This window comes from Nicotiana tomentosiformis, chromosome 3, assembly GCF_000390325.3.
Source record: "Nicotiana tomentosiformis chromosome 3, ASM39032v3, whole genome shotgun sequence".
NCBI classification, from domain to species: Eukaryota; Viridiplantae; Streptophyta; class Magnoliopsida; order Solanales; family Solanaceae; genus Nicotiana; species Nicotiana tomentosiformis.
The window spans coordinates 119,048,019-119,192,197 of NC_090814.1; the positions used below are offsets into that span (position 1 = coordinate 119,048,019).

Consider the following 144,179-nt stretch of genomic DNA (forward strand, 5'->3'; position numbering starts at 1 on the left):
AGTCTGGGACATGTTACAATATTCAGAGTCCAAGAAACAACAGAAGGAACAGATCGGCACCAGTTCCCTTGTTGACAATACCAGTCAACTCCCCACAGCTGTAAAGTGACTGCAACTATTCCTCTGCATACACGCAACAGTGCAAACAGTGGAGCAGTCACTTTATGAGGAATGCCTTTGCACCAAACATGCTTGCATCATTCAAGTGATGTCACTTATGTAATATTAACATGAAGCAAAGGCATAACATCACACTTGCATACTCCAGAATTCATCAAGCTCTCTCTCAAGTGTATTGCCAATCTGCAAGTAACATTCAAGGCGTCAAGAACAAATAGCAACATAACGAAGGACCAATTTCCTGCATTGAGTCATCATAAGTCCTTAGTTGTGTAGCATCTTTGTCAAAATGATTTACTTGTAATTCCTACTTAGCTTAGTTAGAAGCATTGTGTAGGAAACCTTTGTAAAATCATAAACCATATGTTTTTGTCTTGGCTAGAGTTAGTCGAGTTGTAAGCTTTGTAATAAAGTTATTACAAAGGAGCTTGTAATAGAGTTATTACAAGTTAGTGAGAGATTAAGAGGTTAATTTCCAGGTTACAATAGATTGTAATCTGGAGTTTACTCAGTAGTGAAGTTGAAATCCTACAAAGGTAGGTCGTGATTTTTAATCTCGTGAGTTGAGAGTTTTCCACGTAAAACTCTATCGTGTTATTTACTTACAGCTGTATGAGTGAGAACTAATAGAGAACCTGGCACTCTATATAAGTTTGGTAGAACCTCAGTTTCTATGAGCAACATATTGTTTCATATCTGAAGTGGTCTTCAAAGATAGGTCTAGTGAGTAGAAGAAGTGCAGAACGTCCATGGTTGTATTTGCACAGTTTACCTAATTTTCTAAATGGAAAACCTACTCTATATCAATCTGTTAGGAACAAATGCTTCTCCCAATCCATTAAGTATATGCTTCATGTTGTTGCCAAATATCTGGCCGTAAATAATTATTTTGAGGCACACCAACTTTGAGTTCAACTTTGGTCATTTACCCTAGATTATAAGTCGATGTCAATCTTGTTGTTATCTTAAAATAATATAGGTCTGACGATATTAATTGTACTTGATTTCTTTGGTTTGAAGTTGATAAATTTTCTCTGCTGCCAAGATTGTTGGGATTAAACAAATTTTAGGCGATAAAAAATAATTTTAAGTGCATAGATAGAAAAAGTAGAGGAAATATCAGCAGTTAAAGGGAAATATTAAGTATTAACTAAGTTCTAACCATGGTTAAGATTTGGTTTTAGTTAATTAAATACATACTGTTAATATATATTAAAATGTGACATGTGTCACTCAACTAAGTAAGAACTTGAGGAAATGAAGTGGAGCCAAATACTAATGAATGGAGTATTTTTTTGGGAAGCAAAGAGAAAAAAAAAACTAAAAGCCCATAATCTGTTAATAACAAATTGTAAATGTGTTTATTTTGTGATTATGTGTGTCATTCAGGAATAATGCCATTATTGAAAACTCAAATTTTCGAATTTCCAATCAAAAATTTCGAAGAGTTGTATTTAGTAAAGTTGTCTAAAATAAACAAGTTTTGACTCATTGCGCGTTGCACAATACTACGTTATATATATCGCAAAATATTTTTATTGCAAAATGTAGGAATCTATTTTCTGATATTCTATGATCTTTTTTGAGTTATTTGTTTGTGTTTTTTTATGGAGAAGGTATGCCTAATGATTTGTTTCAAATTAATTCCAAAGAAAAGGCTGTTTCAAGAAGTGTATATATGCAATATGCTAAGTTCTGAAATTTTGAGCTAGCCCATGATCCGATTTAAGCTGAAAAAATGATACATTTTCGTCTTCTTTGATTTATAGGGTAAATTAACTATCTTTTTCATTTCTTGTGAAAAATCTGTTAATTTTTAAAATTTTTATATTTAACGTAATACATTAATTTTTTTAATTAATCCATCTACCCGGGCTTTAACCTCCAGTGGTGATGGGGTTTTTGCCCAAGACCCTTGCTTTATCATCCAATAATAATTACAACGATGGGGACATAACCAAAACCTCAATGAAAGAAATGCTTAAGGTCTCAAAAAGAGATATTTTTTATTTATTTATACAATTTATGCCATTAGAAAGCGTCGTCCTTATATTGCTACAAAAAAAGAATTACAGCATAACAAAGGAGGGCATCAACCTAGCCTATGTTCAACAAAAAACCCCTGTAATAATAACCAGGGTCGTATACAAGTATAAAGATCCATAATCTAAGTTATAAACACTCCTATAGTCCTATACAAGATTAGTACTCTTGTATATCCAATTTATCCAAGACAAACTTGTGCCAAAAATAAAAAAAACTTATGACAACATGTTCCTCCTTTGCTTATGCCTTATGGAAACCATTTGAGCTTTGTCCGTGAAATAGGGTCCAGTGGCACACCTAGGCATGCAGATCATTTTCCTCAATCCCCCATTTAGTAAGAGCATCAGCTACTTGATTAGCCTCACGAAAAAAATGTTCACTACAAAAAATATTAGATTTTACGGTGGTTTAAGTGCGGAGGTTTTACTGAACCGCCACAAAATGTAACATAATATGGCGATCTTAAAGACGCCATCTTTAGATAAAATATTTTCTTATTTAATAACATTTTTCTTTTTGAAAATTTAAGAAGAAAATGGGAAATGAAGTGTAACGACCCGACCGATCATTTGAGTATTTTAGCCTCGATCCCCTATTTATTGCCTCCTCTATGTTGTATTATGGTTATATCACTTACCGGGGTGTTTGGTTTTGGTTTCGAGTGAGTTTCTAAGTGAAATGGGACACATAGTCCCTAAGTTAGAGGCTTAAGTTGAAAGGGTTGACCGTAGTTTATATTTTGTGTAGATGACCCCCGAAATAGAGTTTTGACGGTTCCAATAGCTCCGTATGATAATTTTGGACTTAGAAGCGTGTTCGAATGTTGATTTAGAGGTCGTAGGTCGTTTCAGCTTGAATTGGCAAAAGTTAGAAAGTTGAAGGTTTGAAAGGTTGAGAAATTTGACCGGGAGTTGACTTTTTTGATATCGAGGTCGAATTCCGATTTCGCAAGTTGGAATAGGTCCGTCATGTCATTTATGACTTGTGTGCAAAATTTGAGGTCAATCGTAGTTGTTTTGATATGATTGGGCATTAGTTTTGAAAGTCGGATGTTCATAGTTTCAATAGGCTTGAATTGGGTTGCGATTAGTAGAATCGATGTTGTTTGATATGATTTTTGGCCTCGAGTAGGTCCTTTATGTGTTTTGAAATTTGTTGGTATATTCGGACGGGATCCTGGGTATAACGACCCGACCGGTCATTTTGAGCTCTAGCGCGCCGTTCGGCGGTTTGAGGCCTTGAGTAGCTTCACTTCATGCTTTATGACTTGTACGCGTGGTTGAAATTTAATTTCAGGAAGTTCGGAGTTAATTCTGAATGAAAATTCTAATTTTCGGAAGCTTTAAGTTGGGAGAATTGACTAAGGTTTGACTTTTGAGTAAACAACCTCGGAATCGGGATTTGAAGGTTCTAATAGGTTCGTATGATAATTTCGGACTTGGGTGTATGTTCGGGTTGAGTATCGGGTGATCCGGAAGCATTTTGGCGTATATTATGGAAAGTTGGCATTTTTGGAAGTTTAAAATTTCATAGGTTTGGTTTGAAGTGGAATTTTATATTATCGATGTCCGTTTGGAGTTACGAGCCTTGGAATAGGTTCATATCATGATTTGTGACTTGTGCGTAAAGTTTGGCGTCATTCCGGATTGTTTTGATAGGATTCGGACGCGTTCGTCGAAGTTTGGAAGCTTGAAAGTTGAAAGAAAGATTTTGATCGTCGATTCATGATTTTGATATTATTTGTGGCGTTTCGAGCCTTTGGGTAAGTTTATATGAGGTATTGGGACTTGTTGGTGTGATTGGACGGGATCCCGGGGAGCCTCGGGTGAGTTTTGGATTAGAATCGGATCGAAATTTGAAGTTACGAAATGCTAGTGTTGGCCAATTGCTGGTGCAATCACACCTGCAGAAAAAGGGCCGCAGATGCAACACCGCAGAAGCGGCCAAGCTAGCGCAGACGTGGATTTTGCTTGGGGAAGGATGATACCGCAGAAGCGGGACCGCACCTGCAGGTGAGGTGTCGCAGAAGCGACTGGAGGTGATCGGGACAGAGGCCGCAGGTGCGAAGCTATTCCCGTACCTGCGTGATCGCAGATGCGATGCCTGGAGCATAGAAGAGGGCAGGGGCTATTGGGCATGACTTTGCAGAAGCGTGAATTTTGCCGCAGAAGCAGCCAAGCTGATCGCAGAAGCGGAAGGTCGTCTGGGCAGAGGTGTTGTTTTAAGAACGGAATTTGGCCATTTTTCTTGCATTCTCTCTTGGTTTGGGAGATTTTTTGAGAGCTTCAAGTGGAGGTTTTCATCATCTATCGTAAGGTAAAGTATTCTCACTTATTGTAAGTTAAATACATAGATTCTATAAGGATTTAAACATAGAATTAGTAGAAATTGTGGGGGTTTTGGTAGAAAACCTAAATTTTGGTATTTTTGGAATTTGACCACGAAATTGGACATGGAATTAGAAATAAATTATATATTTGAGTTCGTGATATTATGGGTAAAGTTTATCTTTAAAAATTTTCGAAATTCGGGCGCGTGGGCCCAAGGGTTGACTTTGTTGGCTTTTGAGCGAAGCTGGAAATCATTATAAATTGTTAAATTATACGTATTGGGGTATATTTTGATTGATTTGCATGTTGTTTGACTAGTTTTGAAGAGACTGGCATCAGGTTGAGGTGTTCGAGTGACGTTGGAGCAGGCTATGGTACTTCGAAGCGAGGTAAGTCTCCTATCTAACTCTGTGAGGGGAAAACTACCCCTAGGTGATGTATTTCTTATGTGCTACCTGTTGCGGGGGCTATGTATGCACAAGGTGACGAGAGTCCGTATGTTGCTAGATTTATGTTATGTCCGGGTAGACTTAGGTTCCCGCCATGCTATAACTGTACTATTTGAGTTGTCTATTGCCTATTAAATTCCTTTATTTACATTGCGACTTGAGACCAGACTTATGTAGAGTGATAGACTTGCTATTGTAGATATTCGACGGGCTTTATGATTAGCCGCAAAATAATTGTACTCCTCTTACGAATTTCTCCAGCGTTATGCGCTCTCATCGAAAGGTTTCCCTCAAAATTTATAAATATTATCATTCACCCAGTAAATTCTATTTCATGCTATTTAATTAATGAAAATTATGATTTCAAATTTCTAAAATGAGTAAGTAAGATAATAAATCACCGTTGGCTTGCCTGACGGTGATGTTAGACACCATCACGACCTTTAGCAGATTCTGGGTCGTGACACCGGGGGCCCCGGGTGTGATTGAGATTGAATCCGGAATAATTTTGGACTTGATGAATTGCTGAACCTGCTACTGTTCTGGGGTCATCGCACCTACGGAAGGTTTGGCCGCATGTGCGGACACGGGGGTGCGTAAGGTTGATCACAGAACCGGCCTTGAGTGACCTTGGCTGGGATCGCAAGTGCAAGGTGATTTTTCGTATCTGCGAGTCCGTAGGTGCAGAGGAGCTGGCCGCAGATGCAGACTGGGCCAGCTTGATCTATTATCGCAGAAGCGGACATCGTCCGTATGAGCGCGTGCGCAAAAGTGCCCATATGTCCGAAAGAGTGGAAGCGCAGATGCGGGTTTTGTCTGTAGAAGCGGAGAGTGATGGACCTTAGTGAGGACCACACTTGCGATGAAAATTCCATAGGTACGGAGTCGCAGATATGGCTGTGGATTCGCAGATACGAAATCGCTTGGCAGAAAAGGGCTTAGGTCGGGGGTTTCATCTCATTTTCATTTTTGGACCTAAAGATCTCAGTTTGAGGCAATGTTCGAGGGATTTTCAAGAAAATCATTGGTGTAAGAGATTCTAACTCTGTTTTGGCTATATTACATGAATTCATTATTATTTTTATTATTTAATTAATGATTTGAGTTGAAAATTTGGGAGAAAATTGTGAAAACCTCTTAGACTAAATTATGGAGATTTGAAAGGCGATTTAAAGTCGGATTTCAATAATTCTTGTATAGTTGGACTCGTTATCGAATGTGTATTCGAATTTTGTAATTTTGATCAGGTTCCTAGGCGCGGGCAGTTGACTTTTTATATCTCTTGAAAGATTGTAACTTTATTATTCGGAATAGCTTCCTATAGAGTATATTTATGGTATGAAGTTATTTTGACTAGATTCGAGCCGTTCGGAGTTAGATAATCGATGAAAAGATTTACTAGTAGATTGAGTTAGCGTGTTTTGAAGTAAGTGTCTTGTCTAACATTTTGCGAGGGAATTACTCCTTAGGATTGGTGTTGTTTTGTATTAATTGTGATATGTGATAAGGTGGGATAAAATGCGGGAATCTATTTCGAGAAAAATATATTTTCAAAACTAAATGCAAGGCTCCCACGGTGATATAAGGAAAGATTGTGATTTGTTTGTGATATGAGACTACGAGGAGGTACCTCGGTAGTGATTCTTGTTGATACTTTTCTATCATATCACTTGTTTTATTGCTTGCTTTGTTTCATTGGCATAGTATTCTCTGCGTTCTTCCGTGATGCCTTATTTGCCTTAGTTCAGTGCAGCTATTCCTGGCATATTTCTCTTTGTTTCATTTCCATTGTTTATCATTATTACACTGTCATATACTTGTTTAGTTTTCTTATTTATTCCAGTAGGGCCTTAACCTGACCTCATCACTACTCTACCGAGATTAGGCTTGGCATTTACTGTGTACCTTTGTGGTGTACTCATGCTACACTTCTGCACATCTTTTTGTGCAGATCCAGGTACCTCTTTTCAGTCCAGGACCAATGAGTTGAGTTTAGATTCGCAGACTTCAAGGTATACCTACCGGTGTCCGCAGGCCTCGCAGTCACCCTCTATCTAGTCCATTTCATTTTCTTTCCCTTTTATAGACACTGTTGTACAAGGATGTTCAGTACTTTCTTGTAGAGCTTGTGACTTATATTCGCCAAATTTTGGGGGAGTTGTGTTATGTTGAGTTACGAAGTTTCTTTATATGATAGTTGTTGAGTCATTTGAAGGTTTTTATAAATTCTCAATAAAATTCTGCTAGTAGATTAGGCTTACCTAGTCTTAGAGACTAGGTGCCATTACGATATCCTAAGGAGAGAAATTGAGGTCGTGATACGAAATTGATCGAGACAAATTGTGGACTGAGACTCATAAGAGGAAAGATGTTAGTTATGTGTATTATGAGGCTAGGGAGATTCGGGTAAGTATTAGTTGACTATATTTCTTACCAAAGATTTGAATTGGTTCGGGTGTTTGCTAGTTAAAACGTTTGTTTTAAGCTCTTGAGCTTTATGTCTGTTTAGAAGTATATTTTAAAGTTAATGTTCTTTAGCAGTAGTAGAAGAAAATTTGTAGTTGTCAGGGGTCAAATATGCAGCCTTTAGTATATCGTGGTATTCTATAATTAGTGATGATCAGTATTTTAAAAGGTGTGGGCATAAGATGAGCCGTTTTACATATGCCTCAGCGAGGCATAAGCCCCATATATATTTAATTTTTAATATTTTATAAAATAATATAATTACAGTAAATATTTATAAACAGGTAAAATTGCATAAAAATTAAAGATATATATATATATATATATATACACACTCCATCCCCATAAAAAACTAATCAAAACAATCTATTATACGCTACTTACAAGAACAAGTAACTTGAGTCTAAAAGAATAAAATTTTCTACATGAAAGGATGACTAACCTATAATTTGAACTTTGAACTTTCCGCTTTGAAGGAGAATGGAGTTCTCTTTGTATTTGTAAAAGAAAATTTGAATATTTGTTGCCTATGAGAGATATTAGCAGACTAGCGGACAAGATAAAGAATTGAGAAATACCATGAATTAGGATTTCAATCAATAAAAAGGTCTTGACTTTTAAATTCAATACATTTCAGTCCCTTTTTAAAACTTTTGAGTAATTATCAATCTGACTTTTGAAAATTTAGGTATTATATGAAGCAATTATTCAACAAATTTTATTTTAATTTGAAAAAGTATCTAGGTTTACGTCTCACTAAAAATAACGCGCATCAAACGCCCAGGCGTACGCCCCGAATTGCTGGGCGTATACCTCTTGAGACTTTCGTCCCACACTATAGGCTCGGGCAGTTTTTGGTGCGCCTCGCCCCGAAAACGCCTTTTAAAACAATGGTTATGATGTACATAATATTCATTTACGCACCATAAATACAGTTGTATTGGTCTTTTTTGGGTTTTATATGCTCTGTTCTGGGGAAAAAAAGGTTAAGGAAATTTGTTTGCTAATTTTGCTTCTTCATTGTCATAAACTTTATTTTTCTTGTTCTTTATCTCTGATATGGCAAAGGAAGAGTCATTCTCTTACTCTTTTTTTATCCATAAGCAGTTCCTACTAGTAGCTCGTTTTCCTGGCTCAGAGAAAAAGAATACAATGGCAGGATAGGATTGTTCTTGCACAAAACTCTGTTTGGTTTTTATCCATTTGAGAACAAATATATCTTGGCACGAGAGATGATCATATTTTGTGTAGCTAGAGATTAATATACATTCTCCTTTTATAATTATATTTTGTCTTTCGTGTAGGAGAAAATTGAAGAAATTCAAAGTCAAAGACCAGAAACTCTTACAGAAGCTTAACCTAATGATGCGCTTGGTGTAGTCTTTGGTCCCGAACACCCTGGCCATGTTCGAGGGTTAGTATTGGGTGTAGTTCCAACTATGGCAATCAAGCAAACATCAAGGCGAGTTGGTAGTTTCTGTATGAGTTCATCTAGTGCTAGCGCTCTCCCCCCACAGTGGCAGCAAGAGATGTCGGATATGAGATCACAATTAAGTGCGCTAACAAGCTTATATCGAATGAACATCGGGAATATACCTGACGAGTTTGTTCATTTATTTCCAACTCCTCTATAGGTATAAGTACTTATATTTTCTTTATATAATAGATTTAAGTATGATGTTGCTTTGAAAATTATGACTCCCTTTCTTTCGTCGAATAGTTGAGAGATAGTATGAGACAATAGAAAACTAAGTTTGGCATTTGTTACTCTAATGGTTTGGGGTTGGTAGGATTCTGAAATCTGTAGTCCTTTCTCAAGCAGACGTACTGTTGTTTTTTGTGTGCTATTGGTTGTGCAAATTGGCAGAATACTTGTTTTGTGCATCTTTATCAATGATGATGTCTAGTTCTTATGGAAAGCTCCTGCAACTAAACCAATGGTATTAACACTATGTTTGGATCATTGTTACTCATCGTTTTATAATGTATTGTATTGTACTGTACTGTATTATATTGTATCGTTTTATGGATACAACGTTTGAATAGATTGTATCGTTTGTTGTTGTTAAATAATATTTTTGTTGTTAGTTTGAGGGTATCGTACAGTACTGTAATTGATAAGTTCACTAAAATACCCGCAATTGTTTTAAATAAAATTTATCAAGAATTACACATAAAAATAGTTTAAGAAAACCTCTTTCTACTAATTTATCATAAATTACGTAGCTTGGAAACAAGAGCAAAAACCTGAAAAAAAAAGGTTAACTAATATTAGCAACACCAAAAAAAAATTAAAATGATGAAAAGAGACAAATAATCGAACGGAGACTTGGATAATAAAAAAAACTGGGCAAACCAACTCTAGAAAAGATGGAAGAAGACAAAGCAGGTCAATATGTTGGAGATTTGGAGTTAAAATAAAATAAAAATTAAATGATAAAATAGAATTATAGAGTAATAAGTAAGGGCATAATTAGAAAAGAAAATAGGAAACGATCCCACCACACCAAATCGGTTGTTTCATAAAATGGGGCTTTTGGTTATTCCGAAACAATGGATTTAACAATACGATACAATCAATTTTAAATAAACAATCAAAACAAACATTGTTTTGGGATAACAATACAATATAATACAATAAGTAACAACCATCCAAACAAGCTGTAAATTGCAGCCGTCCTAAAATCTGGACACAAAACAATATGGTTTCCTTATGGATTTATCATGACACAGGTAGTAAGGATCATAACTATTGGAGTAGCTAATTTGATAAATATTTTGTTGCAGGCACACAATTTAGGAAGCGGTGCTCCGTCACCAATTAGGCTGAGAAGATCTTTTGATGGAAGTAACAGCGGAAATAGAGTGAATGACCATTAGTAATCATTGTTAGCATCAACTATGTTTTGTCTTAGGTACATTTGTTGAATAACTCTTTGAAACATCATGATATAATTTTGGGTACCTATATTGTCACGACCAAAAACTCAACCTGTCGTGATGACGGCTATCATAATACTAGGCAAGCCGACAACTCATACATACCAACACTTTCAATTTAAAAATATACTAAAACAAGTTTAAATAAGTGAAAATCTCATAAAACTAGATGGAAACGCCTAAACTCATACAAAAGTTTTCCCCAAAATCTGGGTGTCACTGAATACATGAGCATCTATACAGTAACACAGTCTATACACTGTCTAAGAAAATATAATAGAATAATCAAAAACTGAGATATATAGGAGGATAGTCAAGGTCTGTGGATGCCAACACAGCTACCTCGATAATCTCTGAACAGGTAAAACTCCACAATCAACAACCACCGTACCCGAAATTGCCTGGATCCGGACACAAAGTGCAGGGTATAGTGTGAGTACAACCAACTCAATAAGTATCGTTAATAAATAAGTCAAGGTAAGAGAAGCTTAAATTATTGAGGATACTAGTTATTTCAGTGTAATTATACCTTTTTAGACCAACACAACACAATATTTAAAACTAACTCATAAGGCTTCATGAGAAGAATATTCGTGTGTGCATATGCACTGTCTCTCAAATACCCTGCTCAAACAGTATTATGACATGTAGAGAAAGAAAACAAGTAAATCAAATAAATGATCAAGAAAATATAAATTCTACACACTGCACGGATAACTTACGTACTGCACGGATAACTCATGTGCTAACAATAAAACCTGTACGGACAACTCACGTGTGACACAGAAAAATCACGTGTCAATATTATTAATATATAGATCCGCACGGACAACTCACGTATCAATAATATCAATACATCGATCTGCACGAACAACTCACGTGCTAATAACATAATCTGCCCAGTATAGCTGCAGGACCCAGTCCAAACCTATCTTACAGAAGCAATAAAGCAAGTATACATGTATATGATAAATGAAATAAGATTCTCATATCCGTGGACTGGTGTAAATAACATGCTAAAGTGTAGGTATGTACAAAGTATGCTATCGTAGCTCAAACCGACAATTTCATCACTGAAAAGCATTTATTAAGTTGGTTGAGGGGTTAAACCTCTAAGTAGCCTCATCATGGCTTAGTTAGATCACATAAACTATTACAACATATGAGATATCAAAGCTTAAAGCTTAATAGTAATTTCTAGGCTTATAAGAGCCCGAGCACAATCCAAACATGAATATATTGTCCCGATGCTCGCACATGGGCTCACCCCGTGCATGTGCGCACCCAAAAACACGTGGCTATCACAACAATTCAGGCAACTGGTGCCTTAACCGAGTTTAAATACAATACTTAACTCAAGCTAATCGTATCACTCCGCTAGCAAGAACTTGCCTCGCGAAGCGGCCTCCGAACGCCTCGAATCTAACCACAAGCAATTCAATACAATTAACTCAAGCTATTGGAATCAATTCCATATGAAAAATGCTAAATTCTTAATCAAAGTCAAAATGTCAACCCCCAGGTCTACGTCTCAAAATCCAATAAAAGTAACAAAATACGAAAGCCCATTCAACCACGAGTCCAACCATACCAAATTTACCAAATTTAGATACCAAATAATCACTCAAATTCCCAAATTTAACTCTCCAATCCCTAGACTAGAACTCACAAAATTCCACCTCAAAAACACACAATCTAGGTAAAATATTCAATAGGGAAACAATATTATTGAATAAAAATGATCAAGAGAGACTTACCTCAAGAAACCCCTCGAAAGTCCTCTCGAAAATCGCCTAAGTCCGAGCTTGAAATGTCCAAAATGATTAAAATCACGAAACCCTCGAGTTTTAAACACTGCCCCGGCTCTTTTCGCTTCTGCGGATCATTTAACCGCACATGCGGTTCAGCTTTTGTGGTTAAAGCTCCGCATCTGTGGAATTACACTGGACACAGCCTTGCGCACCTACGGCCTCGCTTCTATGAGAAGACTTCTGTTCTGCGGACCTGCCTCACCAGGCCTCCTTTTGCTTCTGCGATTCTCCTTCCGCATCTGCGAACTCGTAGGCGTGGAAATTCCCTTCGCACTTGCACAATTCCCCAGTCACCCAAAATCTTTTCCTGCGATGACTCCTTCGCTTCAACAATCCTTCCATTCCAAACTTCGATCTGTCAAGCATTTGGCTAGTTTCAGATTTTTCTACACCAAATTGAGGCTTTAAAGCGAAATTATGTCTGGAAAGTGAGCTTTGAGACAAGGTAAGTCTCCTGTCTAATCTTGTAAGAGTGAATTTACCCCATAGGTGTTTTAAATGAATATTTCTTTCTAATTGTGGGGACTACGTACGTACGAGGTGACGAGAGTCTGTACGTAGCTACTAACTATGCTTGTGTCTGGGTAGTTTTAGTACCCAAATCATGAACTATTGAGATGTTTGCACCCTACTTGTCAATTAAAGTGCCAAAAATATATTAGAACTTGCTAGAGGATTTGTGAATGGTTGCTAACAAAATTTGTATTATTTTGTGTATTTGTGATGACCCAAAATGTCATCTTTAAATTTAATAAGTAATTCTGTGTTCTAAGACCTCAAAAAGTATCATTTATCATTTCTCGATTTGCGTGCGCAGTCTGTACAATATTTTGGAAAGTTTTTATGTGAAAAATGGATTAAAATATGAAATAGAGCTTTAAAACTCAACTAAGTTGACTTTAGTCAATATTTTGAGCAAACGGACCCGGATCAGTGTTTTGACAATTTCGGTAGGTCCTTATCGTGATTTGAGACTTAGGCGTATGCCCGGAATCGAATTCTGAGGTCCCTAGCTCGAGATATAAAATTTTGATGAAAAATTAAAAGCTTGAATGCTTGATGAGTTTTAAGAAATTACTGATGTTTGATTTATTGACCTCGGGTCTGTATTTTAGTTCCGGATCCCGGTATAGGTCCACTATAATATTTATTATGGGCCTGCCAAATTTGGTGAGAATCGGAGTCGATTTGACGTGATTCGGAGGTCCGGTTGTAAAAATATAAGTTTTAAAGTTTTCTTGAAAACTTACTTTGATTTGGTGTCCGATTCGTAGTTCTAGGTGTTATTTTGGCGATTTGATCGTGCGAGCAAGTTCGTATGATGTTTTAGGACTTGGGTACATGTTTGGTTTGTAGCCCCGAGGACTCGGGTTGATTTTGGGTGGCTAACGGACCATTTTTCGACTTGGGAAAAACTGCAGAAATCTGCTTCTGGTATCCTTCTTCGCGTTCGCGAGAGGTGGCTCGCATCCGCGAAGAAGAAACTGGAGGCAGGTGAAATTTACTCTTCGCGTTCGCGAAGAGGGGGACATATTCGCGAAGGGAAGAGGGCAGCATTCATCGCGAACGCGTGGAAGCGTTCGCGTAGAAGGCGAGGCCTGGCCGGGCACCAAGCGTTAAAGCTTCGCGTTCGCTTAGGGTGTATCGCGTTCGCGAAGGCTGAATTTGGCAAGGCTTCGCGTTCCCGACATTGCCTTCGCGTTCGCGAAGAGCAAGTTTTGGCAGCACAAAAATGTGCTTCGCGAACGCGAGGCACTGACCGCGTTCGCAAAGGGTAAAAATCACAGAAACAGAACTTAAGTTCTGGAAATGGGGTTTCGACCCATTTTCAATTCTTTTCCATTTTTGAGCTCGGGTAAGGCGATATTTGGGCGATTTTCACAGACAAATATTAGGGTAAGTGTTCCTTATCCTATATTTATTATATTTCATAATTTCATACTCATTTATATCATGAATCCGTGAATTTATGAAAAAAAAATCAGATTTTTATAAAATCTTCCAAAAATAAAAATTTATGATTTGAAGGTCCATTTAATATCGGAATTGGACAAATTTGGTATGGTTGAACTCGTATCAGAACGGGTGTTCGTATTTCGCGAGTTTTTTCGGGATTTGAGATGTGGATCCCACTGCTGAATATTTTAATAAATTTTGGATTTTTATCCGAAAAATTTGTAAATTCATATGGAATTAATTCCTATGATTCGTATTGAATATATCGAATTGTTTTTGAATATATTTGAAGCTTTCGAAGGCAAATTTAAAAGGAAAAGTTGTGGTTGAATAATTGATTGGAATTTACAAAGCGAGGTAAGTGTCGTGTTTAACCTTGACTTGAGGGAATAGAATTCTTAAATTATTTGTTATGTGAAATGTATGTGAATGACGTATAGGCGAGGTGACGAGTGTCTATACGTCGTCAAATTAATTATTTGCATAATTACTTGAAAAATCATAAATTATTTTAAATCATGAATTAATTATTATAATAATTATTTCTCTTCTATTCTTTGCCAAATATTAATTCTTGAATTCCTGCATTAATTGTTACATGCTACTTGAATTATGTATCTTAATTATTATTTGACATTTAGCATATTAAATATTAAACTGCCTATTTTCTCCCTGATTTCTATAATAATTTGCTATTTGACATTGTGTGTTTCATGAATAAATTATAATTATTGTATGCTTGTTGTCTTATAATTTCATATTAATTGTTGCATTTATTGGAAAAATTCCTTCTATAAGAATTGGTAAATGAATATACTGGAGGAGCGGGTTGCACGCCGCAAAAGAATTGATTATGAAGTCTATATTGGAGGATCGGGTTTGTCACGACCCAAAAATCCAACTAGTCGTGATGGCACCTAACCCAACCCGCTAGGTAAGCCAACTTTCGATAATCCAATTTCAATAACAATTATTAAAGTAATTTAAGTGAATAAACATCTTAATCTTATACATCCCCCAAGAACTGGTATTACAAATCATGAGCTTCTAAGAATAGAGTATACAAATCGGAAATGAAATAAATACATAGTCTGTTTGAATAATACATAAACAGAGCTTTTATAAATCTAAGGTTACCCTGAACAAAAGGCAGCTACAATAGGAACGCAGGTACATCTTCAAGTCCCGCAACCATCGAACACAGCAACAACAACAGCCAACATCTGCACGAAATGTGTAGAAGTATAGTATCAGTATAACCGACCCCATGTACTGAGTAAGTAACAAACCTAGCTGTAGGTTGAAAGTAATGACGAGCTTCCACCAAGTCGGGTCCAAAACCAATAATCCACAACAATCCATAAAAACATAAAGCAAATAATACCAGAAGTAACTCAGGGATAAAATACTCAGCCAAATAATGATTTCAAAAATTATAGTTCTTCCTTTCAAACACCTCAGCGAAAACCCAAATTCTTTGTTGGAGTTGCCAAAAATATGAATAGTTTGAAAACAATAAATTTCTCCCAAAATCTTGTCAATAATAAATAAGATGTTTCATTTTTTCCTTCCGGGCAACCCGTGTAAAAACAAATGCATCACTATGCCCATCTGTTAACAATGTGTGAAAAATCATGAATGATGTGATGCAGTACAACACGAGGAAATACATCTCTATGCATGTATGCCATGTGTGCATGCCAATGCAATGCAACTCATTGATAAAATCATAAACAGCCCCTCGGGCAGAACATCACTCATATACAGCCCCTCGGGCAAACCTCACAGTCACTCGTGCCACTCAGGCATACCTCACAATCACTCTTGCCACTCGAGCATACCTCACAATCACTCATGCCTCCCAGTCACTCAGCATTCGGCACTCGGCACTCACACTCAGTAGGTACCTGCGCTCACTGGGGGTGTGTACAGACTCCGGAGGGGCTCCTTCAGCCCAAGCACTATAATCTGCACGGACAACTCATGTACTATAATAATAAAGTATGTTGTAGGCGGCCAGCCCCGATCCACACTCATCCTCACAAATCAGGCCATTGGCCTTACTCAGTCATAAATATGCTGCAGGCGGGCAGCCCCGATCCACACTCATCCTCACAAATCAGGCCCTCAACTGATATCAAACATGTTGCAGCGTGCAGCCCGATCCCATAAATATGCAACATACTGCGGCGTGCATCCCGATCCCATAAATATGCTACATAAATCAGGCCCTCGGCCTCACTCAGTCATAAACATCTCAAGCCACTCGGGTATTTCAGTAAAACAGGACATTCGGCACAAAACATTTATATGCATCAAAATAGAGTCATAAAACTGAGTTATGATATGCAATGAAATGAATATGAGTGAGTATAAATTTTCAATTTAACCCAATAATTCACAGCAATATGACCTCTGTGGGTCCCAATAATACTGGCACATAGCCTCAACATAATTTTTAATATGCTTTTCAGCTCAATTTCTTTAACACATAAAACCGCATGGAAAATGCCAAGGTTATTTAACTATAAAATTCCATATAACAATTATGTCACAATTTCTATAGTGCACGCCCACACGCCCGTCACCTAGCATGTGCGTCACCTACCAACAATTCACAAAATACATATATTCAGGGTTCATACCCTCAACTCCAAGATTAGAAGAGTTACTTACCTCGAACAAGACAAATCCAATGTCGAGCAAGCTAAGAAATGCTCCAGAAATTCCATTCTGCACGTATCAACTTCCAAATGGCTCGAATCTAGTCACAATTAATTTGATTCAACTCACAAAAATTATAGGAATTAATTCAATATCAAAATACTAATATTTTCCAAATATCCGAAATTACGCCGCAAAAATCACCCGTGGGGCCCATGTCTCGGAATCCGATAAAACTCACAAAATTCGAACCCCCATTCAACCACGAGTCCAACCATACCAAAATTACACAAATACAACATCAACTCGACCCTCAAATCTCCAAATTAAATCAAGAGGGTTTTCACATTTTTCCAACTTAATTCACCAATTAAATGTTAAAAATAACAATGGATTCGGGTAATTTAACCAATATTGAGTTGAGAACACTTACCCCGTTGTTTTCTCTGAAAATCTCCCAAATATCTCCTCAATCCGAGCTCCAAATCATTAAAAATGGAAAATGGGATGAAGTTCCATTTTCTGAACTTAAACTTTCTGTCCAGACCTCTCTTCTTCGCGAACGCGACATGTCCCTCGCGTTCGCGAAGCACAAAATGTGCTTCCCAATATTTGCTCTTTGCGAACACGAGACACTTCTAGCGAACGCGATGCTTAACAGAGCCCTTCTTCGTGAACGCGAGCTCCACTTCGCGAACGCGAAGGCAAAAACCCATGCCCACTATATTTCCCTTCGCGAACGCGATAACCCATACGCGAACGCGATGCACAACCCAGCTTCTCTTCGCGAACGCGAGACCCCCTCGAGAATGCGAAGAGTAAATCCTGCCTGCCATAAATTCCTCTTCGCGAACGCGAAAGAGAAAATCCGAAAAATGCAGCAATAGATATCAACAATCTCACCAAGGCCAAAAATAATCCGTTAATCATCCAAAACTCACCCGAGCCCCTCGGGACCTCAACCAAATATACCAACAAGTCCTAAAATATCATACAAACTTAGTCGAACCCTCAAATCACCTCAAACAATACTAAAACCATGAATTACACCCCAATTCAACTCTAATAAACTTTGAAATTTCTAGTTTCTACAACTTGCGCCGAAACACATCAAATCACGTCTGATTGACCTCAAATTTTGGATACAAGTCATAAATAACATAACGGAGCTATTCCAATTTTCAGAATTGGATTCCTACCTCGATATCAAAAAGTTAACCCCCCGGTCATACTTTCCAAAAATTCAACTTTCGGCAATTCAAGCCAAATTCCACTACGGACCTCCAAATAATTTTCCGAACACGCTCCTAAGTCCAAAATCACCATACGGAGCTATTGGAATCATCAAAACTCCATTCCAGGGTCGTTTTCACATAAGTCGACATCCAGTCACTATTTTAACTTAAGTTTTAAACCTTGGAACTAAGTGTTCCAATTTATTCCAAAACCTCACCGGACCCGAACCAATTATCCCGGTAATTCACACAACAACTGTAAAGTACAATTTGAGCAGTAAAAGGGGAACCAGGGTTGTAATACTCAAAATGACTGGTTGGGTCGTTACAGGGTTGCACGCCTCAATAGACTTACTAAAAGTCTATATTGGAGGATCGGGTTGCACGCCGCAACAGACTTACTAAAAGTCTATATTTGAGGATTAGGTTGCACGCCGCAACAGACTTACTAAAAGTCTATATTGGAGGATCGGGTTGCACGCCGCAACAGCCTTATTAAAAGTCTATATTGGAGGATCGGGTTGCACGCCACAACAGACTTATTAAAAGTGTATATTGGAGGATCGGGTTGCACGCCACAACAGACTTATTAAAAGTCTATATTAGAGGATCAGGTTGCACGCCGCAATAGACTTATTAAAAGAATATATTGGAGGATCGGGTTGTACGCCGCAATAGACTTATTAAGAGTTCATATTGGAGGACCGGGTTGTATGCCGCAATAGAACCGAATGTGAATATATTGTGAGAGCGGGTTGCACGCTGCAACAGAATTGAATGTGAATATATTGTGAGAGCGGGTTGCACGCTGCAACTGAATTAATGGAAATGATAATTGGTTATGACTGCTGAGTTGGCTTCAATTATTATAAATGAGTTACTTGATTTATTTCTATTATTGTTGTTGTTTCTAATATTGCGTATAGGTAATATAAGTGACCCGCCTTAGCCTCGTCACTACTTCGTCGAGGTTAGGCTCAGCACTTACCAGTTGATGGGGTTGGTTGTATTGATACTACACTCTGCACTTCTTGTGCAGATTTTAGAGTTGGTCCAAGCGGCGTACCGTAGACTTGCTCGGATTTCAGCTATTCAGAGGAGACTTAAGGTATAACTGCACGGCGTTCGCAGTTCTGAAGTCCCCGTCTACTTTACTTTAGCTGTGTGTTTGTTTCCAGACAGCTTTATTTTATTCAGACCTTTATTTGTTTTTATTTTAGAAGCTCATGCACTTGTGACACCAATTCTAGGATGGTATTTAGTCACCGTTGTTTGATGGATTATTCCACTATATTTCAAACTTTGCTTCCGCATTTGTTTCCTTGTTATTAATAAATTTAAAATTATTTTAAAAATAATTAATATTATTCTAATGTTGGCTTGCCTAGCAAGTGAAATATTAGGCGCCATCACGGTCCGAAGGTAGGAATTTTGGGTCGTGAATAGTTGGTATCAGAGCACTAGGTTACATAGGTCTCATGAGTCACGAGCAAGCTTAGTAGAGTCTGAAGGATCGGTACAGAGACTTCTGTACTTATCTCTCAGAGGCTTTGAAGTTTAGGAACAATATCACTTCTTTCTTATTCTGTCGTGTGATTTTATTATATTATCGATGATTGAACCATTCTACTCTTATTCTCTCGCAGATGGTGAGAACACATAATAACTCTACCGATGGACAGGGACCAGAACCCCCGGTAGCAACTATGTTCAGGGGTAGAGGTCGAGGCCGAGTTCGTGCTAGAGGCCGAGGTAGAGACCGAGGTAGAGCTCAGTCTAGAGCTCGAGGAGCTGCACCTGTTGTAGAACCTCAGGTGGACGTTCAGGAGGAGGTTCCAATTTAGAATGTACCAGTTGGACACGTTCAGGTCCCGGAAGGATTCATAGCCACTCCAGTACTTCAGGATGCTCTAGTCCGTTTGGTAAGTCTTATGGAGGACGTGGCCCAGAATAGTACATTTCCAGTGGCACCAGCTGTCTCACAGGCTGGGGGAAGAACACAAACTCCCACTACTCCCGCTCCGGAGCAGATGGCTCCCCAGAATCAGGCTCCAGTAGCCCCGCTAGTTGGGATAGTTCAGCCAGTTATTGCGGCACAAATCGGTGATAGACCCACCATGTCCTTTTAGGCCTTATTGAGACTGGATAAGTTTACTAAGCTCTTTCCAGTTCACTTCAGTGGTACACCTTCTGAGGACCCACAAGATTATCTTGAACGCTGCCATGAAGTGCTACGGAACATGGGTATAGTTGAGACCAATGGAGTTGCTTTTGCTGTATTCTAGATGACGGGTTTTGCCAAGAGGTGGTGGAGAGATTATACATTGACCCGACCAGTCGGATCACCTGCACTTACCCGGGAGCAGTTCTCTCAGCTATTTTTGGAGAAGTTCCTCCCTATCACACTAAGAGAGGAATTTCACAAGCAATTTGAGCTCTACAGCATGGCAATATAACTGTTACTCAGTATGAGTCCCGTTATATATATTTGGCCCGTCATGCTCTCCTTTTATTACCTACGGAGGGAGAGAGAGAGAGGAGGTTTATTGAGGGACTCACTCATCCTATCAGACTTCAGATGGCCAAGGAAACCGAAAGTGAGATTTCTTTTCAGGTGGCTGCTAATGTCGCCAGGAGGATCGAGATGGTTCTTGCATGGGAAAGAGGGCAGAGGTCTGATAAGAGGCCTCGTCAGTTCGGTGGGTTCTACATGCATCTCCCGGTGCTTTAGGGAGTCACGGTCCTATTATGCCTTACTCTGGGCAGCTAGTATTCAGTACACATTCAGCTCCTATCAGTGCACCACCACTCCAGAGTTACTACAGTGGTTATCCGGCCCATTTAGGTCAGCTTCAGCTTCAGCAACCACGGCATTAGGATGGGTGTTATGAGTGTGGGAACATTGGTCATATCAGGAGGTATTGCCCTAGATTGGCGAGTAACAGATCTCGGTAGGATTCTCGTGCCATCATACCGGCACCGGTTGCTTCACTGCCTGCTCAACCAACTAGAGGTAGGGCTCAGACAGCTAGAGGTGGAGGTCAGGCCATTAGAGGTGGAGATCAGTCCATTAAAGGTGGAGGTTAGACCGTTAGAGGTGGAGGCCAACCAGTTAAAGGTCGTCCCAGAGATGCAGTTCAGAGTGGTGGGGCTCAGCCCCGATTTTATGCTTTTCCAGCTAGGCCTGAGGCCGAGTCATCTGATGCTGTGATCACAGGTATTATTCTAGTTTGTCATAGAGATGCTTTAGTTCTATTTGATCCAGGATCTACTTATTCCTATGTGTCCTCCTATTTTGCCTCATATTTGGTTGTGCCTTGTGATTCTCTGAGTGCTTCTGTGTGTGTATCTATACCTGTGGGAGATTTTGTTATAGTAGATCATGTCTATCGTTCGTATGTGGTTACTATTGGTAATCTTGAGACTAGTGTGGATCTTCTACTTCTTGATATGGTAGATTTTGATGTCATCTTGGGTATGGATTGACTGTCTCCTTATCATGCTATATTGGACTATCATGCCAAGACAGTGATCCTAGCTATGCCGGGGTTACCTCGGTTAGAGTGGAAAGGAACTCCTGGTCATTCTACCAGTAGGGTTATATCTTATATGAAAGCTCGGCGTATGGTATAGAAAGGGTGTCTAGCCTATTTGGCTTATATCTGTGATCCCAGTGCAGATGTCCCTTCTATGGACTCAGTACCATTTGTTCGTGAATTTCCAGAAGTATTTCCTGCAGATTTGCCGGGGATGCCACCCGACAGAGATATTGACTTCTGTATTGATTTGGTTCCGGGCACTCCGCCCATTTCTATTCTACCATACCATATGGCCCTGCCAGAGTTGAAAGAATTGAAAGAGCAGTTACAAAACTTGCTTGATCAGGGATTCATTAGACTCAGTGTCTCACCCTGGGGTGCACCAGTATTATTTGTAAAGAATAAAGATGGCTCGATGCGGATGTGTATAGACTATCGGCAGTTGAACAAGGACACTATCAAAAACAAATATCCGCTGCCAAGAATTGATGACTTATTTGATCAGCTTCAGGATGCCAAGGTATTTTCGAAGATTGATTTGAGATCTGGTTACCATCAGTTGAAGATTAGGGCATCTGATGTCCCTAAGACAGCTTTTCAGACTCGGTATGGGCATTACGAGATCCTAGTGATGTCATTTGGGTTGACAAATGCTCCAGCAGCATTTATTGATTTGATGAATCGGTTGTTCAATCCTTATTTGGATTCTTTTGTGGTTGTATTCATTGATGATATCTTGATTTACTCCATCAGTCGAGAGGAGCATGAGCAGCATCTTCGAAGTGTGCTTCACACCTTGAAGAATAATCAGTTATATGCCAAATTTTCAAAATGCGAGTTTTGGTTAGACTCAGTTGCCTTTTTGGGGCATGTGGTATCGGCAGAAGGCATATAGGTGGATCCTAAGAAGATTGAGGCTGTTCAGGATTGGCCTAGACCTACTTCAGTTATAGAGATCCAGAGTTTCCTGGGTTTAGCAGGTTATTATCGTCGGTTCGTGGGTTTTCATCTATAACAAGCACATTGTCGAGACTAACCCAGAAGGTTGTCCCATTCAGATGGTCAGACGAATGTGAGCTGAGCTTTCAGAAGCTCAAGACCACTTTGACTACAGCGCCAGTGTTAGTATTACCCATAGGTTCAGGATTGTATATGGTATATTGTGACGCATCTCACATTGGGCTTGGTGCAGTATTAATGCAAGATGGCAAGGTAATTACATATGCGTCGCGGCAATTGAAAGTTCACGAGAAGAATTATCCTGTTCATGACTTAGAATTGGCAGCCATTGTTCATGCACTGAAGATTTGGAGGAGGCATTACCTCTACGGTGTCTCGTGTGACGTATTTATAGATCATCGTAGCCTCTAGTATCTGTTCAAACAAAAGGATCTTAATTTGAGGCAGAGAAGATGGATGGAATTATTGAAAGACTATGATATCACCATTTTGTATCACCGCAGAAGGGCCAATGTGGTGGCCGATGCCTTGAGTAGAAAGGCTGTGAGTATGGGTAGTCTTGCGTATATTCAGGTTGGTGAGAGGCCATTAGCTGCAGATGTTCAGTCTTTGGCTAATCAATTTGTGAGGTTAGATGTTTCAGAACCCAGTCGGGTTCTAGCTTGCACAGTCGCTTGGTCTTCTTTATATGAGCGCATCAGAGAGAGGCAGTATGATGATCCTCACTTACTTGTCCTTAAGGACATGGTGCGGCACGGTGATGCCAAACAGGTTGTTGTGGGGGAAGATGGGGTTCTGCGAATGCAGGGTCGTATTTGTGTGCCTAATGTGGATGGTCTTCGTGAATTAATTCATGTAAAATCACATAGTTCCAAGTATTCTATTCATCCAGGCACCGCTAAAATGTATCAAGATTTGCGGCAACATTATTGGTGGAGGAGAATGAAAAAAGATATAGTTGCACATGTAGCTCGGTGTCTGAATTGTCAGCAAGTTAAGTACGAGCATCAGAGACCTGGTGGTTTGCTTCAGAAGTTAGAAATTCCTGAGTGGAAGTGTGAGCGTATCACTATGGATTTTGTTGTTGGGCTCCCACGGACTCAGAGAAAATTTGACGCAGTTTGGGTTATTGTGGACAGGTCGACCAAGTCAGCACATTTCATTCCAGTGGCAGTTACCTATTCTTCAGAAAGGTTAGCTGAAATTTATATTCCTAAGATTGTCCGCCTTCACGGTGTGCCCGTGTCTATTATTTCAGATCGAGGTACGCAGTTTACCTCACATTTCTGGAGGGCTGTACAACGTGAGTTAGACACGTGGGTAGAGTTGAGTACAGCATTTCATCCACAGACAGACGGACAGTCAGTGCGCACTATTCAGATATTGGAAGATATGCTTTGCGCTTGTGTTATAGACTTTGGAGGTTCTTGGGATCATTTCCTGTCACTTGTAGAGTTTGCTTATAATAATAACTACCAGTCGAGAATTCAGATGGCTCCATATGAGGCATTATACGGAAGGCGATGCCGATCGCTAGTTGGTTAGTTTGAACCGGGAGAGGCTCAGTTGTTGGGTACCGATTTGGTACAGGATTCCTTGGATAAGGTCAAGATTATTCAGTATCGACTTCGCATAGCTTAGTCAAGGCAAAAGAGTTATGCCGACTGTAAAGTTCGTGATATTGCATTCATGGTTGGAGAACGAATATTGCTCTGGGTTTCACCTATGAAAGGTATGATGAGGTTCGGAAAGAAGGGCAAGTTGAGCCCTAGGTATATCGGACCCTTTGAAATTCTTGTAAGGGTGGGTGAAATAGCCTACAGGCTTGCATTACCACCTAGTTTATCAGAGGTTCATCCGGTGTTCCATGTGTCTATGCTCTGAAAATATCATGGTGATCCGTCCCATGTGTTAGATTTCAGCTCAGTCCAATTGGACAAAGATTTGACTTACGAGGAAGAGTCAGTGGCTATTCTAGCCCGACAGGTCCGACAGTTGAGGTCTAAGAGTTATCCTTCAGTTCGGGTGTAATGGAGAGGTCAGCCAGTAGAAGCATCTACCTGGGAGTCCGAGTCGTACATGCGAAGTAAATATCCACACCTTTTCTCCAGCTCAGGTACTTTTTCTAACTTCGTTCGAGGACGAACATTTATTTTAGAGGTGGAGAATGTGATGACCCAAAATGTTATCTTTAAATTTAATAAGTAATTCTATTTTCAAAGACCTAGAAAAGCATCATTTATCATTCCTCGACTTGCGTGCGCAGTCCGTACAATTTTTCGGAAAGTGTTTATATGAAAAATAGATTAAAATGTGAAATAGAGCTTTAAAACTCAACTAAGTTGACTTTAGTCAACATTTTGAGCAAACGGACCCGGATCAGTGTTTTGACAATTTCGGTAGGTCCGTATCATGATTTGGGACTTTGGGCGTATGCCCAGAATCGAATTCCGAGGTCCCTAGCTCGAGATATGGAATTTTGATGAAAAATTAAAAGCTTGAAAGCTTAATGAGTTTTAAGAAATTACTGATGTTGGATTTATTGACCTCGGGTCCGTCTTTTGGCTCCAGAGCCCGGTATAGGTCCACTATAATATTTATGTCAGGTCTGCCGAATTTGGTGAGAATCAGAGTTGATTTGACGTGATGCGGACGTCCGGTTGTAAAAATATAAGTTTTAAAGTTTTCTTGAAAACTTACTTTGATTTGGTGTCCGATTCGTAGTTCTAGGTGTTATTTTGGTGATTTGATTGCGCGAGCAAGTTCGTATGATGTTTTTGGACTTGGTTGCATGTTTGGTTTGGAGCCCCAAGGGCTCGGGTTGATTTCGGGTGGTTAACGAACCATTTTTGGATTTGGGAAAAATTGCACAAATCTGCTTCTGGTATCCTTCTTCGCGTTCGCGAGAGGTGGCTCGCATTCACAAAGAAGAAACTGGAGGCAGGTGAAATTTACTCTTCGCGAAGAAGGTAGACACGTTCGCGAAGGGAAGAGGGAAGTGTTCATCGCGAACGCGTGGAAGCGTTCGCGTTCGCATAGATGGTGAGGCATGGCCGGGCACCAAGCGTTAAAGCTTCGCGTTCGTGTAGGGTGTATCGCATTCGCGAAGGCCAAATTTGGCAAGGCTTTGCGTTCACGACATTGCCTTCGTGTTCGCGAAGAGAAAGTTTTGGCAGCACAAAAATGTGCTTCGCGAATGCGAAGCACTGACCGCGTTCGCGAAAGGTAAAAATTCCAGAAACAGAACTTAAGTTCTGGAAATAGGGTTTCGACCCATTTTCAATTCTTTCCCATTTTTGATCTCGGATAAGGCGATTGTTGGGCGATTTTTACGGAAAAACATTGGGGTAAGTGTTATTTATCCTATATTGATTATATTTCATGATTTCATACTCATTTATATCATGAATCTGTGAATTTATGGAAGAAAAATCAGATTTTTATAAAATCTTCCAAAAACAAAAATTTAAGATTTGAAGGTCCATTTGACATTGGAATTGGACAAATTTGGTATGGTTGAAGTCGTATCGGAATGGGTGTTCAGATTTCGCAAATTTTTCCGGGATTTGAGACGTGGATCCAACTGCCGAATATTTTAATGAATTTCGAATTTTTATTCGGAAAATTTGTAAATTCATATGAAATTAATTCCTATGATTCGTATTGAATATATCGAATTGTTTGTGAATAGATTTGAAGCTTTCGGAGGCAAATTTAAAAGGAAAAACTGTGGTTGAATAATTGATTGGAATTTTCAAAGCGAGGTAAGTGTCGTGGTTAACCTTGACTTGAGAGAATAGAACCCTTAAATTATTTGTTATGTGTAATGCATGTGAACGACGTATAGGCGAGGTGATAAGTGTCTATATGTCGTCAAATTAATTGTTTGCATAATTACTTAAAAAATCATAAATTATTTTAAATCATGAATTAATTATTATAATAATTATTTCTCTCCTATTCTTTGCCAAATATTAATTCTTGAATTCCTGCAGTAATTGTTACATGCTACTTGAATTATGTGTCTTAATTGTTATTTGATATTTAGCATATTAAATATTAAACTGCCTATTTTCTCCCTGATTTCTATAATAATTTGCTATTTGACATTGTCTGTTTCATGAATAAATCATAATTATTGTATACTTGTTGTCTTATAATTTTATATTAATTGTTGCATTTATTGGGGAAATTCCTTCTATAAGAATTGGTAAATGAATATACTGGAGGAGCGGGTTGCACGACGCAACAAAATTGATTATAAAGTCTATATTGGAGGATCGGGTTGGACGCCGCAACAGACTTACTAAAAGTCTATATTGGAGGATCGGGTTGCACGCCGCGACAGACTTACTAAAAGTCTATATTGGAGGATCGGGTTGCACGCAGCAATAGACTTGCTAAAAGTCTATATTGGAGGATCGGGTTGCATGCCGCAACAGACTTATTAAAAGTCTATATTGGAGGATCGGGTTGCACGCCACAACAGACTTATTAAAAGTGTATATTAGAGGATCGGGTTGCACGCCGCAACAGACTTATTAAAAGTCTATATTAGAGGATCGGGTTGCATGCCGCAACAGACTTATTAAAAGTCTATATTGGAGGATCAGGTTGCACGCCGCAACAGACTTATTAAGAGTTCATATTGGAGGATCGGGTTGCACTCTGCAACATAACCGAATGTGAATATATTGTGAGAGCGGGTTGCACGCTGCGACAGAATTGAATGTGAATATATTGTGAGAGCGGGTTGCACGCTGCAACTGAATTGAAGGAAATAATAATTGATTATGACTGCTGAGTTGGCTTCAATTATTATAAATGGGTTACTTGATTTATTTCTATTATTGTTGTTGTTTCTAATATTGCGTACAAGTAATGTAAATGACCCGCCTTAGCCTCATCACTATTTCGTCGAGGTTAGGCTCAACACTTACCAGTTGATGGGGTCGGTTGTACTGATACTAGACTCTGCACTTCTTGTGCAGATTTTGGAGTTGGTCCCAGCAGCGTACCGTAGACTTGCTCGGATTTCAGCTATTCAGAGGAGACTTGAGGTATAACTGCACGGCGTTCGCAGTTCTGAAGTCCCCGTCTACTTTTCTTTAGCTGTGTGTTTGTTTCCAGACAGCTTTATTTTATTCAGACCTTTATTTGTATTTATTCTACAAGCTCATGCACTTGTGACACCAATTCTGGGATGGTATTTAGTCACCGTTGTTAGATGGATTATTCCACTATATTTCAAACTTTACTTCCGCATTTGTTTCCTTGTTATTAATAAATTTAAAATTATTTTAAAAATGGTTAATATTATTCTAACATTGGCTTGCCTAGCAAGTGAAATGTTAGACGCCATCACGGTCCGAAGGTAAAAATTTCGGGTCGTGACAGTATTATTCCGTAATAACATTCAAGCCAAATGCTTATAATGTATCCTTCTCTTCTTGTGGAGCGGGCCGAACGCCTCGGCAGTAGATAGATGCATCTATGAGTCATGCTGCTCGACCCTCGACAGTGTACACATTATTCTGGATCAGGCCATACGACCTCGACATAAATCGTGCTTAACAATAATAATTACTCGGTACTTTGATATTTTTATTGCAGCTTGTAAAGATAAATGACTTATTGGAATTTATTAAATTGTGAAAGAATTACTTGCTCCTGCTTGCCAAGGAAACGTGTTATTATTCACATAACCCGTCTTTATTTAAATATGTCTATCTTAATATTATTGACCCATAGTAAGTGTCGAAGTCGACCCCTCGTCACTACTTCTTCGAAATTAGACTTGATACTTACTGGATACTCGTTGTTTACGTACTCATGCTACACTTGATGCATTTTTTGTGCAGGATCAGAGACAGGTGCATCAGGCAGTCCTACCGGCACGAATCCCAGATATCCCGAGGCCTAGCGGTGAGCTGCTTCCTTAGCCGTTCTGCAGCCCCTAGAGTCTCTCTTTGTATTTGCGTTCTGTTTATTTTATGAACATACAGTAGTTAGAATTTTGTATAATCTACTAGATGCTCATATACTTGTGACATCAGGTCTTAGCACACACTAACTAGTATAATTGTGGTTTTTAATTGTTACTCTGGTTGTGAACGCACTCAACTATTTTATTTTATTTATTTAAATCTTTTGTTTCTTAAATCTTGCGAATAAAGAAAGTTTAAGTACTCGAAAAATTATAAAAAGGGAAATAATCTATCTAAATCACTATTTGGCTTACCTACCGGTAACGTTGGCGCCATCACGACTTGTAGGTGATATTGGGTCGTGACACCCGGGACCTCAACAAAACATACCAATAAGTCCTAAAACACGATGTGAACTTAGTCGAGGCCTTAAATCACATCAACCAACATCAAAATACGAATCGCATCTCAATTCAAGCCTAACGAAAACTAAAAAATTTTAACTTCTACAATTGATGCCTGGAACCTATCAAATCACGTTCGATTGACCTCAAATTTCGCACACAAGTCATAAATGGCACAACGGACCTATTCCAACTTCTGGAATCAAAATCCGACCCGATAACCACAAAGTCTACTCTCGGTCAAACTTCTCAATTTCCAAAACTTTTAATTTTCCAACTTTCGCTATTTCAAGCCTAAATCAACTATGGACCTCCAAATCACTATTCGGACACATTCCTAAGTCCAAAATCACCCAACGGAGCTATCGGAACAATCAAAACTCTATTCTAGAGCCATTTACACATAAGTCAACATCTGGTCAACCTTTTCAACTTAAACTTCCAACCTTGAGACTAAATGTCTCAACTCATTCCGAAACATCCCCGGAATCGAACCAACTATCCCGGCAAGTCACATAATAACAATTGAGTATAAAATAAGCAGTAAATGGGGAACGAGAATATAACACTCAAAACAACCGGCCAGATCGTTACATATATTTTGTATGATGAATACTTAATTTGCTTATTTAATTCTTTATATTTTGTGTTACAATTATTATGAAGGGTGTTTAATTTCATAGGGGTGCAATAGAATGGATCAAAATGTGAAATTACAGAATCGTGAACAATAAAAATATTACAATTATGATGTTTTAAACTGTCGTAATATTAAATTAGAAAAAAACTGTAGTTTTTTATTGAAAACCTAGCGGCTCAAAACTACCACAATAAACAATGAAAAGGCCATACTAAGAATTGTAATATCTTAAAAATTTTATAGAAGTAACGGCGGTTTGTAAACACCATAATTAACATCCAACAAAAGGCCACATTAAACAATGCATATTACGGCGGTTTTGAGCTACTGTTATGACAGCTAAAATGAAACCGCCGTATACACTTTGTGGCTGAAGGGATTGTGGCATTTTTGAAGTGCCGTTAAATCGTATTGTGACAGTTATAACTGTTGTCATACGTAAATAAAACCGCCGCAATAACACCACTCTATTTGTATTGGATCTCAAAATTCAGATGTTGAAGTAGTTGTTATCCAAGATTATATCCTTCATTTGCCACGCTAAGCTTGTGTTCCCTTTAATCATATTAATTACTACCATAGACTCGCATTCAAAGAAGATATTTTGGAAACCCCATGAAATACACAACTTCACCCAGCTATGCTGCCTTTGCCTCCACCAAATTATTGTTGCCCCTTCCCATGTTTACATAAAAGTAGCGTTGTTTGTATACGTGACCATAGGTCAGTCATTTCACTGCTATTCAAAATTTCTTCTCCCCTTTAGTTTTATTAAGTAAACTCTTCACTTTCCCTTTGTTTTTCTCTATCCTGCCGCCTCCAGACTCCAGCCAGTGGTGAAGCCAAAAATTTTCGCAAGGGTGTTCAAACTTGAAAGAAGTGAAACAAATTCCTTGAAAAGAGTGTTCATTATATATATATTATACACCTCTAAAACCTAATATTTTATCTATATATAGTGTAATTTTCGATGAAGGGTGGTCGGTTGAACACCCTTCGGATAATGTAGCTTCGCCCCTAGCTCCAACTATGGTGGCTCGAATACTAGTCTGAATGTTTGGCAGCTCTGATCCGAAAAGATGGAAATTAATTCATTGCATCCATTCGCATATTGGCTCTACCATTTTACATATACCGATAATGAAATAGATGTGCATTAGAGTATTATATTCCAACAAAAGCATTGAAGATTTCACTCCGAAGTTTAAGATTGTGAAATTCTCATAAACTTATGTAACAAGGAGAAAAAATATATATGTGCAGATTAGAAAACAAATAGTGTATTAGATCCAACACTTTTATACATACACAACATAATATAAGTTAAATACTAAAGTAGTTTAATTGTTTAATCACCTTCATGCAGTCGACCACAACTTTGAACCTTCTTTCATTGCAATTAAGCATCTATATTATGGAGGAAGTTAGAGATGATCTCACCTTTACCTCTGTCTTTTTCATTGTCTTGATCATGTATATGTCATTATTTGTCATGTCGAGAAGCTTCCACTTTTTCAGGGGAGCATAGTTCTTTGAGAGGGCCATAAATAGACAACATATACTCTGTTGCATCCACCTTAAATAACATCCTTAAATCCCTAGACAATATATTGGTCGAAAATGCTTTAAATTTTATCTTTTTACACACAAAGTCTCCTAACTCTTAGCACTAACTTGTTCTGTGTATTCTAGTTCAAAAGGCATTAGACATTATGTTAGAGTGTGGCTAGTAAAAATACTTCTTGTTGTAATGATATACAGAAAATGTGATCAGCAATTCTAATTTGTATTGGGAACAAAGAGTATAAATTATATATTGTTGAAAGCATAGACTTCTTTTTCCTGTTGGCTAGGTAGGAAGATCACCAAGATGTTCACTTGTACTCAATACGTAGAAAAGCTAAAAGGATATTGAGATGTAGATGATTATGCATTCTATATGATATTTCCTGTTACCCGTAGGGAGACATAGAATGTCACCAGAATTTTGAAGTTATGTAAGATAATTGAAACCTCGAGAGAGTACCGTAGAATGATGTAGAATTTGTTAAAGATCATGGATAAACATATAATACCCCCTATTAACAGTTATAAAATTTGTTAAAGCTCATGGATAACCATATAGTACCCCCTATTAACAGTTTATATATATATATATATATATATATATATATATATATATATATATATATATATATATATATATATATGTTGCTCCCAAATACACACGTAAGTATACATGGTCGTACAAGTAATAAAGTGATAAATCGAGTGTCGAACCCACAGAGACTTGTGTTAACTACCCACTAATTTTACCAAGATTATTATTCTGTCGATTCAATCAGAGTTCAAAAGTGTGATTATACTAAGCAATAATTCTAACAAATAACTAATTAATCAAGCAACAAAATAGTTATTGTATATTTAGTAGAGACGAATATTCCAAGGTTATGATCGATTCACCAATCCTATTGTGTTCTAATTAATTCCCCCTTTCATACAATTTACTCATGGTTTCTAATTAATCGAATAATTGCTCTCGTAGTATTCTCCTGAATTACTACTTGCCTAATAAAAATAGATTAACGCATATATTCCTATGGAATCAATCTATGAAGAACGCATTAAGATTACGATATTTAATTAATCATAATGACTAGGTATATTCCTATCCTAACCATAAATCTGCCCCCACTCAGAGTTAAGATCATACCCTCTTCAATTCTTCTCTAATCTAGACGTAGCTTTCCCAAGCATAACATAGATAGTAAATAGAACCTAACTGTTAGACAGACAATTAAGCAATTAATCATAGAATTGAAGAAGCAATCATATATTAGCAATTTGTAATCAAGGTTAAGTCAACGTCAAACAACAACATTCATGGCTAAATCACAATCCCAAAACTATGGGTTTTAGCGACTCATGATAACATCAAAACAAATTCACAAGTGTTGAAAAATTGAGAATACTAAGAAAAGATAAAGAAAACTGAGATATCCTCGTGTGTATTTGTCCCTCAAAGTGGCGTCTCCCCTCTCAAAATAGGCTTAGTCATGCTTTTATATGCGTTGGAGAGGGGGAGTCTTGTGCCGAAATAACTTGTCCCGGGCAAATTATGAGAACTTTTCCGTCACCAGCGCCCAGGGTAGTGTGGGGCGCTAGCCCTGGCACTGGACTTTTTAACATTCTGACTTATGTTCCACGGGTAGCGCCCCATGCTGCCTGTGGTGCTACTTTGTGACTTTTTCCCTTTTCTTTCCCTTTTTGCTTCAATTTACGCACCTTCGTCCCAAACTGCCTCCGGATGATTCCTACACATAAAAATACCTCAAATTAGCACAAATCATTACATTACACATCTGAAATCTACGAGACATGAGTAAAATACGAGGCAATATGCATATAAATATACATATTTTAAGCCGAATATCATCACCCCCACACTTAGACTCTTGCTCGTCCATGAGCAATGGGACTATCAACTACACCCCAACAACGTACACATCTTAAGTAGAGAGGAGCACTTCAATTTTTAACCATACGCTCTACTCTTGACTATGATCGATACCAGCAATCAAGCATGAACATACAAATTTTACATTCTTCCCGTTTTAAACATGCCCAAGTATAAACAATACAATTCAACCAACTCAAACAACCTATCTATAACCACCCTAACTCAAGAGTCGACTCATTACCACTAAGCACTCTCAACTAGCGCACTCACCAATCAAGAGAAATTCACGACATCACCAATCCATCATGTTCCCTCACTAACAAACACAAGAGTGTAATGTAGGCTAAGGGATGGGTAGGATAGATTTAGGAATAGTGACTAACCCTCCTAAGTGCTTTAATACACTACACTCAAAAATCGAGCACATCTTCTTCTCAACCAATTCACTCGCCACAACCATATATAACATAGCCATTTGTTTTCTCAATCAAGCTATTCTATATTCACACTAGCACAAATTAGTAATATTAGGAGATGTTTGTTTTTCTACATTATTTGAATTATTTTTTCCTTTTCTTGAAATTTTTTCTTTTTCTCTTTTTTTTTCTACACACACTCCATACATTAAGGTTCATCGGCTAGTGACATTTTTTCACAACTTTAGTGCATCTTAAGGGACCTTCTAGGGTTCTACTTGAAAGCTACTTCCCTATCTCTCACCTTACTTCTTTTAGAGACTAAGTGCCTTTGGAGGTAAATGTTCAACAATCTCAGATTCAAAACAAAATAGGGGTACGACTTGTAATGTGGGTACCGAGGAAAAGGACTATAGGCTAAAAGGGGCTAGCAACGGAAAAGTTTTATTTTATGTGACAAGCACATCTATTATCAAGCAAAGAACTACCTCCGTCATCTCCTAGACTAGCACAACTTAATGATTTCGCTTCGATTAATGCACGGGGAAGTTCTATACTACACAATGATAGCACAAAATAACAAAAATCCTTACACACACACATTGTACATGACTCAATTAAGACGGTTTTGTTCAACTCTCAAGTCAAGCAAGCACATATAGTTGAGAAATGTTAAGCAATATTGCACTAGGTGACATACAAGTCAAACAACTGAGAAAAGGCATCACAGAGTAGGCTATTTATTTTACTCAAGCATCACAATTAAAATCAAATGTACGGGAAGAAAGAGCGCATGCCATCACCTAATGTGCCAGCACGAAACATGTCAATAGGTACCTCAGAACAACTCAGTTTTTTTATATCCTACTCCAAAAAAAAAATAAAGTACCCGGTTCGAGCTACACCCTTGGAAAAGAATCAGCGCCCAAAGAAAAATCAAGGGATACTACCTAACTATCCTAAAAATATCTTTTTGGTATTTTTAATCGGACTTTAATCCCTCAAGAAAATTATCTAAAAGATCCATCATCGGGAAAAGTCCGAACTGTTTCTATTTTTTGTTTCTATTTTCATATTTAATTTTTTTTTAAACTTGACTATGTCTACTACGGGTTCCTAAAAGAAAAACTAATAAAAAAATAGATTTATACAATTTACATCACAAAAAGTATTTCCCCCACACCACACTTAGCATATGCATAGTCCCCGATGCATGTAAGAATTTAAAGTAAAGTAAGGTAGAAAGAAGAGCTCCCTGCTAGTCGGATTCCACCTCCTCAGAATGCCTACCAGCAGCAGCTCAGGGCTCATCATCATCATCCGCTCCTAGGGGCACCAAGGCCAAGGGCCCCGTGATGTCAGCATCAAGATCATCCTCAGTGTTGGAGCCTTTGTAGATGTTCTCATCCTCTGACGGGTGAACAGGATTTCCAGGTGCAATTCCCAACATCTCTTTGGAAGAACTGGACAGATCTATGCGTAGATGCATACGCTCGTTATCTGACATGCCTAACCTGATCATGATCACATTTAGGGGGCTATAGAGATACCTGTTAAAGTTTTCGTCCCTCTCATTTCGTGTCGCCTGGCTTATCTTAGACGTAGACTTCAACAAGGATGTGATGTCCATCAACCTCTTAGAAACCACCACAACCTCGTCATAACCGTGGTATTCTAGTACCTTCCTGGACAGTATGTACTGCGTTAACAAGTTGCCAAAGAAGAATCTCTTGAATTTTTGCCCAAATCGTATGCTGGCCATCTCCCCTAACATGATCTCGCACACATTGATGGTCGCCCTATCATTAGAACAAATATCAAACACTCGAGCTCTAGTGCATTTACTGTTGTGCTCAACCGGCATTAGTCTGACATGCATGAAATTCTGCCACACCTTGGCAGTCTTGTTGAAGTCGAAGCGGATCATCTCAAGATGGGCATCACCCTTAGTTATTGTCCACTTTGCATTCGAATCGATGCCACATAGGGTGTGGTGTATAGCCTGGTATCTTGAGCGTTTGACAAACTTTTGCAGCCTTCGCGGGTTAGGGCTATCAACTCCCAAAAATTCACATTAGGAACGCCTATCCATTGGCACCTCCTTTTCGTGGACCCATGACTTAAACAAGTCCCCATTCCAATTTTCGTAAAGTTTTCGCACCATGCTCAAATTTGCATGGCACAGACACTTTAAGAACTTATCCATCTTCATTTCTCTTAACCGGCAAGCACGTCCGGGAAGTTCTTTTCTAGAGTTTTCACATTAATTCCCATTTCGGAGACATACCGCCCATATGGCACAAAGTTATTATGACATTGGATGTCATCCTTACGAACTAGATCTAAGTGACGCCTTGGTCCCGATAGTTTCTTCTTCGATCCATCGGCAACCTATTTCCCTTTAGCTTGCAGAGATGACCCTTCCATTTGCTTGTTCTTTTGAGGAGCGGGAACAGTGGTTGAGGACTTCTCCACTCCATTACCCTTGTTCGCACTATCACTACCCATATCAACCTATAACACAAATAATCATGAATGTGAGAATGAATCAAGAAATCCGTCGAAGGTTATAGTGAGAGTCAAAGATAACCCCACACTTAAAATCGAAGGCTCTATGTAATATACCCACAAAATTGGTTGAAAACGCACAAGTATTGCACCACAAGGAGATGGGTACTCAAGACTTCCCCATGCCGCACAATTATAATGCACTAACTATGCCACACAAATCAAACAATCGATCATGGCGAAATGACTTAGCCTTAGTGCAAACAAGTAACACATGGTCCCAATCTCTACAACTAATATACTACACTAGCTAATTCTAACAAAGTGCTACAACATACATAGTACAAGATACACGTTATGGGTGGCATGGTTATAATATATGAACATTAAAGACAAGCTTTGGATTAGGTAAACCCACCCCCAACACCCCACACTTAGCCTGATATCACATACAACTACACTCGGCTACTCAGACTTGACCGGTGCACAATTGACTCTTTCAAGCATTTTATCAAATACATGGTGGGCATTAAGTTTGTGCAACTCAATTCAACAATGGTGGAACATGGTGGCCCTCCCAAAGCTGTAACAACCAATTTTGTTCCACAATCAGGTCACCCACCATAGAACAAGTTCTAAGAAGCAACTTATGGGGGAATTTGGGGATGGGGCATTTGGGAGGAGGGATGGGCATTATAATCTACAAAATAAAAGAAAAGGGAGAAGGGAAACATACTTGGGAGATTTGTAGATGAATGCAAGAGGAGAAGAAATAAAAACTACAAGAATTGAGAGAGGGACGGGGATAGATACAGCGGCAGAGAGGAGGAAAGAGTAGCGGGGAGAGAGAAAGAGAGAGAAGGGCTTAGGGGGGTTAGAGTTATTTTAAATAGGAGGGGTTTGGGTATGGGTCATGGGTTGTAATGTGAGGGTAGATGGGTATGTGGTTCGGGTTTTAGGGGTAGTTGTTTTAAATATAACAACAACAACAACAACATACCCAGTATTATCCCACATTGTGGTGGAGTTGTTTTAAAGAATAAACGAAAGAGAGAAAAATATTACCTAATCCCCAGCCCAGCGCGTTGCGATAGGCTTGGCGCTGGGGGACGAAATCTATCTATTTTTTGCGCCACAGGTAGCGCTGCGTGCTAGCCTGGGCGTTGGTCTGGCTATTTTCCCTTTTTCTTTCAATGAAATCCCCGATCCCTCCAAGCACTTTATATATCCAATTTACATGCCCCACACCATTCTACCTATGATATATATGCCTACAAAGAAAACAAAAAACTCTAGTCTACTCTAACTAAAAAAAATTAAAAAGTTAAGCTATGAAAGCAATAAAAATTGGGTTGCTTCCCAACAAATGCCTGATTTAACATCGCGGCACGACGCAGGGCCTCGCTTACTCATCAGCGAGTATTACTTTGGACTTCTCACAATCAATGACTCCTACCCAATAGTACTTGACTCTTTCACCATTTAAAGCGCGCAACTCAATTGCACCATAAAGAGTTACTCTCACTACCTCAAATGGACCTGACCACCTCTATTTTAACTTCCCAGGAAAAAACTTAAGCATTGAATTTAACAATAGTACCTTTTGGCCAGGTTCAAAGTGACGTGGCTTGATTTTCTTTTCATGCCATATTTTTGTTTTCTCCTTATAAAGCTTAGCATTTTCATAAGAGTGCAGTATGAACTCATCTAACTCATTCAACTGCAAAAGCCTCTTCTCACCCGCGGCTTCAAGGTCCATATTCAACTTTTTAGTTTCCCAATACGCCTTGTGTTCAAGTTTAACCGGCAAGTGACATGCCTTGTACGGGGATGCCCCACTTGGTGTTTTGTATGCAGTTCTATATGTCCACAAGGCATCATCTAACTTTGCAGTCCAATCCTTTCTATTCACACTCACTTTCTTCTCTAATATCTGCTTTATTTCTCTGTAAGACACCTCAGCTTGTCCACTTGTTTGCGGGTGATATGTCGTGGTAACTCTGTGGCGGACCCCATATTTGATTAGAAGGTTATTCAACAACCGATAGCAGAAATGTGTCCCTTCATCACTAATCAAGGCATGTGGAGTCCCAAACCTCGAGAATATATTTTTCTTCACAAAAACAGCTACCACCTTGACATCATTGGTTGGCAATTCGATAGCTTCTTCCCATTTTGACACGTAGTCAACCGCTAGCAAGATATACTTGGTTCCTCTAAACAATGGGAACAGTCCCATGAAGTCTATCCCACACACATCAAAAATCTCTACATCCAGGATATTATTCAAAGGAATCTTATGCCTCCTTGTAATTTTTCCTATTCTCTGACATTGGTTACACTTTCTAACAAAAGCATGTGCATCCTTGAACAATATTGGCCAAAAGAACTCAGACTATAAAACGTTTGCAGCTGTCCTGTCACCTCCATGATGACTTCCATACGGTGAGGCATGACAATCATACAATACTAATTCCACCTCCTTTTCAGAAATACATCTCCTCATCAACTGATCAGCACACTGTCTGTAAAAGAATGGCTCATCCCAGTAGCAGAAGTTCACATCATGTAGAAACCTCTTTCTAGCTTAAAATTAAATTTTGGGAGGAAGTACCCCACTCACAATATTATTCACATAATTCGCGTACCATGGGGAGAGTCTTGGGTCGTAGCAAAAAGTTTCTCATTAGGAAATGCCTCCTTAATTTGTCCACCTTCCTCCACGTGCTCATGATTTTCCAGCCTTGATAGATGGTCGGTTACTTGCTTTTCTGTGCCCTTCCGATATCATATTTCTATATCAAATCCCTGCAATAACAAAACCCAACGCATCAATCTAGCCTTGGATTCTTTTTTTTTGTAAATAGATACCTAATTGTTGCATGGTCGGTATGAACTATAACTTTTATTCCCACCAAGTATGCCGAAAATTTCTCAACAGCCAACAACTCCTTTCAGTGGTGGTGTAATTCAAATATGTATCATCAAGAGTCTTACTCGCATAGTATGTGGATTAAAACATCTTGTCCTTCCTCTGTCCTAGCACTGCCCCTTCATCTGGCCTAGCACTGCCCCAATAGCATGGTCACGTGCATCACGCATAAGTTCAAATGGTAAGGATCAATCTGGTGCCATAATAATGGGGGCAGCCACGAACTTCTTTTTGAGCTTCTCGAATGCCTTTAGGAAGGCTTCATTAAAATTGAAGATTACATCCTTTTCAAGCAACTTGCACAAAGGAGTAGCAATGTTTGAAAAATATATAATAAAGCGTCTATAGAACCCCGTGTGTCCCAAGAAACTCGGGACACCCTTCAAACAAATGGGTGCAGGTAATTTTTCAACTGCCTCCACCTTCGCCTTATCAACTTCAATGCCACTCCTTGACACTCTATGGTCCACACGATGCCTTCTTATACCATAAAATGGTACTTTTCCCAATTTAGCACTAAATTTGTTTCTTCGCAACGGGCCAACACCTTGCCCAAATTCTTCAAACCGTCATCATAAGAAGACCCAAAGACTGAAAAATCATCCATGAAGACTTCTATGAATTGCTCCAGCATATCAGCAAAAATGGTCATCATACACTTCTAGAAAGTGGTCAGTATATTAGAAAGACCAAATGGCATTCGCTTGAAAGCCAAAAGTACCATAAGGACATGTAAAAGTGGTCTTCTCCTAATCCTCTAGGCATGTGAAAATCTAGTTGTAACCCGAATAACCATCAAGGAAGCAATAATATTCATGCCCCGCCAATGTGTCCAACATCTGGTCAATGAATGGAAGTGTGAATTGGTCCTTGCGGGTTGCTTTGTTGAGCCTTCAATAGTCAATGCAAACTCTCCGCCCTGTCACGGTGCGAGTAGGAATTAGTCTCATTTTTCTCATTCGATACAACAGTCATCCCCCTTTTTAGGCACACATTGCACTGGGCTCACCCAGTTGCTGTCAGAAATCGGGAACATGATACCTGCATCAAGCCACTTAATTACTTCCTTCTTCACGACCTCTTTAATAATAGGATTTAATCTCCTTTGTTTCTCAACACTGGGGCGATGTCCATCTTCCAAAAAGATTTTATGCATACAAAATGATGGACTGATTCCTTTGATATCACTAATTGTCCACCCAATAGCTTTTTTATGCTCACGAAGCACTCTGAGCAGCTTTTCTTCTCGCACTTCAGTTAAGCTAGATGAGATAATCACTGGAAATGTTTCAGAGTTCCCCAAGTAAGCATAGCACAGGTGCGCTGGAAGAGGTTTGAGCTCTACCTTTGGAGCTTCATCAATAGATGATTTAGGAGGGGTCAGAGTAACAGGTCTGTCCAACTCCTCAAATCTCCCAAGCCCATGGGCATATTTGCAAGACATGTTAAGTACTTGCTCAATTTCTTCTATCATCTTATCTTCACTTTCTTCTTCATTCCCCACCAAGGCTCATTTAAGAGGATCAATGGGGCTCATATAAGGCACCAATGAAGTCACATCACTTTCCATCGTAGAAATCATGGATAGATCTTCATAGTAGGCTGGCAATCAGAGTGCTTTATACAAATTGAATACCTCCACTCGATCACCCACTCTCATTGTCATATTTACTTCACATGCATCGATAATAGCTCAGCTCGTGGCTAAGAATAGACATCCCAAAAAAAATGGGACTTCCTGATCAGGCTCATAGTCTAAGATAATGAAATCAGCAAGGAATATGAAAGAACCCACTCAAACTAACACATCTTCAATCGATTACTCCTTCAAGATGAGCAAGGGAGCAATCATACAACTGTAAAATCACTGTGGTTGGGTGCGTATCACCAAACCCCAACTATCTGAACACAGATAGCGACATCAAATTGATGCTTGCCCCAAGATCACACAAAGCTCGCTTGATAGCGTGCTTACCAATCAAGATTTGGATAGTGAAACTACCTGGATCCTTCAATTTCTAAGGTAGCTTGCTTTGAATTCTTGAGGTACATTCTTCAGTAAGTGCCACAGACTCACACTCTGCCAACCTTCTCTTATTTTCCACTATGTACTTGATGTATTTGGCATATTTGGGCACTTCTTGAAAGATGTCTACCAGCGGAATATTATTTTGCACCTGCTTCAAATTATCAAGAAACCTTTTATAATAAGAATTATCCTTCACTTTTTGAAATCTCTAAGGGAATAGAGGTGGTGGCCTCACAACTAATGGTAGGGGTTGCTTTGCCACCGCTTCCTCAGCTAACTTCTCTGACTTTTTTCCCTTTTCTGATTCTACTTCTATAGTGGTCGATTTCTCATTAAAGGTCACTTGCTTTCTCTTTTTCGATTGGACTTCTTCTAACCGTCTCCTATTCCTTAATGACACATCATTGATAGATGCCTTAGGATTAGCCTAAGTGTCGCTTGGAAAAGCTCCAACTGGTCGAGTATTTTAGGCACTGGCAAGTTGCTCCATTTGTCGCTCCAAATTTCTTATCGCTATTGCTTGGGCCTGCTGCTCAACCATCAATTTCTTTAGCATCTCCTTAATGTGACTCATTGGGTTTGTAGGTTGTTCAGTCTGTGGTGGTCTATATTGTTATTGAGGAGCTTGTGGCCTGTACTGATTTTGAGCAACTTGGTTTCCATCACAAGAGAAGTTTTGGCGGTTCCTCCAGTTAGGATTGTAAGTGTTCCCATATTGGTTTGTCCGGCCCCTATTTGCAGTACCCATGAAAAAATCAGACTCTGGATTAGCTGGGCATAAGTCACTCATGTGACCCTCTCCACATACTTCACAAAATATCTGCACCTGTTGCACTGGCTTAGTTTGTTGCTTGTTAATAACCAAGGTCATCTTGTTGACTTGGTTGGCCAATGTGGAAACCTGCACTGATAATGCAGAAACAATGTCTAACTCGAGGACCCCTGCGGATTTTTGAACTGTGTGTCTACCCATCTCTCCTTGCCGATCAAGATTGCTTTAGAGAATTTGTTCAATAATGCATATATCTCATCAAAGATTTTCTCCAATACTTGACCTCCCGCTGCAGCGTCAACAACAATTTTTTGTCTCTAGATGGAGCCCTTCTATAAAGGTGTGAGATAACACTTCATTTGTCTAGTTGTGATGACGACAGTCTTTGAGCAGCCCCTTGAATCTTTCCCAAGATGAATATAAAGACTCCCAAGATTTTTGTTTAAAGGCGACTATATCACTTCTGATCTTTGCAGTTTTGCCTGAAGGAAACAATCGTGTCAAAAATTTCCTAGCCAGATCATTCCATGATATGATAGAATTAGTTGGTTCCGCCTTCAACCACCGCTTTGCTTCGCCCAACTGAGAAAACGGGAATAGTGTGAGCCTCACATAGTATCGAGTGACTCCGTTAGTGATATAAGTATCACTAATCTCCAAGAAGTTCAGGATGTGCTGTTGTGGATCCTTGTGTGGAAGACCCATAAACTGCCCATTCACATGTAGTAGCTGGATCATACTCTATTTTAGCTCAAAGTACCCCGTGATTATGGGATTCACAATTCTAGAGGTGACATTATCAATTATGGGTATCACCACCTTCTAAACAGCCATATGTTAATCCTCTACCATGTTCACAGGTAGTTGAACAAGTGCCAGAATATTTTCTGCGTCCCTTGCTTCCCTCAACCTCCTGTGAAATGTTCTCTCAGGTTCGGGGTCAAAGCCTTGAAGTCTATCCTGGCTTCTGACCCTTAGAGTTGATAAAATAAACAACTAAAGTAAAAACTAGAAAGTAGTCAATATTCAAGTCTCTGGCAACGGTGCCAAAAACTTGTTGCTCCCAAACGCACTCGTTAGTATACGTGGTCGTACAAATAATAAAGTGATAAATCGAATGTCGAACCCACAGAAACTTGTGTTAACTACTCACTAGTTTTACCAAAATTATTATTCAATCGAGTCAATCAGAGTTCAAAAGTATACTTATACTAAGCAATAATTCTAATAAGTAACTAATTAATCAAGCAACAAAATAGTTGTTGTGTATTCAGTAGAGACGAATATTCCAGGGTTGTGATCGATTTACCAATACTATTGTGTTTGAATTAACTCTCCCTTTGATACAATTCACTCATGGTTGCTAATTAATCGAATAATTGCTCTCGTAGTATTCTTCCAAATAATTAATCGAATATATTCTTATGGAATCAATCTATTAAGAACGCATTAAAATTACGATATTTAATTAAGCATGGTGACTAGGTATATTCCTATCCTAATCATTAAGCTTAGTCTTGCATTTATACGCATTGGGGGGGGGGGGGTCTTGGGCCGAAATAATCTTGTCCCGGGCGAACTAGGAGAATATTTCCGTCACCAGTGCCCAGGGTAGCGTGGGACGCTAGACTTTTTAACATTCTGACTTCTGTGCCACAATAGCGCCCCACACTTCCTGTGGCGCTGCTTTGTGACTTTTTCCCTTTTCTTCCCCTTTTTGCTTCAATTCGCGCACCTTCATCCCAAATTGCGTCTGGATGATTCTTACACATAAAAATACCATAAATTAGTACAAATCATTACATTACACATCCGAAATCTATGATACATGAGTAAAATGCGAGGCAATATGCATATAAATATACATACTTTAAGCCGATGATATATATATATATATATATATATATATATATATATATATATATATATATATATATATATATATATATATATATATATATGAGAGAGAGAGAGAGAGAGAGAGAGAGAGAGAGAGAGAGAGAGAGAGAGAGAGAGAGACGAACCACAGTATCAACGAAGGCAACGTCAGCGGATGCTCAAGTATTAAACCACCATCAACTTTAAGTATTATTCCCTCCTCAAAGTACTTTCAGTTGCTATATATATGTAAAGTATATAATATATATTCTCATAATCTTTTTACTTGCTATAAATAAGAAATAATATACATGTTCTTAGGGGAATAAATTTTATGAAAAAGAAATTTTCATAAAAAGGACCAAAAAATGTGTGATTGATTTTTATATAGAGCGTTCTCAGTGCCCAGAGAGCACTAGCTAACATCAAAATCTCAATATTTTTTCCACGAGCCATCAATATTCATTTGAAAATTCTTATTCACCAAAGTCATACGTGTTGACTATATTAGTCCCAATCCATTCTCGACTTATCTTTCCATTTGAACAAATCTGACACTTTCGGGCTATTATCCCAAATATCTTGTATTATAACTTGAACCTTGAGCTTTATTCTCGTCACTTTTATATCTTCCACGATAGGTAATTAATATGATCGAGAATCTGTACTCTCACTTCAGGAACAAACGCACGATCAGGAGTATGAAGAAAGTGAAACACCCTAGATGTCATTGTAGCCTCCCCGATATAAGTGTGGTCGGCAACACACTGATAAGAGGGACTCTACTTTACACGGCTCCATAGACTTCCTAGGACTCAACTTAGAACCTAGTGCTCTGATACCAAGTTTGTCACGACCCAAATCCGCGTGACCGGTACCCGGCACACTACTCGACTCGAGTGAACCAACCCATATGTCAAGACCAAGTATAATTGCAGAAGATAATTGAAAATCTTATACATTTTCGAATCAAGTCACAACATATTTTTCATTTCCAAAATCATACATGAAACTTTTCATAAAAATGATATAATCAAATTAAGTGATTATTCCTTTATGCATGACGCCCACAATCCTATTTTTTTCAATCCAACACAACTGTCTATGGAGCCATTATACCAAAGAACAGAACCAACACTTGGAGTAATTCCAACAAAAGAAAATAAGGATATACATGATAGCTACCATAAAATAAAAGTGGTGCTTCATAATACCTCGGAAAGAGAGTCATCCTATCCTTGACCGCATGCCACGTATCATACCTCATCCTGAAATATGTAAAGTAAGCGGGACCCTGGAAGGGGGTCCTAAGGGCTGAGTACACCACAACGATACTCAATAAGTGTCATAGACTCTCTCTAACTTAAGTTCTTGGGACAAACTTTATAAAAAAAATAATGCATCAATATTTGATATAGAACGATAAGAAGTTTTATCAATTCATGATCCTTGTCATTTTAAATAAAAGACAAGTAAAATGTAAACCACAATATAAACTTTTAAAATATTTACATAAATCCAAGATTTTGGATAAAATCATACAAAATCATTCCATTTGTTTTAAGTTATTGAAATCACTTTTGGCTCCTTAGGCCTAAACATAAGAAAATCATCCTTACCTTTCACTGGGAGTACTATAGCATCACTGACATAAGAGGGTCAACTAGGTTATGTACCTAGCGGCAAGTATCATATACCCTACTTGCTCAGGTCGTCTCATCATAGTGTCGTACAAATCGACTCATCCATGCTAATAATAGTACAAAATAGTACTCTCTCGAGGGAGAGCACTCTGACGTAGTCTATCCCACAAAGTGGCCATCTACGCCTACACTGGCACGTGTAGTTTCAAAAAAATGAACACAATATATCCAAAGTCAATCTCGGTAAACACAAGTAACTCCCAAAATATTTGATACTTCAAAAATAGATTCATAGCATAGTGCTTCAAATGATCTATTTTTATCAACTCATAGCATTTATAGAAAATCTAAATCATTTGAACAAAATTAAATAAACAACCTTTTACATGCTACAACCTTTATCAATTTAACATCAATCTTTAAAAGATACCACAAGTGTTGTTCTATGCGTCAATTTCCAAAAGAAGTACTTTTCATGAAAACTTATCTTTAGCACTCAAATATGTATACTCTTATCAATACGTAAGTTTTGATAAAAAAAACTTATAACATTTACCTTGAGTGTCATTTTTTCAACAAGATTTAAAATAAAATTTTATAAAACGGCATGACACTACATATGCTACATAATATTCTAGTACATGGAGACGTCCGTACTTGTTTGTCCCCAAAAGCACGAAAGCACATTTGCAAACACCTTAAGTATTAACTTGAAACATGCTTTTAGAGAAAGTCCCTCAAGAAAAGAAAGTTTTAATCAACTTACCTTGCTTTCGCTTTATTAACTCCCACAAGCTTTCAATCCTCTTCCATCATTCCAATATTGATGAAAATACCCAAATATCACCAACAAGACGATATCTACAATTAGATATCCTAATTATATCAAAATATGACCTAAAATATTGATCAATATCCATATATGGCTCATAAGTTGTCTACAAGCCTCCAACAACTTAAATCGCCAAATAGATTTATGAGCTAGACCATTCAACTTCATTCTTATATTTTAATACTCATTCGAAATCATTAATGATATTGTCAAGACCCAATTTCTTTTATAGGCCGTGATGGCGCCCAACGTCGCCGCTAGGCAAGCCAACTGTGAACTAAACCATATTATTTCTCTTTTAATAAGTTTTTCAAGTAATTAAATTCTATTTAATAATAAATTAAGGAGTGGGAAATTCAATAACTGAAATGAAGGCAACTGAATGGCAATCATGATGACGTAAGTACTCCAAAACCATAGAGTTTACTAGTGTGTCTGCCAAGACCTGGTGTCACAAGTATATGAGCAACTAGTAGAATATACAAAACTCTAACTACTGTCCGAAATAAAGTAGAGGGAATATAAATATAAAAGAGAGACTCTAGGGGCTGCAGAACGGCTAAGAAAACAGCTCACCACTAGGCCTCAGTATATCTGGGATGTGCGCCGGTAGGACCACCACATGCACCTGCCTCAGATCCTGCACGTTTAGTGCAGAAGTGTAGCGTGAGTACATAGATAACATGTACCCAGTAAGTATCAAGTCTAACCTCGAAGAAGTAGTGACGAGGGGTCGACATAGACATTGACTATGGGCTAATAGTAAAGAAATACAGAATTCTAAATGAGCTCGGGTTATGTAAATAATAACAATAACTCAATAACAAGCAGAAAGTAAATAATCCTTTCACACATGGTAAGTTCCAAATAAATTTCCATCTTATATAATTTTGCCACTCAAGCCGGGGAAGGATATCAAATATATGATTACACTTCGAGTGTTATCACGCACGATTATGCCGAGGTCGTATGGCCCGATCTAGAATAATATGTACACTGCCGAGGGTCGAGCGGCATGAACTATAGATGCATCTATCTACTGCTTAGGCGTTCGGCCCGCTCCACAAAAAAAAATACTTTATAATCATTTGACTTAAACGTTATTAAAGGCTAATGCACAATGTAATACAAATTCATTACTTGAAATTCGGCAAAAATCGACCAAGGTCGACCGACCAACTTTAGTCGGTCAAAAAACCGACCAAAGTTGGTCGGTTTATCAAAATATTTTATTTTTTTTATTTTTTTTACGAAACTAACCAACTTTGGTCGGTTTTCTTTGGCGCAAAAATGCGGGAAACTATTTTTGAGTCCCGCAAAATTTATTTTTCAAGAAACCTACCAACTTTGGTCGGTTTTTCAATTAAAATAAATAAAAATTAATATTTAAAAAATATACCAAAATTGGTCGGTTAATTCGGCCGGTCATTTAAAAAAACTAACCAACTTTGGTCGGTAATTTTACTTTTTAATAAAACCGGCCAACTTTGGTCAGTTATTTTCATGCGAAAATACAATTAAAGAGTATAAATTAAATAAAAGGCAGTCTTAAAACAAAATGCACCAATGGTCTAGTGGTAGAATAGTATTCTGCCACAGTACAGACCCTGGTTCGATTCCCAAATGGTGAATCTTTTGATTACATAATTAAAATACCGACCAACTTTGGTCGGTTTTTTTTTTTGCAATATTTGTTTTTTGAATTTAATTGACCGACCAAAGTTGGTCGGTAATTTCCGACCAACTTTGGTCGGTATTCCTTTCCGACCCCTAAAATACCATCCACGCGTAAATGGTCACGTTTTGGTCGGTTATTGGCCATTACCGACTAACTTTGGTCGGTTTTTACCGGATTTCTAGTAGTGATTCCATTAACAGCCTTTCACAATTACTCTAACAAGTTCTAATATAATTTAGGCACTTTAATTAACAAGTAGGGTGCAAACATTTCAAATAATTCATGATTTGGCTCCTAAGACTACCCGAACATAAGCATAATTAGTAGCTACGCACGGACTCTCGTCACCTCGTACGTACCTAGCCCCCACAATTAGAAGCAAACATTAATTTAAATCACCTATGGGGTAAATTCTCTCTTACAAGGTTAGACAAGAGACTTACCTCATCTCAAAACTCACTTTCCGGCCTCAAATTCACTTTAAAGCCTCAACTCGGTGCCGAACAATCCGAAACTAGTCAAAGGTTGTATAAATCAGTCAATATATGTTCAAAAGTTCATATTCTAACTATTAGAGTGATTACCCAATCCCAATTGAAGGATTCCTAAAATTCATCCCCGGGCCCACGTGCCCGGATTCCGGAAATTTTCGAAGAAAGTTGTTACCCATAACTTCATGAATTCAAATATAAAATTTTCACTCAATTCCATAACCATTTTCGTGGTTAAACCCCATTTTTATCACATTTAGGTTTTTCATCTAAACCCATAATTTTCACAAATTTTCATGTTAAAATGTACCCATAATCTATGTATTTAACTTACATGAGATAAAATTTACTTACCTCCAAGTTGCTAGGTAAATACCCCTCTCAAGAAGCTCCCAAAATTGCCCAAAAGTGAGAGAAATTGGTTAGAAATGGCTTAAGTCCCGTAATAAATGAAGCTCACTGCCTCCTGGACTTCCGCTTCTGCGGCTCCTTTGCCGCACCTACGGCTCCGCATCTACGAAAAAGGGCCTCGCAGATGCGGTCCTCCCCTTAGATGGCTACCTCGCTTCTGCGACCAGCGGCTCGCTTCTGCGAGACCGCTTCTGCGGTGAGCACGTCACACATGCACCTTCCCCTGCTTCTGCGATCGTCCACTTCGCACTTGCGCCTCCGCAGGTGCGATCCTCCCCCGCTTCTGCGATTCCTGGGAAGCCTTTGTTGGGCCACTTCTGCGGTTGCTGGCTCGCTTCTGTGAGCTCGCACCTGTGGCTGGCCTCCCGCATGTGCGATTGCACAAGAAGCTGGATGCTTCAGTCATTTCCTCTAAGTCCAAAACTTGGTCTGCGCCTCGTCCGATTAACACCCGAGGCCCCCGAGGCCCCGCCCGAATATACCAACAAGTTTGAAATCATAAAACGGACTCGCTCACACTCGAAACGTATAAAACAACATCAAAACTAAGAATCACACTCCAAGCCAAATTGAATCCACTTATGAACTTCAAGTTCTTCCAACTTACACCGAACGCGGCGAAACATACCTAAACTATTCGGAATGACACCAAATTTTACATCCAGGTCTTAAATCACCATACAGAACTATTTCCATGATCGAAATCCCAAACGGACCTCGATAACACCAAAACCTACTCTAAACCAAATTTAAAGAACTTTAAAACCTTCAAGGTGCCAACTATCTATATTAAGCGTAGAAACACTCCCGAGTCATCCAAAACTCGATCTGAACATATAGCCAAGTCCAAAATCATCATACGAACCTATTGGGACTGTCAAATCCTGGTTCCGAGGTTGGTTACTCAAAACATTGACCAAAGTCAAACTTAGCTCTTTTTGCCAACCTTAAGGAACCAAGTGTTTCGATTTCAACCCGAACCTTTCCAAATCTCGGACTAACCATTCCCGCAAGTCATAAAACAGTAAAAGCACATACGGGAAGTCTTATTTAGGGGAACATGAATCTAGAAGGCAAAACGACCGTTCAGGTCATTACAGATACTACATCAATTGTCCAATGCCACCAAGTTACGTTCATCGTCTTTCATCATAAACACTTGCAAATACAATTCGGGTGATTACTTAGTAGATCACTTCCAACTTTTGCTAACAAATAACTCCTTAGGTTCATTATATTCATCCATTTCATCGCCATGATTAATACTTATCTTCTCTTTTATTTTCTCAAAAGTACTATTCATTCCATGAACTAGAGTTTTATAATCTAATCTTTCAACCATTAAAACTTGTAACAAATGCTTCAAATCCTTCTAACTACTCATAATAAACGAGTTTGAAGCATTGAAATTACCTCTAGTAGCTCAATCTTGAAAAAATCACAACTTTGGTGATTTTAGTGTTCTTGAGGATTTGATGATGAAATCTAGCATTTGGATGTAAGAATGATATTAGAACTCATGTATATTGAGTACAAATCAACCCAAAACATCATTAACAACTTACCTTGGTTGATTGGACTTGATTTAATCTTAAAATCGCCCCTTCACCTCAAGAACCCTAACCCCCAATACTCAAAATACTCTCCTCCCCCAACTTTGTATTTATAGGCCCAGATTTCTGGGTTTCGGACGCGGCCTCGGATGCTTCGCATCCCCAGTTCACTCCTTTTCGAAGCTCGTATGCGGACCTGGATTTTATGACAGCACTGCACTGCCAACCTTTCTTTCGGATGCGACCCTCGATGCTTCGCATCCGCAGTTCACTCCTCTACCAGCCTTTGATAATTTGGTTATAACTTCTTGTAGGAATGTCCAAATGATAGACGGTTTGACGCATTAAAAACTAGACTTGAAGATCTTTCATTTGATAGATTTTTCATCATATATATGTTTTCCATCACATAAATCCTTATATATATGTATATATTCTCGTCCAAAGTTAGATCTTGTGCGTACTCATTTGAAACTTTAGTCTATCATGTAATTTCCAACTTGATTTGTCCCGAGGGCTCTCCTTATGCCCTATATTACTTTAAATATCACCTCATACACTTATTATCATATCAAATTAATATCCATCATATTAATAGTCCTTATCTACACACAAAATAATATAATTAGCACACATCAACTTTCTTAAATGCGCTTAAGTATTTTGAAATTATCTGGGGTGCTACACATACACTTCACCTATGTGTGACACAATTACAGCGTGGTTAGCTTACAAAAACATTTGCCTTATCATACTTTGTCCTAATACTAGGCATCTACAATTTATCCATTATGAAAGGATCGTTGGCACCTGTAGTAAGTTGTTGAAAGGAAAGATATATGTTACTGCCAGAGGTGGTTATAGCTAATTTAGCTAGGTAGTGAGCCACTTAATTTTCTTCCCTATAGCAGTGCATAGGAGTGATTTTGTCTTGGTTCATAAACTGTGTAATATTCTCGAAGATCCTCTTCATTATGTAGTTGCTCGTATTTCCTTCTTTTAACATGTTTGTCACTAGGAGGGAGTCTGGCTCTATATTGAAGTTAGAGTAACCATTTTGTATGCACCATTTGATCCCAAATAAAGCAGTTTGGGCTTCTGCATCGTTATTGCTACTGCATTTGGCTTGGACTGAGAATATCATAATGAACCCTCCCTCATCATTTCTCATAGTACCACCAAGACCTGCTTTCCAATTCTCATGTATATAGTTACCATCAGTGTTAAGTTTGAAGGATCCTTGGAGACAGTGGCGGAGCCACCTTATAGGAAGAGGTGTCAAATGACACCCCTTTGCGAAAAAAATATACTGTGTAGGTAGGTAAAAAAATAAATTATATGTATATATACTATGTATTGACTCCCCTTAATTTATTTTTATATATTTTGATACTCCATAATTAAAATTCTGGCTCCACCACTACTTGGAGAGGTTTCCTCCAAGCTACAATAATGGCTTCAGGAACTGGTTGTAACCTCATCATATCATCACAATATATGACCCAAGGCAAAGTCAGTTTGCACCTAGGGAATGTTCTTTGAACGGCAGCTTGTATGTTCCATATTATCTGTTGCTATGTGTGATTGATTTTTATATAGAGCATTCTCAGTACCCGGAGAGGTTTAAAATTAGTTCGAGTAATAAATTCAGCCCATAAAATGTAAGGGCAAAAAGAAATTAGAAATCCAAGCAACTAATTATTTAGGGTTTATATCTAACATCAAGGAGGAAAGTCATGAGCACTTGCTAAGAAAAGTGACTAGCAGAACAAATATCATCTCAACAAATATACCTCGACTTGGATTTTGTTTGGAGATGGTAAAATGTAATAGTTGCTGGGAAATTTTGAACCTTTTCCAAGTAGAAATTCCTCCATTTTCAATATTAACCATTCCGATCCGAGGAGTGTTTAGCCCGTTTCTGACTTGGTATACATACACCATTTCTTGTTGCGAGTTGCTTCTGATCTTCATAATCAAGTGCTCTTGACAATTGAGTTAACATGAGAATTAGGAACTTTTTTAGGAAGAGATAGAGATAAGAAGGTATAGCAAATATATGTACGGTTCTTTTGTTTAAGTTTTGGTGTATCTGTAATTTTCAATAATTTTTAATTTATTTTGGATGAAAAAATATAAAATTAACTTTATGTAAAGGAGATTTTCTAGAAAAGAGCTGATAAAAAGGGGATGATTGAATGTTTATTTTCCGAAAAATCTGTGTATTATAACATCTGTTTTTATTTTAATAAGGTTTTCAAGTGGCTTGTTAATAGATTGCCACTTGACTTGTTGATAACTTGCCACTTGGCTAAATGACAAGTCAAACCTTATTTCTTTAATATATATATATATATATATATATATATATATATATATAGAGAGAGAGAGAGAGAGAGAGAGAGAGAGAGAGATAGATTGTTAACTAGAATTTTCTTATTGGATGAATGGAGTTAGAAAACGTAAATAAGATGTAAATGAATAAAAGAAAGTAAAAGGAAACTAGTATCCAACGGAAAAAAGAGAGAAGGTAACATAGGAAAAAAGAGAGAAGGTATCTTAGGAAATAGGAATGGCAATATAAGGAAAGAAAGTAACTTAAGCGCAACCCTCCCGAGAACTGTTAATTAGAAATTTTCTATTAAACCAAATTGCAGTTAATTACCTAAAGTAAAAAATTAATAAACCTTGAAAATGGAAAAGAGGAAAGTAAGTACATTATTCTTTAATTTCATAATCTTTCTTTTGTTAAGAAAACTATTTACTTAAAATTTCCTATATATTGGATGAATGAAAGTAAGTTAAAATAAATAAAATGAAGTCGAGAAAAAGGTAAGCAAATTATATTTTCAGACTCTTCTATTAAATTGTGGAGTATTAAGTTAGTTAAAAAAAAATTACGTATTGTGAAAATCTGTAAAGAAAGTAACTTAAGTCCCAAGCGTTAACCTTCCGCAGAAATCAACACCTTTTTTCCTCTCCTAAAAATTTGTTTCCTAAATTTTCTCTGGAATTAACCTGATCAAATATCTATAAATAGTCAATTACAGCATTCACGTCAATAAGCTTCCTCCATTTGTTTAGGGTTTCGTTTCATAGTTCTTCCTCTAACTTGAGAGAACAGTAGTGGTTCTTGTCTTTGCATATATTGCGGCAATTGCTATTGTCTCATTCTTGTGTTTCTCTATAAGCACGAAAAAGAGACCACCATATATACCATGTCGACGTTACCTGTACGCCGTGGGTGTATCATGGGTGTTCGGTTTCACCCAACTGAAGTAGAGTTGATCAACTTTCTGAAAAGGTTCCTAAAGGGCGAGCCTTTGCTGAGTGAGTGCCCTAATTTCCAACTTGCCGATATCTATGGAGACCAACCACCATGGGAGATATTTGGAACTTCTGATCATCTCGAAGAGAAGGTTCGCTATTTTTTTACTCGGTTGAAGAAGCAGAAAAGCGAACATACAAGGGTACGTCGAACTTGCGCCAACGGGACATGGAAAGGCCAAACAGGTATTGATCCTATCAAGAATGGTAAGGGAACTGTGGTTGGGTTTAGAAGATGTTTCAAGTTTCAAACTAGTCGTAGTAAAGAAGGAGAGCACAATAAAATTTGGCTGATGAAAGAATATTTCGTTGGGGATGATTTCTTTAGAGAATACAATATTCCTAAGGAGGATATTGTTGTGTGCCGAATCAAGAAGAATATAAGATCAAAGAAAAATTATGGGGTAAATATGGAGGAACAAGATGTTCCAAAAGTAATCGAAGCGATGTTGCATGAAAAGGATGAAGATTACTGCACAACAGTACAACCAACACCAATTTGTCAAGCCGAACATCAAGTCATGGACGAGACTCAGAAGATGAATGAACATATAATAATAGCAGCTATATTAATGACTGCTCCAACTACCAAGAAGAGATCAATTGGGCTGATGATGTGCTCCTAGATATTGACGATTTTGGTAATATAATTTGCTGTTAATCTTCACAATCTTGAATTATGAATGGTGGAACCAGAACGCACGGAAGGAGAGAGCAGCAATCAGTTTACAACTTTATTGAATGAAGTTTACTCAATGGAACTTATAGAAAAGTAGAGCTTCTAGCTAGGTAATAGTGTCTCATCGGAACAAACTTCTTAAGAGAAGCTTGCCAGAAGATTTTACCTGTATTCATGATATGGAGTATCACTTAATAATTTTGCCATGATTTTACCTATATTATTCCTCTAATGTATCTTGTTCGTTTCGCCGAAAATAATTATCTTTTGTTATTTCGACTGCGAGACTCATTAGGAAAGATAGGAAACGCATCTGCGCTTTGAGTGAGAAAAAATATAACTTACTTTCACACATACACACAACACAATCTTACTACAGTTTTTTTAATTTTTTTGAACACCTTACAATTTGATCTATTATAAGTACTATACAGTTCTTTCTACATCATTGCTCGTGATATCGCAATGAATCTCTCTTAATTAACTTACATGTTGTAAAGGATTTCATTCATCAAGCTATGCCCTCTGATTTAGTTTACATGTACAATCTAGTATCCCACATATATGGATTTCTTGTCATGTTCTTACTGGTTTCTCTGATTCCGTATACATTAATACATATATATGCATAATCAATGTTGGTGCAGGCTTTAATTTTGTAAATCCCTAAAGTTTTTTATTTTCTTCCGCATATTCATAGGGGCGGCAGAACTGGTCCATATCAGGGATTGTTGACGTTTTGATTATTATTTAACTTGTAACCTAATATATGGTTACGGTTTTAAACTTGTCGTTAGACACTGACTAATTGAACAAGTTTGAACCCCAGTCCGAATAATTGTCAAGTATAAGAAGCCCATTTAAATTTCTCTAGGTAGATTCAGAATACAGTGTAACATGGGTAATCTGATTCCTCTATGTTTTCTATGTTGTCTCAACTTCCCCAAGTTCTTATAACTTGGCTGGATGATAATGTGTCCCAAACTAATATCAATGGCTTATGTTTACTTAATGAAAAACACATCTTAACCATGATTACGATAAATGAATATTTCCATATATTTGCTACCAAAAGTTTTGGCGATCCCTCAATTATGGCAATTGGCAACATATTGTTTCATATCTGACGTCGTCTTCAAAGATAGGTCTAGTGAGTAGAAGAAGTGCAGAAACGTCCATGACTGTGTTCGCACAGTTTACACGTAATTTTCTAAATGGAAAACCTACTCTATATCAATCTGTTAGGAAAAAATGTTTCTCTCATTTAGTATATGCTTCATGTCGTTAAATAATTATTTTGAGGCACACCAACTTTGAGTTCAACTTTGGTCACTACCCTAGATTATAAGTCAGATGTCAATCTTGTTGTTATCTTAAGAAATATAGGTCTGACGATATTAACTGTACTTGATTTCCTTGGTTTGAATTTGATAAATTTTCTCTTTTGCCGAGATTGTTGGGATTAAACAAATTTTGGGCGATAAAAAATAATTTTAGGTGCATAGATAGAAAAAGTAGAGGAAATATCAGCAGTTAAAGGAAAATATTCAGTATTAACCAAGTTCTAACCATGGTTAAGATTTAGTTTTAGTTAATTAAATACATACCGTTAATATATATATTAAAATGTGACATGTGTCACTCAACTAAGTAAGAACTTGAGGAAATGAAGAGTAGCCAAATACTAATGACTGGAGAATATTTTTTGGAAACAAAGAGAAAACAAAATCTAAAAGCCCGTAATCTGTGAATAACAAATTGTAAATGTGTTTATTTTGTGATTATGTGTGTCATTCAGGAATAATGCCATTATTGAAAACTCAAATTTTCAAATTTCCAATCAAAAGTTTTGAAGAGTTGTATTTAGTAAAGTTGTATATTGCGTTATATATATCGCGAAATATTTTTATTGCAAAATGTAGGAATCTATTTTCTGATATTTTATGATCTTTTTTGAATTATTTATTCGTGATCTTTTTGACAAGGTGGGTTGCTCTGATGGTAAGCACCCTCCACTTCCAACCAAGAGGTTATGAGTTCGAGTCACCCCAAGAGCAAGGTGGGGAGTTCTTGGAGGGAAGGATGCCGAGGGTCATTTGGAAACAGCCTCTCTACCATAGGGTAGGGGTAAGGTCTGCGTACACACTACCCTCCCCAGACCCCACTAGTGAGATTATACTGGGTGGTTGTTGTTGTTGTTGTTTGAATTATTTATTCGTGTTTTTTATGGAGAAGGTATGCCTAATGATTTGTTTCAAATTAATTCCAAAGAAAAGGCTGTTTCAAGAAGTGTATATATGCAATATGCTAAGTTCTGAAATTAGCATGGTGTTTATTGACCTAGAGAAAGCGTATGACAAGGTTCTTAGAGAAGTTCTCTGGAGATGCCTGGAGGCAAAATGTGTATCGGTTCTCTACATTATGGCGATTAAGGACATGTATGATGGGGCTAATACTCGGGTTAGGACAGTAGGAGGCGACTCTGAGCATTTTCCAGTTGTAATGGCGTTACACCAAGGTTCTGCGCTCAGTCCGTTCTTATTCGCCCTGGTGATGGACGCGTTAACACACCATATTCAAGGGGATGTGCCATGGTGCATGCTATTCGTCGATGACATAGTTCTGATTGATAAGTCGCGAACCGGTGCTAACGAGAGGCTTGAGGTTTAGAGACAGACTCTTGAGTCTAAGGGTTTCAAGTTGAGCAGGACGAAGATAGAATACCTGGAGTGTAAGTTCAGCGCTGAGCCAGGGGAAGCGGGCATGGATGTGAGTCTTGATTCGCAGGTCATCCCGAGTAGAGGCAGCTTTAAGTACCTTGGTTCGGTTATCCAGGGGGAGGGGAGATCGACGAGGATGTCAGACACTATATTGGGGTAGGATGGATGAAGTGGAGGTTAGCATCTGGAGTCATGTGTGACAAGAGAGTGCCACCGATACTCAAAGGTAAGTTCTATAAATCAGTGGTTAGACCGGTCATGATGTATGGGGATGAGTGTTGGCCCATTAAGAACTCACATATCCAGAAGATGAAAGTAGCAGAAATGAGTATGTTGCGGTGGATGTGCGGGCACACTAGGATAGATAAGATTAGGAATGATGATATTCAGAGAATGTGCATGTAGCTCCCATTGATGACAAGATGCGGGAAGCGAGGCTTAGATGGTTCGGACATGTTCAGAGGAGAAGCCCAGATGCTCCAGTACGGAGATGTGAGCGGCTGGTTGTGGAGGGCACGAGAAGAGGTAGAGGGCGGCTTAAGAAGTATTGGGGAGAGGTGATCAGGCAGGATATGGCGAGGCTCCAGATTTTCGAGGACATGATACTTGATAGGAAGATGTGGAGGTCGAGTATTAGGGTTGTAGGTTAGGAGGTAGTTGAATCGTGCCTTACTTCGTACCATTGTGGGACTAGCCATGTAGAGGTTTTGTCTAAGATAGCTAGTGGCAATGTTGTGTTTTACTATTTCGCTTTTCAGAGCATGTCCTATTTACTAGCTATCGCTTTTGCTTTGCATCTTTCTTATAAATTTCATGGTGTTCCTATTTTTCTTATGATTGTTGTGGTGATACTAATATTTACTAATATTGTCTCCTTTTGCTTTGCATCTTTCTTTTGGATTTCACGGTGTTCCTATTTTTTCTATGATTGTTGTTGTGATACTAATATTGAATTTTGTCCTTTTGTCTTTTTATTTTTTTTAGCTGAGGGTCTTTCGGAAACAGCCTATCTACTCCTTCGGGGTAGGGATAAGGTCTGCGTACACACTACCCTCCCCAGACCCCATTAGTGGAATTTTATTGGGTTGTTGTTGTTGTTGTTGTTGTTATAAGTTTTGAACTTTTAGGCTAGCCGATTTAAGCTGAAAAATGATACATTTTCGTCTTCTTTAGTTTATGGGGTAAATTAACTATCTTTTTCATTTCTTGTGAAAAATCTATTAATTTAGAAATTTTATATTTAATGTAACCCATTATTCTTTTTTAATTAATCCATCTACCCAGGCTTTAACCTCCCGTGGTGATGGGAATTTTGGCCAAGACTCCTGCTTTATCATCCAATAATAACAACGACGGGGACATAACCAAAACCTCAATGAAAGAAATGCTTAAGGCCTCAAAAAGTGATATTTTTTATTTATTTATACAATTTACGCCATTAGAAGGCGTAGTCCTTATATTGCTCACAAAAAAATAATTACAGCATAACAGAGGAGGGCATCAACCTAGCCTATGTTCAACAAAAAAAAACGTGAAACAATAACATCACGATCCAAAATCTGCATGTCGTGATGGCGCCTATATCAATACTAGGCAAGCCGACAATCTCAATAAACCACAAATTCTCTTAGGTTTGAAAACATAATATTTGAATTCAATAGAAAATCCCACAAATACTGATATAAATACACTCCCAAAATTCGGTGTCACTGAGTAAATGAGCATCTAAATAATAACAAAGCCTGATTGATAAAAATACTGTCTGAAACTATAGAACAGTACAATAACTAAAAATTAAAGAGCCAAGGTCAGTCTTTCTTGTCATGTTCTTACTGGTTTCTCTAATTTGTATACATTAATACATATATATGTGTAATCAATGTTGGTGCATGCTTTAATTTTGTAAATCCCTAAAGTTTTTTATTTTCTTCCGTATATTCAGAGGAGCGGTAGAACTGGTCCATATCACAGATTGTTGACGTTTTTATTATTATTTAACTTGTAACCTAATATATGGTCAAGTTTACGGTTTTAAACTTGTCGTTAAACACTGACAAATTGAACAAGTTTGAACCCCAGTCAGAATAATTTACAAGTATAAAAAGCTCATTTAATTTTTCTCTAGGTAGATTCAGAATACAGTGTAACATGGGTAATCTGATTCCTCTCAGTTTTCTATGTTGTCTCCATTTCCCCAAGTTCTTATAACTTGGATGGATGATGATGTGTCCCATACTAATATCAATGGCTTATGTTTACTTAATGAAAAATACATCTTAACCATGATTACGATAAATGAATATTTCCATACATTTGCTACCAAAGGTTTTGGCGATGCCTCAGTAATGGCAATTGACAACTGATAAGTTATGTCTCTTGCTATGTTTTGATGATTTAATAAACTTTGTTGAGAACTAGATGGAAAACCTGTTCCACATCCTCTGAGTGCTCAAAGATCAACAAGTCTCAAGTCTGGGACATGTTCCAACATTTAGAGTCCAAGAAATAACTGATGGAACAGATTGGCACCAGTTACCTTACAGACAGTACCAGTCAACTCTCCACATTTGTAAAGTGACCGCAATTGTTCCTCTGCATACACGCAACAGTGCAAACAGTCGAGCAGTCACTTTATGGGAAATTCCTTTGTACCAAACATGCTTGCATCATTCATCAAGTGATGTCACTTTTGTAATATTAACATGAAGCAAAGGAAAAACATCACACTTGCATACTCAAGAATTCATCAAGCTCTCTCTCAAGTGTATTGCCAATCTGCAAGTGGCATTCAAGGCGTCAAGAACAAAGAGCAACATAACGAAGGACCAGTTTCCTACATTGAATCATCATAAGTCCTTAGTTGTGTAGCATCTTTGTCAAAGTAATTTACTTGTAATTCCTACTTAGCTTAGTTAGAAGCATTGTGTAGGAAACCTTTGTAAAATCATAAACCATATATTTGTATGTAACGACCCGGCCGGTCGTTTTGAGTATTACATCCATGTTCCCCCATCTACTGCTCAATGTATGCTTTAAAGTTATTATGTGACTTGTTGGGGTGATTGGTTCGGGTCCAGTGAGGTTTTGGAATGAATTGGAACACTTAGTTCCATATTGGTTTAAAGCTTAAGTTAAAATATTGATCGGATATTGACTTATATATAAACGACCCCGGAATAAAGTTTTGATGATTCCAATAGCTCTGTATGGTGATTTCAGACTTAGGAGCATGTCCAAAAAATTATTTGGAGGCCCGTAGCTAAATTAGGCTTGAAATGGCTAAAATAGAAATTTAAGTTTGAAAGTGTGCAGGGGAGTTGACTTTTTGATATCGGAGTCTGAATCAAATTCTGAAAATTTTCATAGCTCTGTTATATCAGTTATGACTTGTGTGCGAAATTTGAGGTCAATCGGAATTGATTTGTTTGGTTTCGGCATCGAATGTGGAAAAATTATTAAGTTTCATTAAGCTTGAATTGGGGTATGATTCGTGGTTTTAGCATTGTTTGATGTGATTAGAGGTTTTGACTAAGTTCCTATGATGTTTTAGGACTTGTTGGTGTATTTGGTTGAGGTCCTGAGGGCCTCAAGTGAATTTCGGATGGTTAACGGATCGAAATTTGGACTTAAACAGCTACTGGAATTTTTTTGATGCCTGTATCTGGTTTCCTTCAATCGGGGGCAGCGATCGAGGGTAGAGTCCGGGGGCAGCGACCGGGGGCACGCCTGGACAGAAACTTTAAGTTATAAAAAAAATGGGACTTCATCCCATTTTCTATTTTTGACAAATTGGAGCTTGGAGAGAGGCGATTTTTGAGAGATTTTCAAAGAAAAACATCGGAGTAAGTAATTCTAAATCGAATTTGGTAAATATACACGAATATACCATTGATTTTATTATTTAATTATTGTTTTGAGATGAAAATTTGGGAAAAATTGTAGACATTTCATAAAATAAATTTTTGAGATTTTGATGTCGATTCAGAGTCGGATTTGAGTGAAACTAGTATGGTTGGACTCGAAATTGAATGAGTTATCGGATTTTATGAGTTTTGTTGAATTCCGAGACGTGGGCCCCACAGACGATTTTTGAGTTAAATTTCGGATTTTTGTTGGAAAACTAGTATTTTCATATGGAATTAATTCTAATTATTTGTATTTCCCGATTCTATGCTTTTCTTGGAAGGCCAGATATTGTTTCTTCAGATGCAGTGATCACAAGTATTTTCTCAGTGTGCCACAGGGAGGCTTCTATATTATTTGACCTTGGTTCCATATATTCGTATGTTTCATCATACGTAGTGACTATTGGGGCCTGGAGACTAGAGTGGATCTTTTGCTGCTCAGTATGGTCGATTTTGATGTGATATTGGGTATGGATTGGTTGTCTCTATGTCATGTTGTTTGAGATTGTCACACTAAGACTGTGACGTTGGCGATGCCGGGGTTGCCGAGGGTTGAGTGGAGAGGTTCTATAGACTATGTTTCCAGTAGAGTGATTTCATAGTTGAAGGCTCAGCGGATGGTTTAGAAGGGTTGTCTATCCTATTTGGCTTTTGTGAGGGATGTTAGTACAGAGACTCCTGCCATTGATTCTATTCCGGTGGTGCGTGACTTTCCGGATGTGTTTCCTGCAGACCTGTTGGGCATGCCGCCTGACAGGGATATTGATTTGGTGTCGGGCACTCAGTCCATTTCTATTCCACCATATCGTATGGCACCGGCGGAGTTTAAGGAGTTGAAGGAACAACTTCAAGAACTCCTTGATAAAGGGGTTTATTCAGCCTAGCGTATCACCTTGGGGTGCACCGGTTCTATTTATAAAGAAGAAAGATGGTTATATGAGGATGTGCATTCACTACAGGCAGTTAAACAAGGTCACAATCAAGAACAAGTATCCCTTGCCACATATTGATGATCTATTTGACCAGCTTCAGGGGGTGAGGATGTTATCAAAGATTGATTTGAGGTCAGGGTATCACCAGCTGAAGATTCGGGATTCGAATATTCTTAAGACAACTTTCAGGACCCGATATGGCCATTATGAGTTTCTTGTGATGTCTTTTGGGCTGACTAACGCCCCAACAGCATTCATGTATTTGATGAACAATGTGTTTCAGCCTTATTTGGACTCGTTCATTATTGTATTCATTGATGATATCGCGGTGTACTCGCGTAGCCAAGAGGAACATGCCCAAAATCTGAGAATTGTGTTACAGAGATTGAGGGAGGAGAAGCTTTATGCAAAGTTCTCCAAGTATGAGTTTTGGCTCGGTTCAGTGGCGTTCTTGGGACACGTGGTATCCAGCGAGGGCATTCAGGTGGATCTGAAGAAGATAGAGGCGGTGCAGAGTTGGCCTAGACCATCCTCAGCCACGGAGATTAGGAGCTTTCTTGGTTTGGCGGGCTATTACCGTCGTTTTGTGGAGTGTTTTTCATCTATTGCATCGCCCTTGACCAAATTGACCCAAAAGGGTACTCCATTCAAGTGGTCGGATGAGTGCGAGGAGAGCTTTCAGAAGATCAAGACTGCCTTGACCACGGCCCTAGTTCTAGTTCTGCCATCAGCTTTTGGTTCTTACACAGTGTATTGTGATGCCTTGCGGATAGGTATTAGATGTGTTCTAATGCCGGAGGGTAGAGTGATTGCTTATGCTTCGCACTAGTTAAAGACCCATGAGAAGAACTATCCTGTCCATGATCTTGAGTTAACAGCTATTGTTCGTGCCTTGAAGATTTGGCGGCACTACCTCGGATTTGTGGAAAGACGACCTAGGATTTGAATTTTTATTGTTTTGTTAGCTCCGTTAGGTGATTTTGGACTTAGGAGCGTGTCCGGAATGTGATTTGGAGGTCCGTAGTAGAATTAGGCTTGAATTGGCGAAAATTAAAATTTTGGCGATTTTGGCCGGCAGTGGAAATTTTGATATCGGGGTCGGATTGAATTTTCGGAAGTTGAAATAGGCTCGTGGTGTCATTTTTGACTTGTGTCTAAAATTTGAGGTCAATCGGACGTGGTTTGGTAGGTTTCGGCGTCGTTTATGGAATTTGAAAGTTTAGAAGTTCTTTAAGCTTGAATCCGGGTATAATTGGTGTTTTGATATTGTCTTGAGTAATTCGGGTGGTTAATGGTTTGATAGGAGTTGAGGAATTGCAGTTGAAGTTGCAGCTACTGGTGTACCCACACCTGCGGAGTGGGAACTGCAGGTGCGAGCCCGCAGAAGCGAAGGAGGAGCCGCAGATGCGGCTAAGGAGGATCTGGGTAGAGGACTCAGGTGCGATGGAATTCCCGTACTTGCGATGGTCGCAGAAGTGGATTTAGGGGTGCAGGTGTGAGTTTGGACCGCAGGTGCGATATAGTTCCCGCACCGGCGAAGAGCACAGATGCAGTCACTTGATCGCAGGAGCGGAGGCATGTGTTTAGGGATTTTTTCGCAGAAGCGGGGCTTTTCCCGCAGATGCGGAAATGGAGCCGCAGATGCGAGAAGTCTAGGCAGAGCCTATAAATAGAACACTTCGAGACTTTTCACCATTTTCATCATTTTTGAGCTCGGATTTTGGGGATTTTCAGAGAGATTTCGGAGTAATCACTGAGGTAAGTTCCTTATGCCTATTTATCTTCAATAATGATATTTTCCCACTGATTTTACACCTAGTTGGTGAGTGTTTGAGGTGAGATTTGGGATATTAGGGCTTGGGAATTGGAGAGTGAATGTTGGGGTTTTGGAGGGGCAATTGAGGTCGGATTTTGATAAATTTGGTATCGTTAGACACGTGAGTGAATGGGCTTTCAGGTTTTGTGACTTTCGTCGAGTTTAGAGATGTGGGCCTGGGGGACAGGTTGAGCCGATTTCGGATTTTGGACTATATTTTAGTAGTTTTCTTGTGGAATTGATCCTTTTAGCTAATATTGATTATCTTGTACTGTTTGTGGATAGATTCGGGGCATTTAGAGGCCAATTCGAGAGGCAAAGGCATTTCAGAGTAGGATTTCTTTACAGTTGAGGTAAGTAACAGTCTTAAATCTGATTTTGAGGGTATGAAACCCCGAGAATTGGTATGATGTGAATATTTAGAGGTGACGCACATGCTAGGTGACGGGTGTGTGAGCGTGCACCATAAGGGATTGTGACTTGGTCCGTCCCGTGAGACTGTAAAGTCAAATAGCCATTGTTATTACTTGTTTTTCCTTGTCTTTGAGAAATTGAGTGACTTTCATGTTAGAAGCCATGCTTAGGCCATATGATATCACTGTTGGGACCCGCAACGGTCGTATACTTATTGAATTGACTACTAATTGTTGTTTTGTACTTAGTCACATTCTTACTTGTGTGTTATATCTCTGTTCCCTCTCATTTCTTGTTGATACTTGTTGTATTCTTTGTATGGGCTAATTATTATGATATTCTGTGAGCTCGAGGGGCTGGAGAGGTTAGTGACTGAGATAGGGCCTGAGTGTTGAGCTGCGAGCTGTGAGGTATATGATCGGGTTGCACGCCGAAATAAGCCTTCGGGCTATATATATATATATATATATATATATATATTATTGCACGCCGCAACAATATTGGATCGGGTTGCACTCCGCAACAATATTGGATCGGGCTGCGCGCCCCAACAATGTAGCGCTTGGGCTGAAGGAGCCCCTCTGGAGTCTGTACACCCTAGTGAGCGCATGTACCTATTGAGAGTGTGTATTGAGAGCTGAGAGCCGAGAGTATGAGCTGTTGAGATGAGTTGAGTGACTGCTGCCTTGAGATGTTGTACTTGCTTTTATTTATTGTTGCACTTAGTTGTTATCTGTTGTTGTTGTGAAATTTCTGGAAGATTAATATCTGTTTTACTTGAGCTCGAACTGATTTGACCTATACCACCAGATTTGAAAGCATGTTCACTCTTTACTGAAAACTTTTGAAATGATCTGTATTTTTTTATAGTTCGTCACTACTTTTTAGTTCCTTATTTAATTTTGTTACTTGCTGAGTTGGTTGTACTGATACTACACCCTGCACTTCATGTACAGATCCAGGTGTGTATGGTTCTGGCGGTCGCTGAGTTCATGCCCAGGCTGATTATCGGAGACTTACGAGGTAGCTGCCAGTGTCCGCAGTCCTTGTTTCTCCTTTCTTATTATCTTTTTTCTCTTGTATTGTCATTTGGCACAGACTATAGTAGACTCTATTTTCTAGATTGGTTGTTAGATGCTCACGATTTAGTGACACCCTGATGCCGGGCTATCATTCCGCTCTAGTGTTTTGGTTTTTTATCCCGTTATTATGTAAACCTTCAGTTAGCTTAACTGTTTTAGCTCACTTCTATTATATATTGAAAGCATATTGAGAATGTCGGCTTGCCTAGTTCCATGATAGGCGCCATCACGACTGGTTAGATATTTGGGTCGTGACAATAAATGTGCAGAGCTATAAGTCTATGTCAATATCTTTCATCGAACATGCATATGCTAGAGCTATTTATGATACGAAAGATTTTATCATACAACTTTTTAACACTTTGTTAGAGTTGTCTTGTATTCATGTTTCACACGAAGAAGCTTGGAATATATTAGAGATAAAGAAGAAAGAGTCAAATGTCAATGAGAAGAAGAAATGAGCCGATAGTTAAAGTTTGAAGGAGTTATTTCACTCCTGAACTTTCTATTCGGCCAAGTTTGGGATAGGTCAATTAGACTAAAATTTTAAGAAACTAAGACTAAAAGTACAAAACTAAAATATAAATAAAGTACAAAAGTGATTCTATCACAATGACAATAAAATTGTAAGAATCTAAATCATATATAATTCGTAAATATAAAAACATGTTTATTTTCTTGAAAAGGAACAAAAACAAATAAAAAATTAATTACTCTTGAACATATCAACACTATGCGTATGCATTATCTGATATTATTGAAGGATTATAGTATATAAAGAGTAATTGCCATGAGAAAAATAAATTTCAAGTAAACTGACACTTGCACTTCAGAAAATAGAAATGAAAGGGTATTGTCAAGCAAATTCAAGCCAACATTCAACTCCTTAATTCGGGAGGTATTCAAAACGAATATACCATGGTCTATGGACATGGAGTTCTACATAAAATAATCTAACCGAATCATCTTTGATTATGGAAGCCGGCTCCTTTTAAGAGCCCGAAATAGTTTCCAGTGATGCAAATCTTACCTCATGCACTCTGAACTTTGATGGATTCCACAATTATTAGTAAAGTCTAATTATGTTACGGTATCCTAATCCTACTTTCCGTTTTAATCCTAATATATTTATGTAGAGGAAGCTTTATATATTTGGTATAACTCTAATTATGCTACGGTATCTTAATATATATATTGATGTTCCTATTAGTTTTTATGTTCTTGCACTGAATTCCTAAGGTTAAAAGATATTTATTACTTTTGACTTGAAAAATCATTACAAGAAGTTAAAGTAGAAAATCACAACATAGGTGCCATGGGTTCTTGGGTGAATAAACTGTTAGTAAAATTGGTAATTTGAGGAATATGATATAACCACGAGAAAACGGTCCCAATGAGTGCCCAATGACTTATCAACAGAAAATAAAAACACACATTGTACATGACCAAAATTTGTTAAAATAGAACGAATATTGAGTCCCAATATTGGTTTTCGTGAACCCAGGCTTATAGCGCGGTCAACCTGGTTATAGACCTCGCGAAGCTTGGTCTGTAGCTCGGTCAAGCTGGCTATAGACCTCGCGAAGCCTGGTCTGTAGCTCGGTCAAGCTGGCTATAGACCTCGCAAAACTTGGTCTGTAGCACGGTTTGGGTATTTCGTGCTTTTGTGATCTTTTCTAGTATTTTTGTCCTCTTTTTGTGCAACTTTCACTCGTATTTGTCTTCCGATGCTCCTACACATAAAACAACATAATTTAGCTCAAACGTTGCACAATTAACCTCTAAACTAACAACATATAAGGCGGATAATATATAAAAAAATATAACATTTTGGCCAAGCATCAGTATTCCCCGGCCAGTTAAAGCTAGAGCAAGAATTAGAAAGCACGAACATAACTGAAAGCAAATTTATGCCTTGTCCATGACTATTTTGATGCAGAAAACAAAAACAACATAGAAACATAAAAACTTAGTCCGAAAAACTTCAAACTTGATTAACTCTAATCAGAAAAAATTTCGATTCAATTAGAAATTTTAAACCCATCTCAGAACCTTAGTTGAGAAACAAAGGCAAAGAGCAACATGAAAAGTTTAAACATATATTTTTCGCTATGTAAATAGCAGTGAACTTACATATCGATTTCACCAAAGATAGATATCGAAAAAAATAAATTGGTTGAACAAGTTCGGCGCATTCAAAAGCATTAACAGAGAAGAAAAAGTACCCATTCGGAAATTTATATTTCTTTATAGAGAAGGCAACAAAATATTGCGACTCTTCGCCAAAGACGCACGGCTCCCTGAAGATTTGTTTTAGGTTTTTTTTTTATAAATTAAATAGGATATTAACTAAAAGGATAATTTTATAATTTAACTTTTAAGTTAAGGACTTTCTGTTTTTAAATATATTATAGATTATAGATATAAATATAAATATAGATTATCATAGCATAAAAGAATATTATCACCTTCCAAATAAAAGATACACGGGACAAAAAATTTCTTTAGCATGAAAACACTAGAAATGGAAAATAATTATGGATTTGCAGTTGTAGAGTTGATTTAAATGGTAAAATCGTGTTAAGATAGTTTTGATAAAGAGACTAAGATAATTGTAGATAAATGTACCTCAATCAAGCAAATAATGGAAAATCATGACTAGTCGCTGACAAAGCTTCAAATATAAGTGGATAGTTTGCCATCAATTTCCACCTTTCACCTTATGGGCGGTGAGAGACGAAAAGGACTTCATTTCTTTTGGATTTCACATCTATCTATATTCTATACTCCTATTGATGTAATTAATTTTTCCTATTTCGTGGCTGTAACGTAACTTGCACGGAGAAAAGTTCATGGCAGCAATTTCATAACATGGTCGTTGTAAATACTTGCACAAATCGGGTGTTTACTAAATTATCAAGTAATTTAATTTTAATAATTAAAAATTAAAATAAGAATATATATTATTAGTCATAGTTAAGTGATAACTATCTGAAAAGTATATTTTAATTTGATATGAATACCAAGTGTGAGTAAGTCTTTATCTTATTTATTAACCAACATTATTATTATTCTAGTAATTTAGTTCAAATCGAGAAAGAAAAACGGCCATATAAGCAAGACTTTAAATTAGATGTCAATAAGAGTATTAGCTATCACAAAAGCTTATAAAACGATTATAATCTCTATGGCGTAAGTTTACTTCTTCTCACTAATTTTTCTTCTCTATTTCCTTGACTCCCTATGTAATATTACAAAGGTTTATGAGCCCATTCTAGTGTTCAAGCTCTTAGGCTGTCTTAATAAATAATATTTTTCATTCTACTTCTTACTATTCTTATCCATCTGGTTTGGACTAAATACATCTCCCCGTACATTCTAATTTTGGTCCTAAACTAGCTAGCACAGACCCGTTAAAATTAAAATTGCACAATGTGAACCACACGAATTCAGCGGTTCAAAAATAGTCTCGAGAAGGAGAGACAGCGCACTGAAATTACAAAGAAAGTTTCTGTAGAAATTGGTCATAGCAGTAGCTGTTGTACATAGGCAGTTGTAGTTGTACAGAGTTAATTGTAAAGAGAGTTAGTAGGTCAGTTAATTAATTATATAAGTTGAGGTATAGTAGTAGCATTATAAATAGTTCAAGGGGTACAAGTGTAACAACTAATTACTTCATTTTATACTTTTTACAAAGGCAATACAGAGTAGTTCTCTCTCTATCTTTATCTGCGATTGTTCTTCTCTCTCAAACTCATATATGTTTCCCTTTCAATATGATATCAGAGCTATGATTCCATGGCATATTTGAGCTGAGAATCTGAGAAATGGAGGATAGCTGATAGTCAATTTATTTGAAGATCTCGATTTCGAGCAAACCCTAGGTTTTCAATCTCCTGTAAATATAAGGACTTAGTCCTCATTTGTAATGGGATCCGATTTTTTATTATTCTGCTGTAAATCTCACCGCTGACAGAGACTAGAAAAGGTTCCTCTTCTTAATCGTGTCTTTTGCTTAGAAATCCAATTCAAAAATGACGCAAAGAATCACAGAAGTGGAGAAAAGCAATTCGGAGAAATTCACTGATATTCATCCATGTCATCCTCTCTACATGTATCCATCAGATACACTAGGTAGCATTTTAATTCCGCAACAATTAACTGGAATTGAGAACTACATCGCATGGAGTAATTCAGTGAGAGTCGCACTGTTGGAGAAAAATAAATTAGGGTTTTGTCACGACCCGAAATTCTCACCTTCGGACCATGATGGCGCCTAACATTTCACTTGCTAGGCAAACCAATGTTAGAATAATATTATCCATTTTTAAAATAATTTTTTTTAAAATTTATTAATAATAAAGAATAAATACGGAAGTAAAGTCTGAAATATAGTGAATAATCCTTAAAAATAACGGTGTCTAAATACCATCCCAGAATTGGTGGCACAAGTGCACGAGCTTCTAGAATAATATAAATAAAGGTCTGAATAAAATAAAGTTGTCTGGAAACAAACACACAGCTAAAGTAAAGTAGACGGGGACTTCAGAATTGCGAACGTCGTGCAGTTATACCTCAAGTCTCCTCTGAGTAGCTGAAATCCGAACAAGTCTATGGTACGCCGCTGGGACCAACTCCGAAATCTGCACAAGAAGTGCAGAGTGTAGTATCAATACAACCGACCCCATGTACTGGTAAGTGCTAAGTTTAACCTCGACAAAGTAGTGACGAGGCTAAGGCGGTTCACTTACATTAACCTGTACGCAATATTAGTAACAACAACAAATAATAGAAATAAATCAGGTAACTCATTTATAATAATTAAAGCAAATTCAGCAGTCATAACCAATTATCATTTCCATCAATTCTGTTGCACCGTGCAATCCCCTCTCACAATATATTCACATTCAATTCTGTTGCAGCGTGCAACCCGCTCTGCCAATATATTTCTTTTAATCAAGTCTGTCATATATTTATTTCAATCAAGTATATATAGACTTTTAAATAAGTCTGTTGCGGCGTGCAATCCGATCCCCCAATATTGATTTTTAAATAAATCTATTGCGGCGTGCAATCCGATCCCCCAATATTGACTTTTAAATACGTTTATTGCAGCGTGCAATCTGATCCCCCAAATATTGACTTTTAATAAGTTTGTTGTAGCGTGCAATCCGATCCCCCAAATATTGACTTTTAATAAGTCTGTTGCGGCGTGCAACCCGATCCTCCAATATGGAATTTTTTAATAAGTCTGTTGCGGCGTGCAACCCGATCCTCCAATATGGACTTTTAATAAGTCTGTTGCGACGTGCAACCCGATCCTCCAATATGGACTTTTTTAATAAGTCTGTTGCGGCGTGCAACCCGATCCTCCAATATATTCATTTCGATTAATTCTATTGCGGCGTATAACCCGCTCCTCCAATATATATATATATATATATATATATATATATATATATATATATATATATATATATATATATATATATATATATATATATATATATATATATATACCATTTCAATGTTGTTGCGGCATGCAACCCGCTCCTCCAATATATTCATTTACCAATTCTTATAGAAGAAATTTTCCCAATAAATGTAATAATTAATATAAAATTATAAGACAACAACCATACAATAATTATGATTTAATTATAAAACAAACAATGACAAATAGCAAGTTATTATGGAAATCAGAGAGAAAATAGGCAGTTTAATATTTAATATGCTAAATATCAAATAACAATTAAGACACATAATTCAAATAGCATGTAACAAGTAATGCAAGAATTCAAGGATTAATATTTGACAAGGAATAGGAGAGAAACATATATTACAATAATTAATTCATGATCTAAAATAATTTATGATTTTTCAAGTAAGTAGGTAAATAATTAATTTGACTACGTATAGACACTCGTCACCTCGCCTATACGTCGTTCAAATGCATTTCACATAACAAATAATTTAAGGGTTCCATTCCCTCAAGTCAAGGTTAACCACGACACTTACCTCGCTTTGCAAATTCCAATCAATTACTCGACCACAGCTTTTCCTTTTAAATTTGTCTCCAAAAGTTTCAAATCTATTCACAAACAATTCGATATACTCAATACGAATCATAGGAATTAATTTCATATGAATTTACTAATTTTCCGGATAAAAATCTAAAATTTATTTAAATATTCGATAGTGAAATCCACGTCCCAAATTCCGGGAAAACTCGCGAAATCCGATTACCCGTTCCGCTACGAGTTCAACAATACAAAAATTATCCAATTCCGATGTCAATTGGACCTTCAAATCTAAATTTTTCGTTTTTGGAAAGTTTTACAAAAAATCAAATTTCTTCCATCTAAACCCGAAATAAATGATGAATATAGACATGGATTTATGAAATATAATCACTTTTGGTTAAAGAACACTTACCCAATTCAAAGTCGTGAAAAACTCCTTCAAATCTCCCAAAAACCGAGATTTTAAGACCCAAACGAAATGAAGAACAATGGACATTTTTCGGTTCTTATGTTTCTGTAAATTTTCTGCTTCTGCGACGAAATTGTCATATCTGCGACGTCTCTTTTGCGACTGAAAACGCCGCTTCTGCGAAGAAGGGCTGGCCAGGCAAAGCCTCGCATCTGTGGAGGAAAATGCGCATCTGCCCTGCAATCTGCTTCTACGATCGCAGAGTCCGCTTCTGCGGACGCGTGGGTGCGTTCAACTTTCCGCACCTGCGGTTTCTGCAGCCAAGGCTTCGCAGAAGCGAAGGCACCAGAAGCAGTAAAATTCCAGATTTTTGCTTAAGTCCAATTTTTTGTTCCGATTTCGATTCGAATCACACTCGGGGTACTCGGGACCCCGTCCGAATATACCAACAAGTTATGTAACATAATACAAACTTACTTGGGGTTTAAAATCACGTCAAACAACACTGAAATTATAATTCACCTCTCGATTCGAACTTTGAGTTTTAAACTTTTCAATTTGCAAATCTCATGCCAAAATATAATAAATGAATCCGGAATGACTTCAAATTTGGCACACAAGTCATAAATGAGATAACTAAGCTATTCAAATTTCTAGAATCGGATTCCGGCTCCGATATCAAAAAGTCAACCCCGTGGTCAAACTTGGAAATCTTTAGCCTTTAAATTACTAGTTTCCGTTAAATGGTCATAACTTGAGTTAGGGACCTCCAAATTAAGTTCCGGGCATACGCCCAAGTCCCAAATCATGATACGGAGCTACCGGAACTGTCAAAATACTGATCCGGGTCCGTTTGCTCAAAAGGTTGACCAAAGTCAACTCAATTTAGTTTTAAAGCTCTATTTCATATTTTAATCCATTTTTCACATAAAAACTTTTCGGAAAATTTTACGGACTATGCACGCAAGTCGAAAAATGATAAATAGTGATTTTTGAGGTCTTAGAACACAAAATTACTTATTAAATTTAAAGAAGACATTTTGGGTCATCACATTCTCCACCTCTAAAACAAACGTTCGTCCTCGAACGGAGTTAGAAAAAGTATCTGAGCTGGTGAATAAGTGTGGATATTTACTCTTCATGTCCGACTCGGACTCCCAGGTAGATGCCTCTACCGGCTGACCTCTCCATTGCACTCGAACTGAAGGATAACTCTTAGACCTTAACTGTCGCACCTGCCGGGCTAGAATAGCCACCGGCTCCTCCTCGTAAGTCAAAACTTTGTCCAATTGGACTGAGCCGAAATCTAACACATGGGACGGATTACCATGATATTTTCGGAGCATAGACACATGGAACACCGGATGAACCGTTGATAAACTAGGTGGTAATGCAAGCTTGTAGGCTACTTCACCCACCCTTTCAAGAATTTCAAAGGGTCTAATATACCTAGGGCTCAACTTGCCCTTCTTTCCGAACCTCATTACACCTTTTATATGTGAAACCCGGAGTAATATTCTTTCTCCAACCATGAATGCAATATCACGAACTTTACGATCAGCATAACTTTTTTCCTAGACTGAGTTGTGCGAAGTTGATCCTGAATAACCTTGACCTTATCCAAGGCGTCATGTACCAAACCGGTACCCAACAACCGAGCCTCTCCCGGTTCAAACCAACCAACTGGAGATCGGTATCGCCTTCCATATAATGCCTCATATGGAGCCATTTGAATGATCGACTAGTAGCTATTATTATAAGCAAACTTAGCAAGTGGCAAGAATTGATCCCAAGAACCTCCAAAGTCCATAACACAAGCGCGAAGCATATCTTCCAATATCTGAATGGTGCGCTCTGACTGTCCGTCTGTCTGTGGAGAAAATGTTGTACTCAACTCAACCTGCGTGCCTAACTCACATTGTATAGCTCTTCAAAAGTGTGAGGTAAACTGCGTACCTCGATTTGAAATAATAGACACGAGCATACCGTGAAGGCGGACAATCTCGCAGATGTAAATCTCCGCTAACCGCTCTGAAGAATAGGTAACTGCTACCGGAATGAAATGTGCCAACTTGGTCAACCTGTCCATAATGATCCATACTATGTCGAACTTTCTCTGAGTCTGTGGAAGCCCAACAACAAAATCCATAGTGATACGCTCCCACTTCCACTCAGGAATTTCTAACTTCTGAAGCAAACCACCAGGTCTCTGATGCTCGTACTTAACTTGCTGACAATTCAGACACCGAACTACATATGCAACTATATCCCTTTTCATTCTCCTCCACCAATAATGTTGCTGCAAAATCTTGATACATTTTGGCAGTACCTGGATGAACAGAGTACCTCGAACTGTGTGCCTCTTCAAGAATCAATTCACGAAGCCCATCCATATTAGGCACACAAATACGACCCTGCATTCGCAGAACTCCATCTTCTCCCACAGCAACATGTTTAGTATCGACGTGCCACACTGTGTCCTTAAGGACAAGTAAATGAGGATCATCATACTGCCTCTCTCTGATATGCTCATATAAAGAAGACCGAGCGACTGTGCAAGCCAGAACCTGACTAGGTACTGAAACATCTAACCTCATGAACTGATTAGCCAAAGTCTGAACATCTGCAGCTAATGGCCTCTCACCAACCGAAATATACGCAAGACTTCCCATACTCACAGCCTTTCTACTCAAAGCATCAGCCACCACATTGGCCTTTTCGAGGTGATACAAAGTGGTGATATCATAGTCTTTCAACAACTCCAACCATCTTCTCTGCCTCAAATTAAGATCCTTTTGTTTGAACAGATACTGAAGGCTACGATGATCAGTAAATACCTCACACGAGACACCGTAGAGGTAATGCCTCCAAATCTTCAGCGCATGAACAATGGCTGCCAATTCTAAGTCATGAACAGGATAATTCTTCTCGTGAACTTTCAACTGTCGCGACGCATATGCAATCACCTTACCATCCTGCATCAATATTGCACCAAGCCCAATGCGAGATGCATCACAATACACCGTATAAGATCCTGAACCTGTGGGTAATACCAACACTGGCATCGTAGTCAAAGCAGTCTTGAGCTTCTGAAAGTTCAACTCACACTCGTCTGACCATCTAGATGGGGAATCCTTCTGGGTCAATCTGGTCTTGATAGTTGTTCATAATCAATTACAGAATCGTCAATTAACTCCATGTTAACAAAAATCTTGTTTCAAACCTTCACAATACTGATAACGAGACGTGAGTCATGAATACCTCGTAATTATTTACCTGAATTAATGAGTTGCATTTAACGCCACCTGGGCGGTCACCTACCTCGTAGGTTAAAACTCAATAATTACAACACGAATTTGGCAAGTATGCACCGAAAATTTCATACAAGAATTTTCAAATAAGCCTAATAGGCATGACTCCTTATTATTGCTATAGTACAAATTTAATTTCACAAGGGAGAACTTAAACACAAGAATTTTCCTCACAAAGATCTCGTCCTTATATAACTTTCACCGCAACTTGTAGCTCGGTTTAAACATATTATTTTATATTAAAATGCAAGAATCTCGTCCTCAGTTTTGAATCACAAGTAATATGCACATCGTGCCAATCAAAAATTTTAATTTTCTCCTTTTAAATAATTTTGGTTACACAAAATCACAACACATAATGAACCCTACACCGGTAGGGCATATAATTCACAATTTGTAATTAATTATCCTGAAATTACATCAAAACTTATCGATATGAGTAGTAGAAAGCCACATTTAGCCTCACAGCTCTTATTAGTGACCAACATGGAATGATATGCGTAGTTATCTCTATAGAATCTCCCAACAGGAGTAAAACATAAATAGATTATAAAATTACGAACCTCACTCATAAGTGGAGCACAATAGGAGGACTCGTTTTGATACTCAGAATCAAATAAAGCTAAGGAAATTATTTCTTTATTTTAGATCGAGGTCGTACCTGTAACGATACCTTCTGATGTAACGACCTCCGCCATACCATAAAAAAATATAACAACGGCTGGGTCTCTACCTCTAGGATGCCTTCTACCCGCCTGTCCTCCACCCTTAACTGATTGTGTGGGTGGTGTAGTAATTGCAATGGGGCACGTAGCCTGAGTGCTTTGATGAAATATATCTCTCCCGAGTTTGGGACAATTTTCTCATGATGTGCCTGGTATCACCGTATTTATAACAACCCCTTTGCGGGTTTGGCTGCTCATATTGAGTCTGTGCCAGATAACTGGAATAACCATTTTTAGGAACTCATGTCAGTGGTGCATTAAAAGAACTTACTGAAGCACCCCGGATAATCCGATGTGCGGACTGGGCTGGCCTACTACCCGAGCCCCCGCTATAATGATTTATACCTACAGAGTAGAATCCACCGAATCCCCAGAACTTCGAGACAACTAGGTCTCCTTATCTTGGCAATTTCTACCACTAGCGGAAATGAAGTATTAGCATGTAGCTCCCGAGTCGTACCAAATTTTACGATTATAACTGGGTCCTTCAATGAGTCTGTAGACTCGCTCTTTGGCTGTAGGAAGCAAAGTAGGAAATATGACGGGCTAACTTATTAAACCTGATGGCATATTATGACACTGTCATGGTGACCTAACGCAATCGTTCAAACACTATGCGCCATGCATTATGGAGAGTCCGGGAACAAACTTCTTCAAAAGCATTTCTGAGAACTGAGCCAAGTGGGCGGTGTTGCATTGGCTGGTCTGCCCTCTTCATAGGCTTGCCACAGACACCTGTGGAGAATTATCTCTCCCAAGGCCAATTTCTTCTTTTGCTATGCTGACTCAACACTGTTGAGCTGACCCATTTCTTAACATACTCTTCGAATCTTCTTTAGGGTAACCCTTAACCCTATTTATACACAACGATCACAAAATTAGAGCTCCATACATGCAAATCTTGGCACGAACCACATAGTCCAGAATCTCGTCAACCATTGTACTTCCTCTGAAGCACCCCAAAATCTGCAACCATGACGTCCACGCTGAGTAAACCTTCTGTAAATTTAAAGTTATTACTCTAATTCCTTCGGTACTGAAGTATAGGATTATTAAGTAGGCGGACATACCGCAAGTTCCAAACTTATCCTCTATAAAATCTCAGGCCTTAAACATGTGTAAAATTTGGAGAACCTTTTAGTACCACATATATACATTTAAGGCCAAAACTGATATAACACATGACCCCGCAATCCATCCGTTGATAGTGGACTCCCCCACTCGACGCGAAGTCATAATTCACCACGTCCGATAATCCACAATATTAACCTTCACAGCTCGTATAAATCAACCAGATGCCCAGGTCCGTTGCACCTCCCACATGATTCACTAGGTGATCTCCCAATACGTTCGCATATTTAGTCGGAATCACATGTTGAGGCAATGTTTTAGCATCTCTGGCTCCCTTGTAGTCCATCTACGGCATCACGAACCGTCGACGCACAACTGATACCGATTGCGCAATGTCATACATGAATGGATACAAAGGAATATGAGATATGTTTTTCAAGATAAATCAATGTCGCACGATAAGGAATGAAAGAAGTGGAATTATTCCTAAACTTTGTAGCCTCTGGAAGATAAGTACAGACGTCTCTGTACCGATCCTTGAGACTCTACTAAGCTTGCTCGTGACTCGTGAGACCTATGTAACCTAGTGCTCTGATACCAACTATCACGACCCGAAATTCTCACCTTCAGACCGTGATGGCGCCTAATATTTCACTTGATAGGCAAGCTAACGTTAGAATAATATTATCCATTTTTAAAATAATTTTTTTTAAAATTTATTAATAACAAAGAACAAATGCGAAAGTAAAGTCTGAAATGTAGTAAATAATCCTTAAAAATAACATTGTCTAAATAATATCCCAGAATTGGTGTTACAAGTGTACGAGCTTCTAGAATAATACATATAAAGGTCTGAATAAAATAAAGCTGTCTGGAAACAAACACATGGCTAAAGTAAAATAGACGGGGACTTCAGAATTGCGAATGCAGTGCAGTTATACCTCGAGTCTCCTCTGAGAAATCCGAACAAGTCTATGGTACGCCGTTGGGACCAACTCCGAAATCTGCACAAGAAGTGCAGAGTGTAGTATCAGTACAACCGACCCCATGTACTAGTAAGTACTGAGCCTAACCTCGACGAAGTAGTGACGAGGCTAAGGCGGTTCACTTACATTAACCTGTATGTAATATTAGTAACAACAAAAAATAATAGAAACAAATCAGGTAACTCATTTATAATAATTGAAGCAAATTCAGCAGTCATAACCAATTATCATTTCCATCAATTCTGTTTCAGCGTGCAACCCGCTCTCACAATATATTCACATTCAATTCTGTTGCAGCGTGCAACCCGCTCTCCCAATATATTCTTTTTAATCAAGTCTGTCATATATTTATTTCAATCAAGTATATATAGACTTTTAATTAAGTCTGTTGCGGCATGCAATCCGATCCCCCAATATTGATTTTTAAATAAGTCTATTGCGCGTGCAATCCGATCCCCCAATATTGACTTTTAAATAAGTCTATTGCGGCATGCAATCCGATCCCCCAAATATTGACTTTTAATAAGTCTGTTGCGGCGTGCAATCCGATCCCCCAAATATTGACTTTTAATAAGTCTATTACGGCGTGCACTTCAATCCCCCAAATATTGACTTTTAATAAGTCTGTTGCGGCATGAAACCCGATCCTCCAATATGGGCTTTTAATAAGTCTGTTGCGGCATGCAACCCGATCCTCCAATATGGAATTTTTTATTAAGTCTGTTGCGGCGTGCAACCCGATCCTCCAATATATTCATTTCGATCAATTCTGTTGCGACGTGCAACCCGCTCCTCCAATATATATATATATATATATATATATATATATATATATATATATATATATATATATATATATATATATATTTACCAATTCAATGTTGTTGCGGCGTGCAAACCGCTCCTCCAATATATTCATGTACCAATTCTTATAGAAGAAATTTCCCCAATAAATACAACAATTAATATAAAATTATAAGACAACAACTATACAATAATTATAATTTAATTATGAAATAAATAATGACAAATAGCAAGCTATTATGGATATCAGAGAGAAAATAGGCAGTTTAATATTTAATATGCTAAATGTCAAATAACAATTAAGACACATAATTCAAATAGCATGTAACAATTAATGCAAGAATTCAAGGATTAATATTTGACAAAGAATAGGAGAGAAATAATTATTACAATAATTAATTCATGATTTAAAATAATTTATAATTTTTCAAGTAAGTAGGCAAACAATTAATTTGACGACGTATAGACACTCGTCACCTCGCCTATACGTCGTTCAAATGCATTTCACATAACAAATAATTTAAGGGTTCCATTCCCTCAAGTCAAGGTTAACCACGACACTTACCTCGCTTTGTAAATTCCAATCAATTACTCGAACACAGCTTTTCCTTTTAAATTTGTCTCCAAAAGTTTCAAATCTATTCACAAACAATTCGATATACTCAATACGAATCATAGGAATTAATTTCATATGAATTTACTAATTTTCCGGATAAAAATCTAAAATTTATTTAAATATTCGATAGTGAAATCCACGTCTCAAATTCCGGGAAAACTCGCGAAATCCGATTACCCGTTCCGCTACGAGTTCAACAATACAAAAATTATCCAATTCCGATGTCAATTGGACCTTTAAATCTAAATTTTTCGTTTTTGGAAAGTTTTACAAAAATTCCAACTTCTTCCATCTAAATCTGAAATAAATGATGAATATAGACATGGATTTATGAAATATAATCACTTTTGGTTAAAGAACACTTACCCAATTCAAAGTCGTGAAAAACTCTTTCAAATCGCCCAAAAACCGAGGTTTTAAGACCCAAACAAAATGAAGAAAAATGGGCATTTTCGATTCTTATGTTTTTGTAAATTTTCCACTTCTACGACGAAATTGTCGCATCTACGACGTCTCTTTTGCAATTGAAAATGCCGCTTCTGCGAAGAAGGGCTGGCCAGGCGAAGGCTCGCATCTGCGGAGGAAAATGCGCATCTGCACTGCAATCCGCTTCTACTATCGCAGAGTCCGCTTCTGCGGACGCGCGGGTGCATTCAACTTTCCGCACCTACGGCTTTTTGCCCAGCTTTCCCAGGCCGCTTCTGCGAGGAATTTCTCGCTTCTGCGGCCAAGGCTTCGCAGAAGCGAAGGCACCAGAAGCAGTAAAGTTCCATATTTTTGCTTAAGTCCAATTTTTTGTTCCGATTTCGATTTGAATCACACTCGGGGTACTCGGGACCCCGTCCGAATATACCAACAAGTCTCGTAATATAATACGGACTTACTCGGGGTTTAAAATCACGTCAAACAACACTGAAATTACAATTCACCCCTCGATTCGAACTTTGAGTTTTAAACTTTTCAATTTGCAAATCTCGTGCCAAAACATATTAAATGAATCCGGAATGACTTCAAATTTGGCACACAAGTCATAAATGACATAACAGAGCTATTCAAATTTCTAGAATCGGATTCCGGCTCCGATATCAAAAAGTCAACCCCGTGGTCAAACTTGGAAATCTTTAGCCTTTAAATTACTAGTTTCCGTTAAATGGTCATAACTTGAGCTAGGGACCTCCAAATTAAATTCCGGGAATACGCCCAAGTCCCAAATCACGATACGGAGTTATCGGAACTGTCAAAATACTAATCCGGGTCCGTTTGCTCAAAACGTTGACCAAAGTCAACTCACTTGAGTTTTATGGCTCTATTTCACATTTTAATCCATTTTTCACATAAAATCTTTCCGAAAAATTTTATGGACTGTGCACGCAAGTCGAAAAATGATAAATAGTGCTTTTGAGGTCTTAGAAAATAGAATTACTTATTAAATTTAAAGATGACATTTTGGATCATCACATGTTTATAGATGGGAAGTGTCTCAAAGAGCAATACAAATGTGACTTAGAGCATGAATGGGAAAGATGTAATGCATTCATATTATCTTAGATTACCAATTCTGTATCGAAATAGCTAGAAAATGGATTAATGTAATCAACCAACGCACATAATGTCTGGGTAGATTTGAAAGAGCATTTTGATAAGAAGAATCTGTCGATGGTGTATCAATTATTACGTGAAATCTGCACCATGAGCCAAAGGACTACTTCAGTTTCAGAGAATTTTTCAAAACTGAAAAATGCTTGGGATGAGTATTGGTCAATGGTACCATTTCTCTATGATTGTGAGAAACACAAGAAGTATGCAGAACATATGGAGCAACAGAAGTTAGTACAGTTCCTGATGGGATTAAATAAAACTTATGCACAAGAAAGGAGTCAAGTGTTGTTGACTATACTAGTTCCCACATTTAATCAAGCTTACAACATGATCATGCAAGATGAGAGCCAAAGAGCATAATCTAGCATGATTTCACAGCTTAGCTCAGGATTGTAGTAGACGAATATGACTGATCCAATAGTTTTTGCTTTTACTCAGAACATTAGGTTCAAGAAGAATAGTGGAATGTGCTGTGATTATTGCCATTTGAAGGGGCATTTGAAGGAGAATTGGTACAAGTTAGTGGGATATCCTCCAAGTCATAAGTTTAACAGAAAAAAGGGCTTTGACAGGTCACAAGGTTCAGGAAATTACAGGGGAGCATCAGTAAATAATGCCAACTATATGGAGGAACCAGAAACTAGTAGTATGCCAACACATAGTGTCTTGCCAATGTTCACTGCAAATCAATATCAACAACTCTTGAAGCTGATCAATCAAGAGTCGACTATTACAGAGGCAAGAGCTAATATGGAAGGTATAAAAGAACTTCTTGATACTTGTTTGTTTGCAGGTTCTGAACCTAATTCTTGGGTGATTGACACTAGAGCCTCAAAACATATGGTTTCTAGCCTCAATCTTTTAACTGAATCTACTCCTGTTAAGTCTAATTCCAACAAAGTATATCTGCCTAATGGGCACACAACTTCAGTAACACACACATGATCCTTAATATTACGAAATGAACTTTCATTGTATAATATGTTGCATGTTCCAAACTTTCTATACAATCTAATATCAGTCTCCAAACTCACCAAGGCATTGAAGTGTTGTGCTTTATTCTTCCATGAGTTTTACATCTTTCAGGACTTTTGCACTAGTAAGGTGAATGGGATTGGTAAAGAGAAGGATGGTGTCTACATACTTCAACCTACCAAGAAGCCATTACCAGTTAAAGAACCTGAACAGTCTTCTCTTTCAATGCTCAGTACACCTACTCCAGTTAATAGTTCTACTCCAGCTCTGCACACATCAGTTTCAGATTCATCTCACTCTTCATCACAGGAATCCATTCATTGCAATATATGGCATCAAATACTTGGACATGCACCAATAACAGTCATACAAAAAATACTTTTCTTGAAGAACCAATTGTTGAATAATGACACTATGCCTTGTACTGTTTGTCCTTTAGCCATGCAAACTAGATTTTCCTTTCCTACTAGTGTTAAGAAAATTGTATCCCCTTTTGAGATTGTACATATAAATATGTGGGGTCCATATAGACAATGTACTTACAATGGATATAGATACTAACTTACTATTGTGGATGATTACTCTAGAATGACATGGCTTTATCTAATGAGAATGAAAAGTGATTCCTTTCTTTTGATCAAGTCCTTTCTTACCTTAGCTAAAACACAATTCTCTGCAACCATTAAAGTCATCAGAACTGATAATGGCCTTGAATTTTTTAATTAACAAGTTTCAACGCTCTTTACTTCTCTTGGAATTGTTCATCAGAGTTTTTGTGTACACACTCCACAACAAAATAAAGTGGCTGAAAGAAAACATAGGCATTTACTTGAAATGGCTAGATCTCTTAGATTCCAAGATCATGCACCTTTAAAAATTTGGGGGAATGTGTTCTCACAATAGCTTTCCTTATCAATAGGCTGCCATCTTCAGTGCTTTCAGGAAAATCACCTTTTGAGTTGTTTCATGGCTATTCACCCTCTCTTACTCACATCAAGGTGTTTGATTGTCTATGTTATGCAACTACTCCTCATCTCCTTGACAAATTTGCTTCTAGAGCTATTCCTTCCATCTTCATGGGATACTCAGAAACACAGAAAGGTTACAAGCTTCATAACATTTCCATTGGCACTTTCTTTGTCAATAGGGATGTATCTTTTAGAGAAAGTGTGTTTCCCTTCAAACATCCTAAATCCACTTTTCTGTGTCATCCTCCTTCTGATTCCACTGACCTTTTTCCTCCTAAGTCTACCATTCCTCCCACTGATGATACATTTCATAAAATTCCCATGCCAGGCTCAGATACTCCTGAAGCCTTTCCTTCCTCATCCTCTACTCTTGTCATTCCTTCTAGTCCTATCTCTGATTCTCCTCTCTTACCTCACACTCCTGTTACATCTCCTTCTCAGTCCTCTCCATGCCCTTTGCCTCACCCTTCCCTTCCTCACCTACTGGTCTTAGAAGATTTCTCAGAACTTCTAAATCTCCTATTTGGCTTACAGATTATGTCCCTGGCACTAAGTCTTCTAATACTCCTTATCCATTATATGCTTCCCTTTGTTATTCCACCTTATCTCATTCTTACAGGGCATGTCTTACTATTTTTTCTTCTATTGTTGTGCTCCACTCCTTTGAACATGCTGTTAGTGATAGTAATTGGGTTCATTCTATGAACCTTGAAGTTCAGGCTCTCATTGACAATCATACCTGGGAGTTAGTGGATCTGCCTGCAGACAAAACTCCAATTGGGTGTAAGTGGGTATTTAAAGTGAATTATAAAGTTGATGGGACTGTGGAAAAGTATAAGGCAAGACTTGTTGCCAAGGGATTTACTCAGCAAGAGGGTCTTGATTATCATGAGACCTTTTTCCCTATAGTTAAGATGGTCATTGTCAGAAGTGTTGTGGCTATTGCAGCTCAACATAATTGGCATTTATTCCAGATGAGTGTCCACAATACCTTCTTCCAAGGGGATCTTTCTAAAGAGGTCTACATATCTTTGCCTCGGGGATTTGGTAGTCAGGGGGAGACTAAAGTATGCAAACTCCTCAAATCCCTCTATGGTCTTAAACAGGCTAGCAGACAATGGAATTTGAAGCTCACATCAGCTCTTATACAATCTTGCTTCACACAAAGCAAACTGAATTACTCTCTATTCACCAAAAGATAGGACAATGACATAGTTATCATCCTGGTTTATGTTGATGATTTATTAATTACAGGGAGTGACCATGAGCTAATTCAAGAGGCCAAAACTATATTGAAAGACAACTTAAAAATGAAGGACTTAGGAGAGTTGGGATTTTTTCTAGAAATTGAATTTGCAAGGTCAAGCAAAGGAATTCTTATGAACCATAGAAAATATGTATTAGAGCTTGTCTCAGAGTGTGGATTGGGAGCAGCAAAGCCAACTGATTCACCACTGGATCAGAACATGAAACTCACCAGGGTAGATTATGACAAGCATTTTGGACGACAAGCAACTGATGGAGATCTGGAGGACAGAAGAGTATATCAAAGGCTAATTGGGAGGCTCTTATATCTGGCAATCACACGACCTGATATATCTTTTGCAGTTCAGGTTCTGAGTCAGTTCATGAATGCTCCAAAACAGTCTCACTATGAAGCAACTGTAAGGGTAGTAAAATATGTGAAAGGATCACCAGGACAGGGACTGTTAATGAGCAGCAAAGCTACTGGAAAAGTGGGAGGCTCTTATATCTGGCAATCACAAGACCTGATATATCTTTTGCAGTTCAGGTTCTGAGTCAGTTCATGAATGCTCCAAAACAGTCTCACTATGAAGCAACTTTAAGGGTAGTAAAATATGTGAAAGGATCACCAGGACAGGGACTGTTAATGAGCAGCAAAGCTAGTGGAAAAGTGACTGCATTTTGTGATGCAGATTGGGCATCTTGTTCAATTACCAGGAAGTCAGTCACAGGATATTGCATAAAACTAGGAGATTCCATTATCTCATGGAAATCCAAGAAACAGAGTACTGTGTCAAGGAGTTCAACAGAGGTTGAGTGTAGAAGTATGGCCACTGCTGTAGTTGTTAGAACAGTTGGGAATGAAGGTTGACTTACCTATGGAGCTTCATTGTGATAACAAAGAAGCCTTACAAATTGCATCTAATCTGATGTATCATGAGTGCACGAAGCACATAGAGATCGATTGCCACTTTATTAGAAAAAAGTTGCAACAAAGGTTGATCAAACCAACACATGTCCCAAGCAGGAGCCAAATCGCAGACATACTTACCAAAGCACTCGGAAAGCAATTACATAGTGAAATGGTTTGCAAGTTGAGGATGATAAACATTTTCTCACTACTCAACTTGAGGGGGAGTGTAGAAATTAGTCATAGCAGTAGCTGTTGTACATATGCAGCTGTAGTTGTACAGAGTTAGTTGTAAAGAGAGTTAGTAGGTTAGTTAATTAATTGTATAAGTTGAGGTATAGTAGTATTATTATAAATAGTTCAAGGGTTACAAGTGTAACAACTAACTACTTCATTTTATACTTTTTACAAAGGCAATACAGAGTAGTTCTCTCTCTATCTGTGATTGTTCTTCTCTCCTCTCAAACTCAGAATCAGTTTCCATTTCAACAGTTTCATTTAGCTAGTGTTATTAGCGATTAACTATTTGAGAGCAGATAGCGATATATTTGTGAACAGATATCAGTATTTGAGAAGGGATAGCAAGTTATCCCACATTAAAAAATATACAAAAAGAATTAAGTATGTTTAAACACTTCTTATGCAACTTAAAACCAGGTGATTTTGAGTACTTGGCAGTTGGCTGTGAGCCTAATTAAACTGCAGCGCTGAGAAATTGTATTGTGTGTGTTTATTCGATTTAGGACATCCAGGATGTGTGTGTATACATATATACTATTACGCGGCGCCTTCCTGAAGTTCCTTGGAAGGGCGACGTAAGGCTAAGTAACCGATGTCAGTGCGGTTGCTATGCGCCAACTGAGGCCCTCGCCGTACGCTAGACTAGATTGTCAGTGCCATACAGGAAAGCCAATGTCGTGAGCAATTGAGCAGCGGAAAATGAGCAACTGATGATGAAAGCTGATGATTGTATTGATGATTATGAAAGCTATTACAAGATGAAATGCGGTGTCGGGGGGAGAGACACCAGTACAGAGAATTGTTTGAATGCTTGAATGTTTGAATGCTTTGGTCCCCCTTAATAATGCTTAAAAAAAAATAAACCAAAGTTACATGAGTTGACCTAAGAAAGATGTAGAAGCACACTGAAAATGAATGAAGTAAAACTACTCTATAATTACAATAAAAAGGACTTTGTCTTCTATGGAAGCAAGTCCGATGGCAGCAACTTTGTCTTGAGCAGCAGGGTCTGCGCGCGCATTGTTGTGGGCGCGCGCGGCACTATTTGGATCTGCCAGCGGCTGGGCGCTGGTGCTTGGCATTGGGTCTGCGCGCGAGGCACTGTCTGGGTGTGCGGCGCTGATGGCAACATGATGATTTGTGCGTGCGGCATTGTTGGTGCGCGCGGCACTGATGGCATTGGTCAGCCGCTGGGCGCTGGCATTGAATATCGGTGGGGCGACAGAGGCGCATGCTTGCTTGTTACATAGCGCTACCGAGACCACGGGGCCAACCGTGGCGCTAGGCGTTGGGAGGCTTTCCGGGACGCCACGGGGCGCGTCCAAGGGATCATGGGTCGATGATGGAAAGCAGCCCATGACATTCTCCCCCACCTGAGTTGGCGACGTCCTCGGAGCCTTACCTGCAGGATGATGATGCTTGGTCAGGCTCTTGATGGCTGGGAGGTCTGTTCCCCTCGGTGCTGTGAGATGTCTTTCTGAATGATCTTCCATGCATTTCTGAACTGGCCTGAGGCGGCTGACATGGAAGACTGGATGGATTTTCCACCAGGCTGGTGTGTTCAGCTGGTATGTGGATTTCCCGATGCGCCTTTCAATGGAAAAAGGCCCGATGTAGCTTGGCAATAGGCGAGGATCTTGGGTCCTCTTTGCAAACAGGTTCCACCTCGGGGTTCTTACCATCACTTTGTCCCCTGCTTGATGTTGGGCAAAGCGACGGTTTTGTTCGGCATGCTTCGTTGCCCTGTCTTGGGCATTGACAAGATAGCTCCGCACTATCTTCAAAGTTTGTTCCCATTCTGTAGAGAAACTGGCAGCTCGATGAGATGATGGTATGGTTGGTGCATTCACATTATGTGGGAGTAGCGGTTGATGTCCGGTAATAATTTCTGGGTGTCCGGTTGATGTGGGAGTAGCTGGGTGACCCGACTTGGCCTTTGGGAATGCTTGGCAAGTCTTCACACAATGAGAGGCGCCATGAGCTGTTGGACCCCGATGATGTGATACCTGTTTGATGATGTTGAGGGCGGCCGGAACTATGGGTTCAGGTCTGTTGGTTCCCTCCTTAAACTGCATGGCCATGATGTTTCCAGCGGCCATCTTCTTGGATATGCATGGTATGGTGTGGGGTTTGGCCCCGTTGTCTCCCATCATTAGGAGCCTGTTGGCATATGGTACCGGGATGGTGTTGGTCTGCCTGAGGAATTCCAGTCCCACTATCAATTCGAAGTCATCGATGATAGCTATGCGTAGGTCGAATATTCCCTTGTATGGGCCAAGCTGGATTGGCCCTTCTTTGGCTATTCCACTCACTTGCTGAGATGGAGAGTTGATAGCCTTGACACGACCCTTGCATTTTTGCACTGCTAGACCGAGGCGTTGCACCTGAGTTGAGGCCAGGTAGTTGTGGCTAGCACCCGTGTCTATCAATGCCCGAATAGGTCTGACATTTACTTTCATGTCAACGAACATTAAGGTCCTCTTTTGTGATGTGGGAGGCCTCACGTCCGCCTTTCGTTTTCCTTTCTTGTCAATTGGGAATGCCTTCTTCTTGGGGTTGCCAGTACTGGTTCCCGCCAAGGTATCATGAATGGAGCCAACAAATACGTTGAAGGCACCTACTTGATCGGCGTCGTCTGAGCCATCGGTATCTGACTCGTCATCGTCAACAGTTTGTTGAGCATTGACTTGTGTATTGGGGCATTGATTGTTCCAATGTTCCCCGCCGCAATGACGGCATTCTGATGGGGGCTTTCTCCCCTGATGGTTGTTAACTGATGCAGTAGTGTTACTGCTTGAGGTAGGAGTCTTGGATTTGGATGTACCTCGATCTCCTCCGTTTCTGTTGGGGCTACCGTTGCTAGGTTGGCTCCCGTTGTATCCCCCTCGGACAGGCGGCTGGGGACTATCCTTCTGAGTTTCCAACTGATAATCCCCAAGGCACTCTGCAGCTTGAATGGCCTTGGGCAGGGTATCTACCCGTTGTCTTTGCAGTTCCATACGAGCATGAGGTTTCAAACCTTCTATGAATGCGAACAGTTTGTCTTTGTCCCCCATATCCCGAATGTTTAGCATGAGTGCGGAGAATTCACGCACGTAGTCCCGCACCGACCTGGTGTGGTGGAGTTCACGCAACTTTCTTCGTGCATTGTATTCCACATTTTCGGGGAAGAACTGCAGGCGTATGGCGGCCTTCAGTTCTGCCCATGTCTGGAGAGTATCTTCACCGGCCCTGATGGCTTCGTATTTGACTCGCCACCAGAGTTTTGCATCGCCTTGAAGATACATGGCAGCAGTTGCTACCTTTTTGGATTCTTCCAAATGTCCAACGGCATCGAAGTATTGTTCGATGTCGAAGATGAAGTTTTCCACTTCTTTAGCATCCCGGGCTCCGTTGTATGGCTTGGGCTCCGGAATTTTCAGCTTTTGTGGAATGGGGGCAATGTTCATGGCACCCCTGATGTGGTTTTCGCCTCCTTTGAGCAGGCTTTGTAGTGCAGCATTGACAACATTGAGTTGGCCTGTCAAGTTGTCTATGGTTTGCTGCATGACTGTCAGTCTGTCTGCCTCTACTTCCCGATGGGCTAAATCCTCGGCACGCTCCTGTTGGAGGTCCTCGAATTAGCCATGAATTTTGGTTGCCTCGACAGCAGCCGTTTGCCGGTCTTCCTCAGAGTCTTGACTGATGTTTGCTATGTCATTTTTGGCTTGCCGCATTCTGCGGTCCAGGTCGTCCAACCTTTGCACTAGGCTGGTTTTTAGATCAGGCAACGTATCCACGATGGGCCGTAATGCGTCAACTGTCTCTTCTAGGGTCGTGATGCGATCCCCGTGATTTACCATGGTCAGAAATGGTGATGATGATGCCAATGAGTTCCCTCGTCCGATGTCGAGCCTAGGCTCTGATACCAACTGTTACGCGGCGCCTTCCTGAAGTTCCTTGGAAGGGCGACGTAAGGCTAAGCAACCGATGTCAGTGCGGTTGCTATGCGCCAACTGAGTCCCTCGCCGTACGCTAGACTAGATTGTCAGTGCCGTACAGGAAAGCCAATATCGTGAGCAATTGAGCAGCGAAAAATGAGCAACTGATGATGAAAGCTGATGATTGTATTGATGATTATGAAAGCTATTACAAGATGAAATGCGGTGTCGGGGGGGAGAGACACCAGTACAGAGAATTGTTTGAATGCTTGAATGTTTGAATGCTTTGGTCCCCCTTAATAATGCTTAAAAAAATAAACCAAAGTTACATGAGTTGACCTAAGAAAGCTGTAGAAGCACACTGAAAATGAATGAAGTAAAACTACTCTATAATTACAATGAAAAGGACTTAGTCTTCTATGGAAGCAAGTCCGATGGCAGCAACTTTGTCTTGAGCAGCAGGGTCTGCGCGCGCATTGCTGTGGGCGCGCGCGGCACTATTTGGATCTGCCAGCGGCTGGGCGCTGGTGCTTGGCATTGGGTCTGCGCGCGGGGCACTGTCTGGGTGTGCGGCGCTGATGGCAACATGATGATTTGTGCGCGCGGCATTGTTGGTGCGCGCGGCACTGATGGCATTGGTCAGCCGCTGGGCGCTGGAATTGAATATTGGTGGGGCGACAGAGGCGCATGCTCGCTTGTCACTTGGCGCTGCCGAGACCACGGGGCCGACCGTGGCGCTAGGCGTTGGGAGGCTTGCCGGGACGCCACGGGGCGCGTCCAAGGGGTCATGGGTCGATGATGGAAAGCAGCCCATGACAATACACACACATATATACATATTATTACATACGTAAGACAAAAAACTTCGTGTCCGTATTTCCTCTCTTCTCAACTTTGAAGTGTTAATCAAAATGTATTATTCAAGTGAATTTCAACTTGCTTTATATAAATCTTGAAAAAAGTGTGTTTAGCACCCATAAGCAACAGATAATATAATGGGGTTTAAGTTTCATAAGAACGTTGAGTACACTATTAAAGTCACCATCTACTATCTTCTGCATATTTTTCCCGACAGATTATAAACTTGACAATATGAAATTTCAGACATTGGATGAGATGCGGCATGTTACAGAAAAATAAGGGCGTTAACTATAGCAAGCAGACTAGCCTGATCAGTTTCAAGCGTGGACCATTTATTTATTTTTATTCTTGTTTCTCTTTTTTAAAAAATGACTGGATGGAAATCGAAAGTTCAATTCAAAGGGATCGCAGTTATGACGTGCCTAAGTCATGTTTACTCGTTTAAGCTTCTAACGGCATGCGCCAGGTACCAAAATTGTACACGGTTGCATAATCCTAATGTAATCCATAGGTGTATTATATTTAGGACGGATACGGTAAGTTCAATTGAACATATTAATTAATTTTATATGATTCGAGCTATATGTACATATATATAAAGAAAAATTAAATGTATACATATAATAAGATTATATTTATTAACCCTTCGGAGTTGCCCAGTTGGTTTGGAGGGATGATCATCCGTATGGATGACCTGAGATCGAAATCCCCCTCAATGTCTTCTGGGTTGAGCCTGTCGCACTGGGTTTTCCTAGTGCGGTTGCAGGCTATTACACATGGGAGGTTTACCCAGTGCGCACAAAGTGCTCACCACAGAGTGCTCACCCGAAAGGCAGAGATCGTAGCGGTTGTGATTTCCCCTTTTACCAAAAAAAAAAAAAAAAAATTACATACCCCCTTTCTTTCCCTATTGTTTTTATTTTCTTTTGGAGAAGAAGAATGAGTCTACCTTCAAATCCTCGTGGTCATTAGTCCAATCAGATCAAAATTGGGAAAGAGAAAGATGAAGAGACTTGTTTGACAATATATCATCTCAAATTTATTAGATCAATACATATGCGCTAATGAAAGGAATAATCTCCGTGTGAAATCTACGTATCGTCAATCATGTACAGATGATCATGCATGTAACTGAGCTGACGAATGAATTAAAATCAGTGCTTTTGGGTGTTTTTTTGACACTTGTCTTTGATCCACTGAAAACCTGAGGAAGTACCTTCTTTCACCTTCTTCATGCTAGTTGAAGCCACTGCCTTTGTTTTTTCTCCCACCTTCTTTGCCATTCCGCCACCGGAATTGCTCTTTTTGGTGTCTTTGGAATATGGTTCTGTATTATTGTAGTCCCACTGATCCGCCCATGAATTCTCATATGCACTGTTCTTCTTCATGTCTTCTTGCTTTGATCAAATATGAGAATTTTGGAAAAAGAGAGAAAAAGAGGAAGAGGTCCACGAAACTTTGGGAGAAAAGAGATAACAGCCTATGCGAAAGTAAGGAGGTTCTATTAGCAGCTAAGGTCAAGTATTATTAATTAGTTAATCTATTGCAAGTACCAAATTCTCCCTGCCAATTTTAGAAAGTACATGTGAATAATTCAATTTAGATGGGGAAAGGAATGCTTCAAAACATAACAATAACAACAACAATGTAGTATATAATTTATAAAATGATAAACTAAGTGAAAAAAAGATACTATAGCAGATATATTGAATAGTTCAGAGTTTTTGGATTAATTCCATCTATCAAACAAGTGTGTACAATATTTTATGTTTCTGAATTTGTTTCGAGGGAAACTATTGCCATTTTAGACAACATAAATAGATCAAATTTTTGCGTTTTCTAATTTTAAAGTCATAGATGAATATGTTAGGACAGTGTGGTAAATAGGCAGAGCATGGAGCTAGTCAGCAATAGAGCACCTGAAATGTAGAACGATGACGATATGGTTTTTTGACTGTTACAAACAAAAGCCCACGCATTTTTGGCCGAACGAATATTTATATGATCGGCAGGCACGCACCGCGCGCACGAATCTTTCGTGTTAAAGTTCCTTTACTGCTTCTTATTTTTCCCGTCAATTTCACATTTCCGCCAAATGACGTTGTTCTTATTCTATTGCTCCTATTTTCTTTTTCTCAATTCCCTCACTTTTTTAGTTTCTAGTCAACTCTACCTACAAGCCAGTCATCTTATTTGAATTGTCGACAAAATGATACTACTAATTAAGTTAAAAGGTTGAAATACAGCGGTGGTACTATTACTAGTAAACCACAGCTTTCAATACTTTCAAACAAGAAAATTGGAAGTGATAACTTTTGTCATTTAAGAACAGTTTGTCTATGGGGTTGAAGTTTTGAGGGGAGTATAAGTGATAAAGATTCCACCTTGCACCCTGAACCCACGTGCCATTCTATCCTTTCACCTTCCCCAAAATGAAAGTTCCATTTTAAAAAAATAGTAGTAATATTTTGGGTTGAGTTGATTGTACATGTGAATCATAATTGCATTTGGTTCACTGGTTGCTGATATAATAACATAGTATTTTCTTGCCGTAAATCTCTAATTTATTTGATTTCCTTCTCTTTTCGTATTTGTGACTTGGTAAATGCATACATTATGAAATTAAAAACAGACTTTCATTTCATTCGTTAAAATTACAATTGCTTGAGCTTGGAGCAGCATAATGATCACTATGCTGAAATCTTTTTCTTGCATAAACCAAAATGGGATATATTGGGGGCCTGGGACATCTATCATCTATCATATATGACAAGAGTGGGTTGCTCTAGTGGTTAGCACCCTCCACTTCCAACCAAGAGGTTGTGAGTTCGAGTCACCCCAAAAGCAAGGTGGGGAAGTTCTTGGAGGGGGGAGCCGAGGGTCTATCGGAAACAGCTTCTCTACCCTATCCTGGGTAAGGTCTGCGTACACACTATCCTCCCCAGACCCCACTAGTGGGATTATACTGGGTTGTTGTTGTTGTTGTAACCTAAGTGATCGTGTGAACCCAGATCTTGCAAGTATTTCTCAAAAAGCCATTGTGAAACTTTAAGGGCATCTCCTGTACTTTTGACAGGAAAAACATTTCTGCTATTTTGCCAGTTATTTGTAAGTTTGATCCACTCCCTCCTCCAACCTCTCAAGCTGAAGCCTTTGCCTTCTTCTAAACTTGCTATTAGAAACTTAAAATAAATTGCTGCCCGAGGACCATAATAATCTCGTAATAGCCCACTCCAATACTTGTTACCTAGAGAAAAGGAAGAAGAACAAGGAGTCAACAAAAACCTTGTGTAACGAGCTTCTTCCTCCAAAAGCAAAACTCGATGAGTAGGTCAAAGCTTAGCAAGTGTAGAGCGTGTCTAATGTCATTAATGGTTCCAGAAACATGAAAGACTAATAACATGGTTATATAACATTCGACAGGCTTGGAAATTTTGCATACCATAGTCGCGAAGTAAACTAGCTTCTTCCTCAGAGTTATCGAACCACATCGTAATCTGAGTTCTTGCGTTCCACTCAAACTGCAAATTGACCATTCAGATTAATAGAGTGACCAGGTTTAAGCATAAAAAGTGTTAAAGTTAAAGGCACCTATACCTGTCTTTCCTGATCTTCATCTTGAGCAAGTTTTTTTGCACTCTCAATCCAAGGTCCTAGAAGGAATCCATCATGGCATCCTAGAAGCATATCCATATCTTTTACAAGGCCTAGAAATTTTTGGCTAAGGTGTGAAACAGCATGCAGATCATCCAATTTATATGCTTCTATAACATCTAAGAATAGTTCATTTGCATACTTTGCCAAAGCTTGTCTTGTCAGGTCTATGAGGTCATATCTGAAAAGATTGAGAGGGACAACCACTACCATAATGAAGTGAAAAGAAGAAATAAAGAAGGAAACTTAAGAGGAACAAGCATATCTGACCTGTAAGTACTGCTATCAGTTAGTTGATTTCCACTCTCCAGGAAAAGTTTTAGTGCATGTATAACATCTGAATTTGAATACCAAAGATGAGGTTTATCATAGGAATCATTTGCCTCTTCCAGAATAGCTCTACCTAAATATCGTTTTCCATCTTGTTCATGGATATCATTTAGTGCTATTTGCAGTGTTGAAATGAACTTTGGATCAACATCTGGAAATGCGACAATAACATCTCTATTTTTGTCCTGCACCAGAATCACAAGGGAAATGGTCAACATAAACAGCTATTACTCGTGAACATATAGCATATGAGGCTCGGAATGTATGGTGCTATATTAGAGACTTTCTGGTATTCTGGATATCGATGCATGTTTTTGTCTTGGGAGCAGAAGCTTGTCAGTGCATGCACATTTGGTATGTAGGAACCATATCAAAGTTCGGAAATTAATAAATATAGAACCAAAAGTTCCAATAAATGCCCAAATGTAGTAAAGGACAAGAGAATGACAATGACAATAAACAGATGATTATACTTTTTTAGATTGGTAATTTGGACTTTCTGATAGCACTACTTTTGTTAGAATACAAATACTGAAATGAGGAACTATACTAGGAATTACGGCAAAAAGGGCAAGTAATAACCATGTTGTCTTGGAAATAGTGCCCAAACATGCACGATGGAACTATCATACTAGATTTATCTCCATCGAAAACAACCAGTTTGTAGCCCCATAGAATTTGAGGAGTACAGTACTAAAGAGATTATGTTGTTTGTTATGAGATGATGCTATTTTTTGCATTTTGTTTTCCTTTTCTCCATTTATCAACTTACACCATCGATCCTTTAATATTGTAGTCCCTAGGTGATGTGAGAATACTTCAAGAGGAGCATATCTGAAATACTCCACCAAATTAAATCAGTTATAAAGGTGATACTACCATATGTCAAAGTGCAAACAGTGCTTCCATTAGTTTCTTCATATGACACTTGAAGATCCTTAAAACACCTCTTAGTGGAAGGACAAGGCAAAGATATGAATTTCTTACATAAGCACCTCACGAAGAACAAGGCAGCAATAAATAGGTAACTTACATAAGCACCATCAGTGCAATTATAGATGGTATGATACAAAATATTCCAGGCATCTTGCATGGGTTGAACAAATCTCCCATAGCGTCTTCTGGAGTATAGATTTATCCAAGCCTACAAGAAAGTGTTTTACTGACTTATTAGGTGTTGCACATGCAACCAGAATTCACCATTTCAACTGATAACATGTAGAAGTACTTTGACACAAAACATGCTAGTTTGAACTGCTTTATCCTTCAGCTGCAGAATTTGTAAACATAGCAAAATTTTGTAAACTTGAAGAATGTTGACCACGCAATAGGTAAAATTGAATAAGAGGAGAAAGGCTGTTACAGTTTATGAAGCAAATAATTTGAGTCTTTTGACTGACAACACTTTCTTTTAGCTAAGACAGTTCCTTTCCATATATAATTGCTTAAACTGATAAGTGAGAAATGTTACATTAGAATGTATGGAAAGAAGGGTCTAATATACTAAAAAGGAAAAGATACAGAAGAAATCAAATGATAGACTACAGGGTTATCCATAAAACTGTCACATTACCTTGACATCAACTGGGTTATGCTGAAAAGCCATTTCAGCCATAAAATCATACACCACAGGGTTCTGTTCAATGCCTTCCATTGACATCCCAACACCAACCTTTAGGCAAGTAAAAAAATTAAGAGTGTGATACATGAAGAAATTTAGTAAAAAAGTTTAAAAAATGAAAGAAGAAGAAGAAAGGACCGAGGTATATGACAAATAGAATTATAGGAACAAGATCCTAAAAGATTAGTATTTCATGGATCGAAATCTAAGACCGCCAATGGGACAAATAATCTCCTATAATTATACCTAGACCACCTAAGACTATCGTGTAATCTCTAACTTTATGAACAAGGAAGCAACACACAGTTTTATTTCGAAATCCCGTCAAACATTCTCAGAAGAAACTGATGGAATTGGACAGAAGCATTGGAAGTAACTCAGCCACATTGCTCAAAGATCCTAACAAGACTAGGATATCGAATATCAAAGAATGGGGCAACCTCCTTATAATTATGTAAGCGTACACAATAATAAACAGAATGAAAACCTAATACGAGTACAATCAAACTTGCCATGGTTGAGTTGTCACTTATACGAGCTTGAACAGGTCCTGATCCCACTGCATCAAGAACTCCATACATTTCAATGTTACCAGCAAAATTGTGTAGCATACACCTAAGAATATTGTAAAGAAATGTCGTGAATACAAACTGAGTAATTTTGGAAAGACAAATATCGGGTAGCTAGAGCTAATATATTAGCTCACATTATATTAGAGAAATGCTGAGCTAATGCTGGTGAGAAGGCTCCAACCAGAAACTCAGAAAGCTACAGTATTTCATCTCCATATTGAATAAGACGGCTATGAACTGCCGTCAAGACTTGTCAGAATCACAGCTAACTATACCAGACACCTATCTTATGAGATTCTTGCACACCATTTGAAATTTTAGGGACCTCAAGGTCTAGCTTGGATGGTGTCTAATGCTCTTAGAACAAAAGGTTAGCATGCTTATTATTATTTATTGACAGCAGCCCAGTATGATCTACGACATTCATGACGCATATAAAAATATGTCTAAGTAACTACTTTCTTAGCATCAGTCCAGAACGTATATGTTAAGCAAACGGATTAAGAAAACTCATATCCGAATCAACACCCTTCCAAGTCATTCCATGAAGATATTTATAATGTGTCCAGCCAAAAAAACCAATTTAAGACTAATTTCAACCGAGATGGGCCAGATGAACTGAGCAAATAGCATGCTAACTATTGTGGAATGACTATCTAGAACTTGATGACATTGAAGACTGCATCAGATACATAAAAGACAAAATAGTAATGTTACTTTCCATATGTATGGGGTGCCGTAGAACTGCTTTGAAGTAGCCCATATAGGTTTAACTTCAGCATAAAGATCAAGAACGATCAACTTGCCAAGAGGAACAGAATGCAGAAGTGCCTGAATACAGTGCATTTAAATAATTAGTATTTCAGGTGACATAAAGGCAAAATTTTGGAGGCATTGAACATTCTATAATTTATCCAAAAACTTCATGTTACCATGCCTCAAAGAGCTAAGGACAATATGCAATATGCTTTAGTTAAACAGCATGAACATTTTTTTCCTTGAAGAAGTAATCAGCATGAACGTAAGATATTGAAAAGGAGGGAAATAAAGATTAAGAAGGCAACCTTCATCTGTGGAGGTCTCCAGAAAGGATCATAAGTGAAAAGCCATCCCTGGAAAAATAAAAGAAAATGATATAAGAGAGAAGCTGTGTGCGCCATGCCAGAGGAGTAGACTGACAATTCAACGATTCAGGCAAACTGAAGACAGAATGCTAATGAATACCCATACAAAGAACTAAACAGGATTAACTGAACAGGAGTTTCAGATACCAGTAGACAAAAATCAGAGATTCCCAAAATTGGACAATCTTCTGCAAGAGTTAAGCCATTTCACCTGCATTAGCCAAACTGCATCAGAATCAGCACTTTGCATTCCTTCAAAAATTGTGGCCCCCAATGAAGAGATATACTCTGGATCATCAACAGGTGGTGTGTTCTCATCAAAGGTATCACTGCAATAGATTGACATTTTCCAACTGGGATGAGACAAAGTTGGACAAGGTTACAAAGATAGGCTATTACCACATGGTGACCATCACACAATAGCTTTACTGCAAACATGTCAGTTCTTTATCATGGACAAAAGATGCTTTTTCTTTTTTGATAAGGTAAGTGTTGGAGATCATGTCTGACTGAAATAAGACTGTTGGAAAATGGAGATGGAGAAATAGAGCCACTTATGCTGACATGTCAAGAGTTTAACAGGTTCTAAATATTTGAAGGAATGAATGATCATGGAAAATGACCAATCTATGTCAACTAGTTTTCAATATTAGATTAAACAATAGAAGTAAAACTTTGGCTTTAGAGAGTAGCGAAGGCAAGTCACAGTTTCCTAACATATATTATGATAACCTAATTGAGTCGAGTACAAAATACAAAACATCAAGGAATGAAGTTAGTGCTATAATGCCAACCTGAACTCCCAAAACAAACATGGAAGACTTTCTCGCGGCTCATTTTCAGCTACCTCGCTCTCTCTGTCTCAGTTCAATCTACTTTTGTATTCTACTTCTAATTTCCTTCCATTTATTCCTCTCATTTGGGATCAGACAAAACGGGAGGTCAAAAACTGGATCTTTTTAGTCAGTTTATCAGTAAATATATTTTCAATGCAGTAGAAAACTGCTGCTGAAGAGCATGGAACATAGAAAACTAATATCATACAAAATCGAAAGTTAATGTCATCTATCAGTGCCCAGAATTAGTTGATGCAGTTACAGCGTTCTAAATACTGTATAAGCAACCCATTGATCTGTGTACTATGGTAAGACATTAGCAAGATAGAGTGCAAAACTACCCCCAGTACAGTTTCTGAATAACATAAACTTTCTGGATGTATTGTTGACTTCTAACTTGTGAAAGAATCTGAGCATCCAACGAAGAACCTTAAGGCAATGTGTGGAGTGGCCCAAGATTTATATAAACCCTTTGGAATCCCTAACACATCCCCATGTGGGACGATAAGATAACTCAACGTCACTGATAGTAAATCAATCTTTCTACCTGACAAGAATGGAATTGAAACAACTTACCAGTTATATATATGGCTGCTCCTTCCATATTCTGAAAAGCAAGGTTTGGCCCCAACAAGAAAAGAATAAAACAGAAAGAAAGGCTATTTTGAGCTACAAAATCTTACTATTACAGTATCAAATTGAGACGGCAATTGATCCGATTGTGACAAAAAATTTCTATTACCATACCTTTAAGCTGTTGTTCAATAAATGCTTTTCCGATTTCAACAAACAAAGGGTCAGTTGCATCAAGAAGATATGTGCAGCACCATCTGGGATCACTATTCACAGTAAACCTGAAACCAATAATTATTTGTAAATAAATAGCAAAAATCCTATGTTATGAAAATAATGCACTTAATTCTCATCAACAGTCCAAGGACAATGTTAGGTTATCAGTTCCAGTGCAAGAATTTGAGAATATTACTAAAAGACCCCTTCATAGCTCATCTCATGGTATATTGTGTTGTTTAATTGATTACAAAGCATAACAACTGGGTGATATTTTGCATGATTGCATCACTTATTAAAAACAGATAAAACCATCAGAAGAAACCATTTCATAATAGATATGTTTGTACTTGGCGAATTAATTACTAGAGAGAAACTTTAGAAGTAATTGGACATTATACTTAGAATAATGTCTAATATTTTCAGCAAGTATTTCTAAATCATTAGTCATGTCATCATCAAGAAGGATCAGTCCAAATACTTTTTATTTCTTAAACTTTTTTCTTGCAAAATTAAGAAACGATACAAAATAAGATTATGAGGGAAATCCTTCCTGCTAGCTGATTTTGTCAAGTTAACTCCACAGGAAATCCAATGGAAAGATTGAAAGAGTCCAAAGAAAATAAAGGAAAGAAAATAGTAGATAGAGGCATTAGCTTTTTTAAAATCACCAATCTAGTACTTTTTGTTAAAGCAGATGTGCAAGTATATACCAGTTCCCCAGACGATTTATCTTTGCTGATGGAAATACATGCTTCAGTGCTGCCGGAACATTTCCAGAAAAGGCTGGAAGAACTGAAAGATGCACGGAATCAGCTTAATTTGGTTCACCAAGGCAACAAAACACAGAAGTCAAGCCCACATTATATATTTAATCCTCAACATTCTAGAGATCTTTTAATTTGTTTTAAACATTCACGAAAGTTTTGGAAATTAAACAAGAAACATGTTACTATGATTATATTTTAATGTCTAAAGAATTCCACAGGAAGCAAAACATTATTTTGTGAAAGCTAAACTTTTTTATATGAGGAAAGCAGCCTTTTAGTTTACTCTCATCCTCATTTTTTCATTTTTTTTGGAAAAAACTATGTCGGCACTTCATCAAAATTATATAGAATTTAAAGGAATGATTCAACTTCTGACTCCTTTCTACCCAAGAAACAAACCTTTCTCAGTTGGGAAAAGAAGGAAACTTAAGAAAGCTTTAAAATACGCTTATATAGCTGTACCTGGCGTCATCCCAAGTTCAAACATTCTGGCAAGAATTTTCTTCTGCAGAATGAGTTGCTGATCTAGCCACCTTTGCGGCAGTGGCCCACCCCATCTATGATAGATGCATTATGTTAGAAAATTAAAGAGAATAGAAATATAATAGAAATAAGAACATGTTAGCCAAATTGCTTATGGGAAGAGTAACTATTGAGCCATGAAATGAAGTTAAATTCCATAAGATTACATTATACATTGAATAGCAATGCTAAATAAGTTCATGATACAACAAAAAGTAGCTCCTGAATGATCTAATCATTGGAAAATAACACCATCAATTTCATGTGACTTATTATAGGCAGTACACATCTTCAAATTTCTAAGAGAGAACTATATCGCAAAAAACCTGAACTATTTGATCGCAATGCATGATGCAAAAAGAACTCAATTCTTCAAATGAAGCACCCTTTCCCCAATTTTCATTAAAAATTACTATAATGACACTCGATTAGATAGGTGAAAAAAATGAAATACCCAAAAAGAGTTCACATTTATACTGACCAGTTAGCTGCACATTGAGAGTACCAAGTGATAATTTTTCTCTCTTTTATTTTTCAATGAACAAGGTAATGGAGATAGAATCAATAACATATTAATCCGGAGCAAAAAATCATTAATATAGCTAGGTTTTTTTGTCATTACTTCAGCAAATGAGGCTACGTAATGAGTATGTTTCAAACTAACTAAAGTAAGAAAAACACTGGAAAAGTTTCCTCTTTTTAATCTTGCCTTTGTTTTAAATTTTAATTGGTTTCCTGTAAAAGTTTCATACTTCTTTAACTTTTCTTTTAGTTTTTTTTTTGTCTTCATATAGGTTCTTGATTCTTCTCCTTTTTAGTTCGTAATTCCCTAGTGTCTCACCGTAGTGTTAAGAAAATAGAGACTGACAAATATATGTTCAACGTTCAGATTGCCCTTTTTATCTGGAAATATTTGATCACACTCGAAGCATAAATTAGGAATGCATTTTAAGGAGAAAGCAAGAGAAAATTGCCTTGGAAAATTTGATGATAGTATGAGGGAAATGTGGAATAGTAAAACTATAACTCCAAAACACCGATAACACTTGGGACTTCAATAAATAGTATAGAGAGGTCAATGACTAGAAGCTCACCTATGTAGGTTTCCCATACGTGACCATGCAAGAAATGCTGGACCTCCAAAGAAATCATCCAGATTTGAATTACTAATATTGAAGTTCTGCACAAGTAAAACCACTTGTCAAAAATATAAGTGCACAAATTCAACCCATAAAGGACACAGTATGAGCAATGTTCCATCCAAAGAGGCTTAATATTATACTCAAGTTCAGGTTTCAGCATGTTCTACAATAAGCATATATCCACTATAGCAAACTGAAGGCTCATACTGGAAAGTTGAAGTTCTAAAAGTATCTTCAGAGTCAAAACTGAGCAGTAGATTACGCACAAGTGGATTTTTCAGACTCAGAGACATCATATAAGTGCAGACGACAATTAATTTTCATATCATCAACAGTAGCATCTCGTCTGATATAAAGACTGAAAATCCGATTTGCCCTTCATGAATGTACTAGCCAAAAAAGAAAATGTTCTGTTACATTAAAGTAATCTCCAGGCTGATTCAAAGAGTAAAAAAATAACTTCATTAAGTCAACTTAAGCAGCGTCTGAATTTTTCTGTATCAAAATGTTTGACATGAACCTTTCACCAAACACCTGCACCTTAATATTTCTAGCAAACTTGTTGTCTATGGATTTTTGCAGTATGAGTTCGCCCAGTGAAATGGAAAATTGCCAATCTTATTCAACCTAAATCAGTAAGAAGAACTAGGAATCTTCAACTGAGACAATCAATATGACACTAGGGTCAAAGGAAAGTACCTTGAAGACCTTTTGCCATATAGCTTCTTGCCCAGTGAAAGCCAATGGCAAATTGATTCCCTGGAGAGCCATCCAGTCAATCTCTTGTTCCCACCTTTCCCAATCCCACCAGGCAAATGTATCTAGAAACAGATATCGACAAAGTTTAAGTATGCCTCCTGATCTATGAAAAGACTCAAAAAGTGTCTAAAAGGTTTTTTAAAAAAAACTGTTGGTTTACAGCTTGATGTGACAGCATTCTGGTAATAGCTCCAAGGAACAGGTCTCTTTACTACTACTCCTGCATCTTGAACAGCAGGGAGAGAGCCAGGGTTAGGTACAGAAGCTAATTGTGCTCCACCTGTTTTGCTCCATGATATATGTGCTCCACACCAATATTTCAAGTACCAATGAAGACCTGACAATATCTCTACTGCTGTGGTTCCACTTACTCTGCGTAACATCCAGATAGACTTACTAATAGAGTTCCATAATTTCCTTTCGCGGGCAATACATTATGTATAACAGAGATTAAGACTTGTTAAGTTATAAAAAATGGAGAAAAAGCATTTCTTTTAATAGTTTTATTATGGTATTATCGAAGTTCTGCTACATAACAGAAATGCAATGTTGAAAAGCAATACTATATGTTTAGCACAAAGTCAAACTGAGCTCATTGAACTCTCTACACAAAAGCAATACTATGTCTCTAAACAGGCTTGTGTAGTATCCCACTATTTGTCAGGACGTAATACAGAATTTTGACTACTTACCCTGACCAGCTATATTCAAACATTATCGTACTAATTATATTGCATATTTGTAGTGCTCAAACCCATTTGATTACTAGAACTACTCCATCAATCTCCAGACTCTAATAATAACTCACTAAAGCTTTATAAAAACAGAAAGGAGAAAGAAGGGTTATATTTCATCAATGGTCATTCAAGTTAAGCTTTGTAACACAAAAGTCACTTTTCTTTCTTTTGTAACACAAAAGTCATTTTAGTATAGCCTAATTAACAGAAATATAAAAGTGATTAAAAATACAAATTTTGGCCGGAAAATTGGCGTGGCTATTCTAATCATCTAATTAATTTATTAAAATTTTACACAAAGTCATCTTCTACTTTGAATTCACAACTTGGTCATTGCAGTTAGCAAACTGTGATCACGACAAAAACTACTCCTCCTATTTGAACTTACAAACTAATGCAAAAATTACAGCTCATATTTGAATTAACTTTCAAAATCACCAATTGACGTACAAAAGGTTAACAAACTAAACACTACTGCTCATAAACATCAGCCCAAAAATACTGCTTAATAAGCAACATAAACAGTATAGAGTGCATCACACAATTGCGAATCATGACCTCATCAGTTGTGCCAATTAAAATGTAGATTTAAGACAAAAATCCCAAAAACACTCCTCAAGATACTCTATTCTTAGAAACTATAGACTTCTTTTTAAACACAGTAGTGACACATTCAATCATGATTCTTCTCTTCACACTCATGCCTCTCTTAGAAACGCCAGCAATATCACGTTAGTTTTCCGGCCAAAATTTTTCATTTTTCATTTCAATTTAAAGTTGTTAATCCATTTTACTAAATTAATTAGAGGATTAGGATAGCCACGTTAGTTTTCTGGCCAAAAGTTGCATTTTTTGGTCACTCGTATATTTCTGTTAATATGGCTATCCTAAAATGACCTTTTGTGTTACAAAATTAGGAAAAGTGACTTCTGTGTTTACAAAGCTTAACTTGAATGACCATTGATGAAATTTATCCGAGAAAGAAGCACCAAAAATTTACTACTTAAAGGATATTGTCACTGTAAACCGCCGCATTTGGCAACACAAAAAATATTTGTAACTTACAAAATTTCAGGAGAACCTTCTCGAGCCGAACCAGGGTGATTGCTTATGGTGAAACAAGATTCTCCACCACAATGTTCCTACAGAAAAGGCATGAAAAGCGTGACAACCTCTCTTTAATTTGCTGCTACCATGTATTAAAACGAACAACTGATGAAAACAAATTTTCCCTTCGTAACCAATCAAAGCGAACGCATCTAATCAAGAAATTAAGTGTTTATAAATGCACCTTGGGAATGACGTGGAACTCAAAACTCGAAAAATGGGAAGGAATTAAGCGATTAAGAACGCCGTAGGCGGCAGTTAATTGGACTGAAGAAGGTGCCCTTTCCCGTTCCTGAATTTCGAGAAGCGGCGAAACGTAATTGACTCCGAGCGTCGAAGAATTAGCTCCGGAAAAGCAGGAAGCGCAGAAGATGAAAATTAAAGAGGAGATCATGGAAATGGAATCCATTGCTGAAATTGAGAGTCGTAGTTGATCTGAAGAGATGGATGAAGAGGTTTATAATAGTGGAAATGTGAGACATGTTTTTGCAGTGAGAAGAGAGAGTATCAATGGAGTGGAAGTTGAAGAAGTGAAGACAAACTTTTGCAGGCCAAAGGTGTATAGAAAAAGGGCTTAGTGTTAGTGTATGATTATTTTCTATTTTTTTTGGTTGTGTCAAAAGGTCAACTACCTTGGCCGGTTCCGTGGTAAATATCAGAAATAGTAATGGATAATCCAAATTTATAAAATTTGAAAATATTTCAGCATAAGCCGATAGATTTTTATAATGTGTTGGAGTCGTAATCCTACGTAACTTTTCGTGTGCTGTAATTCTAGCATAATATGCTGAAAGTTTATAGGTAGAAGTTTCATTTACACTGGAACTTTTCGTATTTTAGCAAAATAATGATTATTTTACAAATACTTTGCTAAAGCTAGCCGTTTTTTAATTATCAGTTCGAAAAATAACTAGCCCGTATTATTTTTACCCGATTCCTTCTATGTCTCTTCGTATTCCCTCCATTGTCCGTTTTTTGTTATCGCCCTTTCACTACTCTTGTTTTTAGTATTTGGTGATTTTTCTACCAAAGCACATCAATAACAAGGAAAGAAACTCTTGTTTTTAGTATAGGATAAGAATAATCCCAAGGTTTGTTATTTAAAAGAAAATGGTTTGTTATTTAAATGTACTTAATTGGATGATTTAAAAGCTAAGGGCAAAACATAATCTTTAGTGATTTGTACTTGTATGCATTTGTTTTCTTTTAACTCCTATGTAACTATCAAAGGGACCTTGGTGATTATCACCCTCAACACGTTTGTTTTGAATTCGAATTTTACTACTCTTTCTTAAGAATACATTTAATTTTTTGGAGTTTAATCGTGGGATTACTATTACGACCTGCTCTTTTGTATCGATTATTGCCCCACTTCCATGAATGCAAGGGAATCATTTATCTTATCTTATTAATAGAAGAACATTTTTAACGTTATAATAATACTAACAGCCAATAGAATGCTTTAATACTGTGCTATTTTCAGAAAATTTTCTTCTGGAGCCGTCCGATCAAATAAAAAAAACAAGGGAAATTAACCCTTGTTTGCATTTTCTATTTTTTATTGTAGAATTAACCTAAATAGTCATTCATCCAAACACTTAATATATATGTAATATATGTTTAACAACAACAACAATAACCCAGTATCCACAAGTGGGGTCTGAGGAGAGTCGTGTATACGCAGACCTTACCTCTATCCGAGGGGTAGAGAGGTTATTTCCGTTAAACCCTCGGCTCAAGAAGACGAAAAAAGATAATATATCAGTACCATCAACATAAAATCATAGAAATAATGACAGCCAGAGGCGGAGCCATAATTTAAAAATTAGGGGTTTGGGATTCTAGTTTTTTTAAGTTACTGGGTTCTATAATAATAATTTATACATATTCCATGATTTTTTCAAGATAAATACAGAGTCTGCACAAAAGCTACTGGGTTCGGCCGAACCCGTAAGCAGAAGGCTAGCTCCGCCCCTGATGACAACATCAGAATGATCAGAAAATAGATGAAAAGCAATAACAATAATCCGTAAATAATGCCCGACACAATGAAAACAGGGAGAATATATGTAATAAATGCTTAATTTATGTATAATCAAGGGCGAAGCTATATTTAAAATTATACTACGTATAAGGTAAAATATTACTTGTTATTGATTAAAAGTAGACTTTGAACACCCTTGCATAACCTACTGGCAAAGGGTGTTCAAAATTTGTATACTCTTATTGAATTTCTTGACTTCGCCACTGTGTATAATATGTGTATGATTATATATAATTATTGTATAATCTATATATTCGGGCTAAGAAAAGTAAGATAGTAAATCTGGCCGTCTCTTTGTGTAAAGATTCCTTCTTTATTTGAGTCTATGTCCAAGGATTCTGGTCATCAGGCCCGAAATGTGGTATGATTAAAGTGGGCCTTTTAAATTGGATCAGATGTCACCCAACTAATACTGAAGGAAGGATCCATTTTTTAAACTGCAATTCACAATCTTTTTTCCTCAAAAAACTGCAATTCACAATGTAATTCTCTTTAGACTTCTTATTTGGTGCTTCTTTTATTTTATTTTATTTTTCGTATTTTTACTTTTTTCAACCACGGTTTTGGATTTGTGATTACTGCTGTGACATAGTAGCCCACTTAGTTCAAATTCATTTCTTTCTTCTTTTAGATATATATTTTTACTGCTCTTGATAATTGGGAAGCATGCCATTCTTTGTATAAGTTTTTGATAAGTTACACGTCTTTTGTTTTGATGATTTGACAAACTTCATGAGAGAACCAGATAAGGAACCTGAGACAATTAGTTTCCCTGCGTTCAGAGTAACTAGTCAGATGTCTGATTCAATTCTCAATGAAATCAGATAAGGGAACAACATAGGGAACATATATGGATCAGTTTCCCTGGTCGTCATGTAGTCAACTCTACAGTTGTAAAAATTGTTGCACTGTACCATCTGGCAGCAGTACAATAGCACAATTGTAGCTTGCTAAGGCTAAACTAAAGGACACTTTATTGCATCATCTTTGATGACATCACACACACATATTATCAACACGAGGCAAGGGATTTCATTTCTCTAACACTTGAAAATCCAAATGATAATATTCTCTCAAGTGCTAGCTACCACCTCTCTCAAGAACAAAGTTGCTGCAACCTCAAGGATCAGATCCAAAGATTGAAGATATCTTAAGTCCTTAAGTTTGTTGGGTCTTTGTTATTTTATTCTTCATTTATAATCCTACACTACTTTCAAGAAGTATCTTTGTAGGACAGATTTAAACGACTGTTTGGTTTAGTTTCTTGACTAGAGTTAGTCAAGGTTTATTGCTTTGTAATAGAAGTATTGCAAAGGGCTTACAATAGAGTTATTGTAAAGGGTGAGGGATTAAGAATTTAATTTCTAGATTATAATAGGTTGTAATATGAAGTTTGCTCGGTTTAGTGAAGTTGAAATCCTACTAGGGTAGGTCGTGATTTTTAATCCCTTGAGCAAGAAGTTTTTCACGTAAATATCGCGTGTTTTTTATTTACTGTCGATTTACTGTGGCAACAGATTGAGAACCTGGTTCTCTTTACAGTTTGGTGGACTCCTAGTTTCTATCAATTTGTATCAGAGCAGGTTCTTTCTAAAAGGCTAACACCTAGAAAGGATCTTCATCATGGCTGCTCCACCAAACTTCGAGGAAGGCCAATCAACCTATAAACCCTCAAGATTTAACGGCCAATACTATGGTTGGTGGAAAACAAGAATGCATGACTTCATTATGGCTAAAGACTCCTAGCTTTGGGACGTGATTTGTAATGGTCCTTTTGTCCCTATGAAGGATGTTGGAGAGGGGAAAAGGACTATTCCAAAGACAAGAAAAGAATACGATGATGCTGACCGAAAAGTTGTTGAGAAGAACTTCAAGGCGAAGAAGATTCTTGTGTGTGGTATTGGACCAGACGAGTATAATTGTATCTCGGCATGTGAATATGCCAAGGAAATTTGGGAAGCTCTTCAAACGGCTCACGAGGGAACTACTCAGATAAAACAGTCCAAAATAGATATGCTTACAACTTAGTATGAACTCTTTAAAATGAAAGAGGATGAGTCCATTCAAGAGATGCATTCCCGTTTCACCTCCATAATCAATAAGCTTCATTCACTTGGTGAAATCATTCCAACCAACAAGCTGGTCCGGAAGATACTCAGTGTTCTACCTGGTTCCTAGGAGAGCAAGGTTAATGCTATCACTGAAGCCAAAGACTTGCAGAAGCTGACTATTGACGAGCTTATTGGAAATCTCAAAACTTATGAGATGAAGAGAAAGAAGGATCTTAAAATATGAGAGCCCAAGAAGGAGAAGAACCTGGTTCTCAAGGCTGCCAACAATGACTCATGTAGTGATGAATCTGACATAGAGTATCTCACTTGAAGATTCCAAAAGATGATTCGAAAAAATTGTGGGATTCCAAATTAAGGAAGTTCCAGTAGGAATTTCAAAGAAAATGATTGTTGCCATAAGTGTGGAAAGTATGGACACTTCATTAAATAATGCCCTTTTCATAAGAAGGATCATTACAAAACCAACACTGATAAGGTGACTAAGAGGAACCAGGTTCCAAATAGGAAGTTTAATAGAAGAAATGATGCTGACAGCGTGGTGAAGCAAGCTTTGGCTAATTGGGGAGATCCCTCCAGTGAATCTGAAGGAGAGGATGACCAAGGAAATGTATTTATGATGGTTGTTGATAATGAATCTTTAGAATATGAGTCAATCTTTACACTCATAGCTAAATCTGATGATGACGAGGACAAGGAGGAAGATGAGGTAAGTTTTCTTGATCTTCAAAGAAATTTAAAAAACTTACTCAAAGAAAAAATTGATGTCCTTAGCAAATGTGTTGATTGATGCCTATCATAGCCTCATTAATGAGAAAAATACTCTAATTAAAGAAATTGGTGACATAGAACAAAAGCGGGATGACATGGTAGTTTTCATTGTAGACTTGAAGGAACATGTAGAAGAAGTAACTAGAGAAAATAATTTGTTGAAAAACCAAATAATAAAAATAGATGGACACCCCAAAAAGAAAAGAAGTGACTAGTGAGGCTCAACTTGAGCTTGAGAGTGAGCTTAAAAAAGTTAAAACAAGTCTTTTTGCTGAGCTTAAAAAGAATAGACAACTTCAGGAGGATTTGAAAAGGGTTAAAAATGATATTGATAAGTCACGTAAATGTACCCGGTCCTCTGATGTAATAATGTCTATGTACAAGAATAATGATGGAAACATGCAAGGAATCGGGTTCCAAAAGGCTAAAACCTCCTATAATCCCCATAGCAAGTATGTAACTGTGGATGATAATTAGTTGTGTACTCACTGTGGTCAAACAGGCCATTATAAGGACTCTTGTAAAACTAAAATTCAGTCTTTGTAGAAAAATAAAGTTTTTGTTAAAAAGAGGCCTACTGTTGAGGAACCCGGTTCCCTGAAAAGAAAAAATGTGTTGCATGCATGGGCAAAAAGAAGTTTGATCTGCCCGTTCTATCATTATAAGGGACCCAAGCTTGCTTGGGTTCCTAAGTCTAATCAGTGATTTCGTGTGCAGGCTGGAGTGAGAGGTAGCAGTCAAAAAACGATACATGGATAGCGGCTGCTCTAAGCATATGACTGGAAGAATGGATGATTTTCTCTCACTCTAGGCCTTCCAAGGTGGGAGTGTGTCCTTTGAAAATGGCAAGAAGGGCTATATTCTTGGTGTTGGCAAGATTGGCAAAACACTCTCCCATGAAATTGAAAATGTATACTATGTGAATGGTTTGAAATATAGCTTGTTGAGTGTGTCTCAAATATGTGACAAGGGAAATGAATTGAAGTTCTTATCCAAATTTTGCACTGTCGCCAATCTCAAGACTGGTGAAGTGGTGTTGATAGCCAAAAGGTTCAATAACATCTATGTTACAGACCTTGACTCACTGGATGATAGTGATATAACATGCCTAAGTTCCATTGATGATGATGCTGAGTTATGGCATAGACGATTGGGGCATACGAGTCTTTATTTGCTGAATAAGTTGGTCATTGAGGACCTGGTTTGTGGGTTGAATCAATCAACAATATCTGTTACTTGATTAACAAGTGCATGATCAGGTCCCTTCTCTAGAAGACTCTTTATGAACTGCTCAATGGGAGAAAAACCCAAGCCGACTTACTTGAGAGCCTTCGGATGAAATGTTTTGTTCACAACAATTGTGGCAAAGGGTCACATAACAAAGAAGATGAATATGGAGAATTCTCAAAGGTTCTTGAAGAAGCTATAGATATTGCAAATAGAAAGACTGATTTGATGAGTCAAGTCAAGAAGAGCGATGAAGGAGATGCAGCAGAATCTCCAAAAGGCACAGAGGAACTTGGTCCCTCTGTCACCTCGACTGAAGCTGAACATAGGGTTGCTGATGCTGCATTAGGTACTCCTGATGCAAAACAAAGGAGTGGAAATCATAATTCTGTTGATAACAATGATGTTTCAAATATGGAGAAACCTGGTCCTTCAATTCTGAAGTTCAAGTATCCAACTAGAAGCAAAAGAGTTAACATCTCTTCAAAATGTAATCACACCCTTAGACTCTGGTATTCAACCTAGATCTAAGGCAAGGAATATGTTTGCCTTCTCAGCCTTCTTGTCTCAAATCGAGCCTAAGAACATCAAAGAAGCATTGAAAAATGCTAATTGTATAGCTGTTATGCAAGAAGAACTCCATCAGTTGAGAGGAACAAAGTGTGGCACCTAGTCTCTAGGCCTTCAGACAGAACAGTGATTGGAACCTGGCCCAAAAGAATCTCACTTGAAGGCTTTCCAAAGGAATTTTGAGGTATCCTAAGGGAATGCAGGACCTGGTCCTCATCTATTTTTTAGGAGATAATTTTGACTTGGTTGGATATGATGATGTTGATTATGTTGAATATCTGGTGGATAGAAAGAGCACATCTGGAATGGCACATTTTCTGGGGTCATGCTTGATCTCATGGGGTACAAAGAAATAAACTTTATGGCTCTTTATAGCGCTGAAGCTGAATACATGGTTGATGCTTCTTGTTGTGCTCAACTACTACAGATCAAGCAACATCTTGAAGACTTTGGTATATTTACAACTTGAACCCAGTACAACACAAGAGGACAAAGCACAATGATGTGCGACATCACTTTTTGAGGGATAATATTGAAAATGGTCTGATTTGTATGAAGTTCTAGAAGACGGAGGACTAGGTAGCAACCATCTTCACCAATGCGCTGAGTAGGGAACACTTTGAAAGAAATCGACTGGATTTAGGGTTGATCAAGCTTAACTAACGACCTAGTCCCTCGATGATTGGCTATGTTAAGAAGGAAAGGTACAGGGCTAGAAAGTGTTTTTTGGCGACATCTAACTCAAACCTCTACTGTTACAGGTATACATACATGGCAGTTTCTAGACAAAACAAGTAGGAGTGACATTGCACTTCTAGGAGTTTTTGCTCAAATTATCAAAAACCGTCAAGAAACTTGGTTCCTGTGACTCGGGTTAGTAATATCTTCAATACTTATATGTCTTTTTAAACTGCTAAAGTGTAATGTCATTAATTTATTCTTGCCTCTCTTCAAATTTTTGAAGTCCAAAATGTTAAACCTTTTCTGAACTGACTCGTTGCCCCAAAAAACCATTTCCTTCTCTCACACCCAACCAAAACCGATTCTTTTCTCAAAACCAAAATCAACCTTGTCTCAAAAAAATTATTCTCTCCAAATATATTAGAAGTGAACCCAACTCTGTCATCTTCCAAAATCCTAACTCCATCTGAATCAAAACCCCAAGAAGTCTTTGGTAGATTTTGATAAGACTTTAACTAAAAGAGAATGGGGTAGATCTAATATTCTAGAGAGTTAGGCTAAAATTATTGTTGGGTTTGTAGAAGCCTTGAAGGATGGAGGATTGGTGAATGTGCTGGAAAAAGGGGAACTGAATGAGGGACCTGATTTCTCTAGTCCGTCTCAGGATATTAATTCTGATGATGACTTCTTTTTTAGCTCTGTGTTTAAACGAACTTCTGATCTAGTAAAAAGGATTGATAAAACGTAGGCTGATTGATGATGAAGTAGCGTGACATGCTGATGTGGTGAATATAGAAGAGAGAATAAAGCCGAAAAATCTTCACGTCTGAGAAAGAATTCAAAAAGGATCAAAATGGAGAAAAGAAAGACGGCTGAGAAAGATGTAACAGATGATAAGGGTGAACAGATTGAGAAGAATAAGGGGGAGACATGGCCGCTTAGGAAAAAAAAGGATAGTGTGAGTGAGGAACCTGGTACCTTACAACAAAAGATTGAGTTATCGGGTTTAGAGAGGTAGAAGACTCTGAAGTCTCAAAAGTGTTGTTAGGAAGAGTGTTGACTCTGATATTGCTAAAAAATGGAGGAACTTCTTGACATTGTTGAGTTCCAAAAATAGAATCACCTATTTGTTCCTCCAAGTCCCAACGTTTATGAAGAAGAAGTAAAAACTGGGACTGAGTTTATTCTTGACAAGGAGAAGCTTAGGGAGATTCTTGGTGATCTGATTGATGGTTCAGCCTACTCAGATAGGTAGAGAACCAGGTCCCCGTGGACCCTTGGCAGAATAGAATGCTCAATTAAAGGGTGAGAATAAAGATTGAGGAAACAGGTGGAAGACCTGAGAGAGCATATGATCATTGATCAAAGGATTGTGAATGACCGAATGAACATGCTCATCAAGGCCTTAGCCCCTTACTATTCATCCTGCCCAGTGATCCATGTCTTTCACTCCTTCCAAATTCTCTTGAATTCCTATCTTCTTTTGATCCCTATGTTTGATGACATTGGTACTTTAATTATTTAAATTGTCATATTCTGTATTGTTGAAACCAGTGTCTTAAAAGGCATGGGCGTAAGGCGAGACGTTTTACATATGCCTCAGCGGGGCATAAGCCCCGAGGCGTGGGGCGTAAGCCTCATAGGTATTTAGTTTTTAATATTTTATAAAATAATATAATGACAGTAAATATTTATAAACAGGTAAAATTGCATAAATATTGAAGAAAACTATATATATGTGTGTTTCATCCCCACAAAAAACTAATCAAAATAATCTATTATACGTTACTTACAAGCACAAGTAATTTGAGTCAATGAATAATGTTTTCTATATGGAGGAACAAAAACGATGATTAACCTGTAATTTGAACTTTGAATTTGCTGCTATGAAGAATAATGTAGTTCTCTTTGTATTTGTAAAAAAAATTAAATATTCGTTGATTTTGGGAGATATTAGCATACTAGTGCACAAGATAAAAAATTGGATAAACCATGAATTAAGGCTTAAATCAATAAAAAAGGTCTTTACTTTTAAATTTAATACTTTTGAGTTCCTTTTTAAACCTTTTGAGTAATTACCAAACTGACTTTTGAGAATTTGGGTATTATATGAAGGATTAATTCAACAAATTTTGTTTTAATTTGAAAAAGTCTCTCGGGCTTACTCCTTACTAAAATAACGCACCTCGAATGCCCCGAACGCCCGGGCGTACGCCCCGAACGCTCGGGCGTACGCCCCGAACGCCCGGGCGTATGCCCCAAATTGCGGGGCGTACGCCTCTTGAGACTTTCGCCCCACACCATCGCCCCGGGGCATTTTTGGTATGCCTCGTCCCGGGGCTCGCCCCGAAAACGCCTTTTAAAACAGTGGTTGAAACTACTGTGCTTCTGTTATAATTACTCTACTATGGGCAATCACTCTATTTTGTGCAATGACATTCACTTGTTGTTCTTGTTATTGTTTATGTTTGTGTTGCCCAAGTGGCATGAGTAAATGTTGCTGAACTTCTTTTTGGTTGTGCTTCTTCTGTTATTCTTTTCAATGATGCCAAAAGGGGGAAGTTACATATGTGTCAACATGGGGAGAAACAGAATCAAATTAATATATTGTGTTGTGCATTAATATGTTCGCAGGGGGAACATTGTTGATAACATGTTGATTATAGGTTTGATCCGTAGGAGAACATGTGAGGAATCTGGTTCTCAGGAGGAACAACAATTTTGGTTTTGTCATTATCAAAAGGGGTAAATTGCTCTAAGTTACGCTATTTCATATTTTGATGATTTGCCAAACGTTCTCGAGGAACCAGGTAGGGACCAGATGTGATCAGTACATGTAAGGAATCTAATTCTTAGGGGTAATATCAATTCTTGGTTTGTCATGATCAAAAGGGGGAAAATTGATAAGTTATGCTATCTTGTATTTTGATGATTTGCCAAACTGTCTCGAGGAACCAGTTGTGATCAGTTCCTTTGGTCTGGTTCTCAAGGGGAATATGGCTAATTCGTAGGGGGAACAATGTGGAGATCTGGTTCTCAAGGAGAATATCAATTCTAAGTTTGTCATCATTAAAAAGGGAGAAATTGATAAGTTATGCGTCTTTTGTTTTGATGATTTGACAAACTTCATGAGAGAACCAGATAAGGAACCTGAGATAATTAGTTCTCGTGCATTCAGAGTAACTAGTCAGATGTCTGGTTCAATTCTAAATGAAATCACATAAGGGAACAACACAGGGAACATATATAGATCAGTTCCCCTGGTCGTCATGCAGTCAACTCTACAATTATAAAAGTTGTTGCACTATACCATCTGGCATCAGTACAACAACACAACTGTAGCTTGCTAAGGCCAAACTAAATGACACTTTATTGCATCATCTTTGATGACATCACACATATATATTATCAACATGAGGCAAGGGATTTCATTTCTCTTACACTTGAAAATCCAAAAGGTAATATTCTCTCAAGTACTAGCTACCACATCTCTCAAGAACAAAGCTGCTGCAACCTCAAGGACAAGATCCAAAGATTGATGATATCTTAAGTTCTTAGGTTTGTTGAGTCTTTGTTATTTTATTTTTCATTTGTAATCCTACACTACTTTCAAGAAGTATCTTTGTAGGACAGATTTAAACGACTGTTTGATTTAGTTTCTTGACTAGAGTTAGTCAAGGTTTATTGCTTTGTAATAGAGTTATTGCAAAGGGTTTACAATAGAGTTATTGTAAGGGGTGAGAGATTAAAAGTTTAATTCCTAGATTGCAATAGGTTGTAATCTGAAGTTTGCTCGGTTTAGTGGAGTTAAAATCCTAATAGGGTAGGTCGTGGTTTTTAATCCCTTGAGCAACGAGTTTTCCATGTAAATATCGCGTGTTCTTTATTTACTACCGATTTGCTGTGGGAACAGATAGAGAACCTGGTCCTCTATACAGTTTGGTGGATTCCTAGTTTCTATTAGTTTTTCGTTCATATTGATATCGTCGATTTTGTTAACACTTTGATACTAATGTCTTAGCAACAAAGTTGAAATATAATAGAGAAAATAATATTGTATGGCCACTCAAAGATTTTATTAGTCCATGTTTTCATTATTGACTCGAAATGGCCTTCCGGCCCAATTTATTTGCAACTTGTAGCCATTGTCTATTTCCAATGCATTTATCTTCCCAAGACCACATTTATTCCCAACCTTTTTATCTTTCTTTCATTCTATCCAATTCCAATGCACATATTTTTCTTCCCATTACCACTTTTATTTATATCCTCTTTCTTTCTCATCCTCTTTCTCACCTCTTTCTTTCTCTGTGTCTTCTTCGTCTCCCTTTTTTCTTTCTTTTGTTATTTTGTTTTCCATTTTCCTTCCCTTTTCTATCTCCCATTTCAGATCTATATTTTTGTCTCTTTATTTTTTTTACTTCACACTGAAAAAGTTTGTTTGTGTACCTAGAAAGATTACAAAATTTTTAATTCAATTCTTAAAAAGATTTATTCAATTACGATGCATGATACAAGATTGGCAGCAAAAGTCGTGGGAGTTTTCTAGTCAAGCTTCTTCTTCTTCTTCTTCGGGTCATAATAGTATTTTATGAGTGAAAATCTTTTACAGTGAGTATCCACTGGGAAAAATGATACTGTATAGCCATTGTAAAAATAATAGCCGAATTATATATTTTTTGTATATATACATTTTGTATGTAATATACAAAAATTATATAGTTTTATATACTTTTTCGACTACCAGATGTAATTAATTTTTAGCGCGGGCTAAAAGTGATAGCATCCTGATAGTGGGTCTGGATTTAATGGGGTAGTTGGATGATACAGTTATATAATGTATTAAATATTTTATATACACATATATAGAGTTGTACATATATACGATAATTTGTATTATAGTTTTATATAAAAGTAATATGTATATTATTATGCTATGTATAAAAATTGTATCCTAAGTTTGGCAATGTACTTTGTGTATATTGAGTGTATTTCGAACGTGTTTGTGTATCCAAAGCGTCTATTGAATTTTTTTATACATGATTATATAGTGTATATATACTACACAATATGTATATATACTATATAATAGTTATATATAATATATACAAATTATATACATACTTTATACATGATTGATACATATTATGCAAGTGTATTTTTGTATAAAAATTGTATATAAACTGTTATATGTGTATAGAATATGTATATTTACAATTAAAAGTTTTATATACAGTATTTTTCGAGTTTGATAGTGTATTCTTAGTGTATTTCGAGTGTATTCTTAGCAATATATATATATATATATATATATATATATATTGCTCAACAATGTATAAAAAAGTGTCTATACACACTATACTAGTGTATAGTATGTATAGTACGTATACAATCTATACATCACCTTCTTCCTTTTCTTCTTATATCATGGATATTTTTGCTTATGCAATATTATATTTTTCTAGATTGGATCACTAAAAATTTAATTCTTTTTTGTAAAAGATAAAAGGGGGATTGTAATTTGTGTATAATAGGAAGAAGTTTGGTGGTTGTGAAAAAGACAGATGAGTTTCTTCTTATCTTTTGTAATAAAGTTTTTGTATGAATTCTCAGTCTTTCACTTTTTTCTCTTTTAGTTAATTCTTAAAAGTTGTATAAAGTTGTAGTTTTGTATAAAAATTATATATACAATCATATAAAGTTGTATATACATGATACTTGTATATTAATTTTATATAGAAGTTGTAAAGACATTGTTATACAATGTTAAAACTATATATGCAATGTATACCAAGTTTGACAGTGTGTCATTTGTGTATATTAAGTGTATCCGAGTGTGTTTGTGTATCTGAAGTATTTCTTGTATACATTGTGAAATGTACATCTCTCTCTCACACACACACATAATCTCGTTATCTGTGTGTATTTTTTCTTCTTGAGTTAGAGTTTTTAAGTAAGTTTTTCTCTTTTGAATCACCGGCTTTTTGGACTTTTGACTGAATTATTCTATTTATGTAATTAAAAACTTATTTGACTGAAATAGTTTTATACTTTACATTGCTTTGGACTGAAGATATATTTTTTATTATTGTAAATGAGATTTCTAAGATAAAAAATCACTTGAGATACTTGACATGGGTTTAGAATGCGACTACTGCAATTTTTATTTTACTGGCTAGCTATTATAATTAGTTTTTGGCTTCAAATTGCATAATAGATTTGTGGGCTAGAACTTGTCAAAAGTTTTGGCCGAGTGGCTAAAAGTGAAATTGCCTCAATATAATATGCATTTGAAACAGCCCACAATCCCGGAAAAAAAATGAAAAGAAGTAGAAATTTTGAAGAGCCCGGGAGAAATGAGGTTTCACGACTTAGCACCTTTCCTTTTTTTGGTTCTTTTACGGATCAATATACTTTATTACTGCAAGTAGTTCTAGTGCTACATCTCTTTATTCTTGATTTGGTTGTTAAGTGCTTCTCGAGAACCCCATTTACCTGATGTAATGTGGGGAAGCAATTACGTACTTTTGTAGGTTCAATCTATCTACAGTTCAGTGATTAACAAAGCAATATATACATCCCCTCTCTCTCTATCATATCTTAACTTGAAATTGGGTTTCAAATTTTAATAAAGAAAAGAAATTGAATTTGTATACGGTCAAAATAGATTTCGGCCTTCATATGATTGATCGAGGTCGAAATGTAATGGATCAAAGAAAGACTTCGTAATATCGAGACGGGTTCGGAAGATGGTACAAACAAGCTTCAGATTTCGGGTATAGGTCAAACACTGAGTCCGGAGTCATTATTGAGCTCGGGTCCGAATCGAACTATGATGAGATGATTTCGAGCTTAAGAGGTAGAGGCCAACCGGGACCGAGTCCGAATCATCACCTGATCTCGAGTCCATATCGAGTTCTAGAAGCAATATCGACCAACATCGAGGCCGATCGAGCTCAAGCTCACAGATAAGAGCCGTTGCAAACACACTAAGGGTGAGAATCTCGACGGAAATTAGGGAAAAACTGATTTATCATGGGTTCTCCACTATGTATTTTTAATTATATCTAAAGTAGGATCTTCCACTATAAAGAGGATGGCTACATTTCTGTAGAGGGCAGTTTTTGCTTGCATTGTAATTCAAGCACCATATTCTCCCATATTCAAGGATTATTCTTTTTAAGCTTCATTAATTGATTCATTGTACTTAGTCCTAAAAATCATCTTCTTTCCAACCTTGTTTATGTTGCATTCTTTGCAGTCCATATTTGATATTTCTATTTATCCCTACGATTCGTATCAAGCTATATCACATATCCTTAGAACTACGTACAAATTCAACTCTATCCGTTTTTCGGGTAAACAGTTTGGCGCCCACCGTGGGGATAAGGATAATAGTGGTTATTTGATACGAATCTGGAAAAATACACCGTTTTGAGCTTATTTCCGAAAGTATCTTGGATTTCAGATTAGCAACGATTAGCTAACAATCAAATGGCCTCACCTATAGACAACGAAGTCGGTCCTTCAAGATGAGAACAACAACCTGACACCCAGTATAGAAAGACTACTTGTCAACGCCGTTGGAGCTCAAATCGAAGTGCCGATAGATATCAATTCGCATGTGGCCATCGAGGCGAACCTATATTCTGAACCTGAAAATAATATTCATGGCGGCAGTCGGTCTGCAGCTCGAGATACCCATAACATCGATCAAAACGGCGTCAGCTTGCGTATGATTTTCGAAATATTGCAAGCCCAACAAGCAGCAATAGCTCAGTTGTAGAGCCAAAACCAGCTACTGAGCATGCCGAGGCCCAGTCCACCTCGAGAAATCGCCCACAGAACGGAGCCAGCCATAGTGAGGTCAAATGAGCAAGAATCGGGGACTACTCCCGAAATTGCTAAAATACTCGAGGGGCTCACCAAGCGAGTCGAAGCCAACGATAAAAAAGTAGAAACATATAACTCCAGGGTTGATCAGATCTCGGGAGCTCCACCAATGATAAAAGGGTTGGATTCCAAAAAATTCGTGCAAAAACCTTTTCCCTCGAGCGCAGCCCCAAAACCAATCCCCAAAAAATTCCGTATGCCAGAAATTCCCAAATATAACGGAACGACCGATCCCAACGAATACGTCACTTCTTCCACGTGTGCCATCAAGGGCAATGATTTAGAAGACGATGAAATCGAATCTGTTATGTTAAAAAAATTCGGAGAGACCCTCTCGAAGGGAGCAATGATTTAGTATCACAACCTACCACCGAATTCCATCGACTCGTTTGCCATGTTAGCAGATTCTTTTGTAAAAGCACACGCCTGTGCCATAAAAGTCGCAACAAGGAAATTAGACCTTTTCAAGGTAAGATAAAAGGATAACGAGATGCTGAGGGAGTTCGTATCTCGTTTTCAAATGGAACGAATGGATCTGCCACCAGTCACAGACGATTGGGTTGTTCAGGCTTTCACTCAAGGTTTGAACGAATAAAGTTCGACGGCTTCACGACGGTTGAAGCATAACCTGATCGAATAACCAGCCATCACGTGGGCCGACGTGCACAATCGATACCAATCAAAAATTAGGGTCAAAGATGACCAATTGGGGTCTGAACCCGTTGCTCAAAGGGATATTAATCGAGAACAAGGTTCGATCAGGGATCGATACCGACCGTATAATGGAAACCACAGAATTGGTGAATTGAGACATAACCCCGGAAAAAATAACAAGAGAAGTGATCGAGGTCAAGGGTCCCGGGGGATGATGAACAGAAGTAGGTTCGATAGGCCTGCCGGATCTAAGGAAGCGCCTCGGTTATCGGAGTATAACTTCAACATCGATGCATTCGCCATCGTGTTGGCTATCGGACGCATCAAAGACACTAAATGGCCTCGACCCATGTAGTCTGATCCTGCCCAGAGGAATCCCAATCAAATGTGCGAATATCATGGCACCCATGGCCACAGAACGAAAGATTACAGGCAACTAAGAGAGGAGGTAGCCTGGTTATTCAACAAAGGGCACCTTCGAGAATTTCTAAGCGATAGGGCGAAGAACCATTTTAAAAATAGGGATTTAGGCAAGCAAAATGAACTAGAAGAACCACAGCGCATCATTCACATAATCATCGGCGGCGCAGTTACACCTCAGGGACCGATGCTTAAACGCACTAAGACATCGATTCTGAGAGAAAAGCGGTCTCGAACTCAGGATTACACACCCATAGGAACTTTGTCCTTCAATGATGAAGATGTAGAATGAGTCATACAACCTCATAACAATGCACTGGTAATATTCGTACTTATGAATAAAACTAAAGTTAAGCGTGTGTTAATTGATCCGGGTAACTCGGCCAACATCATTAGATTGAAGATCGTAGAACAACTCGGCCTACAGGACCAGGTCGTACCTGCAACCCTGGTTCTAAATGGATTCAATATGGCATGTGAAACCACCAAAGGCGAGATAATTCTATCGATAAACGTGGCTGGGACTATCCAAGAAATGAAGTTCCACGTAATCGAAGGCGATATGAGGTACAACGCCCTTTTTGGAAGGCCATGGATCCACAACATGAGAGTTGTACCTTCGACCCTACACAAGGTCCTTAAATTCCCAACATCAAGGGGAGTCAAAACAGTGTACGGAGAACAACCGGCCGCGATAGAAATGTTTGCCATTGAGGAAGCAAATCTAATATCCTCGCCTTCACCAAAAAAGGGATCGGGCTCAAAAGGGGAACGAGATACCAAATAGCAATCACAGACATCAGCTTTAACCCGACCAGATAATCAGAAGATCGATGAAGATGATGATCAAAGGATTCCTCGATCCTTCGTGATTCCCGATGATTCCAACGCTACCAAATCAACGATCGAGGAATTGAAGCAAGTCACACTAATCGAGCACTAGCCCGAACGGAAGGTATACCTAGGAACGGGGTTGACCCCCGAACTCAGGAAAAAACTTGTTCAATTTCTTATCGATAACGTAGATTGTTTTTCCTGGTCCCATTTAGATATAACAAGGATCCCATCGGATATAACGACGCATAGGCTAAGCTTGGACCCTAGGTTTAGACCGGTAAAGCAAAAGAGAAGACCCCAGTCCGAGGTAAAACACACATTCATAAATGATGAGGTAACCAAACTTCTCAAGATAGGGTCCATTTGGGAGGTGAAATATCCTGAACGGTTAGCCAATGTCGTTGTAGTGCCTAAAAAAGGGAACAAACTTAGAATGTGTGTAGATTATAAGGATTTGAACAAAGCATGCACCAAAGATTCCTTTCTGCTGCCCAACATCGATCGTATGATCGATGCCACGGCCGGCTACGAGATTCTTACTTTTCTCGATGCCTATTACGGGTATAATCTAATCTAAATAAACCCGGAAGACCAGGAAAAGACTTCATTTGTCACCAAGTATGGAACATATTGTTATAATGCGATGCCCTTCGGGCTAAAAAATGCAGGAGCTACTTACCAACTCCTAGTAAATAAAATGTTCGAGGAACAAATAGGTAAATCAATGAAAGTTTATATTGATGGCATGCTAGTTAAGTCCCTGCGCGCGGAGGACCATTTGACCCATTTGCAGGAAACATTAGAGATTTTAAGGAAATACAACATGAAGCTCAACCCCGAGAAATGTGCTTTCGGGGTCGGTTCAGACAAGTTCCTCGGCTTCATGGTGTCAAATTGGGGGATCGAGATTAACCCCGATAAAATCAAGGCCATCGAAGACATCACCATCGTGGACAGCGTGAAAGTCGTACAGAGGCTAACGAGACAGATTGCAGCCTTAGGCCGATTCATTTCGAGGTCGTCAGATCGAAGTCACAAATTTTTCTCTCTACTCAAAAAGAAGAATGATTTCGCTTGGACCCCGGAATGCCAACAGGCATTAGAGGATTTAAAACGATATCTATCGAGCCCACTACTGCTTTATACTCCAAAAAAAGACGAAAAACTTTGCTTGTACTTGGCAATATCGGAAATCGCGATAAGCGGGGTCTTAGTTCGAGAAGATTAAGGTACGAAATTTTCCATTTATTATATAAGTCGAACCTTAGGAGAAGCAGAAACTAGATATCCACACCTAGAAAAATTGGTACTTGCACTGATAAGCGCCTCTAGAAAGTTAAGACCATACTTTCAATGTTACCCCATATGTGTATTAACCACCTACCCGCTTCATAATATTTTGCACAAGCCCGAACTATTAGGCTGATTGGCCAAATGGGCCATCGAACTCAGCGGGCACGATATCGAATATCAACCCCGTACGGCCATCAAATCTCAAATTTTAGCGGACTTCGTGGCCAATTTCTCACCGACCCTCGTACCCAAAGTCGAAAAATAACTCTTATTGAAATCGGGTACGTCATCGGGGGTATGGACACTTTTTACGGACGGGGCTTCGAACGTGAAGGGGTTCGGGCTAGGCATCATTTTAAAGCCACCCACGGGTAACACTATTGGGCAATCTATCAAAACTACTAGGTTGACTAACAACGAGGCCGAGTATGAGGCCATGATTGCAGGTCTCGAGCTCGCTAAAAGCTTGGGAGCAGAAGTCATTGAAGCCAAGTGTGACTCTTTGCTGGTGGTAAATCAAGTAAACAAAACCTTCGAAGTTCGAGAAGATAGAATGCAAAGATATTTGGACAAACTGCAGGTCACTTTGCACCATTTCAAAGAATGAACTTTACAGCATGTTCCACGAGAGCAAACAGTGAGGCTGATGCACTTGCAAATTTGGGATCATCGGTCGAGGAAGGCGAGATAAGCTCGGGGACTGTCGTTCCACTCTCGAGATCCGTGATCGAAGAAGGTCATGCCGAGATGAATTCTACGAGCTTAACCTGGGATTGGAGGACTAAGTATATTGAATACTTAAAGAATGGAAATCTCCCATCGGACCCTAAAATTCGAGGGCCCTACGAACCAAAGCTGCTCAATTCACATTAACTGCAGATGGAACGCTATACCGAAGGACATTCGATGGACCATTGGCAGTATGCTTAGGTCCAGGAGACACCGATTACATCCTACGTGAGGTGCACGAGGGCACTTGTGAAAATCACTCTGGTGCCGATTCATTAGTCCGAAAAATAATCGGGCTAGGGTATTATTGGATCGAGATGGACAAAAATGCAAAGGAGTTTGTTCAAAAAAGTGACAAATGTCAAAGTTTTGCACCAATGATCCATCAGCCCGGAGAGCAACTTCACTCAGTCATATCCTCATGGCTATTTATGAAATGGGGAATGGATATCGTCGTCTCTCTGCCATCGGCCCCAGGTATAGCTAAGTTCATTTTATTTATGACTAACTATTTCTCTAAATGGGTTGAAGCACATGCGTTCGTGAAATTAAGAGAGAAAGAGGTTATAGACTTTATCTAGGATCATATCGTATGTCGATTCGGGATACCAACCGAAATAGTGTGTGACAATGGGAAATAGTTTGTCGGCAGCAAAGTGACGAAATTCTTCGAAGACCACAAAATAAAAAAGGATATTATCAACACCGTATCTCCCCAGTGGGAACGGACAGGCCGAATCAACGAACAAAACTATCATTCAAAACCTAAATAAGAGGCTGAAAGACGCTAAGGGGAAATAGAGAGAAATCCTACCCAAAGTCCTTTGGGCATATCGAACAACATCAAAATCTAGTACGGGAGCAACCCCGTTCTCCTTAGTATATGGCTCTAAAGCCTTGATTCCAGTCGAAGTCGGGGAACCCAGTGCCAGGTTTCGATATACAACAGAAGAGTCAAATAACGAGGCTATGAATACTAGCCTCAAATTATCGGATGAGAAATGAGAAGTTGCTCTCGTCCAATTGGCCGCCCAAAAGTAGCGAATCGAAAGATACCATAATTGAAGAACCAAGCTTCGCCATTTTAAACTCGGGTACTTAGTGCTAAGGAAAGTCACCCTCAGTACCCGAAATCCAAACGAAGGAAAACTAGGACCGAACTGGGAAGGACCGTATGAGGTTCTCGAAAACGTCGGAAAAGGATCATACAAGCTCGGTATTATAAACGGCAAATAACTATCAAGTAATTGGAATGTGTCATACCTAAAACGATACTACTGCTATGGTACAACCCTCCCATATTCGTTTACATTTCGAAACTAACCCCTACAGGAGTCCGATCAGGAGCTAGGATGGATCCTTCAATACGAAGCCCTAGGTCTAAAAGCACGCGTTGCACTCGTTTTCCCTTAGACCGGTTTTATCCCAAAGGATTTTTTCGGCAAGGTTTTTAATGAGGCAACCAATGATCGTGCTATACTTAGAAATAATTTGACAGTATCTGAGGCCTCTTTACAATCGACCTTGATTACTGGGGGGACATTAGCCCTAAAATATATCAAGTTCTGATGCAAGAAAGTTATTTCGTAACAACAGGGTTCCAATAGGAAAAGTTGTAAGAGCCAAATGGTCAAAACGAACCATGCTCATGTAGTTGGACCGAGCCCTGACGCAAATCGTGAACACATGTATAATGACTTGCAAAGAAAGTTCTCTTCTTTACCGATATCTTATATCCAAGAAAAATTCCTCTATGTCGAGATTTATTATACAAACAGGATTGAGATAAATCTCCGAGTTCGAGCAAGAACTCACTCGACTAATAAGCCTACAGGCTACTCTTATTCCGAGTTCGAGCAAGCACTCACTCAACCATTACGCCTACGGGCTACATTACTTCGAGTTCGAAACATTCACTCGACTACTAAGCCTATGGACTACATTACTTCGAGTTTATAACAGTCACTCGACCATTACGCCTACGGGCTACATTACTTCGAGTTTGAAACATTCACTCGACTAATAAGCCTACGGGCTACATTACTTTGAGTTCAAAACAGTCACTCGACCATTACGCCTACGGGCTACATTACTTCAAGTTCGAAACATTCACTCGACTAATAAGCCTACGGGCTATTCTTATTTCGAGTTCGAAACAGTCACTCGACCATTACGCCTACGGGCTATATTACTTCGAGTTCAAAACATTCACTCGACTAATAAGTCTACGGGCTATTCTTATTCCGAGTTCGAGAAAGCCCTCACTCGACCATTATGCCTACGGGCTACATTACTTCAAGTTCGAATCATTCACTCGACTACTAAGCCTACGGGCTATTTTTATTTCGAGTTCGAGCAAGCACTCACTCGACTATTACACCTACGGACTATATTACTTCGAGTTCGAATTACTCACTCGATTAATTAGCCTAAGGGCTACATCATACTTCAAGTTCAAACAATCACTCAACTCGACTACTAAGCCTATGGGCTGCCTTATTTCATGCTTGAGTAAGCGCTCACTCGGTTATAAAGGCTACGAAGTCCAAATTCGATCAAATTGCCTAAATCCTTATGAAATCATTCATAAGGCACGAATAAAATCTTCACAAGGTAGGAAACAAAACAGAAGCAAGTCGGGAAAATAAAAAGATATTTATATATACAAGATTGTTTACATGTCTGATTGCAACATAGAAACTAAGGGCTAAGTTTCTTGGCTATCTCCGGGAGCGGTCTCTTCTCCACCGGGCTCCCCCCCTCCCCCATTCTCGGACCCGCCTTTACTTCCATCATCATCATCATTATCATCATCGTCGCCATCGAAAGCCAAGGCTTCAACATCGGCTTCGAGCTCTTTAGCCCTTTTTATCTCCTCAGCGAGGTCAAAACCTCGAGCATGGATCTCCTTGAGGGTCTCCTCCAAGATAGGCACTTAGCAAGTTTAGCAACCCAATGTGCTCGAGTATCGGCGGTCTCGACTTCCTTTCTTGCTTGGACCTGGGCAGCTTCAGCATCGGCCTGATAGATGGCCACGAGTGCATCCGCATCGGCCTTTGCCTTTTCGGCGGCAGATTCGGCCTTGGAAAGTTCAGAGGCCAACCGAGCCTCGAGGTCCTTTATTCTTCTGCTTGAACCGAGCCTTTTTCCTTCATACTTTGAAGTTGGTTTTCGACCGATGATAATTGGGCTCGAGCAGCTTCTTTCTCTACAGCAAAGCGGTCCATACATTCTTTCCACTTCAAAGATTCTGCTTTTATCACATCAATCTCCTCATGGAGTTTCCCGATCATCTTAATTTTTTGCTGCAGCAGTGAGACCGAAAAATAACCAACGTTCCAGTATCGAGCCCATAGGCTTTTAAAAGTATCATTACCTGCTCGGACAGATCGGTCTGATCTTGGTGAGCCTTGGTCAACTCAGCTCGGAGGTCTTTTATTTCCTTTTCTCTTTGCCCTAAGAGGAGTTTAATAGAGTTCCTCTCCTCCGTAACCCGTTAAAGATAGGCCTTATATCGACGCAGCTCGGTTCGAGACAGAGAACATGCTTCTCGATGAACTGCTGCAGCGTGCAAAGAAAGAAGAAACGAAGTTAGAAAAGAAAAGCAAACATAGAGGTAATGCCAACAAAATAATTTAAGGCTTACCTAATTCAAAGTCTGCTGCACTCCGTAAAAAAGATCTGATGCGTCACTTGTACCGGTAGCATACTCGACACCGATAAACAGGTCACGAAAAGGATCCTCTCCATCATGAGGCCTGTCTAGTTCGAGGGCCCCCAAATCGCCCTTGAGGAAAAACTAGGGAAGGTGGGCTAGTCTTCGATTGCTACTGCCCCAAGTGAATCACTTGGAGCATTCTCTTCGGTTTGAAGAAATTCGGGGAGAGCCCCTTCAGACATATCCCCCATCTGTTGGCTTCAATAGGAACTATCTTCGATCTCCAACAACTCGGGGACTCTGCCCGAATCTTTCTCCGATATATCCTCAGTTCGAGGTGGAGCCTTATGAACCACCATCGACCCAGTTGCCTAGGGAACGTCAGTGGTCTTCTTCGTTCAGGCCGCCAACGCGGATCCATCATTTTCTTCTTCTTCTTCTTCATCCCTTAGACGCATCACTGATTCTACGATCAACGCAATGATGTTCTTGTTCGATTTACGAGCAGTCCTTTTCTTCGGTTTTGGATCTTCGGGAACGGAGGCTCTTTTTCTCTTATTTTCTTTCACTGGCTTTGGGACAGAGGCCAAAGCCTCTTCCTCGATGGACGAGGGCCTCAAAATCGTATCTTTGCCCACACCTACATGCGGGAAATTTTATTAAAATGTATGGAAAGCATTTTGTTCGAACTACCAAAAAATATGAGAAAGGGGCTTACCATGATTTTTGGCCTCCCATCAGCCCTTTGACAAGATACGCCATGAGCACTCGGCGTATGCGGAGGTCGAAACTAGATCTCGTACCCAGTTCTTGAGATCGGGAACTGCGCCAGGCATCCAGGGAACCGCTGCATCACAAAAGGGAGATATCGGTGAGAAAAGAAATGAAAGGACAAAATAGTAGGAGATAACAGCAAGAATTACACTTACGCTTCATGTTCCACTCCTTGGAAAAAGGCATCTTTTCAGTCGTAATCAGGTCCGAAGTCCTTACTCGAACGAACCTACCCATCCTGCCTTGATCCCCGTCCTCGTTTATGCTTGAGAATAAAGCCTTGGTAGCTCGACATTGAAGCTTTATTAATCCTCCTCGAAAAAGGCGAGGACGGTACAATCAGATGAGATGATCGAGGGTGAAAGGCATCCCCTCGATTTTGTTCACAAAGTATCGTATCAAAATAACGATCCGCCAAAAAGAAGGATGGATCTGGCCCAGGGTTATTAGGTATTTACGACAAAAATCTATGATAACAGGGTCGAAGGAACCTAACGTGAAATGGTAAGTATACACACTTAAAAACCCTTTCACGTAAGTAGTAATATCATCTTCGGGAGACGGTACTACCACTTCTTTGTTCTCCCAGTTACAATCTTTTTTTATCTGCTCGATATACCCCCCCGGTTATCGAACAAATATATCTCGATACGGGCTCACATCGGCCAGGAACCGGTGAACCTTTATCGAGTTTGAAATCAGAGGTTAGAACATACGCCGCCGGAACGCACTCCTCAGGCCGTGGATCCACCGGTGTTTTATCGGCGGCAGATTGAGAAGAAGAAGCTTTTTCTTTTTGGGGACGGTTTTTGATGTCTTCACCATTTTTGGATTTAAAGAAGGTGACAAAGATTCGGTGGTTTAGAAGAGGAATTTTGCAAAGAGGAATCACAGATTTGTGAATAGACTCAGAGGATACGAAAAAAAACTTGGGAAATTTGGAAGATTGAAGATGTAAAAGTGTTAAATGGTAAAAGGAAGGGCTATTTATAGATTAAAGCAATGGCGGTTCAGTATCAACGGTGGCCGACCATCGTCTGACATGCATTAAATGCCTTCAAAAACTAAATCGACGAGACAGCTATCATGTGCGTCATGATCGAGCCCAATGTGAACGTCAACTTATAGTTCAATCGATCCATTGAGAAATCATATCGTTTCTCACCACATCCTTCCCGAGAAACGAGGGGACTATCTGTATACGGTCAAAATAGATTTCGGTTTTCATACGATTGAACGAGGTTAAAACGTAATGGATCGAAGAAAGACTTTGTAATATCGAGACGGGTTCCGAAGATGGTACAAACAAGCTTCAGATTTTGGGTATAGGTCAAACACCGAGTTCGGAGTCATTATCAAGTTTGGGTCCGAATCGAACTATGATGAGATGATTTCGAGCTTAAGGGGCAGAGGCCAACCGGGACTGATTACGAATCATCACCTGATCCCGAGTCCATATCGAGTTCTAGAAGCAATACCGACCAGCACCGAGGCTGATCGAGCTCACAGATAAGAGTCGTTGCAAACACACTAAGGGAGAGAATCTTGGCGGAAATTAGGGAAAAATTGATTTATCATGGGTTCTCCACTATGTATTTTTAATTATATCTAAAGTAGGATCCTCCACTATAAAAAGGATGACTATATTTATGTAGAGGGCAGTTTTTACTTGCATTGTAATTCAAGCAGCATATTCTCCAATATTCAAGGTTTATTCTTTTTAAGCTTCATTAATTGATTCATTGTGCTTAGTCCTAAAAATCATCTTCTTTCCAATCTTGTTTATTTTGTATTTTTTGCAGTTTATATTTGATATTTTTATTTATCCCTACGATTCGTATCAAGATATACCACATATCCTTAGAATTGTGTATAAACTCAACTCTATCCGTAACGCTAACACCCTTATAGAAACAATTGTCATAAATTGAAATAATTTAAGCTTTATGTCTTACCTTTCCCATCCTTCTTTGAAAATAAAAGAAAAGAAATAGAACGATGAGGATAGAAGAGAAAGTTGTACCCTACCACGTAGTTGTAAAGCTTCCTATTACAGTCTCCATTTACTGAAAATAGGCAAAGAGGAACATGACTCAGCTATCAAAAAAAAGGAAGCGAAGATTGGTCATTACCATCTATATATTAAGTGATACTATATGATATTTCTGATTAGGCATTCCTTGGGAAAGACCTATTTGTATTATTGTATAATTCACTAACTGATCCACTTAAATCATATACATTTTTCCTTGATCAAAATAATGCTTATAATTTGTATGACGAGATATTTTGGAATTCCCATTTATTGACTCAATTTAACTGGAGTTTTTTTTTCCTTTTCTTTTGGGGTTAATCCCCTTCACCTAAATCTTTTACAGATATCTTGAACATGCATGTTTGGATTTGGTTTATGATGGTAAAACCTGTAATTGAATAAAAGTGCGAGCATCGCTATCTTTTTTTTCCTTCTCGGTACTATAAAACATGTCAGCAAAGAGGTATTTCCTTGACGAAGACATTGATTCAAAATATTGCACTCATATAATTCAATGGACATGCAGGAGTGGGTTTTGAAAGTTAATTATGAATATCCTCTTCTTATCAAGGAAAGAAATGTGTAGTTAGTCCATATAACGATGATAACTACGTTTTACGCCTTCTTTCTCTAGCAATTAGAGATAATCCTCGGATATGATTATGACATTGACAATATAGTCATCCAACACCTAAGAAGTTGGATAACAAGATTGTGACAATAAAAAATTTGCCCTGACAATCAAGGGCGAAGCTATCATGGGAGTTACGAGTTCGGTTGCACTCAATAACTTTGATCCAAATTCTATGTTTGTCATAAGAAATCTATTGAAAATATATAAATTATTAATTTAGAACATAATAACTTAAACGGTCTAGAATACTGAACTCATAAGTTTCAAACTCTTGAACGCCTTTGCCAACAATAGTAAAATATACTTATACTACTAACAGAACATTGATGGTAGCAAGTAAAACACACACAACAAGGACGAAAGGTCCCTTGATATGTTTATATACAGAGAGACATAACCTAATAATTGAACCAGTAAAATATATTTCTTCCAGATTTCCAATCCTATAGTCATATACATATCCATCCACCCAGGAGTCATTATAATGAGACGGGGGAATAATAGGCTTAAAGGTTTGTCAAAGAAACCTAACCTAAGCTAAGTACCTAAAAGTAGAGACAAAATGGGAGGCAGGTTCAGTTTTTTGTCAACCTCTCCCTGATAGCTCGCTAACTTGTCAAAGATTTGTTTGGCCACTGCGTTTCAATAACTCTCTCTTTTCGTTTAGATCAACCTTGATCCTTCTTCATGCAAATAATTTTTAATAGTTCAAATTCAACAAATAAATCAAACTTAAACTTTGATGCCTTTATTTATTAAGTTAATTTTTATATTATTACTTACGTTTTCAACGCTCATAAAATACTTTACATGTCAAATACTAGCTTTTGACTGATTTTGACTTATAAGAACTTAGTTTATAAACACTTTAGGAGTTTATCATATACGTAGATGTTTACCCTCAAAATCGGATAACAATTAAATTTGTAAGTGGTTTTAAGGATACACAGATTTATTTGACACAAAGCAGTAAAAATAGACAAATTAAATTGATAAGGATGAAGTTAACTCACACCACACGAGAAAGATGATTTAAGCCTTGGTGAAATATTGCCCTCAATCCGGGCTCGTAACAACAAGCACAAACGAACGAAAGCAAAAAGAACTAATAATAGAGAAAATAATAATGATGTATTGCCTTGGAATGCGTGTTACAACATACTTTATGAATTATCAAACCCCCTTTATATAGTAGTGGAGTCCTACTTTAGGTACAATTCTACAAAAGGTAAAAAATCTTTTGATTTACTGATTGTCAATTCCTTATCGGTACGTGCCGAGATTCCCGCCGTAATTCCCGGCCGGTCATAGATAGTTCGGTCTTTCGTTGGCTAGGCTGACATTGTTTCTTCAAAGTCGTTTGGGGTTAGGACCGATTCCCGGATCATGGCCTCGATATTCTCGAGGGCAGGCGTCCTATCTCCGGGTTCTAGCCCGGTGGGACTTAGGGTCGATTTTCAGTCCTTTATCATCATGTCTCGAGTCTGGCTCACCATGTCGGAGGTTAGGATACACCACGAGCTCAATTTTGACCGTATACAGATAGTCCCCTCATTTTTCGGAGAGTAGACGACGAGAAACAATATGAGTTTCTGATTCTTACTTCGATACATCATGACAGAAATGACAAAACAACCGAAACGTCTCGTCAGTCAAGTCTTGATGGCATTAAATGCATGTCAGCCGCCGGTCGGCCATTCCTGGATGCGAACCGTCGCTGAAATACTATAAATACCTCTTCCTTTGTTCATTTTAACTTTACGTCCAACATTCTACCCTTGTATCCTTGAGATTTCAATAATTTATAACGCTTTCACTCAGGTTATCTTAGATCCTTTGCAAGAATTCTTGTTTATCTTCATCTCAAGCCAACAAGTACAGTCCTTCAACTTTCTTTCTCCATTTTTCCTCCATTGTTTTTAAAGAAATGGCAAAGACTTCCAAAACCATTCCCTAGAAAGAAACTCCTTCTACTTCGCGGCCGGCTACTGAGGCCGAGGAAACTGTTTCGCGTACTGCCGTTGATGAACCAGTACCGGAACCTCCTTTGAAAATGTTCATCCCTAGAGGATGCCCGACCAACGCTGATTTCATGGTTAAAAAACCTTCCTCCGTACAAGGCCAGTGTGAGGAGGTCTCGAGATACATCTGCTTGATCACTGAAGATAAGGGTGGTTATCGGGCAGATCAGGCAGTAATTATGCTTAACGATTCGGCTTAACGGTTATCGGATTATAAATGTAGTAATCCGCTAGTCATCCAATAAGATAACGGGCGGATTGGTATTGGATTAACAATTATCGGGCGGTTATCGGGCGGCTTATCGGCTAAACCAAATAGAAATTTTTTGAACAATTATTCAATCAATACCAAATAGTTTCAAATCAATACCAATTTTTAATACCATCTAAGATCTAACGAAATAGTATTTTTTAATTGAAGAGTCTTTAAGACTACTCATATTGTCATACACATATTAATCAAATTTTTAATACCATCAAGACTACTCATACATACATACACGTTTTAGTCATTGAGATTTTGATTTTTCGACTTCTCAGTTTTTAGTTCAAGAGAGAGACGAGACTGACGAATTCTCTGCCTTTGGTGGCTGCAGACAATTGAGAATTAGAAAATAGAAATTAGGGATTTAGCCATTTAGGATTTCATTAGTATTTTATATACATATGGGTAAAATTATAAATATAAAAAATTTTAACAGGTTAACGGTTTATCCGATAAGAAAATTGAGTAATCCGCCCCCAAACCGTTAAGCCGTTAATTATAAAATCTCAATCCGTTCACCATCCATTACCCCGATAATCCGATACCAATAAGCCAATAAGCTATCGGTTCAGTTCGATTAACGGTTTCGGTTTGATTTTGAACAACCCTAACTGAAGAAGTCCTTCCTACGGTCCGAAAAGACTACAACTGGGCTGATAAGGGCATAGTGATCCCTGACCCTGATGAAGCCATTACCACCCATGTCGAGGGATACCAAAGTGTTTACACTTATCCCTTTACATTGGGCCCGATGAACCCGGTTATCATAGATTTCTATAAGAGGTACGAGGTATGCCTCGGTCAGATTCATCCTTCGCTCTGGAGGATCGTGATTCTTCTCCGGTTCTTCGTGAGCAGAATCGATGGGTGCTCGTTCACTGTCGACCATCTTCTACGCTTGTACAGTCCCCGAATCTTTCGGGGGAGGGGGGGACTAATAAAACTCGTGCGCCGGGCCAGCAAAGCCTCGTTCTCGAGTATTGATGAAGATCAAGATCGGGGCTGGCAAGGTCGTTTTGTCCGAGTGAGGACTTCGGACCTGATCCCAGTTGAGCGCATGCCATTCCCCGAGAAGTGAAATACATCACGTAAGTATAGTTTTATTTTTGAAAGTCGATTTTATACTTATTTCCTTCATTCTTATCGGTGTTTCATGGCGGTGAAGCCATCGCTCGGGTCCCGAATGCTGTACCTCGACTCAAGGAGTGGGTTGAGGGCATCGTATCACATATGCTCCACTTTGAGCGCTCATGGCGCAAGCTCTCGAAGGACCGTTGAGAGGCTCGTTCCCATGGTGAGACTCCTTTCATGAGTAGGTAATATTTGGATTCCTCTTTTATCATTAAGTCCTCACTCCATTTACTTCTTTTTTCAGGTTTATCCAAGGGTGCCGAACTGAGGCCTCCGGTCGGTAGCGAGGACTTACCTACCGAGTCCCCTGCTCCGAGACAGGCTAAAGAGAAGAAAATAAAGAGGGCTCTGAGTTCCCTGAGCTCAGATAAAAGGAAAACAAGAAGAAGGCTGGTGCGCAAGCCAAAAGACAGCACCAGTGCCCGAGCACCACCTTCGTAATCGCTCTATCGGCTGAGATACGAGTAAGAAGAAGAAGAAAAAGCCTTTGTCCAGATGGCCCGCGTGCCTTCGCAGCTCGAAGGGCAAGGGGCCTCTGAACCAGAGAACCTCGAGACTCTCGACTGACCTACCTCAAGCTAAGGAGGTCGATGAGGAGGCTGGGGCTGAGGCTTCTCGGGATGCGGGTAGTGCCCGGAAGGAAGCACTCGGTGTGGTAGACATCACCGAATCACCCTCGTTTACTGAGTCCATGTATAACGAGGCCCAAACGGTGAAAGAGGTCCCAACGAGGGGGTCATAGAGCGAACGACCCCTTCCACGGCCTTTTTGATAGCGTGGACTCCACCGCCACGGAGGACGTCACCGGATTGGGTAACTTAGAGGTACCAAAGAAGAGTCCATATTCGGGAGCAAGCGGGTCTTCCTCGAGGCCGAAATTGATCAACCGGTTCCCAGCTCCGAGTATGGATCCTGACCGGAAGCGATCCATCATCATTTCTATTCCGGAGGATGCCCGGGTCCTCTCTGCCCCAGTAGGGGTAGCCAGTTACCTTCGGTGCCTGATGACCGAGGAATACCAAGCCAAGATGAACGAGGTAGATGGGCCTTGTCTGTTCAACGAAGCACAACAGGCGCTGAACCGAGTAACTTCAGATATCTCTCGATGACTTCAATTTTTCTTTTTATACTCAAACTAATCCATAGATAATCCTAACATTTTTCTTTGTATTTGTTGGACTCAGTGCTTCATCATAAAACTTTCCTTCGGTATTGAGACGACCTGAACCAGCTAGAAGCTGAAGTCTGAGGGCTCACTGAGAAGAGAGACACCTACAAACTTCTTAGCGAGCAACGTGAAGGAGAGGCTAAAAGCCTTCGAGCTGAGTTGGAGGTGGCTCGGAAGGAACACGCTGGCTTGGTTGAACAGGTAAAAATATTTGAAGTCAGTGAAAATGAGCTAGACACGGTGACTAATGTTCGGAACCCGCAGATCCAACAGAAGATCGATCGGATCGACCAACTTCGGGCCAAGATGGATGCAGTCAAGGTCGAGGCCGAAGAATAGAGAGGCAGGATGGACCGCCTGGCCTCGAAAAAAGAGACATGCCTGGGTGTAGTTGACCTCGGCAGAGGCCCAGCTCCAGGCGACAAAGGAAATGGCCGAGGTGCAGGCCCAAAAAATTTAGGAGCTCCAATCTCAGCTAAGTTCGGCCGTCTCCGATCGAGAAACCCTTGCCAAGGAGCTCAAAACAGCCAAGTCAGTAGTTGAAATGACCAAAATTGATGTCGACAAGATGGTGGCCCAATATAAGGCCGATGTTGAGTCATCCCAAGACTGCTTAAGGGACATGGTCGAATACACGAAGTGGCAGTCCCAAAAGGAGGCCCTCGAGGAGGTTCACGCTCGGGGTTTTGATGTGTCAACTGAGATCGCGACCGCTAAGGGTTTAGAGGCTGAGGCCAAGAAGTTGGCATACCCCGAGGATGAATAAGACTCCAAGGGAGTGGGCGAATCCGAGGACGGAGGAGACCCCGATGGTCCTGGTGTCGAGGCGGGCTCCGGTGGAGGCCAAACCGTTTAAGTACTTTGTGTACTTTTCTTTGTTTTTGTACCTTTTTTTTTTGTCGAGGCCGTTTGGCCTTTGTAAATTTTTCTTTGTTTTTGCACCTTTGTGCTTTTTATTGAGGCCGTTTGGCCATTGTAAAGATATTTTTATATATAAGGCTCTTTTTCCCTCCGACAGTTCTAAGCTTGTTTTTTTTACTTTTTTCTTTATGATCGTGAAGACATCGAAATGCCTTAGCATGTAATATTTAGGTCTTGCCCGGAGGTTCAAACAAGCCTTTCTTTCGATATTATTTTGTTTATGATTTGTGGGGGCTCGGTATGACCGGAAGTTTTCTCCAAAATACTTAGAACTTTTTTTAGATGATAATTTTGCCGAGGGTAGCCTTTTGAACCGGTTTAGAAATTTTGAAGGCCTTGTTTTTGCTACGGGTCTCGGACGTCTCTGAGCCATTTTAGTATGACCGTAGCCTTTTTAGTTTGGGTGTTTTCGAGTGGGCTTATTACCCCGAGTTATCCGGGCTTGCCCAAGATAACAGTCCCCGAATGGGGATGGCCGTAGCCTTTGAGGTTCGGGCGCTGCCTAATAGGCCTTGTGCCCCTAGGCTCTGATAGCCCGGGCCATCCAAGTTTGTCTTTGGATGGCAGTCCCCGAGTGAGAGCGATCCTTTGAACCCGAATAAAGGCGTCCCTTGGGCTCGATATCTTTAGGGGATCGAATGTAGGAAATTCCTTAAGAGAAAAGAAAGAAAAGAAAATTTTAGGGGACAAGATATTTATCCGCAAGGTAGAAACTTCTTTTTATTTCTGTGCGTAATATATATGGTTACACATATGTACAATCTTTGTGTCAGGGCTCGAGGAGTCTATGTGGGCATGGTTCATTTGACCGTTTGGCCCTTACAGTAAATCCTATCAATCGAACCGAGACAATTCAATCACAAAATTTCTTTCCTTGTTGAAGTCATTACTCGAGGATGATGCCCCCCAGTGTTCGAGGCCGATTATAGAGAAGCCTCGAATACTGTTGTCGTGATGTTCGACACCGGTTCGTAGCCGGCCTTCAATTCTAAGTTAACACGATTTACTGTCGCCTCGTTAAAAACCTTGCCGAAAAACCCATTTGGGACAAAACCGGTTCAAGGGAAAAAGAGTGCAACGCGTGCTTTCAGGCCTAAAATTGCGTCGTTCTTCGATGGCCGCCTTCAAGTGTTAGTTCAAAATGCAAATAAGTAAAAGAAATGAATGGGGTCGTACCTTAGCAGTAATACCGCTTCAAGTGAGTTATGTTCCAGCTGTTCGGCAGTTGCTCGCCATTCATTGTCCCAAGTTTGTATGATCCCTTTTCGGTGATTTCGATAATTTGATAAGGACCTTCCCAGTTCAGCTCCAACTTTCCTTCGTTCGGGTTCCGGGTGCTTAGCGTGACCTTCCCTAACACTAAGTCTCCGATATTGAAATGTCAAAGGTTGGCTCTTCGATTGTAATATCTCTTGATCCGCTGTTTTTGGGCGGCCAACCGAACAAGGGCGGCTTCGCGCCTTTCATATATCAGATCCAGGCTCGTATTCATGGCTTCGTCGTTTGATTCTTTTGTTGCATATCGGATACTGAGACTCGGTTCTCTGACTTGGACTGGTATTAGAGCTTCGGCGCCGTAAACCAGCAGAATGGGGTGGCCCTAGTACTGGACTTCGAGGTCGTACGGTATGCCCATATGACTTCAGGCAGGATTTCCCTCCATTTTCCTTTGGCGTCGGTCAACCACTTTTTAAGGTTTTGGAGTATGGTTTTATTAGTGGACTCTGCTTGTCCGTTCCCACTAGGGTGGTAGGGTGTTGATAGGATCCTTTTGATCTTATGGTCTTCGAGAAACTTGCTTACTTTGCTGCCTATGAACTGTTTCCCATTGTCGCGCATGAACTCGGCCGACATTTCGAACCGACATATGATGTGGTCCCAAATGAAATAGATGACTTCCTTCTCCCTGACCTTATCCTATGCCTAGGCTTCCACTCACTTAGAAAAATAGTTAGTCATAAATAATATAAATGGAGCCTTACCGGGGGCCCATGGAAGGGGGCCAACGATGTCCATACCCCATTTCATGAACGGACAGGGTGACGAGACCGAATGCAGCAGCTCCCCGGCTCGATGAATCATCAGAGCATGCCTCTGAAAATCATCACATTTTTGTACGAACTCCAATGATTCGGCGCCTGAATGATTTTCGCAGGTGCCTTCGTGAATTTCTCTCAGAACGTACTCGGTATCTCTCGGCCCGAGACATATCGCGAGCGGGTCGTCGAATGTTCTTCGGAACAGGGTTTCTTCTTCGGACAAACTAAATCGTGATGCCTTCGTATGTAGGGCCCTCGATTCCTTTGGATCTGATGGTAGTTTTCTGGTCGTCAGATATTCTATATATTTTTTTCTCCAGTCCCAAGTTAGGCTCATTGAGTTTATCTCGTCGTGGCTTTCTTCCACCACCAATCTCATGTGTTGTACGACTGCCCCCGAGTTGAACTCATCGTCTTCGACCGATGACCCCAGGTTAGCAAGGGCATCAGCCTCACTATTTTGATCTCGAGGTACGAGTTGTAGAGTCAACTCCTTGAACCGGTGTAATGTTACCTGTAACTTATCCAGGTACCTTTGCATTCGTTCTTCTCTGACCTCGAACGTCCCATTGACTTGGTTCACCATAAGGAGGGAGTCGCACTTGGCGTCGATCACCTCCGCCCCCAAGCTTTTGGCCAGTTCGATACCTGCAATCATGGCCTCATATTCGGCCTCATTGTTAGTCAATTTTACAGTCCTAATAGATTGTCTAACTACGTTGCCTGTTGGTGGCTTCAATACGATGCCAAGTTCGGACCCTTTTGCGTTCGAGGCGCCGTCCGTAAAGAGGGTACAGATCCCCGAAGAAGTCCCTGAGTTCAACAATAACACTCCTTCGACTTCGGGTATTAGGGCCGGCATAAAGTCGGCCACAAAGTCTGCCAAAATTTGAGATTTAATGGCGGTCCGGGGTCGATATTCAATATCATACCCACTAATCTCCATGGCCCATTTGGCCAATCGTCCTGAGAGCTCGGGTTTATGCATTACATTCCTTAATGAGTAAGTAGTCACAACACATATGGGATACACATATGGGATGACATTGAAAATACGGTTTTAGCTTCCTAGAGGCACTTAGCAAAGCGAGTGCCAATTTCTCTAGGTGAGGGTATCTAGTTTCGACCTCGCCTAAAGTCCTGTTAACATAGTAAATTGGAAATTGCGTACCTCTCTCTTCAAGGACTAGGACTCCACTTACCGCTATCTTCGATACTGCCAGGTACAGGTATAGCTGCTCGTCTATCTTCGTTGTGTGGAGAAGCGGTGGGCTCGATAGATATTGCTTGAGCTCCTTCAAGGCCCATCGACTCTCCGGGGTCCATGAGAAGTTATTCTTCTTTCTCAATAGTGAGAAGTACCGATGATTCTTGTCGGAAGACCTCGATATGAATTTCCCCAGGGCGGCTATGCATCCGGTTAATCTTTGTATGGCTTTCACGTTGTCCACAACAGTGATATCTTCGATGGATTTGATCTTATCGGGGTTGATCTCAATTCCTCGGTTAGATAACATGAATCCGAGGAATTTACCGGATTCGACTCCAAATGCTCACTTCTCTGGATTCAGCTTCATATTGTATTTCTTCAATATGTTGAAGTTTTCCTGCAAATGTTTCAAATGGTCCTCTGCTCACAGGGACTTAACCAACATATCGTCAATGTAAACCGTAATTGATTTTCCTATCTGTTCCTTGTACATCCAGTTTACTAGGCGTTGGTAAGTGGCACCGATATTTTTTAGCCCGAATGGCATCACATTATAGCAGTAAGTGTTGTACTTAGTGATGAATGAGGTTTTTTCCTGATCGCCCGGATTCATCTGTATCTGGTTGTACCCGAAATAGGCATCTAGAAAATTGAGGATCTTGTGGCCGGCCGTTGCATCGATCATGCGATCGATGTTGGGCAGAGGGAAGGCGTCTCTGGGACATGCCTTATTCAAGTCTTTATAGTCCACACACATTCTTAATTTATTCCCTTTTTAGGGACTACTACTATGTTTGCTAACCAATCCGGGTATTTTACCTCCCGAATGTACCTTATTTTAAGGAGTTTAGACACCTCATCCTTGATGAAAGCATGTTTGACCTCGCACTAGGGTCTCCTCTTCTGCTTGACCGGGTAGAACTTTGGGTCTAGGCTTAGCTTGTGAGTAGTTATTTCCGGCGGGATCCTTGTCCTATCAAGGTGGGACCAAGCGAAACAATCTTCATTAGCTATAAGAAATTTAATGCGTTTTTCCTGAGCTCAGGGATTAACCCTGTGCCCAGGTATACCTTTCAATCGGTCAAGTGTTCGATTAGTACGACTTACTCCAGTTCCTCGACCATTGATTTGGTAGCGTCAGAATCGTCGAGGGATATGAAATACCTGGGAACTTTGTAGTCGTCCTCCTCATCTACCCCTTGTTTCTCCGGTTCTATCGAGGCTGGTATCAATAATTGCTATTTGGCTTTGTCTTTGGCCATCAGAGTCTGAACCTTCGGTATCGAGAGTGTGGATGCCAGCATCACCTCATCGACCGCGAACATTTCCTTGGCAGCCTGTTGTTCCCTGTAAACTGTTTTGATTCCTTTGGGCGTTGGGAATTTTAGCACCTGGTGCAGTGTTGAGGGTATTGCTCTCATGTTGTGAATCCATGGCCTCCCGAACAAAGCGTTGTATCTCATATCTCCTTCGATTACATAGAACTTGGCTTCCTGAATGGTTCCGGCGACATTTACCGGTAATGTTATCTCCCCTTTAGTGGTCTCACATGCCATGTTGAACCCGTTCAAGACTCGGACCGCATGTACGATCTGATCTTGTAGGCCGAATTGTTCCACGACCCTCGATCTGATGATGTTGGCTGAGCTACCTGGATCAATTAACACACGCTTAACTCGAGATTTATTTATGAGTACCGATATTACTAGTGCATCATTGTGGGGCTGCACGATCACCTTAGTGTCTTCGTCGTTTAAAGATAAGGTTCCTTCTGGTACGTAATCCCAAGTCCGCTTTTCCCTTGTGATGGATACTTTGGTACGCTTCAGCATCGGCCCCTAGGGAATGTCAACCCCACAAATGATTATGTTAATGACGTGCTGAGGTTCCTCCTGCTCGGTCTGTTTATTAGAATCCCTTTTCCTGAAGTGGTTCTTGGCCCGACCACTCAGGAACTCTCTGAGATGTCCGTCGTTGAATAGCCGGACCACCTCCTCTCTTAATTGTCGGCATTCTTCTATTTTGTGGCCATGAGTGTCGTGATATTTGCACATTAGGTTAGGATCCCTTTGGGCTGAATCAGACTGTAGAGGTCGAGGCCATTTGGTATCTTTGATGCACCTAATGGTAGATACGATAGCGGCGGCATGGACGTTGAAGTTGTACTCTGATAATCGTGGTGCTTCTTTAGGCCCGATGGGCCTGTCGAAGCTGTTTTTGCTCATAAGTCCTCAATTGTTTTGACCTCGGTCATTTCTCCTTTCATTTCTCATAGGGTTCCGCCCAGACCTACTGCTTCTTTGGTCTCTATTGTACGGCTAATCCCGATCCCTGTTTGACCTCGGTTCACGATCGATATCTCTCTTGACTCTGTCGAAAGTTCTGACGGGATACACGGACCCGGAAGGGGCCCCAAGCTGATCATCTTCCACCCTGATTTTCGATTGATACCGGTTATGGACATCGGCCCAAGTGACAGCCAGATACTCTACCAAGGTTTTTTCAACTGCTGTGAAGCCAACGAGCTTCGAATGTTGAGTCCTTGGGTGAAAGCCTGAATGGACCAATCATCAGCGACCGGCGGCAGGTCCATCCGTTCCATTTGAAATCGGGACAAGAACTCTCTGAGCATCTCATTATCCTTCTATTTTACTTTGAAAAGGTATGACTTCCTGGTCTCGACGTTGATAGCCCCAACGTGTGCTTTTACGAAGGAATATACAAGCATATTAAACGAGTCAATAGAATTAGGAGGTAAGTTGTGATACCATATCATAGCTCCTTTGGATAAAGTTTCCCCGAACTTTTTCAGTAGGACAGATTCGATCTCGTCATCTTCCAAGTCGTTCTCTTTGATAGCGCATGTACAGGAGGTCACATGCTCATTTGGGTCGGTCGTTCCGTTGTACTTAGGAATTTCGGGCATACGGAACGTTTTCGGGATCGGCTTCAGCGCTGTGCTCAGAGGAAAAGGTTTTTGAACAAACTCCTTGGAATCTAGGCCCTTCAATATTGGGAGTGCTCCAGGGATTTGGTCGACTCTCGAATTGTAGGTTTCCACCTTTTTGTCATTGGCTTTGATTTTCTTCTCCCCCGATTCTATCCCTTTTGTAAATTCCTCGAGCATTTTTATGATCTCGGGGTTAGTCCCCGATTCATTTTCATTCGGTCTCTCCGTGATCGGTTGATTTTTGTGGGTGACTTTCCGGGATGGCTCGAGTTCAATTCTGCTTGGCGACGGCTTTGGTTATGTAATTGTGCTATCGCCTCATGCTGAGCCTGCAACATTTCAAAGATCACACGTAAATTGATCTTGTGCCCTCCAATGTGTTGTGTATTTCGGGCTGCTGATCGGGCTTCACCACGAACGTTAATCTCGGGGTCAGTAGGCAGATTTGCGTCTATGGCCACATGCGAGTTGGCATCAATCGGGCCAGCGACCGGAATTCCGATGGGATCAACAGGCGGTACCTCACCACTGGGCACTATGTTGTTATTTTCGCCATGATGACTAGACTCATCGCCATCATGTAGAGGTGCTGACTGGGAGTTTGACATTTTCAGCTTTAACTTGAAATTAGAGATACTCCAAAGAAGAAGTGTAAAGTAATGTGTGTTATAGAAATGTGTATCAAATAGCCACTATTATCCTTAGCCCCACGGTGGGCGCCAAACTGTTTACCCTCAAAATCGGATAACAATTAAATTTGTAAGTGTTTTAAGGATACGCGAATTTATTTGACACAATGTAGTAAATAAAGACAAATTAAATTGATAAGGATGAAGTAAACTCAAACCACACGAGGAAGACGATTTAAGCCTTGGTGAAATATTTGCCCTAAATCCGGGCTCGTAACAACAAGCACTGACGAACGAAGGAAAAAAGAACTAATAACAGAGAAAAAATAATGATATATTACCTTGGAATGCCTGTTACAACATACTTTATGAATTATCAGACCCCCTTTATATAGTAGAAGAGTCTTACTTTAGGTATAATTCTACAAAAAGTAAAAAAAAATTTGATTTACTGATTGTCGGATCCTTATCGGTACGTGCCGAGATTTCCGCCGTAATACCCGGCCGGTCACGGATATTCCGGTCTTCCGTTGGCTATGCTGACAATGTTTCTTCAAAGCCATTTGGGGCTAGGACCGATTCCGGGATCATGGCCTCGATATTCTCAAGGGCAGGCGTCCTGTCTCCGGGTTCTAGCCCGGTGGGACTTGGGGTCGATCTTCAGTCCTTTATCATCATATTTCGAGCCTGGCTCACCACGTCGGAGGTTAGGAGGCACCACGAGCTCAATTTTGATCGTATACAGTAGATGAGTAAAAAATTACTTATACGCTTACCAAAAACCCTAAGTAATGCTTGTATAATTAGCGATAAAGGTGAAATATGTAAAATGCATTGAAGCAGGCCACAATCTCGAACACAACTGAAAAGAAGTATAGTATCGTCATCTTTCCTTTTTGTGGTTCTTTTGCAGAATATACTTTATTGCTTCAAGTTGTTCTAGTGCTAGATCTATTTACTCTTAACTCGGTTGTTAATTGCTTCAGTGCTTCTCCAGACCCCATTTCCCTGATGAAATGAACAATTAACCATAATAAATATGTACTTTTTTGTAGGTTCAATCTATCTTTATATCTTTCATCGATGTGGGAAGATATATATATATATATATATATATATATATATATATATAAAAATTAGTTTTGGTTCTTAGCAAAGCAATACAATCCCACTCTCTAAAATTAAACACTCAAATCGGGCAAAAAACTTTGTAATTTTTTATGTTTATGATCGTCTTGCTTCGTTTTGTAACTTCAGCTAGAAAAGGCAAATCATGGCCTATGGAAGATTAACTTGGGCTGCAAATGTACACGAGTAGTACATTTTCTGTCAGAAAAAAAAATTGCCTGTATTGGATATTTTTAATCAATAGTAGCTTATTAAGCATTATAGCAAGTTCGTAACTACTAGTAGGATCTAATGATTTAAACTTTTCCCAAAATTATCACCCTTTTGGAAATAAAAAGAACAGAAAAAGCGATCAAGAAAGAAGAGAAAGATGTACCCTACCACGTAGTATTAAAGCTTCTACATCAAGTCTCCAATAAACAGAAAATAGCTAAAAAGGAGCGTGACTCAGCTATCAGAAAAAGAAAAAAAAAGATTAGTCAATACCATAAATGATGGAAGTTTTCGGACGAGCAAAAAGTCGCAACCGTCATGAATTCGGATTAAATTGAGCCTCAAGCCCTCAATGTGTATATCAGGAGGGAAACTAAAAAGATATCTCAATTGTATAAGTGATACTATCATATTTGATATGATATGTCAGATTATGCATTAATTCTTTGTGAAAGAACTATTTGAATAATTCTTTAAGTAATCCATTTAAATCAGAAACTTATCATAATCCATTAGCAATTTGTCTAACGAAGAGAGATTTTGGAATTCCCAAGTATTTACTCAATTTAACTTCTTATTCTTTTGGACTAGCTAGGATATTTCTTTCTTCTCTTTTCCTTTTTT

At 38.8% G+C, this 144,179-nt stretch overlaps 6 protein-coding genes across 11 annotated transcripts; 4 read left to right on the forward strand and 2 right to left on the reverse strand.

Moving 5' to 3' along the window:
• The first annotated feature begins 53,290 nt into the window (after positions 1-53,290).
• LOC104120706 (NAC domain-containing protein 40-like) lies at positions 53,291-54,225 on the forward strand. The gene is made up of 2 exons (XM_033652687.2): positions 53,291-53,936; positions 53,987-54,225. Exons 1-2 carry the CDS (start codon positions 53,309-53,311, stop codon positions 54,076-54,078), a joined length of 720 nt encoding a protein of 239 aa, XP_033508578.1. The 5' UTR covers positions 53,291-53,308; the 3' UTR covers positions 54,079-54,225.
• Positions 54,226-56,421: 2,196 nt separating this feature from the next.
• On the forward strand, positions 56,422-56,766 carry LOC138908407 (secreted RxLR effector protein 78-like). Its single transcript, XM_070199072.1, has one exon. The coding sequence runs from the start codon at positions 56,422-56,424 to the stop codon at positions 56,764-56,766; it is 345 nt and encodes a 114-aa protein (XP_070055173.1).
• A 2,541-nt stretch (positions 56,767-59,307) lies between these two features.
• LOC138908408 (uncharacterized) lies at positions 59,308-74,069 on the reverse strand. The gene is made up of 2 exons (XM_070199073.1): positions 73,727-74,069; positions 59,308-59,408 (listed from the first exon to the last, which is right to left on the reverse strand). Exons 1-2 carry the CDS (start codon positions 74,067-74,069, stop codon positions 59,308-59,310), a joined length of 444 nt encoding a protein of 147 aa, XP_070055174.1.
• Positions 74,070-80,566: 6,497 nt separating this feature from the next.
• On the forward strand, positions 80,567-80,869 carry LOC138908409 (uncharacterized). Its single transcript, XM_070199074.1, has one exon. It carries the CDS (start codon positions 80,567-80,569, stop codon positions 80,867-80,869), a length of 303 nt encoding a protein of 100 aa, XP_070055175.1.
• Positions 80,870-83,762: 2,893 nt separating this feature from the next.
• On the forward strand, positions 83,763-84,568 carry LOC108942898 (uncharacterized mitochondrial protein AtMg00810-like). The gene is made up of 2 exons (XM_018766382.1): positions 83,763-84,188; positions 84,245-84,568. The coding sequence occupies exons 1-2, from the start codon at positions 83,763-83,765 to the stop codon at positions 84,566-84,568; spliced, it is 750 nt and encodes a 249-aa protein (XP_018621898.1).
• Positions 84,569-92,242: 7,674 nt separating this feature from the next.
• On the reverse strand, positions 92,243-104,182 carry LOC104116073 (alpha-N-acetylglucosaminidase-like). 6 transcript variants are annotated; one of them, XR_011414944.1, is made up of 20 exons: positions 103,776-104,181; positions 103,550-103,626; positions 101,908-102,119; positions 101,688-101,809; positions 100,941-101,026; positions 99,787-99,881; positions 99,268-99,349; positions 98,513-98,619; positions 98,342-98,372; positions 97,141-97,282; positions 96,870-96,917; positions 96,526-96,636; positions 95,746-95,847; positions 95,186-95,284; positions 94,646-94,756; positions 93,553-93,797; positions 93,425-93,463; positions 93,226-93,335; positions 93,071-93,149; positions 92,243-92,875 (listed from the first exon to the last, which is right to left on the reverse strand). XR_011414944.1 is itself a non-coding variant. In XM_070197515.1 (19 exons), exons 1-19 carry the CDS (start codon positions 103,998-104,000, stop codon positions 92,589-92,591), a joined length of 2,499 nt encoding a protein of 832 aa, XP_070053616.1. In that variant the 5' UTR covers positions 104,001-104,176; the 3' UTR covers positions 92,243-92,588. The 6 variants fall into 6 exon arrangements, 3 of the variants coding, with proteins under 3 accessions (XP_070053616.1, XP_070053617.1, XP_070053618.1); XM_070197515.1 differs by having other exon boundaries at positions 93,226-93,463; positions 103,776-104,176; XM_070197516.1 differs by having other exon boundaries at positions 93,226-93,463; positions 97,141-97,258; positions 103,776-104,175.
• Between the last annotated feature and the right edge of the window lie 39,997 nt (positions 104,183-144,179).

What these genes read in the sequence shown, in the direction of transcription:
- LOC138908407 (XM_070199072.1), top strand. Translation starts at nt 56,422, where the DNA reads ATGGTGTTTATTGACCTAGAGAAAGCGTATGACAAGGTTCTTAGAGAA.
- LOC138908408 (XM_070199073.1), bottom strand. Translation starts at nt 74,069, where the DNA reads ATGGGAAGTCTTGCGTATATTTCGGTTGGTGAGAGGCCATTAGCTGCA. An exon ending in GAGGTACTCTGTTCATCCAG is followed by an intron (nt 59,409 to 73,726) that starts GTACTGCCAAAA and finishes GCGTGTATGCAG; the next exon opens with AGGAACAATTGCGGTCACTT.
- LOC138908409 (XM_070199074.1), top strand. Translation starts at nt 80,567, where the DNA reads ATGGTGTATCAATTATTACGTGAAATCTGCACCATGAGCCAAAGGACT.
- LOC104120706 (XM_033652687.2), top strand. Translation starts at nt 53,309, where the DNA reads ATGTCGACGTTACCTGTACGCCGTGGGTGTATCATGGGTGTTCGGTTT. An exon ending in TTGTCAAGCCGAACATCAAG is followed by an intron (nt 53,937 to 53,986) that starts TCATGGACGAGA and finishes ATAGCAGCTATA; the next exon opens with TTAATGACTGCTCCAACTAC.
- LOC104116073 (XM_070197515.1), bottom strand. Translation starts at nt 104,000, where the DNA reads ATGGATTCCATTTCCATGATCTCCTCTTTAATTTTCATCTTCTGCGCT. An exon ending in ATAACCCAGTTGATGTCAAG is followed by an intron (nt 94,757 to 95,185) that starts GTAATGTGACAG and finishes ACTTTCTTGTAG; the next exon opens with GCTTGGATAAATCTATACTC. An exon ending in ATTGCACTGATGGTGCTTAT is followed by an intron (nt 93,798 to 94,645) that starts GTAAGTTACCTA and finishes ATTCTGGTGCAG; the next exon opens with GACAAAAATAGAGATGTTAT.
- LOC108942898 (XM_018766382.1), top strand. Translation starts at nt 83,763, where the DNA reads ATGAAGGACTTAGGAGAGTTGGGATTTTTTCTAGAAATTGAATTTGCA. An exon ending in GCAGCAAAGCTACTGGAAAA is followed by an intron (nt 84,189 to 84,244) that starts GTGGGAGGCTCT and finishes TTTGCAGTTCAG; the next exon opens with GTTCTGAGTCAGTTCATGAA.